This window comes from Oryctolagus cuniculus, chromosome 8 (genome assembly GCF_964237555.1).
Source record: "Oryctolagus cuniculus chromosome 8, mOryCun1.1, whole genome shotgun sequence".
Lineage (NCBI taxonomy): Eukaryota > Metazoa > Chordata > Mammalia > Lagomorpha > Leporidae > Oryctolagus > Oryctolagus cuniculus.
Genome location: NC_091439.1, coordinates 76,291,178 through 76,435,356, shown reverse-complemented (window position 1 = coordinate 76,435,356; position 144,179 = coordinate 76,291,178). Strand labels below are relative to the sequence as shown.

The 144,179-nt window shown below is 40.8% G+C and overlaps 1 protein-coding gene across 3 annotated transcripts; it reads right to left on the bottom strand.

Annotated features, from left to right (window-relative positions):
• Nucleotides 1-58,560: 58,560 nt before the first annotated feature.
• Nucleotides 58,561-140,185, bottom strand: GPRIN3 (GPRIN family member 3). 3 transcript variants are annotated; one of them, XM_051819568.2, is made up of 3 exons: nucleotides 139,988-140,126; nucleotides 131,752-131,813; nucleotides 60,393-67,468 (listed from the first exon to the last, which is right to left on the bottom strand). In XM_051819568.2, exon 3 carries the CDS (start codon nucleotides 67,355-67,357, stop codon nucleotides 65,066-65,068), a length of 2,292 nt encoding a protein of 763 aa, XP_051675528.2. In that variant the 5' UTR covers nucleotides 67,358-67,468; nucleotides 131,752-131,813; nucleotides 139,988-140,126; the 3' UTR covers nucleotides 60,393-65,065. The 3 variants fall into 3 exon arrangements, with proteins under 3 accessions (XP_008265829.2, XP_051675528.2, XP_017202897.2); XM_008267607.4 differs by lacking the exon at nucleotides 131,752-131,813 and having other exon boundaries at nucleotides 58,561-67,468; nucleotides 139,988-140,185; XM_017347408.3 differs by lacking the exons at nucleotides 131,752-131,813; nucleotides 139,988-140,126 and adding an exon at nucleotides 139,738-139,875.
• Nucleotides 140,186-144,179: the final 3,994 nt, after the last annotated feature.

Genomic DNA, 144,179 nt, shown 5'->3' with positions numbered 1-144,179 from the left:
TCATCAACAAACCAAGGAGAGAAGTCTCAGAAGAAACCAACTCTGCTGATACCTTGGCCTTGCATTCCAGCTTCCAGAAGTATGAGAAAAACATTTGCATTTAAGCTACACAGTCTGTAGTAGTTTGTTATGGCTGACAACCCTAGAAAACTGATATAGAAGAAAAGTACTTATCTATTTAAAATTAATGTGAAAAATTATCTAAAATAATGTAAAAAACATACACACCTCAGCACTGGCCGAGGCTGTAGTATTTTCTAGAAGAAAACACAATCTTAGGAAGATCAATAGGAGACTCACAGCATATCAGCAGCTTTGTGGCCGGTGCAGGTCAGGTCAGATTTCTGGATTCCTTGATACAGGTAACTTACAACACCTCTAGGGGCTGGCACCACGGCTCACTAGGCTAATCCTCTGCCTGCGGTGCTGGCACCCTGGGTTCTAGTCCCGCTTGGGGCACCGGATTCTGTCACGGTTGCTCCTCTTCCAGTCCAGCTCTCCGCTGTGGCCCGGGAAGGCAGTGGAGGATGGTCCAAGTGCTTGAGCCCTGCACCCACATAGGAGACCAGGAGGAAGCACCTGGCTCCTGGCTTCAGATCAGCGCTGGCCGTAGCAGCCATTTGGGAGGTGAACCAACAGAAAAGGAAGACCTTTCTCTCTCTCTTTCTCACTGTCTAACTCTGCCTGTCAAAAAAAAAAAAAAAAAAAAAAAAAAAAAAAAAAAAAAAAGCAAAACCAAAAAAACACCTCTAGGAGAATCAGCTTCCTCATCTCCTCTCCTTATTAAGAAACATAGCTGCACACAGATTAGCAGGGTTGGCACTGGACTCATCCATGTTCCTTCCCTCTTTCCAATGGCACCATCGAAGGTCAAATGGACTGAGGTAAAGAGAGTGTGTTTCATAATAGTGCTTTAGGCAGCTGACTCATATTGGTATCGGCAAGAAACACATATTTTCTTCTGACCCTGCTTTGCATCTGCTTAAATCTTTTCCTAACAAAAATGAAGCTTGTCTTTATAGAAAACAGGATTCTTGCAATATGTCTAAACTGGTTTGACCTTCAATGATCTGCCAAGTAGATGTTTGTCTCATTAGACAAGTTGGTTGGCCCGAGGGCAAATATGTTATGTATTATCTGCTCAAGCTGAAACGCAAATATAAAGTGGGTGTTTGCATATGCAAAGAGAATAAGAGGAAGTTTTGATAGGGCAATTACTTTATCATGTATTCTGTACCACCTGCCTTTTTTGCATTTTTAGATGCAGAGATATGAGTTACTGTGGCTTCCAGTGGTGTTAATAAAATATAAGCACTCAATAATTTAATCATGTTTGCTTCAATCATATTTGGAGGAAGGAGATCTTTCTATCTAGATTTTATTAACACTTTTGTCAACAGTGGTCCTCGATATGCAACAAACTCACCGGACTGCATAGCAAGATGACCCAAAAAGGGCAGCATATGGCATAACTTCTTTGTTTACCTATTCTTTTGCTTCTCACAGCATTTTTGCCTTTTATTATGCAAACTTTATTATGGCAACATAAAATGAGATTAAGTTTCTGACTAGAGCCCAGCCTGTAATAGACATCTAAATGCCAGCCTATAATGGATGCTGAAAAAATTTCCCTGGAAATATGAGATTGAGAAAGTGATATTTACCAGTATTTTCAGGGAGTGACCTGGATGCAACTGAAAGAAATATTTTGATATTTCACGCTCCAGTAGCAATGTACAGTTGCAGTTACCTTTCAGAAAAGTGGTCCTGATTGCATGTAGGGTTTAATTTTGCTGAAGGAGGTATGAGAATTTGGGGCCAGAGTGAAATTGCTAGGGATAAGAAGAGGGTAGGCTGCAGCAGGGGTTCATCATCTATTCTCCAAGCAGGCTTTAGCATCACCTCAAAAGAAATACTAGTCAAATTCTTCAAAATATTAGCATGGTTATCTTTGAAAACGACACATATGAACCAATAGAAATAAGGGGGTAGACTATGAGTGGGCAGATCATAGAACAGAAACAGAAATAGCAAATGCATACCTGGAAAGATGCACAACCTCACTGCTCATTGGAAAAATGACAATTAAAACCAAGAGATAGACAAAAACCGAAAAGCCTGGTAATATAGGCAAGAAGTTAAAAGCCTGATAATAGCCTGATAATATTAATTAAAACAGAAGTTATTATTATTCTCCATAATTTTGGTTTATCTGTGAAATATTTTCATATAAATGGGCTTGAACACATGAATGTTGATTTGAATAAGTGTCTCAGTCTGACTCAGTTAACCACTTGTCACTAACCTTTCACTCTCATCTCATGTGCAAGGTCTTCTGATACCCAGTTTTCATGCAGGAAGTCACCAGATATCCTCACTGAGATTCCTTTTAGACAACGGCTTTTTGGTTCTGGGAATTTTGTGAGGAGCTAGGGGACTTGGGGCTAAAGACAGTGTTGCAAATGGAAGGAGGTTCCCAAAACCAGACTACATAATGTCTTAAGTTTCTTCTGTGGAGTTTCAGAAACCAAAAATTAGAGATTTTATCTTGGATTACATATCTTCACAATACTTAATATTAAATTAATAATTGTTAATTAATGTATTTTGGACCTAAGTGAGAAGTTAAATGCAAATATATTAAAGATCAAAATAGGGAACTATTGGAGATACAGTAGGATATGTTCTCCAGATCATTTATTCTCCTTTGTCTACACAGGAAGACTACAATTGCAGTCATTTTTCCAATTTGTGAGCATGTGAATCAGCTCTGGCTAAAGTAAAGTAGGTGGACTTGATATTTTAGTTACTTTTAGTCTTAAATATCAAATGTCTTGTGCACTCTCCCCCTCTATCTTTCCCTGCCTGGACTTCTAGAATGGAAGGACTGTGAGGTGGTAGAATGACCACATGGAAGAAGTTTGGATTTCTGAGTCCCCACCAGGAGTAGAACCATCAAGAAAAGCAAGAAAACTGGAAATACCTACATTGTGATTGTGTGTTTATGCACAACCATATATCTTTAGAGTTTTAACTGTGTATCTTTTACAAAATCTTTACGGTTTTAACACAATGAGACTCTTGGATTTCATAGATATTATTCTATCTTGGCTTGTTCAGTAGTTTCTTATAGTGAAATATATTTTCTAAATTTTCCCAGGAATTTGTTAACATGTGCCAGAATAGGTACCATCTAATTTAGAATCATTTAACTACTAGCTAGAGATCTAAACAAAACAGCTTTGAAATGACTCAATCTATTTTCTTTCTTCCATTGTCACCACGGGGAAAGGATAAGGTCAGGAATTCATGTTTTATGAATAAATGATATACAGCCTAGAGGGGAAATTATATTTTTAAGACAGGCTGCCTACATCTCGGGTTTGGATATTAGTTTAGGTGTTAAGTCTCCCAAATGCCTGTATGTTGAAGGTTGTTCCTTGGAGTGGTGCTATTGGGAGGCGATGGGAGTTGGGAGGTGGGTCTGGTGGGAGGTCCTCAGGTCACTGGAGGCATGCCCTTGGAAGGCAGTTCTCATGAGAGGGTTGTTAGGAATCCTGACCCAGCCACTGTCTCTGCTTCCTGGCTTACTATGTGAGCCTTCTTTCACAAGGACTCTGCCGCTGTCACCCACCACCCTCAGCAGAAGCCAAACCAATGGGGCTAGCAAATCTTGGGCTTGAACTTCCAGAACTTTGAGCTAAATACAACTTTTCTCTTTTTAAAATTAGTTGCCCAAGGCATTTTGTTGTAGGGATGGTAAGCTGACTGATACACAGGATTTGATGTTCATATGTGCTATCTATTTCCTTTGCCATGTTCAGAGTTAATAACTCCTAGGAGAATGCAAGGATATGAACATTTTTTTTAGCAGTGATAGCTCCCCAAAATACATCTGATTGTCACTTCTTGGATTTTGTCAATATTTAATCAGGTTATTGTGACCTACAGAATTGGGGTTTTGAAGATGTTTATTGTGCCAGGGAGTTTTTACTTTTTGAGTAGGGTGATGAGATGAAGAAAATTTGAGATAGAGTACACATTGGGGGATAGATAATAGCAGATTACACCAAATTAGATGTGGAATAGAGCATTGGCTGCCTGGTACCAGAAAAAAGTGACACATGATGTAGACAATAGTTTCTCCTACACATGAAGTCTTGATTAAATCCAAGCACTTTTTTTTTCAATTCTCTTTATATACAGAAGATAAATTTAATATATATTAAGTAAAGATTTCAACAGTTTGCACCCACATAGAAACACAAAGTGAAAAATACTGTTTGAGTACTAGTTATAGCATTAAATCACAATGTACAGCACATTAAGGACAGAGATCCTACATGAGGAGTAAGTGCACAGTGACTCCTGTTGTTGACTTAACAAATTGACACTCTTGTTTATTTTTTTTATGTTTCTTTTTTTTAACTTTTATTTAATGAATATAAATTTCCAAAGTACGACTTATGGATTACAATGACTTCCCCCCCATACCGTCCCTCCCACCCACAACCCTCCCCTTTCCCACTCCCTCTCCCCTTCCATTCACATCAAGATTCATTTTCGAGTATCTTAATATACAGAAGATCAGCTTAGTATACATTAAGTAAGGATTTCAACAGTTTGCTCCCACACAGAAACATAAAGTGAAAAATAATAGATGATTTTTTTTAAATGATGATGAAATCAGATCAGACCTATTGTCATGTTTAATCCCAGTGAGAGTCAAGTTAGGAGTTGATAATTTCTTTTTTTTTTTTTTTTTACAGAAGATCAGTTTAGTATGCATTAAGTAAAGATTTCAACAGTTTGCACCCACATAGAAACACAAAGTGAAATATATTGTTTGAGTACTCGTTACAGCATTAAATCTCAATGCACAGCACATTAAGGACAGAGATCCTACATGAGGAGTAAGAGCACAGTGACTCCTGTTGTTGACTTTACCAATTGACACTCCTGTCTATGGCATCAGTAATCTCCCTATGCTCCAGTCATGAGTTTCCAAGGCTATGGAAGCCCTCTGAGTTCTCCGACTCTTATCTTGTTTAGACAAGGTCATAGTCAAAGTGGAGGTTCTCTCCTCCCTTCAGAGAAAGGTACCTACTTCTTTGAAGACCTGTTCTTTCCACTGGGATCTCACTCACAGAGATCTTTTTGCCAGAATGTCTTGGCTTTCCATGCCTGAAATACTCTCATGGGCTTTTCAACCAGATCTGAATGCCTTTAGGGCTGATTCTGAGGCCAGAGTGCTATTTAGGACATCTGCCATTCTATGAGTCTGCTGAGTATCTCACTTCCCATGTTGGATCACTCTCCCCTTTATTTATTCTATTGGTTAGTGTTAGCAGGTACTAGACTTGTTTATGTGCTCCCTTTGACTCTTAGTCCTTTCATTATGATCAATTGTGAACTGAAATTGATCACTTGGAATAGTGAGATGGCATTAGTACATGCCACCTTGATGGGATTGAATTGGAATCCCCTGGTATGTTTCTAACTCTACCATTTGGGGCAAGTCAGCTTGAGCATGTCCCAAATTATACATCTCTTCCCCCTCTTATTCCTACTCTTATGTTTAACAGGGATCACATTTCAGTTAATTTTCAACACTTAAGAATAACTGTGTATTAATTACAGAATTAAACCAGTCATATTAAGTAGAACAGACAAAAAAACTACTAAGAGGGATAATGTATTAAGTTGTTCATTATATATAGATTTGTGCCAACCTTGTTCATTCTTAGTGTATATGTATGTGTGTGTGTGTATGTTTTGTTTGTTTGTTTTTCTTTTTTGCCAACTCAAAATCTAATCAGGGGTCATGCATGGCATTTACCATTCTTGTTTCCTTGGTCTCCTTTAATCTAAAAGTTTCCCAGTTCCATATTTTCTCTTTCATGGCATTGGTGTTTATGAAATTCCAGAATGGTTGCATTGCATGATGCCTCTCAATTAGAATTTGATGATTTCTTTATCAGTATATGCATTTTTGCAGACTATCTTACAGTTGATATTGTGCCCTCAATGTATCCTACTAGGGCATGTATCGGTTTGTCCCCAATTTTTTTTAAAAGTAATAACTTCATTAGCTAGTATTTTATTGAGGATTTTGGTGTCTATGTTCATCATTGATATAGGTCTATAGTTCTTCTTGTTATATCTTTTTCTGTTTTGGGAATTAAGATGATGCTGGCCTCATAGATGGAATTTGGGAGGATTCCCCCCTTTTAATTGTTTTGAATAACTTGAGTAGAATTGGAATTAGTTTTTTAAATGTCTGTTAGAATTCAGCAGTGAAGCCATCCAGTCCTGGGCTTTTCTTTGTTGAAAGGGTCTTTGTTGTTTGTTCAGGTTTTTTATGTCTTTATCAATTTTGGTAGATTGTGCATGTCCATGAATCTATTCATTTCTTCTAGATTCTCAGTTTTGTTGGCAAATAACTGTTTGTAGTAATTCCTGATGATTCATTTTATTTCTATGGTGTCTAATATTACATCTCATTTTTCATATCTCTGATTTTTTTAATTTGAGTCTTATTCCTTTTATTTGGTTAGTTGGGCCATTGGGGTATCAATTTTGTTTATTTTTTCAGAAAACCATATCTTTATTTCACTGATCTTTTGTATTTTTTTGTTTTAATTCTGTTTATATTTTCTCTAATTTTATTTCTTTCTTTCTACTAATTTGGGGTTTGGTTTGTTATTTTTCTAGGCCCTTGAGATGCATTGATAGCTCATTTATTTAATTCCTTTCCAATTTCTTTGTGTAGGCACTAATTACTATAAACTTCCTTCTTAACACTACTTTTGATTTATTCCATAGGTTTTGGCATGTTGTATTGATACCTTCGTTCATTTATGGCAGTTTTTTAAATTTTCATTTTGATTTCTTCTATGACCCACTGATCATTTAGGAGCATGTTTTTCAGTGTCCATGTGTTTGCATATTTTCTAGATTCCAGTGTTGGTAATTTCCAAAGATACATGGTATGATTCCAAATTTTTTTTTTAATTTGCTAAGACATGCTTTGGACTATCCTACAGAAAATTGTATACACTGTTGAAAAGGATGTGTATTTTGCAACTGTGGGGTGAAATGTTTGTAGATATCAGTCAGATCCATTTGGTCTAGTGTCAAACAGCTCTGCTGTTTCTTTGTTGATTTTCTGTGTAGTTGATCTGTCCATTGATGAAAGTGGGGTATTCAATTCCCCATTACTATTGTATTTGAGTCTATGTCTTCCTTTAGATCCATTAACATTTCTTTTAAAAAGCCAGGCACCCTGGCATTGGGTGCATATACATTCATTGTAGTCACAATTTCCTGCTGAATTGATTCCTTAATCATTACATGCTGCTATTCTTTGTCTGTTAACAGTTTTTGAGTTAATGTTTTTTGTCTATTATTAGGATTGCTGCTCCTGCTCTTTTTTGCATTCCATTAGCATGGAATAACTGTTTCCATCCTTTCACTTTCAGTCTGTGAGTATCTTTGCTGGTGAGATGTTTTGCTTGTAGGCAGTGAATAGTTGGGTCCATTTGGCCAGTCTGTATCTTTTAACTGGAGTGTTTAGGCCATTTACATTCAGAGTGACTATTGAAAAGTAATGTCTTTGCCCAGGAATTTTTCCATAAATATTTGTATTCTTTGCTTTGGATTTTCTTTGTACTTTCTCTGGAAGATTTTCTGCCTTTACATTCTTTCATAATGATGACTATCTTTCTGTGTTTGTGTGTGTAGCACATCCTTATGCATTATTTGTAAGGCTGGATGAGTGGTGACAAATTCTTTAATTTCTGTTTGTTATGGAAGGTCTTTATTTCACCTTCATTCATAAATGAGAACTTTGCAGGATACAGTATTCTGAGTTGCAAGTTTATTTTTTTTTAAGACTTGGACTATGTCTCTCCATTCTCCCCTAGCCTTTAGGGTTTCTGATGAGAAACCAGCTGTAAGTATAATTGGGGATCCTCTGAAAGTAACCTGGCATTTCTTTCATGAACATTTTAGAAACCTTTCTCTATGTTTTATTGTTGAAAGCTTGACTACAATGTGTGGTGGTGAAGATCTTTTCTGGTTATGTCTATTAGGAGTTCTATGTACTTCCTGTTCTTGGAGTTCTCTTGCTTTTTCCAAATTAGGGAAGTTTTCTGTTACTATATATAATTGAATAGGCCTTCTAATACATTCTTTCCAAACTTTCATGAACTCCTAAGATCCATTTGTTGGGTCATTTGATAGTATATCATAAATCTTAAATATTGTTTTTAATTTTGCTAATAAACTACAGACCAATACCACTGATGAACATAGATGTAAAAATCCTCAACAAAATACTTGCTAATTTATTCGAACAGCACATCAGAAAGATCATTCACCTGGACCAAGTGAGATTTATCCTTGGTATGCTGGGATGATTTAACTTGTACAAATCAATAATTGTGATATATCACATTAACAAAATAAGAATAAAAAGCATATTATTATCTCAGTAGAAATAGAGAAAGAATTTGATAAAATATAGCATCCTTTAATGATATAAACCTAAGCAAATTGGGTTTATAAGGAACATTCCTCAACACAATCAAGATAATTTATGTAAACCAACAGCCAGCATCATATTTAATGTGGAAACGTTTGAAGCATTTACAGTAAGATCTGGGACCACACAAGGATGCCCACTTTCACCATTGCTATTCAGTGTAGTCCTAGAAGTTTTAACCAGAGCCACTAGGCAAAAAAAGAATTCAAAGGGATACAAATTGGAAAGGATAAAAGTCAAATTATCCGTTTGCAGATGACATGATTCTATATATATCGGGGAACCAAAAGGCTCCACTAAGAGACTATTGGAACTCTTGAGAGAGTTTGGTAAAGTTGCAGGATATAAATTTAACACACAAAAATCAATAGACAATAGACAATGCCACAGCTGAGAAAGAACTAGCAAGGTCAGTCCCATTTACGATAACTACAGAAAATTAAATACCTTGGAATAAATTTATTCAGTGAGGTGAAGATCTGTATAAGTAAAATTAGAAAACACTAAAGAAACAGAAGAAGACACAAAACAGTGGAAATACCTTTCATGTCCATGGATTAGGAGAATTAATATAATCAAAATGTCCATTCTACCGAAAGCAATTTATAGATTCAGCGCAATCGCAATCAAAATACCAATGACATTTTTTTTTTTTTTTTTTTTTTTTTTTTTTTTTGACAGGCAGAGTGGACAGTGAGAGAGAGAGACAGAGAGAAAGGTCTTCCTTTGCCGTTGGTTCACCCTCCAATGGCTGCCGCGGCCAATGCACCGTGCTGATTCAATGGCAGGAGCCAGGTACTTCTCCTGGTCTCCCATGGGGTGCAGGGCCCAAGCACTTGGGCCATCCTCCACTGCACTCCCGGGCCATAGCAGAGAGCTGGCCTGGAAGAGGGGCAACCAGGACAGAATCCAGCGCCCCGACCGGGACTAGAACCCTGTGTGCCGGCGCTGCAAGGCGGAGGATTAGCCTAGTGAGCCGCAGCACCGGCCCAATGACATTCTTTTTAGATCTACAAAAACTGATGCTAAAATTCACGTGAAAACATAACAGACCCCAAATAACTAAAGCAATCTTAAGCAATAAAAACAAAGCATGAGGCATCAATATCATATTTAAAGACATACTACAGGGCAGTTATAATCAGAATAGCATGATACTGGCACAAAAACAGACACATAGGCCATGGAACCGAATAGAAACTCCAGAAATCAATCCTTGCATATACAACCAGCTAATCTTTTCTAAAGGAGCAAAATCAATCCCTGTGTAAAGTAAAATCCCTTTAACAAATGTTGCTGGGAAAATTGGATGTCCATATGCAGAAGTAAGAAACAGGACCCACACCTTATAGTTTATAGAAAAATCAACCCAAAATGGATCAAGATCTAAGTCTAAGATCTGATACCATTAAATTACTAGAAGAGTACATTGGGGAACCTCTGCAAGACCTTGCATATGCAAAGACTTTTTGGAAAAGACTCCAGAGGCACAGGCAATCAAAGCAAAATTGGAAAAATGTGAGTATATCAAGCTAAGAAGCTTTTGCACTATAAAGAAAACACTTAGCAAAATGAAAAGACAACTGACAGAATGGGAGAAAACGTTTGTGAACCATGTAACTGGTAAAGGATTAATATCCAGAATCTATAAGGATCTCAAGAAACTCAACAACAACTAAGCAAAAAATCCAGTTAAGAATTGGGCAAAGGACTTGAACAGATGTTTTTCAAAAAAGGAAATCCAAATGGCTAACAGACACATGAAAAAATGCTCAGGATCACTAGCCATCAGGGAAATGTAAATTAAAACCACAATGAGGTTTCGTCTCACCCCAGTTAGAATGGCTTTCATAAAGAAATCAACAAACAATAAATGCTAGTGAGAATGTTGGGAAAAAGTTACCCTAATCCACTGTTGGTGAGAATGTAAACTAGTACAGACATCGTGGATGGCAGTAAAGAGATACCTCAGAAAGCTGAAAATAGATATACCATATGACCCAACAATCCCACTTCTGGAAATTTACCCAAATGAAATGAAATCAGCATATGAGAGAGTTATCTGTATTCCCATGTTTATTGCAGCTCAATTCATAATAGGTATGATATGGAATCAACTCAGATGTCCAGCAACTGATAACTCGATAAATAAACTGCAATATATATATTCTATATATATATATATATATTCCATACTATATATAGTGTGGAATACTGTTCACCATAAAAAATGAAATCCTGTCTTTTGAAACAAAATGGATGCAAGTGGAAACCTTTGTACTTAGTGAAATAAGCCTGTCCCAAAATGAGAAATGCCATATTTTTTCTCTGATATGTGGTAACCAATGGAATATCAAAAAGTGTTATGTATATGAGTGAAATTGACATTTTGAGATTCAATGATCCTTCGCAGTCCTTGTTTCTACTGTTGAGGAACAGTGTTTTTTCTTCTTAGTATTTGTTGAACTCTTTAGTTAGTGTAGGGTTAAGCTTATGAGTATAAAAGAGAGAGGAGATCATTGTAAAATTAAAAAGAATGTGAAAGGAAGGAGGGGCAGGGGGGTGGGAGGGTCGGCTGGGAAGTGTCACTATGCTCATAAATCTGTATATATAATACATATGAAATTTGTTCACTTTTAACAAGTTAAAGATAGAACCTTAAGATTAACTGCAGTAACTTGGAGAAAATACTATTTTTAAACTTAATAAAATGTTTCCACAGATTCCCCCTAAAAAGTAATAACTACAACTACACATTTATAAGAATGAATTTATAGATACTCATATATGCTATGTAGAGACATCACCAATGACTTCCATTTCATCAACTGGAAAAAATACTTGTGTAAATTTACAAATCTGGGGCCAGCGCCGCGCCTCACTAGGCTAATCCTCTGCCTTGCGCTGCTGGCACACCGGGTTCTAGTCCCAGTGGGAGCGCCGGATTCTGTCCCAGTTGCCCCTCTTCCAGGCCAGCTCTCTGCTATGGCCCGGGAGTGCAGTGGAGGATGGCCCAAGTCCTTGGGCCCTGCACCTGCATGGAAGACCAGGAGAAGCACCTGGCTCCTGGCTTCACACCAGCGCGATGCGCCGGCCATAGCGTGCTGGCCACGGTGGCCATTGGAGGGTGAACCAACAGCAAAAGGAAGACTTTTCTCTCTGTCTCTCTCTCTCACTGTCCACTCTGCCTGTCCAAAAAAAAAAAAAAAAATTACAAAGCTTAGCTGGTAAATAGGACTTGTAAGGAAATGCTTGTGTATTCATTTCCAATTTATTTAAAGGCAGAGAGAGAGAGAGAGAGAGAGACAGAGAAGGAGAAAGAATCAGAATGAGAATATCTTCCATCCACTGATTGACTCCCCAGATGCCACAGCCTCTGGGCTGGATCAGGTTGAAGCCAGGAGCCAGGAACTTTGTGTCTCCCATGTGGGTGGAGGAACTCAGGCACTTGAGTCATCAGTTGGGTACCTCCCAGGTTCATTATCAGGGAGCTGGAGCAGAAGCAGAGACAGGAGGACTTTTTTTTTTTTTTTTTTTTTTTTTTTTTTTTTTTTTTTTAGAGAAAATAATGTCAGCTGTTTGCCCTCCTCTCTGGTGGGAAACAAACTAAACAGTTTGCTGAATAGTATCCTGTGGCCATTAGCTGAGAGAATTGTAAATCTGGGGTTCTGAGCCCAGCAGTCATTCCTGTCCTTGGACAAGTCATTCAGTTATTGGTCTCCTTCTTTCACCTTCAGAATGATGGAAAATCATGCCTGTGGTTCAAATATGTTCTCTCTCACAAATATGCTGGTGGGCTGGAGTAAGCAAAGGTATTAAAAGGGCTGGCAATTTTATAACTTAAATGAAAGGCAACACTCTAATATTATACAGATTATTTTTCATAATTAGCTTAACAGCATTCCTTGGAAGCTGTAATTTCAATATACTGTACATTAACTAAAAAATAAACACCAGATGAGCCTGGGACAAGCACATCCTCAAGAGCAAATAAAACACTTACCTCCAAATCTCCCCTGCAATTAAGAATCCGCCATCTTACATTCAATCCTCTGATTAAAATGAAGTCCCTTTTATTAAGAAAAATTAACTTTTGTACAAGAGTGGCTTATGAGATGAATGGATCAAAGCCTGTAAGAGTAGATATTCTCATGGTCCCTGGTGTCAAGGCTTTGGAGAACAGCATTGCAATTATGGCACCAGTATCAGTGTAGGAAACAGACACCATGTAAATAAACAAAGCCAACCAGATCTTAGCCTGTTATCTTCTGAGAAATGATGGATAGATCTGTAAAAGATAATGCTCATCATCGTTAGTACGAGTGCTCTTCTTTCCTCAACATCTTGAGTAGGATTTGGGTCTAGAGAGAAGATAGAACTCTTTATGCAGAAACTTGTTCTTCCAGATCTTCTGTGCCAAGAGTCATGAATGGGACTGCTGTTTCTAGATCTTGGCCATTTTACCATTGGGAAGCTTAGGTCTAATTATAGCCTTAAAACTTCCCTTTTCTGTCAGCGACCTGATGTTCTGACTTACCATTGTTTATTAAACATCTTGGAACCTTGCTGACCTATCCACCTCACCTCCTGTAACTGAACATCCTGAAATATGTCTACATTATTACAGTGCTAAGCTTAGAGGGGCCCATTGCATTGCTGAATGCTGTGTTATTGCTGTCTTGGAGTTCTTAATTTATGAAGAATGTGTCTCCAGTTTTATTTTGCTCTGGGTGTTATGAATTATATATGTTCAGCACACAATTTCCTCTTTCTGAGGATGAAGGAAGACTAATTTCCCTTGTATTAAGGTTGCAAAGGAATCCTTGTCAGTAGAAATGTGAATGGATATCATATGTCACTTCCCATCTGAGATGATTGACAATAAATGTGTTGCTTCATGCTCTCTTTCTCCTCTCCCTTCATGGAGCATAAAGATCTCCAAGGTGGCAGATTTGTGAGGGGGAGTAGCCCTTGTTTGCTTGTGAGCCACTTTTAGAGGAGAGTCTTGAAAGAGAAACACCTCTCCTGTATTGGACTGATGAAAGTGACTGAAGCACTGCTCTTCCACCTTAAAACAAACCTAATGAAACCAAACCAACCCCCCAACAGACACTTCTCCCCTCACTCAAAAAAATCCCTTCTAGGATCTCAATTTCTGTATTTTTTTGGTAAGGCTTTTCTCTTTTGGTGATTGGCCTTTAAAAAGTTTTAAGTCTGCAAATCACAGTTGGTTTTGAAGAATGATCTTTTATCCATACCCTTTCCTCTTACTGCATTCTCTTAGGAAAATGGTAAGTCAGGAAAATCCCAGTGAAGTAGCACCTTGACAGTAGGGACTCCATTTTGAAGCACTTGAGACTGCATTCTGAGAAAGTAACCCCCACCGTGAGACTCTGGTTTGCAACCATGATCTCAAATAGTCGGACAATAGCAGTGCACTACATCACCCTTGGCAGAGCACAAAAACCCCCTAGCATGATTGCTCAAGCTTGAAAGTAGAAAGGTTGCATCTGGGTTAATGATAAAGATGTGATTTGTCTATGTCTTACACATAATTTGAATTAATGTCAAGATCATAAATGATAATTGTACGATTGTAACTGGTATTGTCAAGATTATGATGGATATTAATTTCACCTAGGTCTTAGGTTATGTTGACCCCAGTAACTATGTACTTTGGATTTTTTGTATTCTCTTTTGATCTTAGCAACCGTGTATAGCAACCGTGCATTCCCCCCCTCCCGATTTTGCGGTTTTTGCCTTTATAAACCCTATGCTGTAGTTCCTCGGGGCTGCTCTGTTCTGGTTTGATCAGAGAGCCCCAGCATGCTGAAAAAATAAAATAAAAAAACCCTTTGCAATTTGCATGAGAGAGGTCTTTTGGAGTCGTCCCTTGGGCAGTGGGCGTTCTCGACCTTAACACCAGCAAGCCACTTGCACTCTCCCATACCAGAATGACTGAGTGCTGTTAGACAATCACCTCCATCAACTCACTATGGGAAAACCTCATGATTTCCATTCTCAACTGGGCTTTATGCACTGTCTGAAAGTCCTGGGTTAGGTCCTCCCAGGGACCTCCAGAACTTCTCCCTGATTCCTCTTTCTCCACATCCTTCCTATCCAGGTTTAATCCTAGTGGAACCCTAACTTTCTTTCCAGTAAACGAAAATCTCTGTGAAAAATTTTTCTCTAACTTCCTTTAGCAATAAACTTTTAGACAATACTCAAGACAGTCATGGAGTAGAAGGCACACTTTTTCCCCTTTGTATTTTTCTCCTTTGTTTTTCTAAATTGCAAATTAAACTTGACTTCAGGTCCCTATTCACCACAGTTGTGCAAAATTCTGTTGTATCCTTGTTCTGAGGTTGTACAGGGACCCTGGGTGCTTGTCTGAGACATGGAAACACCCATCTGTTATTGTGCTATTGCTGCTTCTGAGTCCAGACTTAAACAGCAACCTGGAGAGTGGCAGCTCTATCACTTTGCTTATATTCTGCTGGTTCTTGCAGAGATGGCGCACATTTCTACCTGCCACCAGGTTCCCTGTTTGGCCCATTTTTCATTCTCCTCTGAATTTCAGCCATTTCCTGTTTTCACAGGCAGGGAGCCCTGATCTGACCTTCTCCAATGATGCACCCAAACCTCTATGCCTTTCTAGCTTAGGGAATTCCATATCCATCCCTTTGTTTAATGTTTCAACCTCTCCCGCTAATGTTTCTCTGCTGTCTTTTTACTACCCTAAGGGAATGTCCTATCATAATCCCTTCAGCAAGTCTCTATGTTCAAAAACACAAAATCCAAGGGGTAGTTCACCTTTAGGACACTTCTGCTTGTTATTGCCCCTTTGCAAGTATCCCTGAAGAAGTGAGTACAAGTGCCCTACCACCTCAGTGGAAAGAAAAATTTAGTGAGAAAAATCCAGGTTTATAAATTCACTGCGAGTTGGCTGCGCAGGTGTGGCTGGCCGTGCGCAGTTGCGGGCTATCGAAGGCCACTTTTGGGGTGATCACAGCCCTCGGGACCAGTCCGAGCCTTGGATCGAGATGATGTCAAACATCAACGTTGGGAGGGGCGGAGCCAAGATGGCGGAATAGTGAGGGCGCGCACCGATAGTCCGGGAAAATTTAGTTTAATAAAAGGGGAGTTACGGTAGCCGCAGAAAAAAGAACCAGGAAAAAATTGCACGGGAATCGTGAATTGGAGGACCTACTGGGAGAACAAGGTCGCCCACCGCGCGGAAGACAAGTCGTGGGACCGAGCCGCAGAAGCCCCAGTGCTCCAAGGGGAGTGCATGCCACACAGACAACAGCGGGGAGACTTGGGACGCTCAGGGCTCCGAGTCCACACATCGGCGCTGGAAGGGGAGGTGAGCTCAATAACCCGAGACATTGGTGGGGAAACGGGGGTCAGAATCTAGAGGGGGGCCAGAAAGTGCAGCAAACTCACTACCGGAAAGAAGGAAAAAAAAGCTTCGGGGTTTCTCTTCCCCCTAACCTAGCAAAGGTTACAAGACTGGGAGGCTAGAAGAATTCCCAAGAGACAAAGAGCAGGCCTGCTCTCTGGATTTACATATCAATGGGGGAGAGCTAAGGAACTGAGTCACTACAATTCAGTAGCCTAGGCAACCCAGTGGGAGTCCAGAGGAGCCAAAGACTGGAAGCTAAATACCATCAATTCTGCACAGCCATGCCCTGCGGTGTTACTTACCCCCTGAATAAATAAAATAAATAAATAAATAAAAAGAGAGAGATTTACCACGCATAACCTGAGGGTGTCACCTTTGCACACCCTTAACCTGGAAGAACCAGGCAGAGCTCTCAGGCCGCACCCATCTCAAGCCTCCAAGGCTCCTCCAACAGCAGGCAGTCCACTTAACACGGACACAGTATAAAAAAAAAAAAAAACGCACAGTGACGCAAGAAGAATTAACTATGCCGAGTAACAAACACAGAAATAGAGGGAGCAAGATCAACGATGACACTATGATGCCTCCAAATAAGCAAAACACCCCAAGCCAAGAGTATGAAGATGATGAGATAGAAGAAATGCAAGATACGGATTTCAAAAAATTTATGATAAGAACATTTAGAAGTTTTCAAAAGCAAATCCTTGAACTACAGAAATCCTTATTGGACAGGATTGAAAATCTCTCTCGTGAAAACGAAATTTTAAGGAAGAGTCAAAATGAAACTCAGAAACTAGTAGAACAGGAAAGTGTTATAGTGAAGAGAAATCAAAATGAAATGAAGAGCTCAATAGATCAAATGACAAACACATTAGAAAGCCTTAAAAACAGAATGGGTGAAGCAGAAGAGAGAATATCGGACTTAGAAGATAGAGCACAGGAAAACATACAGTCAAACCAAAGAAAAGAAGAGGAAATTAGAAACCTAAAAAATATTGTTGGGAATCTACAGGATACTATTAAAAAAAACAACATTCGCGTTCTAGGAGTTCCTGAAGGCATGGAGAGAGAGAAAGGATTGGAAGGCCTTTTTAGTGAGATACTAGCAGAGAACTTTCCAGGTTTGGAGAAGGACAGAGATATCCTAGTACAGGAAGCTCATAGAACCCCCAATAAACATGACCAAAAGAGATCCTCACCACGACACGTGGTAATTAAACTTACCACAGTGAAACATAAAGAAAAGATCCTAAAATGTGCAAGAGAGAAACGTCAGATTACTCTCAGAGGATCTCCAATCAGACTCACAGCTGACTTCTCATCAGAAACCCTACAAGCTAGGAGGGAATGGCGAGACATAGCACAGGTGCTAAGAGAGAAAAATTGCCAGCCCAGAATATTATATCCTGCCAAGCTCTCATTTGTGAATGAAGGTGAAATAAAGACCTTTCATAGCAAACAGAAATTGAAAGACTTTGTGGCCACTCGTCCGGCCCTACAAAATATACTTAAAGATGTGCTACACTCAGAAACACAGAAACACGGCCATCAATATGAAAGAAGGGAAAGAAAGAACACCTACCAGTAAAAGAGCATGGGAAGCTCAAAGCATATACTAGAAAATATTTCCGGGAAAATGGCAGGGCAAAGTCACTACGTATCAATAGTCACATTGAACATTAATGGTCTGAATTCTTCAGTTAAAAGACACCGTTTAGCTGACTGGCTCACAGAACACAACCCAACTATTTGTTGCCTACAAGAAACACATCTCTCTAACAAAGAGGCATGCAGACTGAAAGTGAAAGGTTGGAAAAAGATATTCCATGCCAACAGAAACCAAAAAAAAGCAGGTGTAGCCATATTAATATCAGACAAAATAAACTTTAATACAAAAACTGTTAAGAGAGACAAAGAGGGACACTATATAATGATTAAGGGTTCAATTCAACAGGAAGATGTAACTATTATAAATGTATATGCACCTAATTACAGGGCACCGGTCTATTTAAAAGATATGTTAAGGGACTTAAAGGGAGATTTAGATTCCAATACAATAGTACTGGGGGACTTCAATACTCCACTCTCAGAAATAGACAGATCATCCGGACAGAAGATCAACAAGGAAACAGCAGATTTAATTGACACTATTGCCCAAATGGATCTAACAGATATCTACAGAACTTTCAACCCTACATCTACAGACTTCACATTCTTCTCAGCAGCGCATGGAACCTTCTCTAGGATTGACCACATACTAGGCCATAAAGCAAGTCTCAGCAAATTTAAAAGAATTAGAATCATACCATGCAGCTTCTCAGACCACAGCGGGATGAAGCTGGAAATTAGCAACTCAGGAAACCCCAGAAAGTATGCAAACACATGGAGACTGAACAACATGCTCCTGAATGAACACTGGGTCATTCAAGAAATCAAAAGAGAAATCAAAAACTTTCTGGAAGTAAATGAAGACAACAACACAACATATCAAAACTTATGGGATACAGCAAAAGCAGTATTGAGAGGCAAATTTATAGCAATAGGTGCCTATACCAAGAAATTGGAAAGGTACCAAATAAATGAGCTTTCAGCGCACCTCAAGGACCTAGAAAAACTGCAGCAAACCAAACCCAAATCTAGTAGGAGAAGAGAAATAATTAAAACCAGAGAAGAAATTAACAGGATTGAATCCAAAAAAACATTACAAAAAATCAGCCAAGCGAGAAGCTGGTTTTTTGAAAAAATAAACAAAATTGACACCCCATTGGCCCAACTAACTAAAAAAAGAAGAGAAAAGACCCAAATCAATAAAATCAGAGATGAAAAAGGAAACGTAACAACAGACACCACAGAAATAAAAAGAATCATCAGAAATTACTACAAGGACCTGTATGCCAGCAAACAGGAAAACCTATCAGAAATGGATAGATTCCTGGACACATGCAATCTACCAAAATTGAACCATGAAGACATCGAAAACCTAAATAGACCCATAACTGAAACAGAAATTGAAACAGTAATAAAGGCCCTCCCAACAAAGAAAAGCCCAGGACCAGATGGATTCACTGCTGAATTCTACCAGACATTTAAAGAAGAACTAATCCCATTTCTTCTCAAACTATTCAGAACAATCGAAAAAGAGGGAATCCTCCCAAATTCTTTCTATGAAGCCAGCATCACCTTAATCCCTAAGCCAGAGAAAGATGCAGCACTGAAAGAAAATTACAGACCAATATCCCTGATGAACATAGACGCAAAAATCCTCAATAAAATTCTGGCCAATAGAATACAACAACACATCAGGAAAATCATCCACCCAGACCAAGTGGGATTCATCCCTGGTATGCAGGGATGGTTCAACATTCGCAAATCAATCAATGTGATTCACCACATTAACAGACTGCAGAAGAAAAACCATATGATTATCTCAATTGATGCAGAGAAAGCATTTGATAAAATTCAACACCCTTTCATGATGAAAACTCTAAGCAAATTGGGTATAGAAGGAACATTCCTCAATATAATCAAAGCAATTTATAAAAAACCCACAGCCAGCATCCTATTGAATGGGGAAAAATTGGAAGCATTTCCACTGAAATCTGGCACCAGGCAGGGATGCCCACTCTCACCACTGCTATTTAACATAGTTCTGGAAGTTTTAGCCAGAGCCATCAGACAAGAAAAAGAAATCAAAGGAATACAAATCAAGAAGGAAGAAGTCAAACTATCCCTCTTTGCAGACGATATGATTCTGTACTTAGAGGATCCAAAGAACTCTACTAAGAGACTATTGGAACTCATAGAGGAGTTTGGCAAAGTGGCAGGATATAAAATCAATGCACAAAAATCAACAGCCTTTGTATACACAAGCAATGCCATGACTGAGAAAGAGCTGCTAAGATCAATCCCATTCACAATAGCTACAAAAACAATCAAATACCTTGGAATAAACTTAACCAAGGACGTTAAAGATCTCTACGATGAAAATTACAAAACCTTAAAGAAAGAAATAGAAGAGGATACCAAAAAATGGAAAAATCTTCCATGCTCATGGATTGGAAGAATCAACATCATCAAAATGTCCATTCTCCCAAAAGCAATTTATAGATTCAATGCAATCCCAATCAAGATACCAAAGACATTCTTCGCAGATCTAGAAAAAATGATGCTGAAATTCATATGGAGGCACAAGAGACCTCGAATAGCTAAAGCAATCTTGTACAACAAAAACAAAGCCGGAGGCATCACAATACCAGACTTCAGGACATACTACAGGGCAGTTGTAATCAAAACAGCATGGTACTGGTACAGAAACAGATGGATAGACCAATGGAACAGAATTGAAACACCAGAAATCAACCCAAACATCTACAGCCAACTTATATTTGATCAAGGATCTAAAACTAATTCCTGGAGCAAGGACAGTCTATTCAATAAATGGTGCTGGGAAAACTGGATTTCCACGTGCAGAAGCATGAAGCAAGACCCCTACCTTACACCTTACACAAAAATTCACTCAACGTGGATTAAAGACCTAAATCTACGTCCTGACACCATTAAGTTATTAGAGAACATTGGAGAAACCCTTCAAGATATTGGCACAGGCAAAGAATTTCTGGAAAAGACCCGGGAGGCACAGACAGTCAAAGCCAAAATCAACTATTGGGATTGCATCAAATTGAGAAGTTTCTGTACTGCAAAAGAAACAGTCAGGAGAGTGAAGAGACAACCGACAGAATGGGAAAAAATATTTGCAAACTATGCAACAGATAAAGGGTTAATAACCAGAATCTACAAAGAGATCAAGAAACTCCACAAAAACAAAACCAACAACCCACTTAAGAGATGGGCCAAGGACTTCAATAGACATTTTTCAAAAGAGGAAATCCAAATGGCCAACAGGCACATGAAAAAATGTTCAAGGTCACTAGCAATCAGGGAAATGCAAATCAAAACCACAATGAGGTTTCACCTCACCCCGGTTAGAATGGCTCACATACAGAAATCTACCAACAACAGATGCTGGCGAGGATGTGGGGAAAAAGGGACACTAACCCACTGTTGGTGGGAATGCAAACTGGTCAAGCCACTATGGAAATCAGTCTGGAGATTCCTCAGAAACCTGAATATAACCCTACCGTTCGACCCAGCCATCCCACTCCTTGGAATTTACCCAAAGGAGTTTAAATTGATAAACAAAAAAGCGGTCTGCACCCTAATGTTTATTGCAGCACAATTCACAATAGCCAAGACCTGGAACCAACCTAAATGCCCATCAACGGTAGACTGGATAAAGAAATTATGGGATATGTATTCTTTAGAGTACTATACCGCAGTAAGAAACAACGAAATCCAGTCATTTGCAACAAAATGGAGGAATCTGGAACACATCATGCTGAGTGAAGTAAGCCAGTCCCAAAGGGACAAATACCATATGTTCTCCCTGATCGGTGACAACTGACTGAACACCAAAAAGGAAACCTCCTGAAGTGAAATGGACACTATGAGAAATGGTGACTTGATCAGCATAGCCCTGACTGCTAATGGACAACTTAATACATTATCCCTCATAGTATTTTTTTTTTTGTCTGTTCTACTTAATATGACTGGTTTAATTCTGTAATTATCACACAGTTATTCTTAAGTGTTGAAAATTAACTGAAATGTGATCCCTGTTAAACATAAGAGTGGGAATAAGAGAGGGAAGAGATGTATAATTTGGGGCATGCTCGGGCTGACTTGCCCCAATTGGTAGAGTTGGAAACATACCAGGGGATTCCAATTCAATCCCATCAAGGTGGCATGTGCCAATGCCATCTCACTACTGCAAGTGATCAATTTCAGTTCACAATTGATCATAATGAAAGGACTAAGAGTCAAAGGGAGCACATAAACAAGTCTAGTATCTGCTAACACCAACCGATAGAATAAATAAAGGGGAGAGTGATCCAACATGGGAAGTGAGATACTCAGCAGACTCATAGAATGGCGGATGTCCTAAATAGCACTCTGGCCTCAGAATCAGCCCTAAAGGCACTCGGATCTGGCTGAAAAGCCCATGAGAGTATTTCAGGCATGGAAAGCCAAGACACTCTGGCAAAAAGATCTCTGTGAGTGAGATCCCAGTGGAAAGAACAGGTATTCAAAGAGGGAGGTGCCTTTCTCTGAAGGGAGGAGAGAACCTCCACTTTGACTATGACCGTGTCTAAACAAGATAAGAGTCGGAGAACTCAAGGGGCTTCCATAGCCTTGGAAACTCATAACGGGTGCATAGGGAGATTACTGATGCCATAAACAGGAGTGTCAATTGGTAAAGTCAACAACAGGAGTCACTGTGCACTTACTCCTCATGTAGGATCTCTGTCCTTAACGTGCTGTACACTGAGGCTTAATGCTATAACGAGTACTCAAACAGTATATTTCATTTTGTGTTTCTATGGGGGTGCAAACGACTGAAATCTTTACTTAATGTACACTAAACTGATCTTCTGTAAAAAAAAAAAAAAAAAAAAAAGAAAGAAATTATCAATTCCCAACTTGACTCTCACTGGGATTAAACATGACAATAGGTCTGATCTGATTTCATCATCATTTAAAAAAAATCATCTATTATTTTTCACTTTATGTTTCTGTGTGGGAGCAAACTGTTGAAATACTTACTTAAGGTATACTAAGCTGATCTTCTGTATATTAAGATAATCGAAAATGAATCTTGATGTGAATGGAAGGGGAGAGGGAGTGGGAAAGGGGAGGGTTGTGGGTGGGAGGGACGGTATGGGGGGAAGCCATTGTAACACATGAGTCGTACTTTGGAAATTTATATTCATTAAATAAAAGATTTAAAAAAAAAAATAAATTCACTGCTACTTTTTTGCCACTCTTCATTGCATCTCCCTTCCTTATTTTCTTTTATTTTCAAGATAACATATCTTTAATTTACATTATCGTCAAAGGCTTAATGCTCCACTGAATAAAGAGTTCAACAGTAAAAAGGCTATATCTCAGCGGGAATATAGGCAAGAGCTATAAATAATAATCCAATGACAAAGTGTCAATTTTACTCATATTCAGTAAATTTTAAAATAATCACAGATCATTAGAAGTATAGTAGTATATCATTGTTAATCATTGGTTTGATAAAAGTATAAAACAAATTTTAATAAAGCTATATTTGCAGCAATATTGATATAGACAGACATTTCTTTCTTTTTTGTTTTATGATTTTTTTTTCTTTTTAAATTTTAACTCCCACATATAATAGAGAACATGTGGTATTTGTCTTTCCATGTCTGGCTTATTTCTCTCAATATGATGTCCTCTAGTTGAATCCATTTTGACACAAATCTTAGAATTTCATTCTTTTATTTTTGTAGCTGAATAATATTCAAATAATATGTATGCATGTATATGTATGCATATACATACATATGTATATATGCACAGTTTCTTCATCCATTCATCTAAAGATGGACACCTTGTTTGATTTCCATATTTTGGCTATTGTGAAGATTACTGCTATACAAAGGATGGGCAGGTATCTCTTTGATACAGTGTGTTCATTTCTTTTGTATATATACCTAGAAGTAGGATTGCTGGGTAATATAGCAACTCTATTTCTAGTTTCTGAGGAATCTCCATACTCTGGTCTATAGTAGTTTCACTAATTTACATTCCCACCAAGAGTGTATAAGGGCTTCCCATTATCTACATATCCCAACATTAGTTACTTCCTGTCTTCCTGATTTTAGTCATTCTGATGTAGGTGAGGTGATATATCATTGTGGTTTTCATCTGCATTTCCATGATGTTGAGATTTTTTCACATATTTATTGGTCATTTGTATTTCTTCTTATGAGAACTGTCTGTTGAAATCCTTTGCCCATTTCTTCACTGGATTTGTTAATTTTTTGCTGTTGAATTTTTTTGAGTTGCTGATGTATTTTGGATATTTATACTTTGTCAGATAGGTAGCTTGCAAGTGTTTTTCCCGCTCGTTGGATATCTCTTCATTCTGTTGATTGTTTCTTTCACTGTGCGGAAGCTTCTGAGTTTGATACAGTCCCATTTGGTTAGTTTAGCTTTTGTTTCCTGTACTTTGGGCATCTTTTACAAGAAGCCATCACTTATACCAATATCTTGAAGTATTTCTTTTGTATTTCTGTATTTTCTTCCACAAACTTCATAGTTTCAGGTCTTAAATTTAAGTCTTTGATCTATCTTGAATTGATTTTTGTATATGGTGAAAAGTAGGGATCTAATTTCATTCATATATATATATTATATATATATATAGTTCTGTCAGCACCATTTATTGAAGAGATTATCCTTTTTCTTTTTCTTTTTTAAAAGTTTTTTTAAATTATTTATTTGACAGAGTTACAGACAATGAGACGGATAGACAGAAAGGTCTTCCTTCCATTGGTTCACTCCCCAAATGGCTGCAATGGCTGGAGCTGTGCCTATCTGAAGCCAGGAGCCAGGTGCTTCTTCCCAATCTCCCATGTGGGTACAGGGACCCAAGGACTTGGGATATCCTCTACTGCTTTCCCAGACCACAGCAGAGAGCTGGATTGGAAGAGGAGCAACCGGGACTAGAACCGGCGCCCACATGTAATGCCAGTGGAGGATTAACCTGCTGTGCCACAGGGCTGGCCCCGATTATCCTTTTTCAATGTATGATCTGAGCTTTTTTTTCAAAAATCAGTTGGCTGTATATATGTGGATTATTTTATGGACTCTCTATTATGTTCCATTGATTGATGTGTAGCTTTTTATGCCACTAGTACCATCTATAATTACTATCACTTTGTAGTATGAGTTGGAGTGAGATATTGTGATGCCTCCAGCTTGATTTTATTTTTTGTTCAATATCTCTTTGGCTATTCACCATCTTTAGTGATTCCATATGAATTTTAGGATTTTTTTTCTAATTCTGTAAAGAATGTCATTGATACTGTGATAGGGACTGCACTGAATCTGTAGATTGCTTTAGGGAGTATAGCATCAAAAACCAGCCATGAAAAAAGCCATCATGGCTGTCTGGTCCAATCTGTTCTCCACATTCCAAGCAGATATGACTCCTGAAAGATTTCAGGGAAGAACAGCTCAGCTGAGATTGGTCACACCTCAGAGCAGGAGAGATAACAAGTTGTTTTTTAAAAAGTCCAAGCATGGTGGGTTGTTAGGAACATCAACCAGGCCAGAACATCAATGAATGTCTGTCTAGGGCACATCCTGATGTGAGACTTGCTTTGTTTACAATCCAGTATTGAAGTTGTGGGGCAGCCTGGCCCTTATCTGCTTGCCCATAGTATTGTTTGTCACTGACATAAAATCAAAGAACCAAGAGTTATACAGAACCAAATTGACTTGAATGGATAAGGGATTTTCCTCAGGGGATGCCCAGCAAGAATATCAAGGATCAGACCCCAGATATTTGGCCTGTGGGCATGTGATTTGTGGAGTAGCAAATTTGTGGCTTCAAATGTTACCCTAAATTACTGGGTGCTGCCATTGCTGAGAGTATAAATCAGCATGCCTACTGATCTCTCATTCTTTTGTCCCAGGGGACAAAATGTCCATATGGAGTGCTAAGAAGTTGTATTTGCAATGTATGTCTTTAGGATAAAAGAGGAAGCCATTTGCATCCCTAACTTTGAAGTACTTATTTGTTGCTCTAGAAGCAAGCTAAAGCAATAATAATCTTAAAAGAGTCTTAAAAAAGTCTTAAGAGTCCAAACCAATATTCTCAGCCATCCATAAACCTGTACAAACTGGCCTAATGCCATATATCCTCCTGAACACTTCACAGGCATCTCCAATTCACTGTGTTTAAACTGAGGGTATCACATTTCCTTCTAAACCTATTACTACTACTCCCTGCTCTGTCTCAGTAGGTATTGATCTTCATCCACTTGATCTTTCTTCCTCACTCACCACATTCGAACAATACAGAGGCCATCTAATGTGACTTCCTGAGCAGCTTTTAAGAGTCTCTCCCCAATGCCATTTCATGATTCTGCTCTTCAACAGGCCTCACTTGAATCTCTTCCTTGGTCTCCTGCCTACACTCAGTAGAGTAAGCTATCCATGATGAAAATCTGACCAGACTGTTTCCATGCCCCAGAGCTGCTGTGTGAAGGCAGCATGGTGACTTCTCCATGTGACTTCCTTGACTCTTCACCCACCACAGCCATTGTTTGTATTCTTGCAATCCTGGTACGTGTGCCCTATGCCTCCCACACAGTGAAGCTGTGTCTTGCATAATTCCTTTGCTCATGCTGTGTGTGTGTGTGTGTGTGTGTGTGTGTGGTGTATTTTCTTTCCATGCTCCTTTCACTTTCATTGTCTTCAGGTTGACTAGTTTCTATTTGTTCTTTGGAATGTTGGAACATTAAAAAGTCCTGACGCCTAGGGAAGACCTCAGGACAATTACAAGAGAACTTATGTGACCAGGGTCAGTATTTTTGAAGGTCTCCTTGTCACTTCCATGGTGGCGATGGCTGAGAATGCTGTTTCAGAGTCAGTTCAGTTGTCATCTCGCCACAAATTCCTTGCTGATCTGAAGTTCATTGTCTCTCCAGATTGAAGTGCACGTTTATGTTCCCCCAATGTTCTGTAGCATCTCTATTATTGCACATTCCACAATGCATTATAATGAGCTGTTTACAAGTTTTTGTTTCCAGAGGACATAAGCTCCTTTAGGGTAGAGACTGCAGTTTCACTGTAGCTTATATTTTCAGGATGTAGCTTAGTGGCTGGTAAATTCTAAATGTTCAACACTCCTTTATGGAAGAGTGAACCAATGAGAGAACAACTAAACTTATGCTAATAAACAATTTTGGAATAGTTGTGTAAAAGTAAATGAAACCGTCATCTTGTTCTACTCTAGCACTTTCTATTTTTTTGTAAGTTCCAAAGCACGTGGGTAAGAATAAAGTTGGAAAAAACAAAGATTGACTTGGAAATGAAGATGCTAGCCCATGCTAGCACTGAGGCCTTTGAGCAGGATCCTCTAGAAGAGGTACTGAGAGCCCTAAGGATGTAGCAGGAGCCAGTGATCTGGCAGTGGGATGTAAATTCCTGCTTCATAAAGACATAAAGGAAAGGGGACTCTTCAGTATTTACCCAATAATTGTAGAAAAAAGGCCTGTTCTCCTATTTGGTGTTACATTGACAAGAAACTTTGATGCCTTTTGCCAGGTATGATACAGGTGTGTGTTTCTGAGATGTGAACGCACAGAAAAAGGGCAATGATAGTTTAGAGCAGACCATGGAGTAGATGAGAATGTCTGACACACATACAGATCTGAAAACTCATACTCTCAAACAGCTTCAATTCACCAACCTATTTTTGAATATCCACATTTCACATTTCTGTAAACTTGAACAACAAAGTCCTTGTGCTGAGAAACTCAGTTTGATAGTAATGGCAGTAATGGTAGTAATTTGATCAAACATTACTATCAAACTCAGTAATTTTTAGTAACAGAAATGAGTATTTTGAGCACTAACTATGTGCCAGGCTTTGTTTAAAGACTTTTGTAGGGAAATGTCATCTAATCTTCACAATAACTTATGTTTAACTTATTAACCTCACTTTTAAATTATTTATCTACTAGATCAAATTATTAAATTTAAATCAATTAAACAAAGAGAGCTACCATCCACTGGTTCCCTTTGCAAATGCCAGCAATGGCTAGGGTTGGGCTTGAACTGAAGCTGAGAGGCAGGAACTCAATCCAGGTCTCCCTTGTGGGTGGCAAGAACCCAACTACTAAAGCTATTATTGCTGCCTTCCTGAGGCTGCATCATCAGGAATCGGCCATCAGGAGCAGGAGCCAGGAATCAAACCCAGTTACTCTAATACGGGATGCAGATGTCCCAACCTACAACTTAACCAGTGTACCAAGCACTCCCCCATCTCACTTTTTTAGATGAAGATACTAAGGCTCAGGGAGGGTGAGTCATTTGACTAAGGTTGATAGAACTAGGATTTAAACTTACATTTTCCTGGGTCTAACCCATTCTGTTTTTTTTTTTTTTTAAGATTTATTTATTTATTTGAAATGCAGAGTTACAGAGAGGCAGAGGCAAAGAGAAAGAGAGAGAGAGAGAAGAAGAGAGAGAGAGGTCTTCCATCCGCTGGTTCATTCCCAAATTGGCCACAATGGCCAGAGCTGTGCCAATCCAAAGCCAGGAGCCAAGAGCTTCCTCCAGGTCTCCCATACGGGTGAAGGGGCCCAGGACTTGGGCCATCTTCCACGGCCTTCCTAGGCCATAGCAGGGAGCTGAATCGGAAGTGGAGTACCTGGGACTCGAACCGGCGCCTATATGGGATGCTGGTACTGCAGGCGGTGGCTTTACCTGCTATGCCACAGTGCCAGCCCCTAGGCTTTTCTATAAATGTGATTAAACATGTACATCAGTGATAAAAGTTAGAAGGTGACATGTGCTATAACAAAACAAAGAGCTGGGACCAACATTGTGCCACAGTGGGTTAAGTCCTAACCTGGGATGTCAACATCCTGTGTTGAGTCCTGGCTGCTCTACTTCCAATTCAGCTCCCTGTTAATGCGCCTGGGAGAATAGCAGAAAAGGCCCAAGTACTTGGGCCTCTGAAACCATGTGGGAGACCTGGATGAAGCTCCTGGATCCTGGCTTCAGCTTGATCCAACCCCAGTGGTTGCGGCCATTTGGGGAGTGAACCCATGGATGGAAGATTTCTCTGTCTCTCCCTCTCTTTTTGTAACTCTGCCTTTCAAATAAATAAATAAATCTTAGAAAAAAGAAAACAAAGAGCTATGGGAGGGTATAACATTTGGCTTCTCGGTGGGGCTATAAAAGCAGGCAGATCTAGCTAAGGAGCAGAATTTTTGTTGTTCTGATTAGTAGCTCTCCCGAAGATTGTCTCTGTAGTGTTTTCATTTGGAAATGTTTGGATATGTATGGAATCCAGTCATGTGCCTCCCCATAGCATGAAGGCAGGCAGAGCTGTGGCAGTTACCAACAGGATAGAGGCAAACTCTCTGCCCTCCCTCTATTTGCCTAAAAGCCGAATGCAGGTTTACAAAGGCATAAAGTATCCTGCTCCCTTTCTACCAGAAAGATCAAGGCTGATCCCTGAAGACAGCTGTAGATCCTCAATGAGGGGAAGATGACCCCAGAGGAATTGATATCAATGGGCTTTACCAAGAAGTCTGCATCTGGATTTGTTTGTCTTTCCCCGTGCCGCAGGCTTCAGGGTTTCTCAGGCTCTGTATCTTGTCGCTTCTTGAAAACTTATTGCTCTTTGTTGAAGATGCTGCGAACACTGGAATTCCGAGCTACTTGGTTGAGAGCTCCTTATTCTCTGGCTGTCTCCCATGTATATATGAAATATACAGACTAATAAACTTCCGCTTGTTTCTCTCTTGTTAATCTGTGCATGGTAGCCAAAATCTGTCCTAATTACAACCTTGTTTTCTCCTAAACTTGCAAAAATATCTCAAAATTCTCGTGTATCCTTCATGGAGTTCCCTCTTGTGTTAATAATTTTCCCTCATCTTACATACCTCAGCAAAATGACCCAAACTAGGATATTAACATTGATACAATACTAGTCCTTAAAATACAGATTTTATTTAGATTTCCCTCCCAATAATGTCCTTTTTCTGTTTCTGCATTGAAGGAATAGAATTTTTAAAAAAGATATTTATTTGAAAGGCAAGGTGACAAAGACAGACGGAGAGAGAGAGAGAGAGAGAGAGAGAGAGAGAGAGAAACCTTCCATCCGCTGTTCACTCCCAGAATGGTCACCCTCACTGAAGCTAGGCCAGACTGAAGCCAGGGGCCAGGAACTCTATCTGGGTCCCCAGCACGGGTGACAGGGGCTGCCTTCCACTGCTTTCCCAGGTACATTAACAGGGAGCTGGATTGGAAGTAAAGCATCTGGGACTCAAACTGGCACCCCAATATGAGATGCAAGTGGCAGCTTAACTCACTGTACCGCAACACTTGCTCCCAAGGAATAGGATTTTCTCAGGAGAAGGTAGAAGATATTACAGGAAAACTGAAGTACCTGAGCTGTAAAATGCAGGGTCCAGGGTATCTAGATGATGAGCAGTCGTGGTTATTCAATCTAAATTCTTCTATTAGCAAGTGGAGAGTTCTCTGTTGCTGTTTTCCTTCCTGCCAGTCAGTGCCATTAGGCTGAACAGAAAGAGATAAAGAGAGAAATAATTCATTGTGCAGCCCTTGCTGCACTGCTGTGTTTTCCCACTGCACCAGCAGTAATAGAAAATTAGGCTGTGAGTGTTCCCGTGTTAATGCACTCTCAATGGCTTTTCTGCCTCCATCTGACAGTTCTGGCCTCATCACAACACATCACTGATCAGGGAAAAATATGTCAGTCTATGCTGTGTTTCTCTAAATAACTTTTTCATTTTGCAGAGTAGAACAAACCTATGGTAAGCTGCTCTACCGGAAAGGAAAAAAAAAAAAAAAGACATTAAGTTCCTACTAGGCATTCTTTCTTTTTTTTTTTTTTTTTTTTTTTTTATCTTTTATTTAATGAATATAAATTTCCAAAGTACGTCTCATGGGTTACAATGGCTTTCCCCCCCATACCGTCCCTCCCACCCACCACCCTCCCCTTTCCCACTCCCTCTCCCCTTCCATTCACATCAAGATTCATTTTCGATTATCTTAGTATACAGAAGATCAGCTTATTATACCTTAAGTAAGGATTTCAACAGTTTGTTCCCACACAGAAACATAAAGTGAAAAATAATAGATGATTTTTTTTAAATGATGATGAAATCAGATCAGACCTATTGTCATGTTTAATCCCAGTGAGAGTCAAGTTGGGAATTGATAGTTTCTTTCTTTTTTTTTTTTTTTTTTAACAGAAGATCAGTTTAGTGTACATTAAGTAAAGATTTCAACAGTTTGCACCCCCATAGAAACACAAAGTGAAATATACTGTTTGAGTACTCGTTATAGCATTAAGCCTCAGTGTACAGCACATTAAGGACAGAGATCCTACATGAGGAGTAAGTGCACAGTGACTCCTGTTGTTGACTTTACAAATTGACACTCCTGTTTATGGCATCAGTAATCTCCCTATGCACCAGTCATGAGTTTCCAAGGCTATGGAAGCCCCTTGAGTTCTCCGACTCTTATCTTGTTTAGACAAGGTCATAGTCAAAGTGGAGGTTCTCTCCTCCCTTCAGAGAAAGGCACCTCCCTCTTTGAAGACCTGTTCTTTCCACTGGGATCTCACTCACAGAGATCTTTTTGCCAGAGTGTCTTGGCTTTCCATGCCTGAAATACTCTCATGGGCTTTTCAGCCAGATCCGAGTGCCTTTAGGGCTGATTCTGAGGCCAGAGTTAGGCATTCTTTCTAAAAGGCTTTCAAAACAGCCTGTTACAAAAAAACCCATACACCTGTAAACCCCACACAGCAATAGCACCACTAGACAGGAATATGAAGAGTATCAATTAAGTCAGAAATATTTACTTGAGTCTATGGGAAAATGTAAAAGACAGAAAAATGTGAACCTGGCCAAGTGCTATAAGATCCAAATTAATACTGTCTTGGAGGAAGAGCAAATATATTTGCAGGTTAATCTTCTTTGTTCTTATAGGATTTGATATGCTTCAGTCATGTTCATCTGGTTTTCCATCTTGCCCTGTAGAGAGATCAACTGTATCTATCTAATCTTAATCTACCATTTATTTCTCTATTTATATACCTATATATATATATATCATCTATAATCTCTCTATCCACTGTCTGTTTTTAAAAGATGAATCAAGAAAAATAGATAAGTTTTTTAAATTAATTTTTAATATATACTCGAGTAACTTAAAAACTTTATCTTTTTTGTGGTGAGAACACTTAAGACCTGTCTTAGCAAATTTCAAGAATAAAATATAGCTTTATTACCTATAGTCCTCATACAATACTTTAGATTTAGATCCCTAGAACTTACCCATCTTGTTATTGTAAGTTTGAGCAACATCCCTCTTCTCCCACCCTCCTGCCCCGCAACCACAGTTCTACTTCTTTTTTGTTTTTTATTTGATGAGTTTGAGTTCCTGAAGTTTCATATGTAAAGGAGATAATACAGCATTTATTTTTTTCTGATTGATTCTTTAACTAGAAGGGCTATCATCAGCTTTCTTTAACTTGACAATAGAAAGTGGATGTATTGTGACTTGAAGCAGTGCAGAGGCAGGGCTGCAAGCTGGATGCACCCATGTTACCACAGACAATGATGCAAAGGTCATTGGTTGTCACTGTTTGCCCTTGTTGGTGGGACTGCAAAGTAGCACATTTTTAGTGACATTACTCATAGCCACACTGTGGTTGTTTAAATTGGTAGGGATGATAATGAGAGTAATTTGTGGGTAATTAAGCTTCTTTTTTCCACCTGACAGTTATGCAAACCAGAAGGAGATGAACAGCATAGTCATGTGTTGCTTCAATTAAGAAACATTTCATGAGGACTTTGAGTATGTGGGTAGATGATTAAAATGTTAAAGAGGAAAAAGTTGAAATATGCTATGCTTAAAAATGGTTTTATTGAGATATAATTTAATACCATAAATTTATCTGTTTTAAATGTACAATTCAGTGACTTTAAGTATATTTACATTGTTGTGCCATCATCACCACAATCTATTTTTAGAACATTTACATCTCTCTAAAAAGAAGTGTGCCATTTACAGTCATTACCTATTCCCACCTCTAGCCCTAGGCAACCACTGATCTATTTTCTATTTGTATATATTTGCATTCCTAAGATTTTTCATGAAATAGAATAATAAGTGTTCTTTCATGTTTGGCTTCTTTCACTGATATTAATGCTTAGCATATATATCAAGACTTCATTCCTGGGGTCAGCATTGTACAGTAGTGGATTAAGCTACTGCCTACAGCACTGGCATCCTATATGGGTGCCAGTTCGAATCCTGGTTGCTCCACTTATGATTCAGCTGTTAATGTTGTGCCTGAGCGAGTGCTGACAGAGGAGTGCCACACACTGAAAAGTTTTAGAGTCCTTTATTGCCGGCGGCCAAGAGTGGGCTCATGCCCCAAAGAACTCTTAACTCCAAGGCCCAAAGCTACAGGGTTTATAAAGGCAAAAACCACAAAATCGGGAGGGGAATACATGGTTGCTAAGATCAAGAGGGAGTACATAGTTACTGGGGTCAAGCTAACCTAACACCTATGTGAAATTAATATCCATTATAATCTTGACAGTACCAGTTATAATCTTTTTTTTTTTTTTTTTTTTTTGTTTGTTTTATTTTTTTTTTTTTATTTTTTTTTTATCTTTTATTTAATGAATATAAATTTCCAAAGTACGTCTCATGGGTTACAATGGCTTTCCCCCCCATACCGTCCCTCCCACCCACCACCCTCCCCTTTCCCACTCCCTCTCCCCTTCCATTCACATCAAGATTCATTTTCGATTATCTTAGTATACAGAAGATCAGCTTATTATACCTTAAGTAAGGATTTCAACAGTTTGTTCCCACACAGAAACATAAAGTGAAAAATAATAGATGATTTTTTTTAAATGATGATGAAATCAGATCAGACCTATTGTCATGTTTAATCCCAGTGAGAGTCAAGTTGGGAATTGATAGTTTCTTTCTTTTTTTTTTTTTTTTTTAACAGAAGATCAGTTTAGTGTACATTAAGTAAAGATTTCAACAGTTTGCACCCCCATAGAAACACAAAGTGAAATATACTGTTTGAGTACTCGTTATAGCATTAAGCCTCAGTGTACAGCACATTAAGGACAGAGATCTTACATGAGGAGTAAGTGCACAGTGACTCCTGTTGTTGACTTTACAAATTGACACTCCTGTTTATGGCATCAGTAATCTCCCTATGCACCAGTCATGAGTTTCCAAGGCTATGGAAGCCCCTTGAGTTCTCCGACTCTTATCTCGTTTAGACAAGGTCATAGTCAAAGTGGAGGTTCTCTCCTCCCTTCAGAGAAAGGCACCTCCCTCTTTGAAGACCTGTTCTTTCCACTGGGATCTCACTCACAGAGATCTTTTTGCCAGAGTGTCTTGGCTTTCCATGCCTGAAATACTCTCATGGGCTTTTCAGCCAGATCCGAGTGCCTTTAGGGCTGATTCTGAGGCCAGAGTGCTATTTAGGACATCCGCCATTCTATGAGTCTGCTGAGTATCTCACTTCCCATGTTGGATCACTCTCCCCTTTATTTATTCTATCGGTTAGTGTTAGCAGATACTAGACTTGTTTATGTGCTCCCTTTGACTCTTAGTCCTTTCATTATGATCAATTGTGAACTGAAATTGATCACTTGGAATAGTGAGATGGCATTGGCACATGCCACCTTGATGGGATTGAATTGGAATCCCCTAGTATGTTTCCAACTCTACCAATTGGGGCAAGTCAGCCCGAGCATGCCCCAAATTATACATCTCTTCCCTCTCTTATACCCACTTTTATGTTTAACAGGGATCACATTTCAGTTAATTTTCAACACTTAAGAATAACTGTGTGATAATTACAGAATTAAACCAGTCATATTAAGTAGAACAGACAAAAAAAATACTATGAGGGATAATGTATTAAGTTGTCCATTAGCAGTCAGGGCTATGCTGATCAAGTCACCATTTCTCATAGTGTCCATTTCACTTCAGGAGGTTTCCTTTTTGGTGTTCAGTCAGTTGTCACCGATCAGGGAGAACATATGGTATTTGTCCCTTTGGGACTGGCTTACTTCACTCAGCATGATGTGTTCCAGATTCCTCCATTTTGTTGCAAATGACTGGATTTCGTTGTTTCTTACTGCGGTATAGTATTCTAAAGAATACATATCCCATAATTTCTTTATCCAGTCTACCATTGATGGGCATTTAGGTTGGTTCCAGGTCTTGGCTATTGTGAATTGTGCTGCAATAAACATTAGGGTGCAGACCGCTTTTTTGTTTATCAATTTAAACTCCTTTGGGTAAATTCCAAGGAGTGGGATGGCTGGGTCGAACGGTAGGGTTATCTTCAGGTTTCTGAGGAATCTCCAGACTGATTTCCATAGTGGCTTGACCAGTTTGCATTCCCACCAACAGTGGGTTAGTGTCCCTTTTTCCCCACATCCTCGCCAGCATCTGTTGTTGGTAGATTTCTGTATGTGAGCCATTCTAACCGGGGTGAGGTGAAACCTCATTGTGGTTTTGATTTGCATTTCCCTGATTGCTAGTGACCTTGAACATTTTTTCATGTGCCTGTTGGCCATTTGGATTTCCTCTTTTGAAAAATGTCTATTGAAGTCCTTGGCCCATCTCTTAAGTGGGTTGTTGGTTTTGTTTTTATGGAGTTTCTTGATCTCTTTGTAGATTCTGGTTATTAACCCTTTATCTGTTGCATAGTTTGCAAATATTTTTTCCCATTCTGTCGGTTGTCTCTTCACTCTCCTGACTGTTTCTTTTGCAGTACAGAAACTTCTCAATTTGATGCAATCCCAATAGTTGATTTTGGCTTTGACTGTCTGTGCCTCCCGGGTCTTTTCCAGAAATTCTTTGCCTGTGCCAATATCTTGAAGGGTTTCTCCAATGTTCTCTAATAACTTAATGGTGTCAGGTCGTAGATTTAGGTCTTTAATCCACGTTGAGTGGATTTTTGTGTAAGGTGTAAGGTAGGGGTCTTGCTTCATGCTTCTGCACGTGGAAATCCAGTTTTCCCAGCACCATTTATTGAATAGACTGTCCTTGCTCCAGGAATTAGTTTTAGATCCTTGATCAAATATAAGTTGGCTGTAGATGTTTGGGTTGATTTCTGGTGTTTCAATTCTGTTCCATTGGTCTATCCATCTGTTTCTGTACCAGTACCATGCTGTTTTGATTACAACTGCCCTGTAGTATGTCCTGAAGTCTGGTATTGTGATGCCTCCGGCTTTGTTTTTGTTGTACAAGATTGCTTTAGCTATTCGAGGTCTCTTGTGCCTCCATATGAATTTCAGCATCATTTTTTCTAGATCTGCGAAGAATGTCTTTGGTATCTTGATTGGGATTGCATTGAATCTATAAATTGCTTTTGGGAGAATGGACATTTTGATGATGTTGATTCTTCCAATCCATGAGCATGGAAGATTTTTCCATTTTTTGGTATCCTCTTCTATTTCTTTCTTTAAGGTTTTGTAATTTTCATCGTAGAGATCTTTAACGTCCTTGGTTAAGTTTATTCCAAGGTATTTGATTGTTTTTGTAGCTATTGTGAATGGGATTGATCTTAGCAGCTCTTTCTCAGTCATGGCATTGCTTGTGTATACAAAGGCTGTTGATTTTTGTGCATTGATTTTATATCCTGCCACTTTGCCAAACTCCTCTATGAGTTCCAATAGTCTCTTAGTAGAGTTCTTTGGATCCTCTAAGTACAGAATCATATCATCTGCAAAGAGGGATAGTTTGACTTCTTCCTTCTTGATTTGTATTCCTTTGATTTCTTTTTCTTGTCTGATGGCTCTGGCTAAAACTTCCAGAACTATGTTAAATAGCAGTGGTGAGAGTGGGCATCCCTGCCTGGTGCCAGATTTCAGTGGAAATGCTTCCAACTTTTCCCCATTCAATAGGATGCTGGCTGTGGGTTTTTTATAAATTGCTTTGATTATATTGAGGAATGTTCCTTCTATACCCAATTTGCTTAGAGTTTTCATCATGAAAGGGTGTTGAATTTTATCAAATGCTTTCTCTGCATCAATTGAGATAATCATATGGTTTTTCTTCTGCAGTCTGTTAATGTGGTGAATCACATTGATTGATTTGCGAATGTTGAACCATCCCTGCATACCAGGGATGAATCCCACTTGGTCTGGGTGGATGATTTTCCTGATGTGTTGTTGTATTCTATTGGCCAGAATTTTATTGAGGATTTTTGCATCTATGTTCATCAGGGATATTGGTCTGTAATTTTCTTTCAGTGCTGCATCTTTCTCTGGCTTAGGGATTAAGGTGATGCTGGCTTCATAGAAAGAATTTGGGAGGATTCCCTCTTCTTCAATTGTTCTGAATAGTTTGAGAAGAAATGGGATTAGTTCTTCTTTAAATGTCTGGTAGAATTCAGCAGTGAATCCATCTGGTCCTGGGCTTTTCTTTGTTGGGAGGGCCTTTATTACTGTTTCAATTTCTGTTTCAGTTATGGGTCTATTTAGGTTTTCGATGTCTTCATGGTTCAATTTTGGTAGATTGCATGTGTCCAGGAATCTATCCATTTCTGATAGGTTTTCCTGTTTGCTGGCATACAGGTCCTTGTAGTAATTTCTGATGATTCTTTTTATTTCTGTGGTGTCTGTTGTTACGTTTCCTTTTTCATCTCTGATTTTATTGATTTGGGTCTTTTCTCTTCTTTTTTTAGTTAGTTGGGCCAATGGGGTGTCAATTTTGTTTATTTTTTCAAAAAACCAGCTTCTCGCTTGGCTGATTTTTTGTAATGTTTTTTTGGATTCAATCCTGTTAATTTCTTCTCTGGTTTTAATTATTTCTCTTCTCCTACTAGATTTGGGTTTGGTTTGCTGCAGTTTTTCTAGGTCCTTGAGGTGCGCTGAAAGCTCATTTATTTGGTACCTTTCCAATTTCTTGATATAGGCACCTATTGCTATAAATTTGCCTCTCAATACTGCTTTTGCTGTATCCCATAAGTTTTGATATGTTGTGTTGTTGTCTTCATTTACTTCCAGAAAGTTTTTGATTTCTCTTTTGATTTCTTGAATGACCCAGTGTTCATTCAGGAGCATGTTGTTCAGTCTCCATGTGTTTGCATACTTTCTGGGGTTTCCTGAGTTGCTAATTTCCAGCTTCATCCCGCTGTGGTCTGAGAAGCTGCATGGTATGATTCTAATTCTTTTAAATTTGCTGAGATTTGCTTTATGTCCTAGTATGTGATCAATCCTAGAGAAGGTTCCATGCGCTGCTGAGAAGAATGTGAAGTCTGTAGATGTAGGGTTGAAAGTTCTGTAGATATCTGTTAGATCCATTTGGGCAATAGTGTCAATTAAATCTGCTGTTTCCTTGTTGATCTTCTGTCCGGATGATCTGTCTATTTCTGAGAGTGGAGTATTGAAGTCCCCCAGTACTATTGTATTGGAATCTAAATCTCCCTTTAAGTCCCTTAACATATCTTTTAAATAGACCGGTGCCCTGTAATTAGGTGCATATACATTTATAATAGTTACATCTTCCTGTTGAATTGAACCCTTAATCATTATATAGTGTCCCTCTTTGTCTCTCTTAACAGTTTTTGTATTAAAGTTTATTTTGTCTGATATTAATATGGCTACACCTGCTTTTTTTTGGTTTCTGTTGGCATGGAATATCTTTTTCCAACCTTTCACTTTCAGTCTGCATGCCTCTTTGTTAGAGAGATGTGTTTCTTGTAGGCAACAAATAGTTGGGTTGTGTTCTGTGAGCCAGTCAGCTAAACGGTGTCTTTTAACTGAAGAATTCAGACCATTAATGTTCAATGTGACAACTGATACGTAGTGACTTTGCCCTGCCATTTTCCCGGAAATATTTTCTAGTATATGCTTTGAGCTTCCCATGCTCTTTTACTGGTAGGTGTTCTTCCTTTCCCTTCTTTCATATTGATGGCCGTGTTTCTGTGTTTCTGAGTGTAGCACATCTTTAAGTATCTTTTGCAGGGCCGGACGAGTGGCCACAAAGTCTTTCAATTTCTGTTTGCTATGAAAGGTCTTTATTTCACCTTCATTCACAAATGAGAGCTTGGCAGGATATAATATTCTGGGCTGGCAATTTTTCTCTCTTAGCACCTGTGCTATGTCTCGCCATTCCCTCCTAGCTTGTAGGGTTTCTGATGAGAAGTCAGCTGTGAGTCTGATTGGAGATCCTCTGAGAGTAATCTGACGTTTCTCTCTTGCACATTTTAGGATCTTTTCTTTATGTTTCACTGTGGTAAGTTTAATTACCACGTGTCGTGGTGAGGATCTCTTTTGGTCATGTTTATTGGGGGTTCTATGAGCTTCCTGTACTAGGATATCTCTGTCCTTCTCCAAACCTGGAAAGTTCTCTGCTAGTATCTCACTAAAAAGGCCTTCCAATCCTTTCTCTCTCTCCATGCCTTCAGGAACTCCTAGAACTCGAATGTTGGTTTTTTTAATAGTATCCTGTAGATTCCCAACAATATTTTTCAGGTTTCTAATTTCCTCTTCTTTTCTTTGGTTTGACTGTATGTTTTCCTGTGCTCTATCTTCTAAGTCCGATATTCTCTCTTCTGCTTCACCCATTCTGTTTTTAAGGCTTTCTAATGTGTTTGTCATTTGATCTATTGAGCTCTTCATTTCATTTTGATTTCTCTTGACTATTACACTTTCCTGTTCTACTAGTTTCTGAGTTTCATTTTGACTCTTCCTTAAAATTTCATTTTCACGAGAAAGATTTTCAATCTTGTCCATTAAGGATTTCTGTAGTTCAAGGATTTGCTTTTGAAAACTTCTAAATGTTCTTATCATAAATTTTTTGAAATCCGTATCTTGCATTTCTTCTATCTCATCATCTTCATACTCTTGGCTTGGGGTGTTTTGCTTATTTGGAGGCATCATAGTGTCATCGTTGATCTTGCTCCCTCTATTTCTGTGTTTGTTACTCGGCATAGTTAATTCTTCTTGCGTCACTGTGCGCTTTTTTTTTTCTTTTTTTTTTTTTTTTTATACTGTGTCCGTGTTAAGTGGACTGCCTGCTGTTGGAGGAGCCTTGGAGGCTTGAGATGGGTGCGGCCTGAGAGCTCTGCCTGGTTCTTCCAGGTTAAGGGTGTGCAAAGGTGACACCCTCAGGTTATGTGTGGTAAATCTCTCTCTTTTTATTTATTTATTTATTTTATTTATTCAGGGGGTAAGTAACACTGCAGGGCAGGGCTGTGCAGAATTGATGGTATTTAGCTTCCAGTCTTTGGCTCCTCTGGACTCCCACTGGGTTGCCTAGGCTACTGAATTGTAGTGACTCAGTTCCTTAACTCTCCCCCACTGATATGTAAATCCAAAGAGGAGGCCTGCTCTTTGTCTCTTGGGAATTCTTCAAGTCTGGCAGCCTTGTAACCTTTGCAAGGTTAGGGGGAAGAGAAACCCCGAAGCTTTTTTTTTTTCCTTCTTTCCGGTAGTGAGTTTGCTGCACTTTCCGGCCCCCCTCTAGATTCTGACCCCCGTTTCCCCACCAATGTCTCGGGTTATTGAGCTCACCTCCCCTTCCAGCGCTGATGTGTGGACTCGGAGCCCTGAGCGTCTCAAGTCTCCCCGCTGTTTTCTGTGTGGCGTGCACTCTCCTTGGAGCACTGTCGCGCAGACCCTGGGGCTTCTGCGGCTGGGTCCCGCGACTTTGCTTCCGTGCGGTGGGCGACCTTGTTCTCCCAGTAGGTCGTCCGATTCACGCCTGCTCCATTCAGAAGGGTTTCCCCTGCAATTTTTGTTTGGTTCTATTTTCTGCGGCTACCGTAACTCCCCTTTTATTAAACTAAATTTTCCCGGACTATCGGTGCGCGCCCTCACTATTCCGCCATCTTGGCTCCGCCCTCACCAGTTATAATCTTAACAATTATCAATTATAATCTTGACATTAATCCAATCATGGTTTTATTTATATGTAGGACATAGACAAATCACATCTTTATCATTAACCCAGGTGCAAGCTTTCTACTTTCAAGCTTGAGTGATCATGCTAGGGGGTTTCTGTGCTCTGCCAAGTGTGATGTAGTGCACTGCTATCGTCTGACTGTTTTAGATCATAGTTTCAGACTAGAGTCTCACAGTGGGGGAGGGGTTGCTTTCCCAGAATGGAGTCTCAAGCGCTCCAAAATGGAGTCCCTACTGTCAAGGTGCTACTTCATTAATATGCCTGGGAAAGCAGTGGAGATGGCTCAAGTGCTTGGGCCCCTGTGCCCCTGTGGGAGACCTGGATGAAGCTCCTGGCTTCTGGCTTCGGCCTGGCCCAGTCCTGGCTGTTGTTGTCATTTGGGAACTGAACTAGCAGACAGAAGACTTCTCTCTGTGTCTCTTCTTCCCTCTCTCTCTGTAACTCTGCGTTTCAAATAAATAAAATAAATCTTAAAAGAAATAAAAGACAATTCCTTTTCATGGCTAAATAACTATCCATTCTATAGACATAACACATTTTGTTTACCTCTTCACCTGTTTGTAGACATTGAGTTATTTTTGTGCATTGTGAACAATGCTGCCATGAGTGTTTGGACACAGGTATTTATGTGGACACACGTGTTTTTATTTCTCTTGGGTAGATAGTTAAGAGTGGAATTGTTAGGTCATATGATATGCTAATGTAGATGTTTATCTTTTTTTTTAAAGATTTATTTTATGTATTTGAAAGGGAGAGTTACAGAGATAGAGAGATAGAGAGATAGATAGATAGATAGAGATCTTCCAGGCATTGATTCACTCTCAAATGGCTGCAATGACTGGGGCTGTGCCAGGCCAAAACCAGGAACCAGGAGGTTCATCCAGGTCTCCTATGTGGGTGCAGGGGCCCAAGCACTTGGGCCATCCTCTGTTGCTTTCCCAGGCACATTAGCGGGAGCTGGATCAGAAGTGGAGCATCTAGAGGCTCGAACCTGCACCCAAACAGGATTCCGGCATTGCAGGCAGCAGTTTAACCTGCTATGCCACAATGCTGGCCTAGATGTTTTTCTTTTTTTAAAGAAATGTGCAGGCTGCTTTTCAAAGTGGCTGTACCATTTTATATTCTCACCAACAATGAAGAGATTTCAGTTTCTCTACATCTTTGGCAACACTTGTTGTTGCCTTTTTTTTTTTTTTAAAATTTTATTTATTTATTTGAGAGGTAGAGTTACAGACACTGAGAGGAAGAAAGAGAGAGAGATTTTCCATCCACTGATTCACTCCCCAATTGGCTGCAACGGACAGAGCAGAGTCAATCCGAAGCCAGAAGCAGGAGCTTCCTCAGGGTCTCCTGCATGGGTACAAGGGCCCAAGTGCTTGGGCCATCTTCTATTGTTTTCCAGGCCACGGCAGAGAGCTGGATCAGAAGTAGAGCAGCTGGGACTTGAACCGGAGCCCATATGGGATGCTGGCGCCGCAGGCAGAGGATTAACCTACTGCGCCACAGCGCCAGCCCCTGTTGTTGCCTTTTTTATTATGTCCATTTTAGTTGGAAAAGAATGTTATCTCATGGCTTTGACTTTCACTTCCCTAATGAATAATGATGAGCATCTTTTCACATGTTCCATTGGTTTATTGTGTAGGTTCTTTGATTGAATGTCTATTCATATACTTTGCTCATTTTTAATTGAGTTATTTGCTTGTTGTATGTCCTTGTTACCCTCTGGAAGGAAGGAGGCACTGCCTTAAATTTCAGTAACATTATTCCTTTACATTAAAAATTGTTATCATGTATCACTGAATAATGCATGATTTTTTTGCTTCTTTGACCTTTATTTAAAATGGATTCATACTGAATATAATCTTTAATAACAGAATCCCGACTATCCTAAATTCAGTTTTCATGGCAGGAAAAACTGACTGTTTTCCAATAGTACTAGGATAATTAAATCATAAAGTTATTGTTAAGAAAAAAAGGTATAAATGAGAACATGTGGCTGCTTATTCTTATTTATTGGGAGATTTATTGGAGTTACTGTAAGCAGAGTATAAGGTTGGCAAAAGGATGTCCCTAGAGTTAATGAGCATTAACTATTGCACTAATATGATATTAAAATGTACAGCCATTTGCTTTTAAGTAATCTTATCCTGATGGGATTTTTATTCTCAGTTTTTGAGAGTAATTTTTGTAGTTTTCTTGTCTCTTCCTGACTCTCAATCTGTTAATTACATCTCTTGTACCTCTCACTGCTTTCAACATGCTAGATCCTATCTGACATGGATTTTGAAAACAGAAAATCTACAATTGTGATTAATATTAGAGTGAATAGACTCTGATTACGAGTTAGAGGGACTTCCTAGGGGGTGAGTTAATGAGTTTTAGTTCATGGATTTTATGACATTTATTTTAGTTATAGAGGCCTTTCTTTGTTTCCTTTGTTTTCAGCTTTTTTTCTGAACAGAAAGAGATGAACTTAAATTTTTAAAAATATTATTAAGAAATGCATGGGGCTGGCACTGTGGCATGGCAGATTAAGCTGCTGCCCACAGTGCCAGCATCCCATATGGGCTCCAGTTTGAGTTTTCCCTGCTGATGGCTTTGAGTTGTTCTGTTGTCTTATTGGTTAAGAATAAAATACTCTGGTTTAAAAATCAACTAAATGGGCATTTATCACAGTATGACATGAAATAAGATGATATCTCTAAGGCGCTCAATAACTTTTAGATATTATCATCAAAGGGCCTTGTCAATATCAAACTCTTAAATTACTCTTTGGTAATATCTGAAAATAGGAAAAATAAAGAAGTTTAGATAGTAAAGATTGTACTTCATAGATGAGATATATAATGATTGTTGGGATAAGAGAGGAAAGAACAGAATAAGTATTGGGTTGGTGGAGTTGGAAGGCGACTGGAAAAGCTAGATAAGGGAAAAAACAAATAAACAAACAAACAAGCAACAACAAAAAAGACCTCCACATTGCTGGTAAGGATAAGTTGAGAAAGTTCTGGAAGAGGGCTTCATCTTAACCCAGCTCAGACTTCATAGCTGTGTGTTTCAAGTTGATCATCATCAAGATTTTCTGTTACTTTTATTCCATTGAGCAAATCAGTTTACCAAGAGATCTGATGCTTCAGTGAATTAACTAATGCATGTGAGAATGAAGATGAGAAGGACTTTTATCCCCTTCTCTTTTCCAGAGAATGAAGAGAGCACAGGCTGAGGCTGCAGAGACTGTCAGAGGGTGAGGGCAAGTGAACCGTTAACCTGGCCAGGATCCCCAGCTTTGTCTAAGCTTTATGTAGAAAAGCCATTTTTTCCTCTTCTGTCCTGAGCAAGGCTTCCCTTAAGTGAATAGAACTACAGGGTTCATTAGCTCTAGGATCTTGCAGCATTAGAAGGTCAGGGAAAGCACTTCATGGGCTGGGCAGACATTCCCGGAAAGTGCCTGCAGCTGAGATGATGCTTTGCAGGCAGTAGACATCACACAGGAGACAAAATGGGGGAGAATATGATAACATTGGCTTGTGGGCATTTTAGTAACTGTGCAGGGATATTCAGAGATACGATTAAGGAGGTAGTCGATAGCTACACAGATGAGTGTAATGAATCAGATATAGTTTCCTTTAAATAATGAAGTCTTTCAAATCCACAGAGAGGTAAGAGCCCAAGATTTTTGAATTATGTATTTCATGTCCCCAAATACATGAATCTAGGACAAAAGTAATCAGAATTGTATATTTTGTTCTAATTATATAATTATGATTAAATTCCTTAGGAAGATGCTGTTTTAGTTAGCACATGCATTGTCATGCATGCAAAGGTCTGTTGAAAGCAGAGATCCTGTCTATTACCCGCTCCAATTTTTAGGGGTCTGGGAACTTTGAATTGGGACTAGTGATATAGTTTATCTTTCTCCATTCTGATATGTGAGGTCTAGAATGATAAGGCTGGCATCAGAACTCAGCTTTTTACAACTCAGCAGTTTTTTCATTCTTGTATTCCATTTCTTGTAGTCATTTTATATTGCTAGCCCATAGCTATGGATTTTAAGATGATAACTCAGCAAATGTAGACAGTGATCAGAGGGTCGTACTGCAGTCATCTGTGCTGGTAAGGCTGTTTTGCTCATCTTAGTTCTAGAGTTGGACATTTTGGATTTTGGGTGGAACCTGGAGAGACTGATGTCTCAGGCGTATGGCAGGCTGTCATCTGGGATAATTAATGGGGAGAGGAAAGATCCAGGGCTTACTTGCCACTACTTAGGAAGCCACAGTAGAGATCTAAGGAGAAGAGTGAGCTGGCATGGAAGTAACCTGGAGCAGGAAAAGTGGAGGTTGTAGCAACTACCCTAGTGAGAATGCAAGAATTGTCACTTTCGGCCTTTTGGCTAAGATCAAGTGGAGAATGCAAGGCCTTAGTGGGCAGGAGAAAGAGTGGATGGGGACTGGCCTCTGGGTGTGAGTAAGATTTCAGCTGTGAAATTCATGATGGACTTTAAGCCCCAAAGCCCTAAGCTAATGGTACTAAGAAGGTGGAAACTTAATCTAATTTTGGTGTTCTGTAGGTGGGTCTAGTCACTGGGCATGTACCTTACATGTTGATTCTTGTGAGAAGGTTGGTTATGAAGGCCTGAGTAGGGCCCAGCTGTTCTCTCTGCCTCTTGCCTTGCTTTGTACTCTTACCTCTAACCAGCACTCAGCTCCCACTTGCTTTGTGATACTCTGCCTTGGCTCTCTGCCAGCAAGAATGCCATCACCAGACCCCAAACCAACTAGGATGCCTGATGTTGGACTGTGAATCTCCAAAACCATGAGGTGAAGTAACCCTCCTTCCTTCATAAGTTGTTTGTCTTAGGTATTTTGTTGTAGTAACAAAAAGCTGACCATGATAGAGCCTGAGTCTCAGGCAGATCATGTAGGCCTTTCCAGCAGGGGGCAGTCACAGCTTGGGTTTTCCCAGGCAGTTGGTACTTTCATTCCTTGATCAAGGTCAAGGCTGACTAACTCTGGGTCCCCAGCTTAAGGCAGGCAGCTCCCTCTCTTTCGTAAAGGACTTTGATGGAGGTGTGGCTGCATTTTTTCATGTAGGGAACAGAACTGTAGTTCCATCCACATGGATTGTTTTTCCTAGCTTCCATGTTCTCAAATTTGATAATTTTGCTCCTTGGAATTCCTGTTCAGAATCTGATATGATGTAGACAAAGTCCTTTTTTTTTTAAAGATTTATTTTATTTATTTGAAAGACAGAATTATAGAGAGAGGTAGAGAGAGAGAGAAAGAGAGAGAGAGAGAGGTCTTCCATCCGCTGGTTCACTCCCCAGATGGCTGTAACGGCCGGAGCTGAGCTGATCCAAAGCCGGGAGCCAGGAGCTTCTTCTGGGTCTCCCATGTGGGTGCAGGGGCCCTAAGACTTGGGCCATCTTCTACTGCTATCCCAGGCCATAGCAGAGAGCTGGATTGGAAGAGGAGCAGCCAGGACTAGAACTGGCACCCATATGGGATGCAGGCGCTTCAGGCCAGGGCTTTAACCCGCTATGCCACAGCACCGGCCCTGAGACAAAGTCTTGATTGAAGTTGTAGTTGTTAACTAAAAGTTGCAAGAAAGAAAGAAATATTAATACTAAAGGTGGAAAATTTAAAATATTTAAGAGATTAAGATATAAATGAAGGAAAATGCCCCTCCCCCTGCATCAACTATTTAAGGGACTCCAAACACCTGGACAACATTTACTCTTCAAATAATGCTCTTGTTTGTGATTCTTGATATTTTATTAAAGTCCATGGTCTACAATTCTGTTTATTAGTTTTTAAAAATCAAATCTTTTTTAATTTTTTAATTTATTTACTTGTTTTTTTGAGACAGAGAGGGGGATAACCTCTGTTCTTCATGATCCACATGTTTGCAACAGCTGGGTCTGAGACAGTAACGCAATCTGCATCTCCTACATGAGTGGCAGGAACCCAGCTACCTGAGTTATCCCTTCTGCCTCCCAGGGTGAGCATTAGCAGGAAGCTGGGATCAGGAATGGAGCCAGGACTCGCTGGAAGCCAGGAACTCTGATGCAGAGCACAGGTATCCTAAGTGGTGTTTTACCTGCTAAGCCAAATGCCCACCCCTCTCTGTTAATTAACTTTGCTTTTAAAAATAAGAAATTAGAATGCTATGCCATTCTTAGTAACAACTAAGTTTTAGAAAATGATGTGACTTAAGTGATTTCAATTGCTATTTCTTTCTCTTCTTTTATTTGCATTTAGGATTCAAAGTTTATTTTTGCCAAATTATCCAAACCATTTTCCTGTTCTAAAAGGGAAGTTAACAAGAGGTTTACTTCCCAGTATCAGCCCAACCAAACAGTTTAACACACAAAGTCTTACATGTTACATTCTTTATTTGAATGTTGTACATTTCCTGCCATAATTTCTTGACTGATGTAAGGTTTCTAGTAACTTAGCAAAGTAAGTCTTTGGTTCCAAATTACAATATAAGTCAATCATAAACTCCAGCCTACAATCTATCTACTAATGGGAAATTCTTGATAATCTTGGTTTAAAGATTTAAAAGATGGTAGAATAAGTTTATTTATATCTGGCTGGATATAATATGCAGTTTTTATTTTTTAGTGGAACTACCTTGCCCATTTTTTCCAAAAGGACAAATAAAAGTATTGTCTTTATTCTTTAGCCTAGAGAGAAAGGTCCTTACATTGGTAAGGACTGGGTTTTTAAATAGCGCATGCTTTTCTGACTAGGTGATTGATACCCCTCTGAATGGGGTTTATGTTCCTTCTCCTTGAGCCTAGGCAGGGCTTGTGGCATCTTTGCCTAATAGAGTATTTCAGAGGGAATGCTGTACAATTTTTAATGCAAAGTCATTCAAAAGGTGCTTCTGTCTCTATTGGAAGAGTATAGGAGTTGCATTACAGATACAGGGAGGGCCCAGGAATGGTGCTGATAGCTGCAAACTCCAACATTTCTCAGGTTCCACCTTATAGTTTCACCAGCATCTGAACTCAGGGGACTTTGATATTAAACCTCTTCATGTTACGTGGGGCAAAATAGAAAATCTATAGATCAAATGAATAATCAGATCATGAAAAGAGGCCTATTCCTCTCTAGTCCCTTTAACTTAACTAAGAATTTTCATTTTGACAACTTTCCAGTATCTCAAGAATAGAAATAGAAACTGCAAAAGAAAGTCCAGTCTCCAGTAATCTTGCCCATTTTCAGGGCTAAGACCTGCATTCAACTTAAGATAAGCATCATGAAAACAAACTGCACAAACAACCATGTAGCACAAGGCCAGAAAATGAATGCTGTTTCTCAAGAACTTGAAAGGATGCGTTAGAGATTTTTTGATTAATGGTAAAATTTCTTACTCATTCCTAGTGCTTCTTTGATGTTCACCAACAGCCGGCTAAGACAGGGACAAGGAGTCCGGTCTTTGATCAGCACTACTGACATGACTGGAATGTCCCACCACTGGAGCACATCGGAGATTTCTTCTGCCTCGAATCCTGACACCAAGTTCCTGATGGCTATGTGAGGACCCCCTCTCTAACCCCTTACTCTGTAATTCCTGGGTGGGGTGGGGGATACTGGGCACCTCAGGGTGGCATATATTAGAAAACCCCAAGCTGAACACAATAAGTAGACGCTCCTGTTTTACCCCAGGAAGCAGATCAATCACTCAGCTCTTCATTGTGGTGACTCATGACTTCTCCACTCAAGAATATCATGTGACTTACTGTTTCCATATTCATAAACATTGAGCACTAGTAAGCCATTTGTTTTCTCTCCCGACATCTGGCATTCTTTGTTATATTTGTGATCCAGGGATCACAAACACAATAAGTAAAACTGAAAGGAAACAATGAGTCTCAAAGGTTTCACCGGGGTGGGGGTGGGGCAGCACTCTTCAGAATTATCTGGGATTAGATGTTTGCTTTGTCAACTGCTGGCTCCAAATAAGATTTAAGGGTTCTGGATAATGAAGGTCCATCTCTCCCTGTATATGAGTATCATTTATACAATATATCATATATTTTATATGTGTATGTATCATACATAATATCTATTATTATTTTCAGTGTTCATTCATGCAATCATTTTTCATGATAGTATCCACTTAAAACTGTCACATCATAACTAATTATGTTTTTTTAAATGTATTATTAAAATTGACCCATGTGGTAGTATTACATGTCTAGTAACAAATTATCGTGACATTTTAGTACAGAAGACTAACAACAGAGGACTGAATACATGCTCACACATTCTGGGCCCTGTGCTTGCTTGTTCCCATCCTTTGTCTTCCTGACTGAACTCTAGAAACAAGGTCAGTCTCATGGACTCCTTTGGGCACTGATTTAGAGCTCTTTGTGGCCTTTTTTCAACTGTATGTTTAGTGGCTGACATACCTAGGCACCTATGGGGGGTAACCCCTAGGGTTGTTCATTTTCCAACACCTGCGTGTGGTTCTTGCATTGGCACAGGTACTTAATACATGTCTATGGAATGAAAGAATGCTTCTTCTTATGTCATTTTTCTGGAATTTATTTTGGATTCTAGGATTCTGATTCTGGCTGACATTTGACCTAGTTTGGAAAAATGTTCCCAATTATAGGCGAAGCTGATTATTACGCCCTGGAAAATCCTCAGAAGAAGATAGGATCTGTCTCTGATTTTCAATATTGAGAAGTTATCTGCCAAGTCATCTGTGTCAGTGCTTATTTCTTCATTATTTCTAATATTTCACCCAGAGCAGAAGTATTAATACATTGTGTCTGTGACTGTCTTTCTTTCTTTTTAAAAACAAGTTGTTAAAAATTTTTTATTCAGCTTTACTAAGATATAACTAACAAAGAAAAATTGTATATATTTAATAAGCTGTGCAATAAGGTGTCTCGATGTCCTTATACTTTGAGAAGTGCTTTACTACAATCAAATCTTGCATCTTCATCCTTGCCAGCCATGCTGACAGTTCCTCTTTCACTGTAACATACCTCCTTTGCAGATAGATACTATTCTCAAAACAAAATGATTGTATTGCTTATAAATTCATAATGGCTTTAGTGTCTTGGTCCACACAGTTGGTCAGAGTTACTAGGATTAATATCTTTAGATGAGGATTTCACTTTTAAAAGAAAAAGATAGTTATACCAGGCCTCAGTTCTTTCCTAAAGGAGGCTGGTGATAAAATTAAAAATTTATACATTCCAATGATTTTATTAATTATTTTCAAACATGCTCAAGGCTTATTCATATGTTTTATGAGTTGCATTTATAAAGCTCATAAAAATTTAACTTAATAATTAATTATTAAAACACTAGTGAAGGGAGAAACCCATTTCATTTGCTACAATCTCATTTGCTATAGGAGATGATAAAAAACTTTCAGTTAATTTGTGCCATCTTTTTTTTTCTTTCTCAAGCAAAGGACAAGTAATTTTATACAGTTTTGGTAAATATTTTCCTTTTTTTTGCTGGCTTGGCATAAAATTAATTGTTGTTAATGTGAATATGAGATTTCATAGAGTATGAGTAAATATTTTGATACCTTAACCTGTTTTCTATTTTTCTTCCTGCCATTATTTACAGCATTTAGGGAAAATATAGTGGAGTGAACCTCATTCATCTTCTTGAAGTTGTTCTTGTTTTTATTATTATTATGTGAGGGGCAGAGAGACAGAGAGCTCCAGTCTGCTGGTTTACTCCACAAATGCCTCCAGTGGCAGAGGCTGGGCTGAGAATGCAGTCCAGGTCTCCCACAACCAGACAATTTGACTCACTACCTGCTGCCCTCCAGGGTGCTCATAGGCAGGAAGCTGGAATTGAGAGCCAGACTTGGGAATAGAATCTAGGTACTCCAGTACATAATGCAGAGGTCTTAACTGATAGGCCCAATACTCACCCCCTGTTCCAGTTTCATACATACTCTGACCCTGATTTGGGGAGATTTGTTACTTTATAAGTGATACCAAAAAATTCTCTAGTACCCTGAATTAATAAAACTCTGTAGTGGACAATAGGAGAATGAATTAGACCACAAGGAGAAAATCAGTTAATTTTATTTTAATGATATCAAACACTATCATCACTTTCTTGGGTCATCATAACATTGGTGTACAGTAAATCTGCTGTTGTAAACTAGTCAGGTGTCTGGATATTGACTGCCAGCTTGAGTGGGTTTGCATTTTGGCGACACCATTGTCTTGTGGTATGCACTTACTTTCTATGCATTTTGGTTTTCTTATCTGTGAGGGCATGATGATAATAAAAATGCTTACATAACATTAGGAATATTAAGTTCATGTGTGCAAGAAACTTAGAATAATGTTTAGTATGTAGTACACATTCAATATATCTTAGCCTTTATTAACACTAACAGCCTAGAAAACATGCTGTATACTATGTATTATCACATATGTAAGTTTGTAGGCAAAGGAGAAATATTATTATACCATTTTGTGAATGGGGAAAATGAGGCATATATATACCTGAAGACTTCTCATGACAATTTGGTTTCCATTTCATGCCAGTAATCTTCTCCTTTACTGAAAATGACACTTGATCATATAGGAAAGAAAACTTACGTGCATATGTGCTACATTATTTATATAAACAAATGCTTTGAAAATTTTATGCAGTATTATTCTTAAGGCAGGTTAAAATAATAAACCAACAGTATTGGAGGGATAAGAGACAAAAACGAAAGAAACCAGCCAGAGAGAAATGTCGGAAATCTTTCATTTTCTTGTTTATTGTAAGTTTGTCCTTGGCTTCTGCATCAGGCAAATTCTGGCAAGTAACAGTTTATTTTCAAATCAGATAATTGAGGGGAGTTTTTAGAAACAATTATTTATGAAGGCATTGGTAGATTTTAGGGCAATCACCTAGGCAAAGTGCTAGGATCCTGGGTCTTAGGACAGGTTGGGGTCAGGTATATCACTCCTACGCCAGATGAGGCCGGGACGGAAGGAGGAACCAAGCTCTAGTGTATTGGAGTCATCTGCCTAGTAGTAATTCTGGTTTCTTTGAGCTTGACACAGCCAACATGAGGCGCCTTGGTAGGAGGGCATCTGAGAAATAAATGCTCCAATCTTATTCTCCTTCCCACCTTCCATCTCCAGCCAGCATCTGTGATAGGTGAATGTACTGGGTAGAGGAGAGCAAAGGAGCCTGTTGAGCGTGCCAATGCGGTTCAGCCTCCATTCGCAGGGATAAGATAAATAAACCGAAGAGTGTACAGAGAAGAGCAGATGAAAGATATCCAGTGTAGCATATTTTACAAGATTTTTATTTATATGAGATGCACAGAGATACAGATACAGGCACAGACACCATGCTGCACATATGTACACACACACACACACACACACTCATGGGAGAGGAGAGAGAGAGAGAAAGAGAGAGAAGGAGATATCTTCCATCTGCTGTTCACTCCCCAAATGTTTGCAGTAGCTGAAGCTGAGTTGTATCAAAGCTGGGAACCAGGAATTCAATCAGGGTATCCCATGAGAGTAGCTGAGATACAAGTACTGGAGCCATCACCTTCTACCTGCCAAGGTGTGTATTAGCAGAAATCTGGACTCAGAAGTGGAACCGGGACTCAAATCTAGGCACTCGGATATGGGATGCAGGTTTCCCAGGTAGCATTTTTAGGCCACATGCTTGCCTCTAGTGTAATCAATTTACATTAGGTTCAATGTTAAATGACTTAAGTATTTACCCAAATGACTGCCAGATAGTTGAGCAGAATTGGTGCTTAAGAGGGAAGGGTTGTGTGTCCTACTTTGGGTGTCACACAAATGAGCAAGCCCTTGACTACAAAATTGATCTTTGGCAATTTTGACTCTCCAGTGGAGTGGAATGGCTGCCTCAGTGTTTTACTGCTCATAACAATATCATCATAAACTTAATAATAATATTTATCAGCTAATTTCTCTAAGTCAGAAGTCTAGGTACAGGATGACTTGATTCCTGGCTCAGGGTTTTGATAACTGAAATCAAGATGTTGGTCAGGGCTGTGGTCTTAGTTGGTAGAGTTGTATGACTGGGTTCCTGTTTCCCTTTTAACTGTCAGCAGGGGACCACTTTCAACTGCTAGAGGGTATCTGCATTCCTGCAAATGTGACCTCCACAGTTCACAGAATAGATGCAGCAATCAGGTAAGTAATAGTGAAAAACTTGGTGACAAATGAGGGTTAACCCCTACCAGTGTTATAGACTTACATGGGGAAGGAAATCATGGTTTTGATCCTTTTCTCTCTGCTCTTAGAGAGCCTATTTCTGTCAAATAATCAGGTTGAAGATCAGGGAGGGAGAGGAACAAGATCTGGGACATTCGTAAGTTCCTGAGTGTTTCATGCTGTAGGTGTGGCAGGTGTTTACCTCCAACTTGCTGTAGTTGTTTTCTGTGTATTCTTGGGAGAACCCTCTTCCTATAGCTTCACATAAACTCACACATCACCAGGGATCTCCAGCTTGCATCTCTTGATACAGGGGAAGTATTCTTTTGTGATTCTTGGATGTGAGACTTCTCATTGAGTCTCCTTAATTGGTAGGATCTCCTCCAGCAGCATTAAGCTGCAGGAATTAGAGATTTGTAAGTGAAGTTGAACATATTTTCATATGCTTATGAAGATGATGCTTGCGTACACCGTTTGACTAATCTCTTTGTTGTATTGCTCATCTATAAAACTGATTTGTAGGTGTTCTTCCTATTTCCAAGATTCTAATATTTTGTCAGGTGTATGCCTTCTCTTTTAATTTGCATATGGAATCTTTCATACTGTCTAAGTTTTAAATTTTAATGGAATCAAATTTACCTATTTCAACTTCCCTTTCCCATCCTTTTTGACTTGGCCATATTTTTATTAGTATTTAACTTCCTGCATTTACAATCTATTTGATGTGATAAAGTTAAACTTACTCCAAATCTTTTCCTAATTCTTAAAGATATGCCAGTTCTGAATGCTTAACTACATTGCCCTCATGCTTCAAACAGAAAAGGGAAATATGTTTAATTTTCAAAGATGTATTTGAGAGACAGACAGAAAAGGAGAGCTCCTATCCACTGGTTCCCTCACCAAACACCCGCATTGGCCCCGCAGAGAGGCCAACGCTGAGGTTGGAAACTCAGTGCAGGTGTCCCGTGTGGGTGGCAGGAATCCATTCACTTGAGCCCTCACTGCTGCCTTTCAGGATCTGTTTTAGCAGGATGCTAGATTTAGAGTCTGAACTGAGAATGGAACCTAGGTTCTCTGATGTCTTAATCATTTGGCTGAATGCCTACCCCCGGAAATACTTTTTTTTTTTTGACAGGCAGAGTGGACAGTGAGAGAGAGAGACAGAGAGAAAGGTCTTCCTTTGCCTTTGGTTCACCCTCCAATGGCCACCGCGGCTGGCGCGCTGCAGCCGGTGCACCGTGCTGATCCGATGGCAGGAGCAGGTGCTTCTCCTGGTCTCCCATGGGGTGCAGGGCCCAAGCACTTGGGCCATCCTCCACTGCACTCCCTGGCCACAGTAGAGAGCTGGCCTGGAAGAGGGGCAACCAGGACAGATTCTGGCGCCCCGACTGGGACTAGAACCCGGTGTGCCGGCGCCTCAAGGCGGAGGATTAGCCTAGTGAGCCGCGGCGCCGGCCCGGAAATACTTTTAAGGTCACATTTTATGTATTTTATAGTCATATCTAAGATCATTCTGAGTACTTGTCTAGATTCAGAAAAAGTTTAAATAATTAGAAGCAAATGGCAAAATTCCAGCCTTGTAAGTTCAAGCAAAGAATGCAAAACTCAAAAGAATAGGGGAAGAAACATGCCTTGCACATGTCATTTAATTGTCACAATGGTGTGAAGCAAGCAACGTTATTCTCAATTTAAAGATGAATACAGTGATTCTCAGAAAGATTAAATGACTTAGCCAAGGAGCTTAGTTTGATTCAAACCTGAGATTTGAACACAGGGTCTTTTGATTCTAAGCTATATCTCTTTGGTCATCCAATGCATGTCTCAAATATTTGCCACTGGAAAAAATGTATGGGAAAACAGTGTGCATATATACAAAATATCTTCCAAAGTGGAGATGTATGTGGGAAGTGCCCAGTGGGTGATTGGGTGCATAGCTATTATTTTATTATTACTATTATTTTAGGCTAAAATAATTTAGACAAATATTTTACAGCCCTTTGAGAATCTTTATCTTGCTTTCAAGTGTGTATATCTTTGGCAATGACATTCTGCTTAGTTTTTTTTTTTTTTTTTAAATGATAGGCTTAGGGTTTTGGGAAGTTTGATTGAGACATGTCAAGGGGCACTAAAATGAGGTGTAGGGAGATAGCATTCCCGAGATGTTGATACTCCCACTAGAAATCTCTACAAGCACTTTTAGTTTCCATCAGACAATCTGAATTTCAACGATGTTAGTCCTCTATATTTAGAAAAACCAGCTGCAGAACATTATTAAGATAGTTAGAAGGTCCAAACATTTTAGAATTATATAAACTAGCTCACTGATAGTCTCAAATATGTTAAGGAAAATTAAGTAATGTTGGCACTCATGAGTTGATTAATGTGTATGTGGTATGGTGTGAACATTTGTGTTCATCCAAAATTGATGTTAAAATCCTAACCCTAGGGTGAAGGCATTAAGAGGTGGTGGTGGGGAAGCCCTTGGGAGGTGATTAAGTTGTGAGAACAGAGGTTTCTATGAATGGGGTTAGCGCTCTTGGAAAAAAAGCCCAAGAAAGGCCTTTCGCCCCTTCTACCACAGAGAGGACCTATTACAAAGCCACTGCCAGTGAGCCAGAAATTAGACCCTCATCAGATACCAAGCATGCCTTGATGTTGGACTTACCAGCTTCTGGAATTGTGAGAAATAAATTTCTGTTGTTTGTGTAAGTTATCAATTTATGTTTTGTTAAAGCAGTCCAGTGGTTCAAGGTGGTGTAGTAGGCTAGAAGTGATCCTATATGGTTTCAAAAAACAGCTCCTTTCTGAGAAACCAGAGATCTTTGAGTTCACAACTAGTCCAGTGAAGTCAGATTATGCTAAAAAAGCCTGTTCTTTTGTGAACTACTCAACCTAGATGATCTGGATGAGTGAGAACAGTTGGCTGTAAAAGGCACCTAAGGAGACAAACACCTGCTGGCAGGGCATAAACAGCTATCGCCTAAGACAAACTGGTCCAGCCCCCTGAGGACTGAGGCCTGACCTAATTCTCCATGAATGGAAATGCATGAGACTTAATTTTGCCAAGAACGAAGGTCAAGTTTATAAGAATTAGATAATGGCAGCTGCAGGGACCATTTAAGGCTGAATACACATGCACGGTAGTTAGAGAGAGCATGGCTTTTAGAAAGTTTGAAACACTTTTGGAAAATTCACAAAGTCATTTTTTTGTTCTAGATTTTGGGATCATAATTATTTTACTTCTCTTTTACTGAAGTTCATCCAGGAACAAAAGACAGATTTAAGAAGCAAAAAGGTATCAAATTACAGTGTTAGTTTTATGAATGGCTAAACCAGATTGGAGGACCTGGCTGATTTCTATCTGATTCTAGGAATCTAAGACCGCAGGATGCCAATTCACCTACTCAGCAGTGGCGAGAGAGTATGGCATTGCACGGCAGACACCTGAATGCCATTTACAAGAAATAGCCAAGCCTGGACATGACACAGTCTAAATGCTTCATACCTTCACTCCTTGTCTGTATTTCCATGAAAGCTGAGCTTCCATCACCTTCAACAGCAAAAGAAAACATGTGCACACACAAGCATGCATGCACTCACATACATACACTGCTGTGCCATCTGGAGTCGTGCTTGGGTCCATGGGAATTCTATTTTAATGAAAGAAGAAAAGCTCTTTTATTCTGAACACTTACAGCTCCAAATGGAGATTCCTAACAGAAAGTGTCACATGGAAAATACTGATTCTTTACTCACCCAGGGCTGAAAGGACAATTGCAACAGCAGTGGCAACAGCAACAACAACGACAACAGAAAACAGGACATTTTATTCTATATCACATTTATTATGGAACGTGAGATGCAAAAAAAATCATATTCTAAGGTTTTTGAAGGTAAAGTTGTCATCAGTTAAATTCCAGTACTTTAAACATCCATTCAAAATTCAAATCCAAAATGAATGTGGAAGCCTATGTAATTCTAAAATCTTTTAACTTGTATTATAACCTTTCACCTTTTTGCTAAGAAATGAAGTTTTATTGGTGAATATCTGGAAGATGGGATCTTTCTTAAATAAACAGTTTGTGATCTTTGTATGTGGACATAAAAAGGTGGAACTTTAGGTTCTAACATTGACATTTATAAGTGGACTTTTCATTTTGAATATTACCACTTCTTCAGTGATTTAACTTCACACTGCAATTTTGGTATATCTTAGCTGAGTATTTACACACAAATTATTTCATATTGACAGCTGTTAATTTTTCTGGTATCATTTCATTTAAATTAATACATGTCTTCCAAAATAATTACATAAATTTATCTTTTAAGCAACAATAAATATTGACAAACATCAAGATTTCAGATATGCTGCACTTAAAATCAAGTATGTATTTAGTAGGTAAAAAAACACCAACAGCTATAGTTGTAGCTTTTTTTATACTTGGCTATAACTTTTATTTAACATATAAAGACAGCACATTGATTCTATAAAACATAAATATATATTTGAATACTATTCTTAACTTTCTACTGAGAAGTGGTTATATTAGTACTTTGCCAAATGGAATTCCTTTTCAAGGGGTGACTCTCATATTTCCATTCCTTTCATCAACCCAACACTCAGCAAAGATAATTTTTTAGTGTCAAAGAACTAGGGTTAAATTGCTTTAGGTTTTAGGAACCAGATCAGACTTTTTGATCCCTAATGACAAGATCGATTCACTGATTGGAACTGTGACAAAGTGATAAATCTTGCCCAGTGTGGAAATTTGCTGGCAACTCTCCTAACTTGGTCATCTCTTCTCCACATTGCCATTGTCATCAACAACAGTAATTTTTTATTTAAGTTCATCTTAAGGAACTCATAGCTGCTTTTATCCTACAACAGTATCTGGACTTTTTGTTTTCATTCTTGGTGTTGGGAGATACTTCTTTGCTGATCTCAAGAGAAGAATGCCTACAAAATTGTTTTCTACTTTTAGTGACTACATACTTTTTTGAAATCTAGGGATACATCTTCCAAAAAAAAAAAAAAAAAAAAAAAGGAGAGAGACTTTAATCAGTCAGCACATGCAAATAAACACAATGATAAATGACCAAATAGAATTTCCATATATAAAAGTAGGTGCATAAGGAACAGCATTTATAAAAATTGCTCAGGTACTAGCCTTAGTAAGGATTTTCAAAGCTCAGTGAACCTCAACTTTCCTAAGCAGGAAATCTGCTACCAGAGAGTAATACTACCTAATAGGGAGAATCTGTTCCAATGGTAATATTTGGATTATAGACTTATCATAGTTGTCACTTTAGTTTGTCATTTTAATTTTTGATTTACTTAAATATGCTAGGGTGAATAAAATGTGCTTCTATGTGCATGGATGTGGATAAGCTTTTATAGTTATGCTGGGTATTTTTTTATGTGTAGAAAATGAAGAAACATTTTGATTAGCCCTTTTGAGGCTTCTGAACAGCTTCTTCTTCCCTTTTTCCTGTAACTGCTTTGAGGATTTAGATAATTCATACAAGGTATGTACACAATCACACCCATAGTATGTACATCCTAGTCACACACGTAACACAGAGAGGATGTGTGAGGAATGCAAATCATCCTGGCGGTCAAAAAATTGACCTTACCTGTGCCTAATGGTGTGGTTAATTAGCCCTGGCAGATTTAATAACATGCCAATCTACTGATTACTATATTCAATCTTTGTGATAATTATGTTGTCTACTTTCATAGGTGATAAAAAGGTGAAGCAATAAACAGCCCTTTCTGACCTTCACAAATGAAAGGACAAATTCCATTACCGAACACACATGCAAACTTTTGTTAGCTTTATTCATTTTCGTACATGTGCCTACCCGATGGCAGTAATTGGCCTTTACGTGGGTTACAGCATGTTGTTTTTTTCTACACATAAAAATAGAAAACCAATCACTCACAGACTGTATACACTTAGAGAATGCACTGACATACCACGATCAGATACAGTATTGTGCACAACATACTGCTCACACATTAGTACAGCAGAGATAAATACATGTAGGAATTCAGTCATTGTGAGTATATATTTTTCTTGAGTTTTCAGGTCACATGGAGTTTTCTCAACCTCAATAAAAGGTATCTCCAGATGCCCTTAACACAAAAATTAGTCTCTCCTTTCCTCAAAGGATTTAGGAGCTTGACTATAATACTGCAATCTCCTGATTCGCCAGCATCATTTAAGCCACAAACGAAAAATATTATAAAAATAATTAACTCAATGATGTGCTCTGAAACAAATGCTAAGGATCTAAACTACAATCATGAAGATACTGATTAGCATGGATAAGTCTTTTCTATTCATTCAAAATAGTTTACACACAGCCTGTACATGTTTTTTATTAACAGCAATGATATGAATCAGAAAAAAATTGCTTAACTGTTAAAAGTTTTTATAAGGCCAAACAATTTAACTTTTAAAGTAACAAATACTAGCAGTGATATAAAAAAAGCAAGCTATAATTTTCACCCTGGAAAGAAACTGATGAAATTTCATATTTAACAGATCAAGCATGAAGTCAGGATTTCTCTACCATTTAATTCTTTCTAACACACTTAAATCACTATGGTGCTCATCACAACCATCACCATGCTGGCTGATCAGTGTGTATTTTCCTGAAGTGAATAATATGTGATTTCAATTCCTGCAGTTTTGCAGCCAATTAATTTTGACTTGGAACCCCGAAAGACACCCGAAGAATTAGTATTTAGAAATACCCATCTGGAACATCATTTTCTGTAAGGCATTATTTGAGGCCCCTTTTGATACAAGTCCTCATGTTTTAGTAATTTTACATTTGGGAGCCCAGTATTCATCGTGAAGGCTGGTAATCCACTGGGTGGAATTAACTGAATTGCTTTCCTACATGCTAATGCCTCCAGTTCAACCAAGCTTTTTGTTGCTGTCTTGAGGAGTGAGCCAGCAAGACTTTAAGTGGCTCCTCTTCTGCCTTCACTAGCATGAACAGAGATGGTAACTGTATCTCTACTAATTCTCTCTGGTGTCATACGTCTTGACAGAGCTCTGAAACAAGGTTTCCAGCAGGAAAGCAGACATTCTGCCTTCACATTTATTCTGTGGGTTACAGTCAGTCTTCATAGAGCAAACCATAATTGTCTAATGGTGTGCCTGTTCTAGATGCACTTGCTGGTATAACTGCCTCTTTTTGGCACATTATTGCTTGGCTTTAATTTCAGATTCAACAGTCTTCATTCTCATGGTGAGTATCTGAGATATCTGGGTCTAAAAAATTTTGTAAATAACATCTTGTTGCACCATTCTGGCTCCCATAGTCAATTCACAGAGAAAGTCCTTTATAATTAACATCACTTCGATTTACCTAACAGCCAAAGGCAATATTTCAGGATATTTTGTTGTTTCTATCTACAACATATATACAGACACACTGGATTTATTCTGAGAGAGGTTAGTTGGTTGTGGCAAGTGAGTAATTTGGCTGGTGAATGTTCACAGTTAAAAGTAGCGGTAATGACCTCTGGCAGATGTCACTGGTAACTTGCGAGACAGAACTTTTCCACCTCAATCGATCTTTGTTTATGTCCTTGGTTATTGCAAACCAAGCTGATTTAATTTCTGTAGCAAGGAGAATTCTTTTTTTTTTTTTCCAGAGAGTAAAGTTCATGGAAATCTTTTTCAGTATTTGCAAGACTATATCACCCCCCCCCACATCCCCTTCTGTAAAAATGTCTCAAACGATGTAAACATCCATTAGCCCATGTGTCTGCACAGATAACGTTTGTAATTACCCAGCCAGTTGCAGAATTTCAATAAGAAGGATATAGTTACAAGGATGGACAGGAGATTCAGCATATTGCCTGCTATTTGCCAGGTGGCAGCGGCTGACTCATATTTGGAGAGAATCAACCAAGAGGACCACACAGGACACCAAGAACACTGCTAACGGGAAACTGCACGCTAAGACACCAAAGTAAAGTAGCAAGCACTGAAGCAGACCTGGGCAAGACTTTGGCTTCACCACACAGAAGGAACAGAGGCTGGGACAAGGTGGTCAGCTCACTTACCGGAGATACTTCTGACTTCACTGTATTTTTTATTATCACAAAGGGAAATTCACAGGCCTCATTTCTCAAACACTGCTTAGGACAAAGCAGGAGAGAGTCAACAGCCTCATCTCCATGGCAGCATTGGAGATAATTAGTTAATCAGGCAGGTGGAGGGCTACACAAGACTACAACTGCCTGTTTTCAATAAAAACACATGTACATATATGAAAACCTTATCCTAACATACTGTTTTTCTTTATAATGATTATGAAAAAGTAGAGAAAGGGTGAGGTGAATTTTGTGGTACTACGAGGGGACACTTTTTTTTTTTTTAACACATGCACAGTATGTAGGAGGAATACAATAGTTTTTTTCCCAGGAAAACAATAATAGAATGGATACAGCAAAGGCTAAGAATTCACATTCACAGCACACCCATCTATAACCTCTGACAGCAAAATTGAAAATCACATCATATCCTATTCTTGGTGTGGTATATACAGATATTCCCAGAATGACATGAATTCTCAGAAGTGAGAGGAATAACATTAGGATAAGATAGGAACAGTGAAATCTCAATACTCTGGGATATAACCAAATGCCATTTTCCTCTTCTGCTTTCTATTTTTAGATGGCAAACTCTGAGTAAGAATCTGATTCCAAAATCCAACCTGGAGGGTATATATTACATATGCATATTCAGTCCAATTCATTTCATTGTTGCTGTTTATAATATTGAAAACATGGCATCTAAAACAGTGAATATCAGACAATTATCATAATTAAAAATCATCAAAGATCAAATGACATTCAACATAGTTGAACTTGTTAAGGTGGGAAAACATAGTAATGCATTTTATAAATATTTCATTTAGGATGCAAACAAAAGGTTTTTGGCTAAACGTGACTTAGTAAAATGTTCACCTTATGCCACTGATCCCCACACAGAGGTTAATCTGGATTTCACTGTATGTAAAATAGTTAGTTTGTAGCATCAAACACCGATAATCCAAAAGACACAATTAGAAAAGCACCCCTCAAAGTAAACACATGACAACTGAAGCTATGACATTCTTACAATAATAAAAACAGGTCAATCAATATTTAAAGAAAAATTCTAATGCTCACTTTGTATCTTGTCACTTCAATCATTGAATTATTTTCCAGCCAGAGTTCTAACTCACCTCTTTCATTACTAGTTTAAGAAATATTTCCATCTCTTGATTCAATAAACTATTTCCTCCATATATTTCAAAAACCCAAATAGGACCAAATTATATCCCAAAGATAAGGGCAGTAAGAAGCAGTATTCAATTCAAGGTGGATCATGCCAGGCCAAATAAGGAATATTAACTGAGTAAGGAAGGATGTTTTGCAACTTCTTTTGCTGAATGATGGATTCTACGGTGTCACAAGTAATAGATGGAAAGTCTAATGCTGTGCCACAAAGTGAAGTGAAGGAAGATTTTCAAATAAAGTTTTATTGCAAAAGGAAGTTAGGGTGGGTATTACAATGTAAAAGTACTGCTGTTTTGAATAGACTCTTCTCTTATTCAACCATTGACGATATATTTCTGTCACTGCTTCTAAAAGCTGTTAGTTCTCTAAGACCCAAGAAGTAACAAAACAAGAAAGATTTTGTAATCTGTTGCAATTTCTAAACTGTTGTAGAAGAATTTAGTTCTAGCACCCATGAAAATGAGTTAAAATTACTACATCAAATATTTTTTTCCTTCAAGTTTTCATGTGAGAGGCACAGCTACAATACCAAATTGAGCAGTTTTAATTTATTTAATGTGGGACAGATGCCTACAACTCTCTCAGGCCTCTGATTCATTTAACTATTTATAAATCATGTGGTTACTCTAAACTCATGAAAATAAATATTATTACGGGATACTGAATTCTTTCTTCTCTTTTATTTGAATGCAGGAACAGCCTGTTCTAGCCTTGTCACAGAAGAGGATTACCTGGGGGCCCACCCAGCAGGAGAGGGTACTGTTGACAGCTGCCACTGTGTACACAGGGTGCACGCTGTGTCCACACAGCATGTGTGCCAGTGTGGGAGGGAGGCAGCCAGTGAGGGAGCAGAGACAGGAGCAAAATCATGTCCTGGCAAAGACATGTGAGACGGGATGACATGAGCATGACTACAAACGGGTACCTGAAGCTGGCAGTGTGGGAGGAGAGATTGAGGTTGAATCTCTAGTCATCAGTTGCAGTTTGGTAATTTGATGGTAATTTCTACTTTAGATAGCTCTATTCTTAAGAGAGGTCAATGAGTAAGAAGTTGAAAACTGTGTCTTATTTAAAGATTCATTATTAAGTTCCAAACGTATCAACTGTAATTACTGTTCCTGGACTCTGGAAATGTTCTGAGTGTGATGCTACTTAGGCAGGTTCCATACACAGTCAAATCAGAAGGAATCAAAGGTTCTTTAAAATTTATTTTTGTTTTATTACTTTTGTTTCTTGCTAATTTATGTTGTATCTAGTTTGGCTGTCGTGTTCAAGTTTAGATATGATTTTCCCCCCATCCATTCAGAATCTGCATACTAGAATTAAAATTAAAAAAAGGCAAAACAGGTATTGTGAATTTACTGTACAAATGATATCTATGAGTCTGTGGGGAGGGAACACACCATCAGAAGCCCTTCTGGCTCATTAGGGGGGATGAGTTCAGAGAAGGCAACCGGTGCCTCCAACATCTAACAGCCTGATTTTCCAAATGCAAGATGGAGACCAGCGCTCTCCCAAAAGTCAGTGTGGGAAGCAAAGTCTTCCTAGGGCCCTGCTCATTCCCCATCTTTACCACGATTCTCAAGCTGCTGCTGGTCACTTCCAGGCCAAGGTCAGACCAGTGCCTGAGGGGACGCTCATGTGTCTTAGGGACACCCTCTTCTAGAGACATGTGAGAGCTGAGATCAAACAGGTGCCTGTGTTCTCAAGCAACACAGCCTACCTACCCAAACTCAAACCAGGTTTCTGTAAAGGTCTCTCTTTTACTTGGGTTTGAAGGATGATATATGATTGTGTTTCTCTTAACCAGTCCATTTGCGGAACAACCTTTTGAGTCCAGATGATAAACTTAATGCAATTAGATGAGATTAGTCTGCATACAAACCCTGAAAAGAAGTTTGTGTTCTATTTGGTGTCAACTACAGTTGCCATTAGAAGCTACTAGACCAAATCAAAAGCAAAACACATACTGCATCTTGTTTATCGGGGTCTAGATTAAACATATGGTTTTGTTACTCATGAGACTTTCCTGTATTAACACACAACAACAAACAGTGCTTGGTAAACTGCTATTTATAATTCTGAACCCAGACCTTAGTATTCTCAGTAGAATACAACTGACAAACACCTACACACATAAAATTTTGTATTGCCAGTAATTTAATGAGTCTTTTCAAGAATTCCGTCCCATGTACTTCTTTCCTCTAGGGTAAAAAAAAACAAACAAACGGGAATTTAATCTGGCCGGAATCACAGAGATGCACTGCTTTCAGCAAAGGACAATGTGTATCTGTGAATCCATGTCTGATGTAGGCAGTATTCATATTCAAAGGCTTAGCTAATTTTCCTACTGCAACTCTCTTGTATTTATTCACAGCTATAACAAGGTTTATAAAAAGGTATCTGCAGATATTTACAAATACTAATTCATATCTGGCATTTTACATATGTAAATGCTTTATTTAAGGTTAGCTGGCTTAGGAATTAGTCAAATTTGTTTCTTTTTTTACAGTATGGTTCTTATCACCTACTTAAATTTTGTGTGGTAAAAGCATTCTTATTATAATAGGGCTAGAACCGTTAGCAGTATTTTTTGCTAATAGTCTTTTTGCGACTTTTTAAATACAAAGCAGGGATTTTAATGGAAACAACATTGTATGATAAATTGAGGCAGTCGTACAAAAGGACACACGTATGATAATGCAGTTTCTACAAGCAACATCATAATAAAAAAACGGATTTCCACTTTAGCTTGCAAATCCTCAGGGAAGCTTGCTTCTGGTCCTTTGCGTCCAGTTGAAACGACCTTTTCTTTACACGGTTCCAGTCACAGGACCCAAGGATTCTGAATCACAAATTCCTATAGTTCATTCTTGCTTTTTCTTCCTTGCCTCTCCAAAACCAAAAACCGGAAACCCCAACAACCCCCCCCCCCCGCCCGGCCCCCAGCAAAGTCAGAATTGGAGCAGAGGCTCATGCACAATGGCCGTGTGGGCGGGCCTTCACATGGGCTCCCTTTCAATCTAACACAGAAGAGGGGGCGGGGCGAACACAGCAGTTGGGGCGTCGAAAGTTCTGCAGCAAGGATTGGAAAACACTGTGTTGCCTTCCTTTGAGCTTCTTATTTGAAGATGTATCTGAGGAAATGGATCTCCGGGCCTGGCCACTTTGCGTTTTGATTAATTTCTCGTGTTCCCTGATTTGCCTTTGCAAATGGTTCTGGATGGCGATTCCCAGGGACTCGGGGTCCAAGGAGGCACCGTACACCTCCCAGGTCATGCCCTGCTCATCCCACATGACGTCCCTGACGCGCTTGGACTGTTTCAGATGGGGCTTGGCGTCCGTGCCAAGCTGCTTCTTCTTCTCGCCTGGAGTGAATCCCACCTGCGCGGCCGCCGCCGTCACGTTCAGCTTCTGCTCCTTAAGGAACTCGCTGACCCGGCTGGCCCGGCGTGGGCTGGCCTTGACCGAGCGAGAAGGGGTCCTCTTGCCAGAGCCCGGGCTGGAGTCCCCCAGGGCGTCGGATGGCAGGCTCAGGCTGGTGGCTGTCTTGGTCTGTCTGTTTTCTTCCAAGGTGCTCTCCTGGTTCTTTCTAACAGGAGAGGGGGTGGGATTAGCAGGTGAGCCTGTGCCTCCACCTTCTTGAGTTTTAGGATTGAGCAGTAGAGTCTTGGCATCCGGGGTATCGGTATCTTGTTCTCTGCCTATCTGGGGAGACGCAGTCTTCCTTTCCCTTGCACCTCCTTGATCAGCAGGATCCAAGGTGCTGGACTGGTCGGCTTTGCCGGCCGGGACACAAGATTGGGAGAGTCTGCAGCCTGAGTCTGCTTTGTGGCCATCTGTGCTTTTTACTACACCCTCAGACATCTTGCTTTCAGAGTTCCCTAGTCCCTGGCGTGTTTCAGCTTGGCCTCCTACAAGGCCAGAAATCTGGTCAATGGGGCCAGCCTTCAGGGAGCCTGCGAGCTGGTTACAGGTTGGCCGTTCGCAGCTCTCTGGGCTCCTTCCTGCTGAACTCCCACCTTCTTTCCACGTATCCTGGGCATGGCTGGAGGCCACATTGACTGATGAGGTTTTAAGAACCTCGGTGGGTAGGCTGGCTGGTTTATGTGTTTGGATGTGCACCTGTGGCATGATGCCAGGGCACTGCCCGGACGGCTGGGGGGCTAACAATGGGTCAGAGAGCTCCAACCTGGGGCTTCCACTGCCATGGCCATGACAGACGACACGCAGCTGCTCTTGTTGTTCCAAACGCTCTGCAGCAGGGATCTCCTTTAGGAATGCAGTGAGGATGCTGGGGCTGGTAGACACCGATCGGCTCTGGACGATCGCCACTGCCTGCACCTCAGCATCTTGCCGAGCTCTGCTGGGGACTTCCTTGAGCTCACTTTCAGCTTGGCTGGTCATTGTACTGGCTTCTTTGAACTTTGAACCCTGAGGCTGTGCAGGAAGCTGCACGGGCTCTGGGTTTGCAGGACGTGTGGATGCATCGCTGGTGAGGCGGGATGGTGGAGACGCCCCAGAAGGGATGCCTTGTGTGTCAGAGGCAGTGACAGAGGGCTGTTTGTTCTGGGGACATTCATCTTCTCTTGTGGGGCTTTCGCAAGACCTTGTCACAGAGTCCCGGGCGGCTTGGTCCCTTTTCCCTTCTGGTCCACCGACAAGAGGGGATGAATGGCTGGACGCCCTGGCTGCTGTCTCTGGAGTCTGCACTGTTGCCTGGATTGTTTCTTGAGAAGGAAAATCACAAGACACTTGATCTTTGCTGCTGCCACAGGTGTCCCCTACAGCACAACTCGACGTCTCAGGTTGCTCTCCCTCGCAGGGTGTCTGTGATTTCACCAGGGGATGTTCAGGTACTGATGAGGGGCTGGTATTGGGCTGATCATGAAGGTTGGCTGGGTAGGTTGGCTGATTGACTGGAATTGCAAATGGTGTGTGTTTAGCATCCTCCTTTCCTGCTGCAAAACTCAGCGCTGGTGTGACGGGCTCACTGCTGCCTGGGAGCTGGGGGTGGCCAGGGGAATTGGGTGTAAGAGGTGCTTTCCCCACCTCATTGAAAACACTGGGAGAAGACATATCTGGCTGGGTGGTCGCATGCTCACAGGCCTGCATCAGGGCCTCAGCAGCTGCACTGGGGCTGAGGTTTGCTTCTGAAGGGGCGCCTGAAAGGCTGTGGGCATTCTTGCACAGGAGAGATGGTTGCTGCTGAGGGCAGGGAGTTTGCAGCTCTGCCAGGGAGTCCTCTTTTCCAGCAGGTGCAAGCAGGGAAGATTTAGTCGGTCCCAGAGGGTCAGGTACAGTCCCCATGGAATTTCTCTCCAAGAATACTCCGGAGCTCTCCCTGGAGTAATGCTCCCCCTGGAAGCCGTCGGAGCTCAGAGTGAAGACAGCCAGGAAAGATTACCTTGAAGAACCAGCCTGTGGATCAAGAAAACAGTCCCATTAACATGGTGCATCATTTAACGACTGAAAACCACACCAAATCGTCGTTGTTATAAAATCTCATTAACACATGAAATCATTTCTTTCTGTATTTGTTGACATAAAAGTAGAGCTTGTGAATAAAACTTTTGAAAATATTTTAATTACACAAATATTATTTTGGTGCATGACTTCTTCTTGCTTATATCCTACTGCTGTCTAGCAGATAGGTTTAAAAATCGATTTATTTAGTTATTTTATTTAGGACAGAATGAGAGAGAGAGATAGAGATCTTCCATTTTTGTTGGTTCACCAGAAGTCTACAACAGCCAGGTCTGGGTCAGGCTGAAGCCAGCAGGTGCCCAAGTACTTGGGCCACCTTCTACTCTCTTTCAGGTGCCTTAGGACGAAGCTGGATTGGAAGTGGAGCAGCCAGAGTCAAACTAGCACTGTGCTATGGGATGCTGATGTTGCAAGTGGTGGCTTACCCTATTATACCACAATGCAAGCACCTAGTAGATGAGTTTTATTAATGTATCTGCCTAAGTTTGAGAGCTACCTCAAGATCATCTGTGTCATGTGATTTACCAGCTTTCAGGAAAATCTCATAAAATTTCTGTACTTAAATTAAAAAGTACTTTAATATGCCTCAACATATATGTGAAAGAAGATCTAGAAATAGATCCAAATATAAATGGAGATTTAATATATGACAAAGAGACATTTCAATTAAGTGGCAAAAGGATATGTTATTTAACAAAGGGTGCTTGTAAATTGTTTATTCATCTGGAAGAAAAGACAAGCAGACCTTTATCTTATACCAATTCAGAAAATAAAATCTAGATGGGTTCAGATGGATTAAAAGTTAAAATGTAAAATAAATAACTAAACAAAAATTCTGTAAGAAAATTAAGAGACCATAAAAATAACCTAAAAGCAGGGGTATAGACTTCTTTTGCCACGAAAATATAACAGGTGAAAGAGGAAAACATAAACATAGGTAACTAAATAAAATGTAAAGCTTTTACAAGACAAAAGATACATAAAAGATAGAAGAGATTTGAAAAAATGCAATCCTTGAGGGTAGGCCAAAAAACAAGGGAACAAAATAACCCTTTGGAAAAAATGAATATGAAAAGGGAGTTTACAGGAAAGGAAATCCAGATAACCAACAAACCCATGAGAAGATGATCAAATTCATTTGTAGTCAAACAAATGCAAATAAAGAAATAATGAGGTTTTACTTTACACCGATTGCACTTAAAAAACTAACTGAGAAAATAAAGACCTAAAATAGTATAGTCTGGAGAGATTTAGTGAAGGCAAGTATTTCTATGAATTGTATGAACAAAGACTTATTGTTATGGCTGTCTTAGAAAAGCTTTTTAGTTTTTTAAAACTAAAAACACATGCGTTTGACTCAGTGGCACCAACTCTGTCAACAGGAATAAAAACTCCATCACATATATATAGAGTAATACATAGGCTTATTGAAGTATTATTTGTAAAGGCAAAAACTGGAAACAAACTGATCCCATGAGTGGAGAGAATCTCAGGATAGTGAGGTACCTCTGCCATTGAGTATTATGCAACCATTACAATAAGTATCTAATTAGGTGAGAGTTTTTCACGTGGGAGGGATTTACCCACAGTGTGGTTGAGTGAAAAGTACAACATACAGACAAGAGAACATATATTCTCATTTTTGCAAAACAATGCTTGAAATTAGTCCATGTGTATTCATACTCACAAGGTGCTTCCTGAAAAAGTGGTATTTAAGTATACTTTGATGCAAAAAAAATTGAAATCCATGTATACTTTTTTCACAATACACATTTTCCAAAAACTTTTTGAAGACTCCTTATATGCATGGATTTCATTTTTTACACAAAATAAACTAATGTGTTAATTTCATTCCCATAGACTTTTGAAAGTACATTTGTGTGTTCATTTATGATTACATGAATTCTAAAAATATAGGGCCGGTGTTGTGGTGTAGCAGATTAAGGCTGCACCTGTGATGCCAGCATCCCATATGGGTGTCAGTTCAAGACCTGGCTGCTCTACTTCTGATCCAGCTCCCTGCTAATGGGCCTGGGAAAACAGTGGAAGATGGGCCACGTGCTTGTGCCCCTGCACCCATGTGGGAGACAGGGAAGAAGCTCCTGGCTCCTAGCTCTTGGCTTTGGCCTGGCCCAGCCCTGACCATTGAGGCCATTTGAGAGTTAACTAGTGGATGGAAGATCTCTCTCTCTCTACCTCTTTGTGTAACTCTGCCTTTCAAAAAAAATTCCAAAAATATTCAGAACGAGGAATATCAGGTGTGTTGAATGGAGGGAGAGTGATGAATTGGAGTCAGGAAGGGGAGAATGGAAGTATCCAAAACTAGGGAAATGCTGAATTAAAAATTATATATATCTGATAAGATTTCGAATTGATACCCACATAAAATCATATGTGTGTTTTTGTAGAGAAGAGTACGTAGACATCAGGTCATGTGGATCCAGCAATGGATCAGAAATTAGTGGACAACTGTGTTTTAACATTATCACTACGAGACTATGTGATCTCAGGCTCAATAACCTAGTCTTTCTGAAACCCAAGTTAACTCATGGCCAAATGGATTACATGATTTCTACAGACCCAACCAGCTCTACAATTCAAGGATCCTACTCCTTTAGTTGTGATGGGGAATGCCTCCAACAGTGCAATCTTAATTCACACTCTTAGGTGTCAAAAATCAGGGTAAAATCAAATCTGGTTGGGCCCAGATTTTGAAAACTACATAATTTTCTCTTTTGGCTCAATGTTATTTGACTGATCTATCATCATATGCAATTTAACAATAAATCAAACCTATTTTTTCTCCTAAATCATCTCTTCCTTCAATAGTGACATTAACAACTGAGTATTTTCCCCATCCCTGGGCTCTACTGCTTTCTGCTTATCCAAACCACTTTTCCAGGTTTCTTTCCCATTTCTGCCTTTCTTGAGCTTTCTATTGAAATCGCTTACTGTTCTTGAAGGCAATTTTGCCCTCCCCTATCTGTGTTTATTATACCTTTTCTCCTACTGCCTCTCCTTCTCCTCAAAAAGCCTACCCACTCTCCTAGACCCTCTTAAATCGCATTTCCTTTCTGGAGGACTTTAAAATGTTCCAATCATAAAGGCTTTCTCTGGTGTACAACTCCTACAGGTTGGTCATCTGTGCCTTTTATATTGTGATTTTCATGCTGCATGGCTTTTGTACCATGGTTTTTCATATAAATGCCTCATTTCTCCAAAAATCCTTTAAGCCCTAGGAGAGAAGGGAAGCAGCTTATTGATTCTTTCCTGTCCACTCCACAGGATACAGTGCAGGGTCTTGCCCATAAAAATTGTTAATTGATCCTGTCTCCCTCAAAATGGCCATAAAAAAGCCTTTGCCAAACATTAAACCAATAGGCAATATTAGCCCACAGAGTGAAATATCTGTGAAAATGATCAAAAACAGTATTGTTAGAAGTAAGAAAATGGGGGTATCTCATTTGTTAAACTTTGCTATTGGTAGTCCAGGTTCAGACAATTAAAACCAAGAACACCAGACACCTGCTATGACAAACATAAAGCCAGAGCACAGAGTGTCTCCTGGGTTAGGAACAGACAGCTGGAGCCAAGAAACTTGGTTTGATAGGCAGGCCTGTATAATATGAGCAGCTCAAAGTTCAGCAACTGACAGTTAAAAGACTGACAAGAAGACAACTTTATAAAACTCTCAGAAGTCATTGCATTCACTTCCACGTCCTATATGCAGCTGATTGTGTGGGTTTAACTTTGAAAGGATGTTTCCTTTTGTTCGCTTGGTTAGTAGAGGCCAAATTATTCAATTAATCATCAATTCAGGATTCCAGGAAAAAAAGGCGCTGATCTCTTGGCTAACACTGTTGGACATCTCTGGAGTTACTAGCCGATAAAAAGATCCACACCACTCTCATCTGAAGCAACCTTACCTCCATACCCCTCCCCTGCCAGACAGTGGGAATCTGCATTTTAAAAGTGTAATTACTTGGTGGTTTTGACTGAGAAAAATATGTCTTTTTCATCAACTACAATCCATCATAAGATGAGTTAATAACTTTTAAAATGAGGCAGCAAACAGGAAGCCCCCTGACTCAAAGAATCCTATCTGCAGAGGTATGTTTATGCATGTGTGTATGCTGTGTAGTTTTGCATTCCCTCTTGGCTCTCTTTTCTTTCCTTTCTTTCGCTTTTGATTTGAAGAATTCTTTCCCTACATATCCAGATTTAGCCATTCTTGCTTCTGTTTAAAAATAAGAGGGTGCTCATTTGTAGATTGTGACAGCCAGGTGGTGCTGAGTGGGACTGGTCCCTCGATGAGTGGGACTTTCCAAGTGGCCCATGATCCAGTGGCCTGTGCCATGCATTAGTATTGCTTACCTTGGGTCCTGTGTGTAGCTGAGTGTGAGAGTCTTGCTCTAAGAGTTTCAACAAACTAGACTTCCTAACCCAATTTAGTCCTCTGAGGGCAGTTTGACCTTGTGTTCAAGAATATGAACCCTGGGGCAGACTCCCTGGATTCAAGTATCAGTTCCTCCACCCAGCTCTAGCTGTGTGTTCTTGGGCAAGTAACATAGTCTCTCAAAGCTCTGGCTTCATCTACAAATGGAAGATAAAGTATTGCTTCATTGTGTTGTCATTAGGAAGAGATTTAGCATTCAAGACAAACAGCAGCTTGGCACACAGTAAGAAGTGTTAGGTTCTTTTAAAGAAAAAATCTTAGTATTTAAGCTTTGATCCGTGTTAAAGGAAAATTATCCCGACATTTGTTAAAACAATAAAGAGGTCTTCATAAAACGATAAAGAGGTCTTCATTCAGGACTAGCATCATATGCGTGGAGACTACTGCAATAGGGGAGAGAGATTGGGCTAAAATCCAAACACAACAAAAATAAGTAGGCATTTTTAGCCAGGGAGTGGGTAGGGCAGGGTAAGAGAACACATCGTGAGTAGGGCATTCTTGCTAAACCTAACATGATTCTCACCGAAGGTAGGCCAGGGTGATCAAATATCAAGGATGGGGAATTCTGTCTGAACTGGCTTAGCAGAATTCTTGCTACCACAGACTCTGCAGGACAGACAGGAAGCTTAAGGTCAAGGCTGAGTTGAGCAAAGGGCTCAGAGAAACCCAATTAAAGTTTGCTCAAGCAGAGAATCTTTGTCATCTGCCCCAGAGAACAAGCATTTTCTTCTACGCTTTCTGTAGCACTGTGGATTCTTCCTGAGCTGGGTGTAAATCATACAGAAGCTAATGTTATCTCCATGCGAGTCTGTCTAAATTTAATGGGAACTGTATCCTTGATAGCAGATTTCTTTGACACTTCCATTCTTCAGATTTAAAGCCTTTTTCTGGCAACACAGCAAGACTGCATTATACACCTTTTACAGGGAGGGGAACTGAAACCCAGAGTTAAGGAACTCTGAAGGCTGATTTGCTATTGAACTGAATTCTATATATATATATATATATATATATGCACATATATATATATTTGACAGGCAGAGTGGACAGTGAGAGAGAGAGACAGAGAGAAAGGTCTTCCTTTTTTTCCGTTGGTTCACCCCCTAATGGCCGCTGCAGCAGGTGCACTGTGCTGATCTGAAGTCAGGAGCCAGGTGCTTCTCCTGGTCTCCCATGCAGGTGCAGGGCCCAAGCACTTGGGCCATCCTCCACTGCATTCTCGGGCCACAGCAGACAGCTGGACTGGAAGAGGAGCAACTGAGACAGAATCCGGTGCCCCAACTGGGACTAGAACCCGGTGTGCCAGTGCCGCAGGCGGAGGATTAGCCTATTGAGCTGTGGCGCTGGCTTGAACTGAATTCTAATCGATGTTCATGCCTAAGTCCTTCCTATGCAACTTCCTTCTTATCTGTAACTGCAGAAAGAAAATGGGAAGGAAAAATTAAATTTATCTGTCTATCATCATCATTATCATCACCTCTCTACCTACAGAGGATGACAGAGCCTTCCTTTTGCAAGTGGTCTGCAACTAGGAACAGCCTCGATGGCATTAACACCAACTACAGTGACATTCATAGCTGGTCACCTGATGAAAAGCCTGATTTGTTGGGAGCTGACACTGACACTGCTCATTTTTGAGAATAGTGGGTTCCACTACTATGCCACGCTGCCTATTTTCATAACAGACACCCACGCTTAATCATCCAGGCAGCAGGGAATCTCAGTCCTTTGTGACTTCCTCCAAAGCCGTGCTGGTGGGACGAGCTTAGGCAGAAAGAACAGAGAGAGGCTTGGCGGCCCGGCCAGCAGGATGCTGATGGATTGCAGGTCACGGCGGCAATCCTGCAGGCAGCAATTACCTCCGCCTACCTCTGAACTGCTTTGCTGCCAGGCCAAGGGCTCCAGAATGTCGTCACTTCTTAGTGATATTAGAGAAGTGCTGTAGGGACCTTGGAGAGCACCCCTGTCTCCAGCCATCTGACAGCAGCTTTCAGTCTTCAGATGGCTAATACCAAGTTCCTTACAAGACAGGCAAGAAGGAAGAGGTTAGTTCTCTTCCAGAAAACAGGGGCAAAAATGTCACCCAGCACCCTATTCAATCTGGTCTTTTCAAAGCAATGAGATCTCACTGCTCCTTTTAATCAAAATCTTGTTCCAAACCATTTGCAGGTGGAACCTGCTAGTTTTAAGGAAAGATGATGAAATCCCAGGCTGGAGGAGCAGTCCCTTCTTTCTTTAAAGAAACCATACCCTGACACTAATAGCTGCTTGACATCTACTTTTCACAGACACTAGCTGGGAAGTTGGCTCTTGCCTTTAAACCGCAGCTAAAGCAAATCAGAATGGCGGAAGATCAAAGAAAGCCACTTTGCTGAGTGCCACAGTGCCATGTGGACTTTCAACTATAGTGATTCCTTTAATAAAAGGCTCATGAGAAATGAGCTGCCTCTTTTTTCCATATCCAATTCCTCTTTTGTTTAACATTGTTCTAGAAAAATGAAACCATGTCCTATTATCTCATTGAATTCCACAGTACCCACACTGAACAAAAACTAACAGGTTAAAAAGGGGTTTTAAGAAGCACAAAGACCCCAAATAGGCTCCCTGTCTTGTCACCTGCAGTTGGAACAGATGGTTTCTAATTTCACAGCAGACAAGAATCAGCTGGCTTATTTATTGCTTCTTATATTCCAGGCACTGTGTGACGTGAGCTCCTTCAGGCCTCCATGAGGGTGGCCCCACCATGAGCTCCACTTGGCAGATCTGGAATCTAAGGTGAGGTCACGCAGTCAGGATGTGGTGCAGATCAAGTTTCTATCCAGACCTGAGGGTGTTCTCCAGTTTTACACTGGGGAGAGACAGGGATTTGAGAGGCAATCTCGATGATATGGGCAGGTGGCATCACCAGATCAGAGAAGTGACAGAAAATTCAAAAAAAGAGCAGTGGTACAGGCCCACGTTGCTTTCCAATCATATTCCCAACTCAAGTTAATAATGGTTCATTCAGCAAAACAGAAATTGCTGCTGTTCATAATGATTAATCCGCATGGTGAGTTTTGGGCAATAGACTCACCTGAGAAGGTGATGGAACTGGAGGACCCTCTCTTTGGAAATACCCGTATGCTCATGCATGCCCATGGGCACACACAGAGCTCTGCAGATAATTTTAGGGCCTCATGACTGGTGAAGGGGAGGAAAAATTGCTTTCTCTGCTACTTTCTTGAGTTCTTTCCCTGGGGCCCTACAAATTGGACTGGCAAAAGGTGGATTATTAATTTATCAGTTGAAAAGGATCCAAATTTATTTAATACAAGGGTACTTAGAAAGTTTGTGCAGAGGTGGCTTTTACACACAATTGTTGTGATTGCTGCATGGGACACCCATAACCCATGTTGGAGTGCCTGGTTTGAGTCCTGGCTCTATTCCGGATTCTAGCTTCCTGCTAATACGCACCCTGGGAAACAGCTGTTGATGACACAAGTAGTGGGTCCATGATGCCCACGTGGGATACTCAGATTGAGTTTCCAGCTTCAGCCTGACTCCATCTGTCTGTCTCGTTGTCTTTCCAATGAATAAGAAATAAATGTAAAAAATATTTTTGAAAATGTTTGTGGAGAATGTAAATAAAAGATAAGTTTACTTTGGTGCAAAAAATTTGGAAACTCCACATAGCTTTTTCATAATATACATTTCCACATACTTTCTGAAGATCCCCTGATATGCACACATTTGAGCATATTGGCTATTTTAAGCTGAAAGAACTGGAGAAATGACATGTGCAGGAAGCACTCTCTGACTGCCTCCTTCTCCCCAGAAGCAGGTCCTAAGACCCTCATGTGAGAGTTCCCCTCCCTATATCTAGAAGAAATGAACATCCTTGTTTCTGTGGACTGGGCACTCTAAGTGGAATCTGAAAGAAAAAGCCCCACCGAGTTTCTCCCAGTTTACTACTCATGGCTCAAACCCTCTGTCCTAGTACATTTTCCCATGGCTTCATACTCTTCATCAAGCCTCACATAAACTAGCACTCAGGCTTAGGAGTGGGCATTTAGCCTAGCGGTAGAGGCCACTGATTCTTAACACTTCATAGAAAACAGAGTTATTATTACCAAGGCACCATATTTGGGGTAGTGTGCTTTGAACCCTGTGGCTGGCAACATTTGCAAGACTGCACATTAATATTCGTTTCTCTAAGGCATCAGAAAAAAATAATAAAGTAGACTTTACCTGCCCCAAAGAGTTGGTGTGAAGCTTCGATCAAATATGTTAAGCACTTAGCATAGTGCTTAGCATATAATAGATAAGCATTCATGAGTTATTATTTTTAGAAATCAGTTTTTGGTATAATTTAATCATGAAGGCAGCAGCTATGCAATATATTTCAGAGAGTCCATCTTAAAAGGCTCAACGTTTAAATCAGTTTATGTTCCCCCACACAGAAGCCAATAGACTGTCATTTGGAGAGGTAACACTTTGTTAACTTGACAATTAACACAATTATGAGCAATCCTCTTTTCGCATCAGGTGGGAGATGTAGACATTTGGGTCCCTTTTCAACAAAACTGAAGACTAGATTTTAGTAACCTTGAGAAATTAACTCCTGAACAGCTCAATTTTCCCACCTATGGAGATAATTCATGGTTGAATATCAAAGTTGCTGTTTAAAAATGCTTAAAGCTTTTTTTTTTAATTTGATCTTCTTGAGAAGAAGTGGTTAACATACTTAGGTTTTGTTATTGTTACAGTCTCTATTCAAGCTGACCCTTCTCATCTATTGGGCCTGCCTGACAGGTATTCAAATCTGAATGTCGTCCTCTTCTTTCTGAACTCAGCTTTGACAGACTTCCAAGGCAAGCTTATTTGAATTGCTAAGACAATGCAACAGGATTTTGTGGCCACATGGTGGTTAAATAATAAGCTAATAGAGGTAAAGTAGGCAGTTCTGCATTTACATTTTTTTGCATTTGCATTTAAAAATTTTGTATTAGATACAATCAAAGCTGCCTCACATTCCAATTATCTGCAGGATATATTTAGCTTTAGGAACATGCCACTCAGTCTTTCAAACAAAGATTCTTGTCCTTGCCTCCCTTCTCCCTGACCTTGCTGTTCCTTCTGCCTTCTCCCCAGGCTACCACACTCCTCTCTCCTCTCAATCCCCAACCACTCCTGGCTCTCATTCAAACCAGGCTTCCACTCTACCACCTTTGCTTTTGGCAAAGGCATCTGCCAGTTGCACGGGTAGGCTGCTGAGTAGGAGACCCCTGCTACCTCGTAGAAGGCTGAAAGTGTTTTGGTGATTTCTGCTTTTAGTTCATGTCAGATCCCAGTGACAAGTCTGTCTTTCAGTCTTACACTTGGGTCTTTAATCATGTAAAACAATAGGAAAGTATCTGATGGCAGTATCTGCAGTGATGTGCAAGGGGAGCTGGCCTGGTGGACTCTTCCACGCCAACAGAGAAACCTGGAATAGGTAAAGTGAGGGAGTAGATTCCTCAGAGCCTGGTGGTTTACACCTGCTACTGGGCTGTCCTTTTGCTGCTTACAACAAGGATGCTGTATCCTTGAGGATGAGTAGTTTCTTTACTGGGGTCAGGATCTTTGGGTTTTGTTTGTGAGTTGTGATTTGAAAGACAGAGAGGGAGAAACGGGGAGAGAGAGAGAGAGAACAAAAAATCTATCACTCACTTATAAACACCAAGTTCAGCATCATGAGTACATCAGTGTATTGCTTTTTGCCCTTGGGGAGATTTCAATCCATTTGAGAAGACAAGACAAATTCAATTAGAAGCCATAAGTGAGTAAGACAGTATATAATTAAGTGACCTTAATGCTGTAGTAATAAACTACACTTTGTTGATGTCCAAATCAGGGAAGAGGCCAATATTTCTAATTCAATTGACATTTCCTGGTGCAACTGTTCTGTAGGCTAGGAAAAATCGCCCATGTAAGGCTAAAGACAAAATAGACATTGGAAATTAAGAGGAAGGTGAAGCAAAGAGTCATAAAAATCATGGCCTTTGGTTAAGAATAAAACAACGCCTTAAATCACACTGAGACAATCAACAAGAACTGTTTACCTAGACTCATTCATTTAATAAGTTGAGTGCCTTCTTTGTGCCAGGTATTCAGGATAAAAGCATAAATAGAATACAGTCATGTTTTTGAGGAGTTCACAGTTCCTGCAAATCACCAAGTAGAACAGAAGGGTTGTAAAACAAAGAAACAACAACCTGAAATGTAATTGAGAAGCACAGAGGATTTTCCATTTTATTCAGTGTGGACTTCAGGTTAGAGGAAGTGAAGATTCCTAAGCTTTGTAAGAGGTCCTTAATATGCTCAAGAGGCAGCAGGTGTTTACCAAGGGTAAAGTTTTTCACCACACCACTGACACTCTGGACTAGTGGGGAAGGGAAGAAGTGGGGGACTGTCCTGTGCGAGGCAGGATATGTATCAGTGTACTCAACCCATTAATGCCAACAGTTGCACCACTCCTTTGTGACAATCAAAAATGTCTGCATTCACTGCCTAATGTCTCCTGGAAGACAAAGTTGTCCCAGATTGGGAACCACTGATCTAGTCTGAGACACAAGAAGCATTTGAGAATGAACACCTGTGAACTTAAGTAAAAACAATCCTTCTAGCTCCATATGGCTTAACAATACCATTTTCTGTGTTCAAATGAAAGAGGGGGCTCTCACCCTCAAACTGTGAGACTGCAATTAGCACAGCTTCCAAAGAGAATAATTTGGCCATATTTGTCAAAACTACAAGGCCACACACACTCTTACTCAGCAATTCCATTTTAAGTACTAATGCTGTAAGTAAAATAAATACACGTGCTAATTAATAAATGTACAGATTATTCACTGCACAAAATAACAGATTACAAGCAATTTAAATGTCCATTAAGAGACATTAAGAGGGGGACTAGTTACAAAAATGATAGCACTTCTATAATACTGAACAATCATTTAATAATAAGGAAAGTTTTTATGAATTGACATGGAACAATCTACAAAATAGATTTTTAAGTAAGACACTAACAAGTAAAAAAAAACAAAATCCTAACAATAATAATAATGAAAATAATTAAACTCAAGAGATGGGAAGTTTATTTAGTGTGCTACCACTGCATTATAAAGGAAAAAAATGAATGTCTTTGCTTGTATATTTATAAACTATGTCTGCAAGGATAAATAAAGAATTGCTATCAGTGCAGGGGAACATGGTGCCTGGTGGATTGGATTAGTGCAAGAGTTTTTATTTTATGCCCTTAGGTATGTTTTGCATTTTAAAAGGAAGGAATGTTCACCTGTTCAAAAATAACGAAAAATTTAATAGCTGGTATCCCTCACTTAGGCAAGACAGTTCAAACAAGCCCCCTGAAGCTTGTCTATCAGCCATGCTGGATGGAACTGTGCTGGTCTATCCTTCAACACTCTTTTCCATCTGCTTTTTGCTGTGCAAAGGGGTCAGCCCAGCTAAGCAACTAGTTAAAGGAAACCATTATAAGGAAACCTTATCTCCCTTGATTATCTCCAAGCTCCAAGCTAGGCAATGCAAGTGTTTTTCAAAATCAGCATCTGAGAAATGCTTTTTGAAAGCGAAGGCTGTTAGGTCACAAAATAAAAGTTTACTTAAGTTATGTTTCCCAGACTCTCTGACTCCTGTTGAGTTCACCCCCCCCTCCTCTTTCCTATTCTTGGTAGCTCCAGCAGTGGGTCCTCAAGCCGCACATGCCTCAAACAATAAATCTAAAGCTATGCTCTATGAAATTAGGTTAAAACATCAATAAAAGTGACCAAAAGAAATTTCATGGTGTAAAGCCACCACAAAACACACCAAACACCAGAGTTAAAGGAAAGGTTTATTGTTGGGTGGGGGAGACCCGACAGGCCGGAGAAAGAGCGAGAGAGGGTGAAAGGGAGAGGAGGTTGAGAGAGAAGAGCGAGGTCAAGAGAGAGAGAGCACAAGGGGCGGAGCCAAGATGGCGGAATAGTGAGGGCGCGCACCGATAGTCCGGGAAAATTTAGGTTAATAAAAGGGGAGTTACGGTAGCCTCAGAAAAAAGAACCAGGAAAATATTGCAGAGGAAACTCTTCTGGATTGAGTGGCCGTGAATCGGAGGACCTACTGGGAGAACAAGGTCGCCCACCGCGCGGAAGCCGAGCCGCGGGACCGAGCCGCGGGACCGAGCTGCGCAAGCCGCAGGCTCTGCGTGCCAGTGCTCGAAGGGGAGTGCGTGCCACACAGACAACAGCGGGGAGACTTGGGACGTCCAGGGCTCCGAGTCCACACATCAGCGCTGGAAGGGGAGCGGACCTGCGTGGAGAGCGTGGGAGCCCACAGTTCGGGACACCAGCGGCAGACTCAACACACCAGCGCTGGAACGCGAGGTGAGCCGAACCTCAATAGCCCGAGACACCGGCAGGCAAGTGGAGAGAGGAGACTAGAGGGAACGACCCCCGGGGGGGGGGGGAACTTCACCAGGCTAACTGGAAGAGAGAGAGAGGAAAAAAAAAAAGGTGACTGGTACGGACATGGGTTTCTCTCTCTCCGCTCACCTCTCAAGGGCGAGCAAGACAAAGAGCAGGCGCCATCTTGGACATACGCCATAAGCAGAGCGACCTCAGGTCTGCACCGGCCCTGAGCCTAGCAGAAAAACCTGACTCTGGGCAGGGCAAATTAACAGGAGATTAGGACCTAGTAAATTTGTGGTGCTACTGAACTGAGACTGTGAAAAAAGAGACGGTGGGGGAGAGAACTCATGGAATTCATGTGAGCACTCTCCAGAGACGCTACAATTCCGTAACTCTGGCAACCCAGTGGGAGACTGAAGGAGAATTTGAGCCCACTCTGAGGGCCGAACAGATTCCCTGTGTGGTCCTTGGGAAAGAGCTTCTGATCTCTGGCTCCTGTGGGTATATCATTTGCCTGCTAACTACCTCCAACTTCATTCAGCTGTGCAGAATAACTTCCCTTTTGAATCAAAAAAAAGAAAGAGAGAGAGAGAGGTTTACCATGCCTAACCTGGGAGTGTCACCTTTGGCACACCAAACAGAGCTCTCAGGCCAAACCCATCTCAAGCCCTAAGGCTCCATCAAAAACAAATAGTCCACTTAATCTAGAGTCATAGTATAACAAGAAAAAGCACCACAGTGAAGAAACCAAATATCTCCAATATGCCAAATAACAAACGCAAAAACCAAGGTAATAAAAACAAGGAAGTCACCATGAAGCCCTCAAATGAAAAAGACACCCCAATTCAAGATTATGAGGATGATGACATAGAAGAAATGCAAGAAGCAGATCTCAAAAAATTGATAAGAACATTAAGAAGTTCTCAAAAACAAATTCTTGAACTACAGAAATCCTTAATGGACAAGATAGAAAATCTCTCTCGTGAAAATGAAATATTAAGGAGGAATCAAAATGAAACGAAACAACTAGTACAACAGGAAACTGGGATAGTGACTGAAGTGAAGAATTCAATAGATCAAATGAAAAACACAATAGAGAGCCTTACAAACAGAATGGGTGAAGCAGAAGAGAGAATATTGGACTTAGAAGACAGAGAACAGGAAAGGATACAGTCAGACCAAAGAAAAGAAGAGGAAATTAGAAATCTAAAACATATTGTCGGGAATCTTCAGGATACTATTAAAAAACCCAACATTCGGGTTCTAGGAGTTCCTGAAGGCATGGAGAGGGAGAAAGGATTAGAAGGCCTTTTTAGTGAGATATTAGCAGAAAATTTCCCAGGTTTGGAGAAGGACAGAGAAATCCTAGTACAGGAAGCTCATAGAACCCCTAATAAACATGACCAAAAGAGATCCTCACCACGACACGTTGTAATTAAACTCTCTACAGTGAAACATAAAGAAAAGATCCTAAAATGTGCAAGAGAGAAACGTCAGATTACTCTCAGAGGATCTCCAATCAGACTCACAGCTGACTTCTCATCAGAAACTCTACAAGCTAGGAGGGAATGGCGAGATATAGCCCAGGTACTAAGAGAGAACAACTGCCAGCCCAGAATATTATATCCTGCAAAGCTATCATTTGTGAATGAAGGTGAAATAAATACTTTTCATAGCAAAGAGAAATTGAAAGAATTTGTTGCCACTCGTCCAGCCCTGCAAAAGATGCTTAAAGATGTGTTACACACAGAAACACAGAAACACGGTCATCAATATGAAAGAAGGTAAAGGAAGGAAACCAAGGAAGGAAAGCTCACAGCAAAAGATCACAGGGAATTCAAAGCATATATTAGAACTTATCTTTGGCAAATGGCAGGGCAAAGTTACCACTTATCATTAGTCACATTGAACGTGAATGGCCTGAACTGTCCAGTTAAAAGACACCGATTGGCTGATTGGGTTAAGGAACAAAACCCATCTATTTGCTGCTTACAAGAAACACATCTTTCCAACAAAGATATATACAGACTGAAAGTGAAAGGCTGGAAAAAGATATACCATGCCAACAGAAATGAAAAAAGAGCGGGCGTAGCCATCTTAATATCAGACACCATAAACTTTACCACAAAAACCGTTAAGAGAGACAAAGAGGGACACTACATAATGATTAAGGGGTCAATTCAACAGGAAGATATAACAATTATCAATGTATATGCACCTAACTACAGGGCACCGGTTTATCTAAAAGATTTGTTAACGGACTTAAAGGGAGACTTAGACCCCAATACAATAGTACTGGGGGACTTCAATACTCCACTCTCAGAAATAGACAGATCAATAGGACAGAAGATCAACAAGGATACAGTAGATTTAAACGACACTATAGCCCAAATGGATCTAACAGATATATACAGAACTTTCAATCCTACAGCTAAAGATTTTACATTCTTCTCAGCAGTACATGGAACCTTCTCTAGGATTGACCACATACTAGGCCATAAAGCAAGTCTCAGCAAATTCAAAAGAATTAGAATCATACCATGCAGCTTCTCAGACCATAAAGCAATGAAGTTGGAAATTAGCAACTCAGGAATCCTTAGAGCATACACAAACACATGGAGATTGAACAACATGCTCCTGAATGAACAATGGGTCATAGAAGAAATCAAAAGAGAAATCAAAAACTTTCTGGAAGTAAATGAGGATAACAGCACAACATACCAAAACTTATGGGACGCAGCAAAAGCAATGTTAAGAGGAAAGTTTATATCAATAGGTGCCTACATCAAGAAATTGGAAAGGCACCAAATAGATGAGCTTTCAATTCACCTCAAGGATCTAGAAAACCTACAGCAAACCAGACCCAAATCTAGTAGGAGAAGAGAAATAATTAAAATCAGAGAAGAAATCAACAGGATTGAATCAAGAAAAACATTACAAAAAATCAGCCAAACAAGGAGCTGGTTTTTTGAAAAAATAAAAAAAATTGACACCCCATTGGCCCAACTAACTTAAAAAAGAAGAGAAAAGACCCAAATCAATAAAATCAGAGATGAAAAAGGAAACGTAACAACAGACACCACAGAAATAAAAAGAATCATCAGAAATTACTACAAGGACTTGTATGCCAGCAAACAGGGAAACCTATCAGAAATGGATAGATTCCTGGACACATGCAACCTACCTAAATTGAACCAGGAAGACATCGAAAACCTAAACAGACCCATAACTGAGACAGAAATTGAAACAGTAATAAAGGCCCTCCCAACAAAGAAAAGCCCAGGACCAGATGGATTCACTGCTGAATTCTACCAGACATTTAAACAAGAACTGACTCCAATTCTTCTCAAACTATTCAGAACAATCGAAGAAGAGGGAATCCTCCCAAATTCTTTCTATGAAGCCAGCATCACCTTAATTCCTAAGCCGGAAAAAGATGCAGCACTGAAAGAGAATTACAGACCAATATCCCTGATGAACATAGATGCAAAAATCCTCAATAAAATTCTCGCCAACAGAATGCAACAACACATCAGAAAGATCATCCACCCAGACCAAGTGGGATTTATCCCTGGTATGCAGGGATGGTTTAATGTGCGCAAGACAATCAATGTGATACACCACATTAACAGACTGCAGAAGAAAAACCATATGATTATCTCAATAGATGCCGAGAAAGCATGTGATAAAATACAACACCCTTTCATGATGAAAACTCTAAGCAAACTGGGTTTGGAAGGAACATTCCTCAATACAATCAAAGCGATCTATGAAAAACCCACAGCCAACATCCTATTGAATGGGGAAAAGTTGGAAGCATTTCCACTGAGATCTGGGACCAGACAGGGATGTCCACTCTCACCACTGCTATTCAATATAGTTCTGGAGGTTCTAGCCAGAGCTATTAGGCAAGAAAAAGAAATTAAAGGGATACAAATTGGGAAGGAAGAACTCAAACTATCCCTCTTTGCAGATGACATGATTCTTTATTTAGGGGACCCAAAGAACTCTACTAAGAGACTATTGGAACTCATAGAAGAGTTTGGCAAAGTAGCAGGGTATAAAATCAATGCACAAAAATCAACAGCCTTTGTATACACAGACAATGCCATGGCTGAGGAAGAACTTCTAAGATCAATCCCATTCACAATAGCTACAAAAACAATCAAATACCTTGGAATAAACTTAACCAAGGACGTTAAAGATCTCTACGATGAAAATTACAAAACCTTAAAGAAAGAAATAGAAGAGGATACCAAGAAATGGAAAAATCTTCCATGCTCATGGATTGGAAGAATCAATATCATCAAAATGTCCATTCTCCCAGAAGCAATTTATAAATTCAATGCAATACCAATCAAGATACTGAAGACCTTCTTCTCAGATCCAGAAAAATTGGTGCTGAAATTTATATGGAGGCACAAGAGACCTCGAATAGCTAAAGCAATCTTGTACAACAAAAACAAAGCCGGAGGCATCACAATACCAGATTTCAGGACATACTACAGGGCAGTTGTAATTAAAACAGCATGGTACTGGTACAGAAACAGATGGATAGACCAATGGAACAGAACAGAAACACCAGAAATCAACCCAAACATCTACAGCCAACTTATATTTGATCAAGGATCTAAAACGAATTCCTGGAGCAAGGACAGTCTATTCAATAAATGGTGCTGGGAAAATTGGATTTTCACGTGCAGAATCATGAAGCAAGACCCCTAACTTACACCTTACACAAAAATCCACTCAACATGGATTAAAGACCTAAATCTACGACCTGACACCATCAAGTTACTAGAGAACATTGGAGAAACCCTTCAAGATATTGGCATAGGCAAAGAGTTTCTGGAAAAGACCCGAGAGGCACAGGCAGTCAAAGCCAAAATTAACTATTGGGATTGCATCAAATTGAGAAGTTTCTGCACTGCAAAAGAAACAGTCAGGAGAGTGAAGAGACAACCGACAGAATGGGAAAAAATATTTGCAAACTATGCAACAGATAAAGGGTTAATAACCAGAATCTACAAAGAGATCAAGAAACTCCACAAAAACAAAACCAACAACCCAATTAAGAGATGGGTCAAGGACCTCAATAGACATTTTTCAAAAGAGGAAATCCAAATGGCCAACAGGCACATGAAAAAATGTTCAAGGTCATTAGCAATCAGGGAAATGCAAATCAAAAGCACAATGAGGTTTCACCTCACCCCGGTTAGAATGGCTCACATTCAGAAATCTACCAACAACAGATGCTGGCGAGGATGTGGGGAAAAAGGGACACTAACCCACTGTTGGTGGGAATGCAAACTGGTCAAGCCACTATGGAAGTCAGTCTGGAGATTCCTCATAAACCTGAAGATATCCCTACCGTTCGACCCAGCCATCCCACTCCTTGGAATTTACCCAAAGGAATTTAAATTGGCAAACAAAAAAGCGGTCTGCAGCCTAATGTTTATTGCAGCTCAATTCACAATAGCTAAGACCTGGAACCGACCTAAATGCCCATCAACGGTAGACTGGATAAAGAAATTATGGAATATGTACTCTTTAGAATACTATACCGCAGTAAGAAACAATGAAATCCAGTCATTTGCAACAAAATGGAGGAATCTGGAACACATTATGCTGAGTGAAATAAGCCAGTCCCAAAGGGACAAATACCATATGTTCTCCCTGATCGGTGACAACTGACTGAACACCAAAAAGGAAACCTCCTGAAGTGAAATGGACACTATGGGAAATGGTGACTTGATCAGCATAGCCCTGACTGTTAATGAACAACTTAACACATTATCCCTCTTAGTAGTTTTTTTTGTCTGTTCTACTTAATATGACTGGTTTAATTCTGTAATTAATACACAGTATTCTTAAGTGTTAAAAATTAACTGAAATGTGATCCCTGTTAAACATTAGAGTGGGAATAAGAGAGGGAAGAGATGTATAATTTGGGACATGCTCAAGCTGACTTGCCCCAAATGATAGAGTTAAAAACATACCAGGGGATTCCAATTCAATCCCATCAAGGTGGCATGTACCAATGCCATCTCACTATTCCAAGTGATCAATTTCAGTTCACAATTGATCATAATGAAAGGACTAAGAGTCAAAGGGAGCACATAAACAAGTCTAGTACCTGCTAACACTAACTGATGGAATAAATAAAGGGGAGAGTGATCCAACATGGGAAGTGAGATACTCAGCAGACTCATAGAATGGCAGATGTCCTAAATAGCACTCTGGCCTCAGAATCAGCCCTAAAGGCATTCGGATCTGGCTGAAAAGCCCATGAGAGTATTTCAGGCATGGAAAGCCAAGACACTCTGGCAAAAGATCTCTGCGAGTGAGATCTCAGTGGAAAGAACAGGTCTTCAAAGAAGGAGGTACCTTTCTCTGAAGGGAGGAGAGAACCTCCACTTTGACTATGACCTTGTCTAAACAAGATAAGAATCGGAGAACTCAGAGGGCTTCCATAGCCTTGGAAACTCATGACTGGAGCATAGGGAGACTTCTGATGCCATAGACAGGAGTGTCAATTGGTAAAGTCAACAACAGGAATCACTGTGCACTTACTCCTCATGTAGGATCTCTGTCCTTAATGTGCTGTGTATTGAGATTTAATGCTATAACGAGTACTCAAACAATATATTTCACTTTGTGTTTCTATGGGGGTGCAAACTGTTGAAATCTTTACTTAATGTATACTAAACTGATCCTCTGTAAAAAAAAAAAAAAAAAAAAAAAAGAAATTATCAACTCCCAACTTGACTCTCACTGGGATTTAACATGACAATAGGTCTGATCTGATTTCATCATCAGTTAAAAAAATCATCTATTATTTTTCACTTTATGTTTCTGTGTGGGAGCAAACTGTTGAAATCCTTACTTAATGTATACTAAGCTGATCTTCTGTATATTAAGATACTCGAAAATGAATCTTGATGTGAATGGAAGGGGAGAGGGAGTGGGAAAGGGGAGGGTAGTGGGTGGGAGGGACGGTATGTGGGGGAAGCCATTGTAATCCATAAATCGTACTTTGGAAATTTATATTCATTAAATAAAAGTTAAAAAAATAAAAATAAAAAAAATAAAACTTAAAAAAAAAGAGAGAGAGAGAGAGCACACGTGTGGGGAAGCAGGCTGTTATACTCTTGCAAGGGGTAGGGAAGTGGGAGCAGTTAATCCTCTTGTTAGGGATGGGGTGGAGCTGACGCCTGTGGTTGGGCCCTTTAGTCACCTGACATCTGGTGAGCCAGGCTGGGCTTAGGACTGAAGCTTATGTGCAATATGGCAATGGGGCCAGAGCCCAAGATGGTGTCTGGGGCTTAGATGGCACCACAGATAAGACCGCACCATTTTACTAATAATTGGTGTATTTCTGTCTACAAAGGGTTTTTAAAGTTTCATGGCAAATATGTATTATGAGAAAAACTCCGGGATTTCAAAATTATTTTAATCAAGATAAACTTATCCTGGAGTCGGTGTTTGGCCTAGAGGTTAAGATCCCTGTTAATCTGTCCATGTCCCGTGTCAGAACACCTGGGTTTGATACCTGGCTCCTGACTCCAGCTTCCTGCTGATCTAGAGGCTGGCAAGCAGCGGTGATTATTTAAGTACTTGGGTTCCTGTTACCCAGGAACCTGGGAAACCTGGATTTAGTTCCTAGCACCCAGCTTTGGTCCGGCCAAGTCTTGGCCATTGAGGGCATTTTGGTTTTGAATCAATGGATGGGCACACTCTCTCCATCTCTCTCATTCTGTTTCTGTCAAATAAATATAAAGTAAAAAAAATGTAAGTCTGGAGATTGGAAATTTCTAGTTCCATCCCTAGATTGGGTTGCTTCTTTGCAGACTTCTGAATAACTGATTTAATAACTCTTTTTGTTTAAAATACCTGGAGGAAAGGTAATGATAAATAAATGTATAGAAAAATAGCAAAAATGAAATAATATCCATTTAGATTTGTCTTCGCAACCTAGGGCATAGTTATAACTATATTTGTTCTTTGTATTTTTTTCTGGAATATTTAAGACTTTGTGATGAATTCACTAAGGTAACAGTGGCTAGGGTTAAAATATTGTTCTGGCTGGTGCTGTGGCTCAATAAACTAATCTTCCGCCTGCGGCGCCGGCACCTCGGGTTCTAGTCCCGGTCAGGGCGCCGGATTCTGTCCCGGTTGCTCCTCTTCCAGTCCAGCTCTCTGCTGTGGCCCAGGAGTGCAGTGGAGGATGGCCCAAGTGCTTGGGCCCTGCACCCTCATGGGAGACCAGGAGAAGCACCTGGCTCCTGGCTTCGCATCGGCAGTGCGCTGGCCGCAGTGGCCATTGGGGGGTGAACCAATGGCAAAGGAAGACCTTTCTCTGTCTGTCTCTCTCTCACACTGTCTACTCTGCCTGTCAAAAAAAAAATGTTCCACTTCAAATAATATTGGAGCTAATGCTTATTTACTATATTATTGCTGGACCAACTTTCTTGCCTCCCTTTCTCTCTTCCTCCCTACTACCTTTCCTGCTTACCACCTTTTTCTGTTGTTGTAAGCCTAATATAATTTATCTGCCAGCATTTTATAATAGATTATAAGCAGAAAACAAATTTTCACACTGTTCTCATTCCTCATTTTGTAACAGTGTAATATATTTTATAGCTAAGCTTATCAGATGCAAACTTTTTAAGACATTTCTTAGGCAAAATGGATGTGCATGCAAAGTTGAAAACCACCACATTATGTAATACCACATTCAGAAAAATGAACATAACACCACATTTTTGCTTACTGAGTTGGCAAAGAGTAAAAATAATGTTCAGTGACTGTAAGAGTTGGGTGAGAGGAGCAGTCTCAGCCCTGCTTTGGTAGCACCAATTGACCAACAGATGAAGAATGTTACAGATATGTAGCCCATGAACTAATAACTCACCTCTGGGAATTAAGCCTAAGATAGTAAACCAAAAACCTGGTAAGGGAAGGGTTTAATGTACAATGGAGTACACTATAGGATTTTTCAGTAGAAGATCTCAAAATAATCTTCACCTAACCGACTAACCTTCCATTTCCAGTGATGGATTTACTGAGAAGGCCCATGACTAATAGAACTGTGAGCGGCTGGTGGATCCCTTTAGGGCTGGCCTGCCCAGGTCTGCTCCTATTATTTCCCTTGTGTGAAGATCAAGGATCAGTAGTTCTTCTAAAACTATGATGATACCATTTGTTCTTATTATTGTCACCACAGAATTTGACAACAGTTATATTACATAAAAAGGATTAGCAAGTGCAAAAGCGTTTTTGTTTCTTTGAAACTAAGTTGAATGCCTTAGGAAAAATTTGACAAAGATGAGTTGCAGAAAAAAATTAACAGTGAGACAGATGCAAAAGATAGGAAAATAATAGTAAACACTTAGCATTCTTTTTCTTCATTAGGATTGTTTTGCTTCACAGTAACACAGTTGAAGTAGGAAAATATTGAGGCTCAGTTACGAGTTTGTGTAAGAAAGACAATATACAATTCCAATCAGTGATTCCATTCTCAAGGAAAATACCTGGTCTTGCATCAAAAGGTGTATCAAAAGAATGACCCAAATTCGAATGTTTTAAGTTGAAAGAAAAATCTTGAGTCTATATGTCTCCTTTTTATAATTTCTCATTTTTGATAAATTATGTTAATAAGTTGTGATGCTACAAGCTACAAAAATACGAGGTGATGGCAAAGAGTTTATAGAAAATACAAGTGAAAGATGAGTTTATCTTGGTGCAAAGAGTTTTGAAATCCAAGGGTCTTCAAAAAGTGCATGGAAGATGTGAATTATGAAGATTATGCATGGATTTCAATTTTTTTGCACCAAAATAAATTTATATTTTTATTTTATTTTCCATGAATTTTTTTGAAACATCAGACATAATATGCAGAGAAAATACTAAAATATTAATGAGTTAGAATATGGTAAGGATATCTTTCAAAACTCTATTCTTCTGTGTTTTAAAAACCCTGGAAACAGACTTATTTTGATTGTGTGAAATGTATCCAAAATGTAAAGAAGCAAGTTACTACTAAATAGAAGCCATTGTCTAAAGGTTTTCCATTTTTCTAATCCAGTTAAATCTTTGAGTTTCCTATTACTAAGAATATTTATGGTACCGCATTAGGAAGACTGTTCCTCTCCGCAGGTGAATTTTTTGGTTTAAGCTCAGTGCATTCTCTGGGTTTTCTGCTTTATGGCAGCTTTTTACTTTGTTTAAACCAATTCTACACTAGTCTCCCATATATAACTGGACACTACTGGTTGAGGAAGGTTGGTATGTTGCTATTGCATGGTATGAGGCCAGCTTTAGAAGATTGGCTGTCACCCTGACATGGAGGCACAGGATGGCCTGGGTTCAAGAGTATTAAAGTGGTTTCATAAGGCTTATCATAGCTCCTCTATAATCTTTTCTATTTAGGCCCCAGGTATTCTGTGGCTTCTGATTTAAACCATATAGATGCCAGTTGTTTCTCTTTTCCTTTTGACTTTAGGAAGTATTATCCCATCTTTCTGTTTTTGAACTTCTGCAGGTGAAAAATGTATTTGCATTGGACCTTGAATGATAGGAAAGATTTCAAATGTATATAGGAGGGAGTGCTTGAGGAAGTCAGATAAAGAAATTGATAGATACAGGGGAATATACCATTTATTCCAGGAAAGGAGGGCTGTTCTGAACTCTTCAGCCTAGTATACTCATATGCTGGGGTAACGTTAAAAATATTTATCTAGAAAACACCTAGATGGGCCTGGCTTGGATGTTATTTGTAAAGCCATTGGCAGTGGTATGCAATTACACAAATTTATGATTATTGGGAGATAAAGGCTGACATGTTAGATTGAGTGAGACTGGAATGCTTTAATGGCTTTGTTAACAAATCTGGCATTTTTGGGTAGGCAGTAGGAAACTACTAGACTTTTTCCAATGGGCCAGTGAAATCAGGAAGTTTACACAGGAAGCCAACTAAAGTTGCACAGATTATCAGGGAAGAATCTACAGGTGTGGAGATAAATTGATGTTATTGCCACACAAGAAGTAATGAGGAACCATCAGTATTGTTCGTAGGAATACAAAGAGAAAAGGGATATGAAAGTTGTTGTGGAACTGACATTGGTAACCTTTACTGACTTGTGGCATGTAGCAAGCATGGGAGAGAATCAGGGGTGCGGCCAAGATTTCAAGCCAGAGTGATAGGGATAAAGTTGGAGAGACTGCAAAGATAATTCAAGCACGGAGAACAAAGCTAGACTAGTCCTGTGTGGGGTCATGGCAAGGGTGGGTGAATGCATGGATGAGGGACATTTAGCTACTGTTATCTCGGTTCTTCCTCCCCATGTTCCCAAAATCACTCCAAGTAAACATGAATTCTGATGGAAATAGTGCATTTACCATGGAGCCTCTCCTTCCAATTAGGCTGGTCCTGCAATTTCCTTCTGTGTAGAAATTCTGGAGCCACTACTAAGGTACCTCAGAGGTGAAAGATGGGAACAACAGGCCTACAAACCAATCATGTGGCAGATCTGGATCACATGGATGACTGTGTTCATCTTTTCCCCAAGTCCATAACCAGTGGCATCAGGCAGGTAGCTTGAAATTGGCCATGATGGGGATATTTTCACCATGGAAACTGTCAAACAATTGAGCAATTGGCTATGAAAGCAAGAACAGGAGTGAAGCTTTACTAAAGTCCTTGAGTTATTCTAAGATAAAGTTTAGGTCTATCAGTTGGAAGGAGAAGTATATATGATTTTGAGGGATGTTCGATATATAGACTGATCAAGGTGCACAGAAGTGGGAAGAGAGACTTTATCAGCACCCAGAAAGTATTTCTACACGTTTAGCTTAATCGTTGGTTGCTTGAGGAGAGATTTTCAAAACAGTATTTAATGTTCTGCTACAAATTACGGTTTGTGTATGTGATTCATGTTTGTTTTTCTTCCTTTTGGAAGGATCCTGTTGGATGTCTTCTACAAATGGGATTAATATTTCATTTGAGTAATAATGAATTTCTCCAGCATCCTACTATGCTGAATGAGGGAAGCAATTACTATTAAAAAGATAAAATATTACTACCATAGTATATCACTAAATTTCTCTTCCAGGGCATCTGTTTGGAACTGGATCTGTGTTTCAATGTCTACCCTGCCCCCTTGACAAACCCCAAATGCCCAGTCTTTCTCCTATCTCCTCTAAACGGCTAGCGTGTTTTTGTTCACATTACTTTTATAACAAATCATTTCTAAGGCTTAATCTCTCAACTGTGAAATTTATTACAGAAACTGTTCACCTGAGCAAGCAGGACACAAGAGCTGTAATTATGTCTAAATGACATTTTGGTTGAATTAAGGTTAAGATATCCATTGTTTAGAACCACATTGATATTTTATATAGAACAGAATGTGGTTCTTCAAGGCTACTCAAGTGTTGAAAAAACTATACCTCATACCACAAGAATTCTCAAGAAAATGGTTAGCTATGCACAACAAAAGAATTTGATCTTTGCAATGTGGTTTGACACATAATTGGTACTCAACAATGTTTGTGGACAGAATGGAACGTTTTCCTATAGCAGCAAGGCTCCATGGCACCACATTTAAACCAAACACAGGCATAACCCTTTTATCAGGCTTTGTTTTGTGGGTACTGTGCTTTTTCAGCAGATGAAAGTTTGTGGCAACCCAGCATTCAGCGAGTTTATTGGCACTATTTTTCCAGGATCATGTGCTCACCTCAGGCCTCTGTGTCACATTTCAGTAATCATCAAAATATTTCGAATTTTTCATTATGATTTTGCCTGTGTGATCAGTGCCCCTCAGTGTTTCTGTTGTGATAGTTTTGGGAGTCATGCACTGTGCCCATGTAAGGCAGAGAGCGTAACTGATAAATATCATGTGTCTTGACCACAGTACTGATTGCTCATCCTCTTTGGGCCTCCCAATTTCCAGAGACACAAAATGTCCAAATCAGGCCAGTTAATAACCTTACAATGGCCTTCAAGGGAAAGTAGAGGGAAGAGTCACATGTCTCTCACTTCAATACAGGCCAGAAATGATTAAACTTCGTGAGAGGAAGGCATGTTAAAAGCTGAGACATTCTGAAAGGTAGGCCTCTTTGTGCCATACAACCAACTTACGAATGCAAAGGAAAAGTTCTTGAAGGGGTTCATAATGCTGCTCCATTGAATGCGGATGATAAGAAAGCAAAACAGTCTTATTACTGATATGGACACAGTGTTAGTGATCTGGAAAGAGGACCAAACCATCCATAGGATTTCCTTAAGCCAAAGCCTAACCTAAATATCTTCAATTCAATGAAAGCTGAGAGCCAAGGACACTGCTGAAGCAAAGTTTGAATCTTCGTAGACATTGGTTCATGAGGCTTAAAGAATGAAGCCATCTTCACAAGGTAAAAATGCAAAGTGAAGCAGCAAGTGATGATGTAGATGCTGCTGCAAGTTATCCAGAAGACTGAGCTAAGACAATGGATGAAGGTGGCTACACCAAACAACAGATTCTCAGTGCAGATGAGAAAACCTTCTTTTGGAAGAAGCTGCTGTCTAGGACTTTCATAGCTACAGCGGAGAAGTCAAAGTCTGGCTTCCAGGCTTGCTAGGACAGGCTGACTTTCTTGTTAGGGGCTCATGCAGTTGGTGGCTTCATGCTCATTTACATTTGAAAATCCTAGAATCCTTAAGAATTACATGAAATCCACTTTGGCTGTGCTCTATAAATGGGGAAAAAGTCTGGATGACAGCACATGTGTTTACAACATGGTTTATTGGGCATTTTTTAAAAAAAGATTTTACTTATTAATTTAGAGGTAGAGTTATAGACCAAGAGAGGGAGGGACAGAGAAGTCTTCCATCTCCTGGTTCACTCTCCAAATGGCCACAATGGTTAGAATTAGGCCAATCCAAAGATAAGAGCCAGGAGTTTCTTCCAGCTCTCCAATGATGGCCCAAGCAATTTGGCCATCTTCTACTGCTTTCCCAGGCCATTAGCAGACAGCTGTATCAGAAATGGAGCAGCCAGACTCCAATTTGTGCCCTTATGTGATACCAGTGCTGCAGGCAGAGACTTAGCTTACCATGTCACAGCACTGGCCTCTTACTGGGCATTTTAAGCCTACTATTGAGACCTATTGCTCAGGAAAAAATATTCTCAAAATCATACCACTCACTGACAATGCACCTGGTCATTCAAGAGCTCTGATGGAGATACCTGAAGGGAATAATGTTTTCATGCCTGCTAACACCACATCTAGGCTGCAAGCCACAGATCAAGGAATAATTCCAACTTTCAAATATTATTGTTTATGAAATATAGTGTATAAGGTTGCAGCTGCCATAGGTACTGACTTCTCTAATGGATCTGGGCAGAGGAAATTGAAAGCCTGGAAAGGATTTACTATTCTAGATGCCATTAAGAGTATTGTGATTCAGTGGAGGAGCTTAACATATCAACATTTACAGGAGTTGGTAGAAATTGATTCCAACCATCATGGATGCCTTTGTAGGGTCAAAGACTGCAGATGTGGTAGAAACAGCAGAACTAGAATTTAAAGTGGAGCCTGAACTAGAATTTAAAGTGGAGCCTGAAGAAGTGACCAAATTGCAGCAATCTCTTGCCAGAAGTTTAACAGACGAGGAGTTGTTCCTTACGGATGAGTAAAGAAAGTGGTTTTTTGAGATGAACTTCACTTCTGGTGAAGATGATGTGAACATGGTTGAAATGACAACGAAGGATTTAGAATATTCCATAAACTTAGTTGACAAAGGAGCAGCAGGATTTGAGAGGATTGAGTCCAATTCTGAAAGAAGTTCTACTGTGGGTAAAATGCTATCAAATAGCATTGCATGTTACAGATAAAGCTTCTGTGAAGGCAAGAGCCAATCCATGCATCAGACACCACTGCTGTCTCGTTTTAAGAAATTTCCATAGACACCCAGCCTTCAACGGCACTACCTGATCAGTCAGCAACAAGACTGGGTCCTCTGTCGCAGAAACATTACAACTCCCTGAACAAAGATGCAGTGATTGTTAGCTTCCTTTTAGCAAGGAAATATTTTAAATTAAAGTACATGTATTGCTTTCTGGACATAATGCTATTGTATATGAAACAGACTACACAGCAATGTAAACATAACATTTATATGCACTGGAAAACAAAATATTCATGCTTTATTGTGGTAGTTGCTTTATTGCAATGATCTGAAACAAAATCCATGGTATCTCTGAGGCATTCCTATATTCAAGGAACTAAGGAAGTAAATGTTGTATTCCTGTAAAATGTCATATTTACTTACCTATTCACTATCATGTATCCTGAGAATTATTCTTTTTTAAAAATTTATTTGAAAGGCAGAGTGACAGAGAGAGAGAGAAAGAGAGAGAGAGAGAGACCTTCCATCTGCTGGTTCACTCCCCAAATATCCACAATGGCTAGGGCTGGGCCCGGCTGAAGCCATTCTGGTCTCCTACATTGGAGGAAGGGCACAAGCACTTGGGCCATCATCTGCTGCCTTCCCAGGTACATCAGCAGAAAGCTGGATCAGAAGCAGAGCGACTGGGTCTCTGATGTGGGCAGTCAGCGTTGCAAGCAGTGACTTAACCTGGGGTGCCAAAATGATTGTCCTCACTGATTAATTATTTTAGTCAGCTTGAATAACTTTAATTCTCATTTTAAGAGAAAATATTTCTGAAGACCAATTAACTACCAAGCTGCTAAAACAGAATACATGGTGACCTTATAAAGTATAAAGTGAGGAAAGAGTATGGTAATTTCTTCACCATTAAAAGGGTAAAAAGAAGAGAGGAAGTAGATAAAAGGGCTTCCCTTTTGTATGGTAGTGGTGCTGCTCCTCAGTGATCAAGGAGTTAGATTAATATTGATGATTCCTGGGGTCCCTTAAAAATCTAGGGAGTGTGGCCAGTGCTGCGGCGCTATGGGTTAAGTCTGCTTCTAACCTGCTGCCATTCCACATGGGTATGCTGGTTCAAGTTCCAGCTGCTCTGCTTCTGATCTAGCTCCCTGCTAATGCAACTGGGAAAGCTGCAGAAAGATGGCCCAAGTTTTTGGGCCCTTGCACTCATCTGGGAGACATGGACAGAGTTTTAGGCTCCCAGCTTCGGCCGGGCCTATCCCAGCACATTGTGGCCAACACTCCCCCCCCCCCCCCCGCCACTCTCTCTTCAAATAAGTAAGTAAATCTTTAAAAAACTAAAACCTGGTGATTAAATTAGCCCATTGCAATTTTATTTTATGCCAAGAAAACAATGATGAGTTAACTAAAAATTAAATAACTCAGAAAAGTTGTCAGACAAATGTAGTACCTCACTGTTTGGAAATGCAAATTATTCATCTATTTCTTATTCTGTCAAATGTATTCTTCCTTCGAAGGATCTTTAAAAAGTTCTTAGAAAATGCATAGTACAAAAAATATGATTTCAAAAGTCTTTTGCACAAAAATAAATGTATCTTTTAATTCCATTTTCCCATGAACTTGTAAAGTGCCCTTTATATACATTGCATGTAGTTGGTATATTTTACTTTTTTGCTTGCTATGGCATCCTTCCTATAAATTCATGCACCAGGATACACATAAGAGAAACAATAAGTAATTAGAAATATTTCTAAGTGAACCCAGAGGGAATTTCCTTTGCAGGTTTCATGGTTAGTCATACCAACGTGGCAGGCATCATTACTACAACACTTGTGAGACTGGGATTCATAAAAATAGAGGTTTTTTACATGCTCACTCACTCTCTGAGTAGTCAACTCAGACTTCCATTTCCCCTGAATATGAATTTTCTAATGACATCTTTAAAATTTAATATAAAATTTTATTTGATTTATTTTGAGGGGAGAGAAAGGAAAGAGAGAGAGAGAGAGAGAGAGAGAAAGCGTATCCATCTGTTGATTCACTCCCCAAGCCAACAGTCAAGGTTGGGTTATGCCAGGATGTGGCAACTCAATCCTGGTCTCCCATGTGGGTGGCAGGGACTCACTTACTTGGGACACTCCCTGCTGCCTCTAAGGGTCCCATTAGCAGGAAGCTGGAATCAGGAGCAGAGCAGGGATTCAAACTCGGACAATCCAACATAGATGTAGGTGTCCCAAATGGTATCTAACCCTCCGCAGTAGATGTCCTCCCCTCTAATTGTCTTAAAATGATTATGGTTAATGGACTTCTGGCTCAACTGAATATTTAGTATAACATAAGCTTTTTCTGTCAATGAGCTATGTGTGAGAATTTCAAGCTCTTTTTGACACCAGCCAGAGTAAAAAAAAAAATTTAAAAATTACATCACAACCCAGTATATACATTCATCTTCAACCACTTATCTATTTCACTAAAATCAAATGTTAATAAAAACAATCCTTCTGACAGTTTCTGTTTATTCCATTCCACTTAAAAATGCTGACTGACGCTTCCCAAGCTGATACCCACAGATTGGAAACAGCAACTTAACTCAGAGCTCCAGGTTAAGGAAGTAACTCTGTGTGCAGATTGGGCTGTCTGGTACCTAGCACAGAATCTAGAGCTTTAGAAACGCTGAAACAAGAAAGAAGGAGTGAATCATATTTTGGAGGTAGATAACTTATTTTTCTTAATTTAAAAAATGCTTGGTAAATTAAGGACATAGCACCTTACTTATGTCATCTGCAAATTTAATAAATTTGTTCTCAAGTTCCAAATCGACAATCTCAGCTATATCATTAATCTAATCATTACAAAAATTTGGATTTAAATCCACAAATTGTGCTTGAACCTTCTGAAGGTTATGTACATATCAAACCAGAATATTGCATTGATTGATGGAATTTTAAGAAGCTGGAAGAAAAGTTAATCTGGAGTAAAACAAATGTACAACAGTAGACCCATCATTCCCATCTCTGTAACTACTAAGATATATTCTCACTTTAGAAAACATACCTCATGATAATAGAAGCACTTTTTGATAGACCTTCTGTTCTAGGAAGCAAATCTGTGTGACATGCCCTGCAAATGACCTGTGTGTACAACATCTATGACTTGATATGTTATATGCGTCCTTTGCAAAAGGCATATCTTCTTCATTACTATTTCCAATTTCAGTTCAATTCAGTTCAACAAATCAAACACCAATAGTGTATCAAGTACTGAAATGAGCATGAGGACACAACATGAATAAACATGGACTCTGCTCTCAAGAAGCACATTATGAGGTAAGATAGACAGATGTCCAAACAAACAGTATTACAGAGTGGGAAAGGCAGAGAGGAGGATGAGACAAATGAGGGGATGGGGGTTCACCATGACTGACAAAGACCCTGCCCAGTGAGTGATGTCATTTCCTGCCCATTACAAGGAATCTAGCACATACAGCAGCACACCTAATAAGTGATTGGTGATTGAAGAGAAATTAATAAGAAATGCTTTGTAAATGTTTTTCTATGAAAGTGAAGCATACTTACATTTAATTTTGTTTGTTGACATGAAGTTGATTGATCTTTACTTATTAAAATGGAGCATGTTTATTTTTGCTTCTTATTAGTTGTAGGCTAACAGCAAGGAAGCTCTTGGTTTACTTCAAAGTTACCAAGCTATGGTATGTAGGTCTCTTGGGAGCTCAGCACTTCTTTCCAGGGAGTCCATGGGGTCAAAATTCTTTTACTGATAGTACTGAGAGGTCACTGCCTTCCTTATTATGCTGGCATTTGCACTGATGGTACAAAAGGGCAGTCACTTGATAGTTCAGTCATGTACCATGTCACAGCATCTTCAAGGACAGGCTGTGTATGACAGTGATCACGTAAGATTATAACAGAGCTGAAAAATATCCATCACCCAGTGATGTCGCTGTTGAATGTTGTACAACACATCACAGCTTATGGGAATACTGGTGGAAACCCACAGCATGCCCTGTTGTATAAAAGTACAGCACACACAATTATGTACAGTACATACCACTTGACACTCATTTGTTTATTTACAATACTATCCACTTCAATCACTATTTATGAGAATAAGCCTTCTATTTATAAAGAAAACGTTTCCTGTAAAACATTATGTGGTATTATGCTGGCAGCTCTCATACATCTCATGTTTGCCATGTCTCTTGATTGCATCAAGAGTCGTGTGGAGTGATTGACCTGTGCCATCTAGCTTTGTGAAAATGAACTCTAATGATGTGCATACAATGATGAAATCATTTGAATGATGCATGACAGTAATCATTGTGATTTTTCCAGTGTCTCTGGAAGTATTTCCCAAGGAAAATGTACAGGAAGGCAGTGGGGGACAATATATAGTATACCATTTTTTAGAAGATAAAAGACTTTGGGTGGATATTTGGTGAAGTGGTTAAAATGCCACTTGGGGTGCTGACATCCTCTAATCTCCACACTGTTTCTCATCCAGTTACCTACTGATGCTCTCCTTGGGAGGCAGTAGATGATGGCTCAAATACTTGAGTCCCTGACAAACTTACAGTTGACTTAGATTATGTTCTGAGCTCCTGGCTTGTAACTGTAGAGTGAACCAGCTGAAGAAAGATACCTCTCTCTGTATTGCTCTCTTCTGTCACTCTGCCTTTCAAATAAATTATAAATAATAACATATATATTTTTTAAAAAGACACAAGACTTGATCTTTGGGAGCATTAGCATCTTGATCTGGGCAACATGAAGCCTGGCTTTAATTAGTGGACCCCACACTTAGCCATACCTCAGAATGATCTGGAAAGCTTTTTAAAAATGACAGATTATTGTGGGTACCCCAAGTCTAAGGAGTCAATCTATCTGTTAATTAGGAACAGATCGATATAGAAGCCAGACAAGATGGAGGTGGGGTGTACATTCTATTTTGGGACTTTTGACGGTCTAGGTGGGCCTTTTGTCTGGTAAGTGAGCCATCACTCCTGCTAAAAGGACTTCCAATGTACAGAGTCAAAATTATTTTGAGAATGTTAATCTGACTCTGCTACAAATGTTCTGGGATATAATGCATGGCTGCAATAGTTTAACCTTGGAAAAATTATTTTAAGTGGGTATTATCCAACACCTGTTGTAGACATAATCTCAATAAAACACATGAAACCTCCAATTTTAAGCACTGTAGCTACCTGGTGAATGCAACTCCAGGTAATGGTAGGTTGGTTTCTCATGTGAGGGAGGAGGAGTTGGCTTCCTACATGAGAATGCCCTCTCAGAAACATATTTCTTGGGCTCACTTTCTCCCATCTGCCACACCATGCCTCTGTGTGCCCTTAATCCCAACTACCTGACTCAGCCTTTTGCTTAGATGGGAATTAGAAAGTGGCAGTGGCCAAGGCAACAGTGGTATAAGGGGCAAGTTGAAAAGCAGCTCATGAGGAATCAAGATCAGGAATTACTGTATCAGGTAGGGCCTGTGGCCTCCTGGGATGATGCTACAAGTGGGGAAGGATAGAAAGGGATTTATGTATGTCAGCATTTCTCTCTCTACCCCATATCTCTCCAGTGTTGCCTGCCTCCCACTAAGCTTCCATAGCTAAGATCAGCATTGAGATGGGTGAGTAAAGACCAAGTGGCTGCTGTCTTACCCTAGAAATGGTTAGCTATCATCACATCAATGAGTAGGTGTGGATGGCTGGCATTTGGTGCCAAATATGACCACCAAGGCAGAATGGGTATAGGTGCTGTAGATGTAGCCCAAGGAGCCCCTTCAGAAAACACTACATTCTTATAGATTCTGCACTTCCCAGTCAAGAACACCAGTGTGTGTGTATTCACAAGTGCACAGTGTGTGGTGTATGCACTTAACACATAGGGGTTGGGTGGGAGGCAATCACCTTAGGAATAAAGCAATTCCTTTTTTAGGAAGAGGGCTTGGTTACAAGACAGTGTTGGGCCTGGGATTTAAGGAATAGGACAAAATCTGGAGACACAATTTTCAAGTGAAATTTTAAATTTATTTATTTGAGAAGCAGAGCAAAAGAGACAGAAAAACAGAGAGAGCTACCCTTTGCTAGTTTATTCATCAGATGCCTTCAAAAGACTGAAACTGAGCCAGGATGAAACTGGGAGTCACCAACTCAAGCCAGGTCTCCTCCATTGGTGGCAGGGACCCAATTACATGAACCATCATCTAGTATCTCCCAGGATGTACTGGAATTGGGAGCCAAGCTGAGAAATGAACCCAGGTGCTCTGATGTGGGAAGTGAACATTTTAACTGCCATGTTAACTGCTAGGCTAAATGTTTGCTCCTGGATATCCAAATGTAGGTCTTCATTGATGAAGTATATAGCTTTGATAGTCTAGATTTTCTAAATAGTATCTTTCCTAGGTTTTTTGACCTTAGCTTAATGTGGGTATCTTAGAATCAGTAGGAATCAAAACAGAGAAAAAGACAAAAGGATAGCTTTCCTTTTCTTCAGAATGATTCCCCTGCAGTAAGATACGATTTGCTCTGGCAGTTCTGTGGCCTGGTTAATAAGATAATAATTGCATCCATTCTGGGAGGAAGAGCAGAACGTGCTCTCTTTCCTCATCACCATTTCCTACCAGCCCTTCAGAAGAAATGACTGTGCAACCCTTTCCTCAGTTGTAATTTTTTCCCCTTCCCTTAATGAAGTAGACCTTTGTCTGCCCCTTCAACCACGTTGCCAGCAATGACGAACTGTAATGCCGTCACTGAAATGCAATCTGGGATCCTGATCAGTCAGGTTAATATTTGCTGACACATTTCATGCAGAAAAATAAAACTCAATCTTCCCAACTGATCTTAATAGAGGATCCGTTTTATGTAGAGCTCTCAGTTTCAGAATGAATAATGTTTACAATTAACCCAGGCCAGGCAGACTTAATTTCAAGGAAAGGTTCTGTGAGTGTTACCTGCCTCCAGAGAAATGAGTTCCAGGAAATTCCTGCCTTAATTAGCAGAACAGGGACAAACAGTGAGCCCTTTCTCTGAGCTCAGAGATGTCTTGTTCCCCCACCACAGAGCAACTAATAACCTAACAATGGATTTTGACTATACCAACCATTCTTTCACAAATATCTACTGAGCACCTAGTGTGCATCAGGTATAATCATGTATAATCTTATTTTATATATCTTCTACTTACTATTTATTCTACATAATGTCTATGTAGTGATTTTTAAGTCCCTTTTGGAAAATTTATTTTAATAAAATTATGACTTTTGCTGATGATATCCTAAGCAGTCCTTCTTAATTATAGACCCCTATGATGAATTTGTAGTGCCCTAGTTACTGCTATTCTTACCTAGAGTTTGGATTTTTGCCTTTGTTTATTACTTATATATGCAGAAAGGCTAGCTGAAAAAGATGCTACCAAGAATTAGTTTTTTTTTTTCTTTTTAAAAAAGCTAGGTGTCTCTTACATGTTCGTCTGCAGAAAATACAGGTAACCTCTTACACATGAAAAATATAATCTCCTCTCACCCATCCATGAAAAGCAAAGAGAAGAAACAGAACTGTATTGGAAGGTAATATGAATGTATTAAAATAGGGGGGATGTAGAGATTATGATTGCTAGGCATGTTAGCATAGTCCCATGTTTCCCAGTCTCTTCCACATTACTCCCACAATGGAGTTCCAAGTTGATGGCATCATTTCTCCTACTCTTATTTGTGGCTGGGTGGTGTTCTCCCTGCTGAGAATCCAGCAGGAGATGAGTTCCTGCAACCCTTGCTGAAACTCACAATTAACATCCCCATATTAGTAAGGGGATGGGAAATGAAAGTTCATAAGGATTTGTGTCAAATACGCTGGTTTGAATGGACCTATGCATAATGGCTTTCATTTATAACACTTTTAATGCTTTTATTTTTCTTTTCAACAATTCATTGTGATACAGGAGCTACTCACATATCTTGGGAGAGGCCGTCAACCCAAGTAGAAAATTTTTCTCCTAAAATTACTAAAGTTTTTTTTTTTTTTTGGGGGGGGGGTAGGGGGAGGGTTGCTGCTGCTGGTGGTATTACGGCTTCAGAAGAGTCCATCTCAACACCCTTTGGAGACGTGGCTGTGTTGTAAAAGTGGTTTGGCAATTTCAGATCCAAGCTCCAAAGGTGGCCAGGGTGGCCATCATTCCTTCCATCTGTGGGCTAAATTCATGTGAGAAGTGGCAGAATGGTCTATAAGTGGGAGTGAGGCTGATCCCAGGAGAAGGCATAGATGACCTGCAGGAACAAAACAAGCATCCCCAAGGGATGATTTGCAGCTGAGTGTGCCAGAGAAGGAACCAGGGCCCCTAGGACTCTTAAGGCCCCTAGGGAAAGCAAGCTTGTACACTTCCTGCCTTGCAACCATGTGAACTTCCTGTTCTGAGCCAAAGGTCACTCTCCATGGTTGCCTGCTCCTCAATCCACCCAACAGATGCACCATGTGCCTTTGCTCCCTATGTTCTGGGATTTTGTACAGTCAGTAGAAAATGCTGATGTTCAGACTACTTGTCAGCAATGAGGGCATGACTATATCTTGCCCTGTTAATTGACTGCTAGGCCACCTGACATGGACATGAGAATATTTTCCAACTCCATTTCCACCCTCTGCCCATGGTGACTGAGCTCCCTGGACCCATAGTCTGATTATCAATTGCTCATATCTTGACTCATAAAGCCCAGCCCTCAGCACCAGATCCCAGTTGGCATGCACTATAGTTGCTGATGACCTTGATGTGGATGAATCCAAATGACTTTCTGCCTCCATCTCAGTTGACCTTGTAGCAACACATGTGTGCTTATCTTGGCCTTCATGACCCACCTCTATGTGTCTTCCTCTGTCTTTCTACCCAGTTCATCTTGGGTAGCTCCTTCTCTTCAGCTTTAGATGTCAGAGCTTTGCAGGTGGATTCATTGGCCTTTTTCACTACCCTCTTCTGTTCTTGGGTGCTGTTACCTAATCTCACAGCTATATTACCCACTGTCTTAGTCTGTTTTCTGTTGCAATGACAACATATTTGAGTTGGAGTATTTCAGAAAGAAAAGACATTTACTTAGCTTATGGTTTTGGAGGCTGAAAGCCCAAGATTGGGTGACCTCATCAGCACAGCCTCTGAAGAGGGCCTCGATGACATCATAGTGGTGAGTGCAAGTAGAAGAGATCAAACAGGGAGACCAGAAGCCAGAGGGATTCAGGGGCCAGGCTTTTTTTTTTTTTTTTTTTTTTTTTTTTTTTGACAGGCAGAGTGGACAGTGAGAGAGAGAGACAGAGAGAAAGGTCTTCCTTTGCCGTTGGTTCACCCTCCAATGGCTGCCACGGCCAGCGCACCGCGCTGATTCAATGGTAGGAGCCAGGTACTTATCCTGGTCTCCCATGGGGTGCAGGGCCCAAGCACTCGGGCCATCCTCCACTGCACTCCTGGGCCACAGCAGAGAGCTGGCCTGGAAGAGGAGCAACCGGGACAGAATCCGGCGCCCCGACCGGGACTAGAACCCGGTGTGCCAGTGCCGCAAGGTGGAGGGTTAGCCTAGTGAGCCACGGCGTCGGCCAGGCTTGTACTTTTTCTAACAGTCTTCTCTCATAGAAACCTTACTGGGTCCCAAGAGAACCACATAAATCCCTTCTGATGGCAGCATCCCCGATGACCCAACTACTTCCCAACACTGCCACACTGGGGACCAAGCTTACAACACATGAACCTTTTTGGGACCCCCTCAAATAACATCCAAAGCAGGACCCTCCCCCCCATTGTCAGTTGTCATGCTGCAATACCACCATGTAACAGATTACGCAAAAACTCAGCATGAGACAGGAGAAAGTGAGGAAATGGAGACTCAGTGAGAATTAATTTCTTCGGGACATATTTGGTGTGGGTCTCCAAATCTGATTCCTGAGTCACTGCATTTTCCATTGTGCCATGAACTTAATAAGAAATGATCTATCATATCTGCCTCATTTCTATAGCCAATGTGGGCTTATCTCAAAATATTTCAAAATAATTTAAAGTTTTTAGTAACAATAATTATACATTTTTATGGGCTACAGTGTGATATTTCAATATGTATATAATCAGTGTTTCCCCTTTCTTGGTAGTAATGTCTTTTTTTGGTAGTAAATTATGGTTGTAGCTTTGGGACTCCTTTCTTCTATTTGCTCATAAGATATATAGTAAGTTATTGTGAACTATGGCTAAAAGAAAGTGTAGTATCAAAATAATTTGGAAAAGTCTCCTATGGAGCCAGCGGCCAACGTTGTAGTGCATTGGGTTAAGCTGCCACTTGTATGCCAGCATCTCATATAGGAGCACTGGTTCAAGTCCTGGTCACTCAAATTCCATTCCAGTTTCCAGCTAATGTGCTTTCAAAGGCAGTGAGTGACGCTACCATCTACCTGGGAGACTTGGGTGGAGTTCCCGGGTCCTGGTTTCAGAATGGCTTAGCCCTGGTTATTGCTGCAATTGCAGGAGTGAACCAACAGATAGAAGATCTCTGTCTCTCTCTGTCTCTGTCTCTGTCTCTGTCTCTCTCTCTAATACTCTCCTTTCCAAATAAAGAAATGAATAAGTAAATAAATAAATCTTAAAAAATAATCCTCTCCCATAATTTTTCCTCTAAAATTCCATACAAACATGCCATTTATGTCTCTTGTTAACCTCCTTTATTTGGCTCATGAGAGCTTTCATCCATTTGCCACAGCTATAATGGCATATTCAAATTCTCTTCTCTCCAAACTGTCATGAGTGATCAAATCTCTATGAAATTATTAATTTTATCTACATTTTCAAGTTCAATGTACTAAAATGTTGGTAATTTGGAACAAAGGAGGTGCCCATTAGGATTCTTTGGTGGCACACAGCAGCAAATGATTCTGGCTGACTTGCAGAGAACAGGAATTTATTAGAATAATAATAACCAACACTTAGAGCACTTACTTTGATTAGGCACCACTCTAAGCATGGAATACATTAATTCCTAGAATGCCCTATATGGTTGGTACTGTTTATTCACCGCACTTTATAGATGAGGAAATCAGGGCACAGAGAAGTTAAGTAACTTGTTCCACATCCCTCAGGATGTAGCCATACTCAGATTTGAACCTAAGTCTAGCAATGAGGACTCAGATTTTAAGCAGCCTAACAGGTAGTTAAAGCTTTGAGGCAAAACCTATGGAAGTGTGTTCAATAAGGGAAGAAACCAGGGCACTGGGATTGGGATAAACTTGAATCACTCCCATCCCCTAAGCCTTGGCAGACTTTAAAGGCTCCAGATCCAAAGTCCAGGGAGAGAGGCCCAATTAGTCCTTGAGGATGAGAGGGCAGGGCACCTTGACTGACAGCTCCACTAAGGCCAAACACAGAGGGGAAGAATCAATTCCCCAGTAGGAAACATGAAAGCTATAAAGAGGGGCACCTTCCGGAAGGGTGAGCAGCAAAACAATGCCCATCACGTTGAGCACGAGGGAAATGATTTTTATTCCATATTAACGAAAAACTTCACAAAGGTGGTTGTGTGAGAAGCCCCTCAACTGTCTTAAAAACATGTCCTCAGTAGACTCCTTAATTTGGAAGAGACCCTCTCCCTGCAAGCCCACCCAGCAGACCCTCATTTCTCCCCTTCAGTTGAATCACAGCATACCCCAATCTCCATCTTCAAGAAAAACTCTTTCCTAACCCACGCAATTACCGACTTCTGGATAGCTCTGCTTCAATCACAATTTGGCCTCTAGAAAAGACAACCTACCATCCCTTCCTGTACACCTGTACAGTCACTCCCAAATCCATCATCATCTCGCTCATTCCCTTGTAATTCTCATCATTGCAACTAAGCTGCCCTCATTAAGACCGCCATGACTTGACTTTGCTAAAACAAGTGAACCCTTTTTTTCTCCTTATGTTTGCTGTTGACTTCCCTGCAGCATCTGACTACGCTGCCTCTCTGGAAACTGGAGTCAGGAGCCTGAGGTGGGATATGAACCCAGGCCCTCTGAGACAGGATGCATTCATTTCAACCATTATGCCAAATCCCAGCCCCTACATTACTGCCCAGCAGTAGCCTTCTTAATGCTATTTTTTGGTTCCTTTTTTCCTCCTCATTTCATTTCTGGGACCTTCTGCTCATCTGTGTATGCTCAACCTGCAGGACCCAATTACTTGTATGTTCATAAATCTCAGACTCATCTCCAATCAGAACTTCTACTGATTTTCAAAATTGCAGCTTTTAGAAGTCTTACCGATAATTCAAAATATGTGCAAAATGCATCTCCTTCATCTCTATGTACATTCTCCTTAATTATCCCAGAAAATGTCTTTCAGTCCAGCTAGAAACTTCAACGCAGTTTGTATCTCTCCCTCTTTAGTCCTCAACATCTAACTAACCAGGAAGTCTTAGAGATCCTGTCTTTATAATGTCTCCTATATCTACCCACCTCCATTGGAGTCTCTCTACTGCTGTTGTGATGCAGATTCTTAGGCTCTTCTGCCAGGATTATTTCAAGGACTCAATCAAGAATCTCTTTGCCTCCAATCTATACCTTCTCCAATTCTCTCCACTGCTACCAGGGATATTTTTCTAAAATGCAAATACAATCATGTAACTCCCAGAATCAAAATCGTTCAATGGAACCTGCATATTTCTTTTATTTTTTTTTAAAGATTTATTTATTTATTTGAAAGGTAGAGTTACATGGAGGCAGAGGGAGGGAGAGAGAGAGGTCTTTTATCCATTGGTTCACTCCCTAGATGGCTGCAATGGCTGGAGCTGTGCCGATTCGAAGCCAGGAGCAAGGAGCTTCTTCCCACATGGGTGCAGGGGCCCAAGGACTTGAGCCATCTTCTGCTTTCCCAGGCCATAGCAGAGAGCTGGATTAGAAGTGGAGCAGCCGGGACTTGAACCAGCACCCATATGGGATGCGGGCACTCAGACGGAGGCTTTACCCACTATGCAACAGCACTGGCCCCGGAACATGCATGTTTCATGATGGAGTTCAAGTTCTGGAGCACACAAGTCTCTTTGCGATGAAGCTCTTATTACCTCTTCAGTCTCATGCCTCTTGTTAGGGCCTCCAGAGCCTTTCAATCCAATCACTGGGAAGGATCTCAGGATGCCAAAAAATGTCCATGCTGCTCAGCCTCCATCCATGCTGCTCCCAGGTTCTGCAGTGCCGTCTGTGCTGTGTTAATAGTATTCCTTAAAATTCAGGGCTACCTGGTGCCTCTGCCTGTGATCTTATTTGCAGGTAAAGTCTTTGTAGATATAAGCAAGTCAGGAAAAGGTCACGGTGGGTTAGAATGGGTCCTAAATTCGGATGACTGGTGTCTTATAAGAAGGAAATTTGGGCATAGATACAGACACCCAGGGAAGAAAATCAGGTGAAGAGTTAGACAGCCTGGAGTGATGCCTGACTATCCAAAGAGGCAAAGGCTCACCAGCAGTCCCCAGAGGCTGGTAGAGTGGCCCTCTTCCTCAGCACCACTGGAAGGAACCATCCCTGTCTACATTTTGACCACAGATAATGAGTCTTGGCTCGTTTTAAGCCACCAATTTGTGGTATTTTGTTACACAGCAGCTCCAGGGAACAAACACACTCTTCCTTCACTTTATTCCCTTGCTAACCTCAACTGGACTCAGCACCTTCTCTAGGAAGGTCCCATTGAATTTTCCTATTCCCAAGCATTCCCAGGGCTGATTTAGAAATTGTTCCTCTGTTCTCAGGTTGCATGTACGTACATCTCTGCTGCAATACATTATTGCTATGTTATCACTTTTGTTTTTTAATTTGCTTCTCCACTTGGAAGGTTCCAACAGAGCAGGCAGGGTACCTACCTAGTAGCCCCACTATTCTGCAAAGCATTGGCAAGAAAAAACAATGGAGTGCAGCTAAAATTCAGTAAATAATAGCATGTCGCAAAAGAAATGTGATTTTATTCCTTCAAATAGAGTATTACAAATCACTAAGTAGAGTAGATGTAGGTAAATGAGAAAAATGAGAACTTACATAAAGCCAATGATGTGTCATGAATTCCCAGCCAAATAACTTTAACAAGAGTTTGCATTTCTATTACTGAAGTGAATTTTATTCCCTAGCAATGATGAGAATTATGACCATGCTATCTCAAGTCATGAATTATTTGCTTTGAATTTTACTGCTTTGAAGAGTAGTTTGTAACTAATATAAGCAGCATATGAATATCTAAATAATAGAAATACCCATTGTAAACAATAGTATGACTAGAATCCAGGGACATTTATAGCATGTCTTGTTAGTTGAGTCATTGAGGAGTTAGGATCTTTCAGCTATTTCAGTGCTGTGCATCCCTTACTGGGATAAGCACATGGGTTTGTAAGAGCTCATTAAGAGGGCCGGCGCCGCGGCTCACTAGGCTAATCCTCCGCCTGCAGTGCTGGCACCCCAGGTTCTAGTCCCAGTCGGGGCTCTGGATTCTGTCCTGGCCGCTCCTCTTCCAGTCCAGCTCTCTGCTGTGGCCCGGGAAGGCAGTGGAGGATGGCCCAGGTCCTTGGGCCCTGCACCCGCATGGGAGACCAGGAGGAGGCACCTGGCTCCTGGCAATGTGCCGGCTGCAGCGGCCACTTGGGGGGTGAACCAACGGAAAAAGGAAGACCTTTCTTTCTGTCTCTCTCTCACTGTCCAGCTCTGCCTGTCAGAAAAAAAAAGAGCTCATTAAGAAAGGAGCAATCTAAAGTGTGGAAGTGAAGCCTGAGAAATTACTTGTCAGAAGTACGGGCACTTGACTCACCTCAACTGACCTCTGTGGCATGAGGTGGCTAAGTGAGCTAGCCTCCCCTTGGCTATAGAGGAATTATAAATCACAGTCTGGTCAAGTTCACCTAATAATGATCTAATAAACTGAAATTGGTTACTTTAATAGTTCGTTAATTTGCCATACATGCAATTTTATTACTCTCACATGGTGATGGGGGATTTCCTTTTTCTAAAAGTGATTATGAACATTGTGCACACACACTTGGGCCTAAGAAGGTCACTTTTATTAACATTAAGAGTTATATGTTTTGCTTGTAAAATCTAGTCTGATCAGTCTTGATCAGGTGAGACCTACATAAATAATTAGTTTATCTTAATCACTCAGTTATTGAATGATTTATCAAAGGACTTAAGTATTAAACATGAAACATCTCATTCTTTTGTGCTATCTCAACAATTTAAACATATATGAGGACCTTTAAGAAATTTGTAGAAAATGTATACTACAAAAAAACTATGCATGGATTTCAAAAAAAATTTGCTTATCTTTTCATTTCATTTTTCCATGAACCAGCGGTAGATATTAAAGGGCCACAAAGCTGCTCAAGACTCAATGCATGCCTTCAGAGGTTCACTTCTCCTAGGGGGAAAGGCAATTGCAGTGCCAGAGATGTATAACAGCACATGAGAAGAAGGGACCCATTGCAACCGGTGCCCTAATGCAAGATTTCCTGGGAACCAAGGGAGACTGCCGTGAAAATGGCAAGGAAAAAAACACCAGGAACCATGTAAGTCTCCAATAGACCATGGTTCATGTGCTGTGGGCTGAATGCCTCCTTTCTCACCTTCAGGAATCTCCTACATGGTTGGGGAGGCAGAAACATACAGGCAGACTGGAATGCAACCGAGTGAGCTGTTTCAGGGCCTTATGACAGCATTGTTGGTGCAGCTCAGAGAGGGGCCTCTCGGAGAGTGTAAACAAATGTGAGGCTGCCTTGGAAATGGAGCAAGAGTTTGCCATGGGAGCAGAGGGCGTTTCAGATGCACGTGAACAACGCATGAACAGATGTGCAGACAGCCTGTTGGGCGGAGTGGCAGAGAGCAGGGTGGGGGTGCAGTAATAAGGGGTTGGGCATTGCTGGAGCTCCAGTTGCAAGACAGCCATCTGTTAAAAGATGGGGTCATAGGGAGGTACAAAGTGAGGCCATAATGGGTCTGGCAGGTCTTCAGGCCAGGTCGCAGGCACTCACTGAGGGTGCAGTGTTGAGGTTGGAGGCAGAGGGGCCTTGCTGGTGAAGAAAGTAGGCGGTACCATGAGAATCTGAACAGTGGCAGCAGGAATTTGGGGAGGAAAGGGTGGATGTAGAAATCACAAAGAGGTCCAATCAGCCATGTCCTGTGATTGGCTGACCGTGGAGGAGGAGGAGGGAGCAGAAGAATTGGAGGTTTTGAGTGGAGGCAGAAAGGGAGCTGTGGTCAATGCTGGGGTGGATGTTTTCACAGGGCACCCCTGTAAGTGTGGGAGGTAGGGGACCCAGGCCACCCTGAGGAGGCTTCCGGGAAAGGTGTGCTGACCAGGATGACCCCTGACCCCGGATGGCAGAGAAAGGGACGGCCAGGTGAAGGAGGTCTCAGAAGCAAGTGAAATGGCAGGTACAGAGGTAAGGGGCTAGAAAGTACACATCAGAGAACTGCTGGCCATTCAGAATGACCAGTGTGCCTTACCATCTGGAAGCATTTCCTGCTGTGAGGCTGTGTTCCCTGCGCAGTGAGGAGCCCATCTTCAGGACCAAATTATTTGGATTAACTCTCAGTTTGTCACTTACTAGCTGTTTGCTCTCAGGCAGATGAGCTCTTCAGTCTAAGGCCTGTACCATTTGTCACATGGTGGGAACATCTGCCTCACTGGGTTGTGGTCCGGTCTCAGAATAGAGCTTGGCACACTCTGTTAGCTAGTTGTAGCAGCAATGGCATTAGTGATGACTGTACTAGAATGACTTGAGCTTTCTTACTAATATTCCAGGTCTAATTTCAGAGGTCCACCTCCCTTTTCTCATTTCAGCCACTCCATAATCACAGAATAACCAACAGATCATGGTCTACAACTTGACATCAAAAATCATTTTAATTGGCCAGCGCCGTGGCTCACTAGGCTAATCCTCCGCCTTGAGGCGCCGGCACACCGGGTTCTAGTCCCGGTCGGGGTGCCGGATTCTGTCCTGGTTGCCCCTCTTCCAGGCCAGCTCTCTGCTGTGGCCCGGGAGTGCAGTGGAGGATGGCCCAAGTGCTTGGGCCCTGCACCCCATGGGAGACCAGGATAAGTACCTGGCTCCTACCATCAGATCAGCGTGGTGCGCCGGCTGCAGCGGCCATTGGAGGGTGAACCAACAGCAAAGGAAGACCTTTCTCTCTGTCTCTCTCTCTCACTGTCCACTCTGCCTGTCAAAAATAAATAAAAATTTAAAAAATTATTTTATTCATGAAGGAGGGAGGAGAGAGCGAGAGAGAGCGCACTTCCATTTGTTGGTTCATACCCCAAATGCATGCAACAGCTGGGGCTTGGCTGGGGCCAATGTTGGGAACTCCATCCAGGTCTCCTCTACATATGTGGTGGGAACTCAATTACTTGTGCTCCTAGGGTGCATGTTAGCAGGAAGCAGGAGTGAGGAGCAGAGCTATGAATTGGACCCAGGCACTCTGATGTGAGATATGAATGTCTTAATTGTTAGGCTAAAAGCCTGCTCCTCATTCATGCTTTTTAGGATGTGACTCCAATTGCAATTGATTTCCATTTGCTGTGTGCATTTCTTTTTATACATGCATTCCCTATTTTTTTTTTTTTATTTTTTGTCATCAGTTCCAGGAGTTTCTGGGCTTCTAAGAATGAATGGAAAACAAACAAGCAAACAAATAAAATCAACTGAAAAAAAAAAAAAAGCCCGCTTAGCACTGATAGAAAAAATATGTGATTTCTCTCATTATAGTAAAGACATCAAGACACTGAAAATGAACCCAACAGTTAATTTTGCAAGGATTTAGAAGGCAGTGCTGGGCGTGCTGAGGAAAGTGCTATGGGGGTACAGGACAGCAAATCTCTTTTTTAAGATTTTTATTTATTTATTTAAGAGGTAGAGTTACAGACAGTGAAAGGGAGAGACAGAGAGAAAGGTCTTCCCTCCGTTGGTTCACTCTCCAGATGGCTGCAATGAGCAGAGCTGCGCCGATCTGAAGCCAGGAGTCAGGTGCCTCTTCCCGATCCCCCATGCGGGTACAGGCGCCCAAACACCTGGGCCATCCTCTACTGCTTTCCCGGGACAAAGCAGAGAGCTGGGTTGGAAGAGGAGCAGCCGGGACTAGAACCGGTGCCCCTATGGGATGCCAGCGCTGCAGGTGGAGGATTAACCTACCGCGCCAGGGAGCTGGCCCCAGCAAATCTTTTAATTACCAGTAAGGTGACCTCAAAAGGTTTTTAGGAGGTACTACTGGTAAAGAGTTTTAAAAGTATACATGTAATTTTATTTCTTTCATCCAGTGAAATTTGTATGCTACAGAAGTTTGCTTCCTGTGGTTAAGTCTAAACTGAACAATTGGACTGTGTGCTATTTCCCAGCACAAGGTCAAGATTGGAGTTGGATGGGGTAAAGAGCCTAAGCCAAGATTCTAAGTCAGCAAGGAACAGACTCAGTATGGTCTATATTTAAGGAACTCATGGGGAAGAGAGCTGGGGAAGGGTGAAAACGAGGTGAGGCTGGGATTCTCACTGGGAAACCCGGCCTTACGATCAAGTCCATCATGAACAGACTTTAGTGCCAGGTTGAGAAATTGGATTTAATTCCTCATATAACTTCAAAATTCTATGCCTTGAATTGAGTGAAAAATGAATGACTCCGGTAAATAAAACGTGGAATGAGGCCAGCGCTGTGGCTGGCTCAGTAGGCTAATCCTCGGTCTGCAGTGCCAAACACTCAGGGTTCAAGTCCCGGTTGGAGCGTCGGATTCTGTCCCGGTTGCTCCTCTTCCAGTTCAGCTCTCTGCTGTGGCCCGGGAACGCAGTGGAAGTGGCCCAAGCACTGCACCCGCATGGGAGAGCAGGAGGAAGCACCTGGCTTCTGGCTTCGGATTGGTGCAGCGCGCTGGCCGTAGCGGCCATTTGAGGGGTGAACCAACAAAAGGAAGACCTTTTTCTCTGTCTCTCTCTCACTGTCTAACTCTGCCTGTCAAAAAAACAAACAAACAAAAAAGAATGGAATGAAAGAGAAGAAAGTAATATTGGGTGTGTTTAGAAGGGTTCCTGAGTATTAGGAAAATCAGGATAAATCCCAAAGTTAAGGCTGATTCCATGATAATGACCTTGATTCTGACGGACTATCTGCTAACCTAGAAGACAATGTGCTCTGGTTTCAGTATCAGTCCAGTAAATCTATATCAAATGGTGACCAAAAAAGCTTTTGACAGTTTTCTTGGAATGCCCATGATTGTTCCTTCATCATTTGAACATAGAGAATGATGCATTATCAAGGACAAAGGCCCTTAAAGACCAGAATCCTGCTTTTTGCCCTTGACAGTCTTTCCCACTATAGCTGCAGATGTCCCTGAGCCATTTCTGCATTCTCACAGTGACTCCTTAATTGCACACATTTTTAAGGTGGCTGATGTGATCCTGGAAGTTTTTTTCCCCCTCTTTGCAAAGCAAACTGGCTCTTGCATAAATCAAAGCAGGATTATTCAGCTGCTTAGATCAAAATTAAGGAATAGTCAACATGACACGTAGAGATATGATGATTTTCTATGCTGTCCTAGAAACTTACTCCTAAGAAATTATGAAAGTGTGTATATCAAACCAATAGTTTAAAAATCTTTTTCATTTTCACTAATGATTTTCTGAATCAATTAGTTTGACTGAAATTCAGCTTTAATACATTCCACATGACAGCAGAGGGAAGCTGATGAAAGAGTTGTTCTCAACCTGTGTACCTTGATAGGATTCAACTTCGGCATGGTTGGGAGAATTCTGTTTTTCCATGCAAGGCACTCTCATGAGAGTTACCAGAAAAACAATACGCTCCCGTCAGAACAGTGTGCATCTCTTCTAAAACTGGGGGTGAACTGCATTTTACCCTTTAAAGGTCAGGGGATGTGATTATGCTGCAAATTTAGCCTATGATTTATCTCAAAAAAAAAGGCAGCATCACGTATAACCCTCACAAAGTCTGTTATTGGAAATGGAGACCAGACTCAAACCAAGCATTCTGATAGGGGATGCGGGGCTCCAGGAAGATTCTTTTTATTTATTATTATTTATTTACTTGATAGATAGAGTTAGACAGTGAGGGAGAGAGACAGAGAGAAAGGTCTTCCTTCCGTTGGTTCACTCCCCAAATGGCCGCTATGGCCAGTGCTGCGTCGGTCCGAAGCCAGGAGCCAGCTGCTTCCTTCCAGGAAGATTCTTACCCACTGGGTCAAATCCCTGCCTGAGCCCCTAGTTTTAAGCCTACTGTATATAAGATTTTGCACTTAGTGCTCTCTCTTACTTACTTTCCATTATAAGCCCACAAGGAAGGTGCTATATTTTCAATGTTATAATAAGGAAGCAATGCTATTCCTTATCCATTTTGAACTCCTGAGATGGTTTTTCAACACTGATCCTGAACTTTTCCATTGTAGACTTCCTTTTCCACTTTCAGATGGTCTCTTTGTAGCCTTAGAGCAAATTGATTCCTTCTCTGGTCCCTAAATATAAGTTTTACCCATAATTCTATTCTTCAGTCTTCTTTATTCCTGTCATTGGCAATCTTTCTGACTCCTATGAGATCTAGCAGTGCTGACGCTAACAGTTCTAATTCCAAGCATTTCCCTTTTCCTCAGGTTTTGGGTCCTTCTCCATTTTATGAGAGTACTTCAAAAAGTTCATAGATGGGGCCAGCACTGTGGTGTAGTAGGTTAAACCACCGCCTGCAGTGCCAGCATCCCATATGGGTGCTGGCTCTAGTCCAGGCCATTCCTCTTCTGATCCAACTCCTTGCTAATCTGCCTGGGAAAGCAGAGGAAAATGGCCCAAATCCTTGGGCTCCTGCACCCATGTGGGAGACCAGGATGAAGCTCCTGGCTCCTGGCTTCAGTCTGGCACAGCTCTGGCTGTTACGGCCATTTGGGAAGTGAACCAGAGGATGGAAGAGTTCTTGTTCTCTGTCTCTGCCTCTCCCTCTCTGTAATTCTGCCTTTCAAATAAATAATCTTAAAAAAAAAGTCCAGAGAAAAAATAGAATTAAGAGATACATTTATTTTGGTGCAAAGAAAATTGAAATTCATACATAATTTTTCTTATAAGGAATTCATGGAAAATGTGTATTATGAAAAACCTATGCATGAAGTTCAAAATTTTTTATACCATACTGAACTTATCTTTGAATTCCATTTACCATAAGTTTTTTGAGTACCTCTGCATAAGTGGGAGCCAGATATTTGACCTGCATGCCATGCTGATATTCCCAACACAATGTCCAACACTTGATTCAATATCATTCTGCCAAAACAACCTTTCCTTTGGACAGCTCTAAGTCTGTTGATGGCACCAAGGATCTCGCAGTCAAATCCTTGAGCCATTTGGCAGCTTTTGCCTCCTTACTGCCTACTGTCATGCAATCACCAATGCTTTTCACATCTCTGCCATAGATATTAGCGATTTTCTTCCTGATAGCTGGGACTCAAATAACCATACCTGCTAAATTTATGCAGCTCTTTAAATTATACAAAGCTCCCACAGGAATTATTTCTTATATTTTCTACATGAACTTCATGAACAAAAAAATGTTAGCTTCCGAAATATATGTGACTTGTCCCACAGTTTAGAAGCAAAGTTCAGACTTGATCCCAGGTCTCCTACTCCTATTCTCCAGATGCAATATTCCAATAGCTGCCTTCACCAAGTCCAGCTAGGGATGGTGGCCTCAGAAACAGTGTCCCTACTTTGCTCCAATACACCTTATGTAACACTAATAGTCATTCCTAAGAATCACTGTCAAATGACAGCTTCTAAAAACGCAGATCTGATCAAATCACTCTTACTTCAAACCCTCTGTGGCTCCTCAGATGGAAAAATGTTCAAATTACTTAAGCTGGAACCCTCCAGCTGGTTTCTAACACAATTCTGGAAGAATGCTGCTTTGCAAAAGCGTCCTTATCCTCCAGCCACATTGGACTGTCCCATTTCTCAAACATGATTGAAACATTGACCTGAACACCTCAGCTCAGGCCACAGCCCCCTGGAATGTGTTCTCTACCTTCAAAAATGCTATCTGTCCTTTCCTCCTTTCATGACTTAATTCCAAAGCACTGATGTATCCACAGACCAATATGAGGGACAGGAGAACAGCCAATGGGTAAGGCAGAAGGATCTATTTCTCAAAGAGCATAGGACCTACTGGAATCTTGAAGTTTTCAGACAAATGCTGCATTCTCCACAAATAATCCTTTCCTGAGAACCCTGGCAAAAAATGGGGAAACAGCTACAGTGCAGCGGGGAAACCGCCATTGCAGAATTTACCATAATCTGATTGGATTACAGTTATTGAGGCATATACCTTATCTCTCAAGCTAGGATTTAAACTCCATTGTTTGATAGAGATGCTAAGTAGCACAGTATAGTTCTCACAGCATGTAACACAGAACTTCTTATATAATAAGACTTCAAGGAATAATATTGGAATAAATAATTTCTCTCACAGGCTGTGAATATGATTGGGGAGAGAAGTGGTCCCATTCTCACACAGAGAGCAGCCAGCCCACACTACTCCCACACATGTTCAACAGACAGGGAACATTATTTTAGGCAACAGAATTATCAGCTGACAACCAAGGTCCCATGATACTTGCCTGTGTCCATTTAAAGAGAGTTTTGAGATGGGAACTAACCCAAGATTTCTGGACATCAGAGTGCAAATCTGTTCAGACTGCACATTTTTCTGTGTCAATAAACAAGAAACAGGATTAGTGTCTTCTCCATATGGCTGCCTTTTGGACCTCAGAACCAGGGGGCTTCAATGCTCTTGACCATGATTCTAGGCTGGATTTTTTTTTAAGAATTGAAACTGAAACAATTTGTATACAGTTCTATCTGCTGTTTCTTGATGGATAGGTCTATGAGTTTTGGTAATGCCTAATGTATAACCACCAACATAATCAAGATATAGAAGACAGAGGGCTCTTGGCTTAATTTTTTTTGACTTTACAGATGGTGCAACGGTGATACACATTCAGTAGACACTATTCTCCACATTTTGAATTTGGATCTTTTCCCAGGCTAGCAATATGCAGTATGATCCTCTCTTGTGACGCTAGGAAGTGACAGCAGCCACAACCCCCAGTTAGCCCATGATCATGAGGGAAAACAGCCTACACTGTATAATGGGCTGTGTTGCTAAGCTAGGATGTTCACTATGGTGGATGTATTAAGAGTTTTTTCAGATTATGATATCTTCAGTTTACAATGGATTTATCAGAATGTATACTCGTTGTAAGTAAAAGAGTACTTGCAATCCCACAACCCCTAAATAAACTCCCTTTGATTACCTCTTTATAGTCAGATTCTTCCTCACCCTTAACACTGATCTCTTGTCCAGCTTTATAGTTCTGTTGACTCCATAATGTCATGTAAATATACAAGTATGCAGATGTTTGAGTCTGGCTCCTTTAATTAGCATAATTATATTTGAGATTCATTCCTGTGGTTCTGTGTACCAATAATTTATTCAATTTAACTACTGGGTAGTATTTTACTGCATGAATGTGACACTGTTTTTGCACTCATTTCTTAGTAAGTGACATTTGGGCTATTTCCTATTTTGGGTGATTATGAATACAGTCATTATTGATAGGTTTTTGTGTTAATACAGGTTTTCATTTCACTTAGTTAAATAGGAGTAAGCTTGCCAGGTCATATGATGAGAACATATAACATAATAAGAAACAGAAAATATTTCCCATGGGGCAGTGCCAGTCTGAATCCTCATCAGCAACATAGGAGAGTTCCAGTTCCTTCACATCCTTGCCAACATTCACTTGATATTGTCAAGGTTTTATGTTGGTTTTCTTGTTTTATTTTTGTCTTTGCCATTACAGATGAGTAATGTGCAATGGAATTTTCAAGCTTTATCTTTTTAGAACCAGAATATTTCTATTGCATATTAAGCCTACACTCAATGCTTCCTCCCCTCCCTTCACTTGTTTCTTTTTATTCTCTCTCCCCGTAGATTACAGATTTCTTTGTGGGTCAAGAATATGTTTTAGTCATCATTGTATATGTGATGCTGTTACTTCACCCCAACACAGGTATTTATAATAAAATGGTAAACAGTACATGCTACTTAAATAAAAGCTTCTAAATGATCAGATTAAATCAACACATACAGTGATACAATGAGTTCCAAGGCCAATCTAGTATTGCTTAATTTTATCAAGGGTGAAATATAAAAGAAATTTTTATAAAACTATGTACTTTCCTCCCTTTTTATGGATTTTCCCCATTTTATTTGATTTTATGGATATTTGTCTAAGGAAAAATTTTGGTTTTCATACTTTAGCAAGGAGTAAATTGAAGAATATAGTTGGGATGGTGAAATATTGACTAAAAGATTTCTTGCACTGTACTAAAGATAGGGTTGTCTTACTCATGCTTAAGTAAGACATTATCCCTTATTTATTTATTTATTTTATGAATTAGACTATTTACTTGCATTCCAGTGTGCTGAATTTAGGTGAGAGATAAAATGTTGTAACGGGGGAGGCAAGATGTGGGGAGATTGCTCTGTCAATATAATTTATCAATTAGGGAAAAAGAAGAGCTGGAGAGTCCCTGACAAAGACCCCAAGAATCCTGAAAATAGGTTGATTCTCACAAGAGCCAAGGGTCAGACTCCTATTCATTGCCAGAATCCAGGCTATAGCACCTGGTTGAACACTTCCACCATTGGTAAACTCATCACTGCATACTGCAACCAAAGCACTTTCAGGTTTTTCAAAAAATTCATGGAAAATGCATAGTGTGAAAAAATGATGCATGGGTTTCAAGATTTTTTTGCAGCAAAGTAAATTTGTCTTTTAATTCTTACTTTTATCATGAACTCTTTGGAGTCTCCTTTTATGTCCTTACAAGCAAGAGTCTCAAAACACAATAAACAAACAAAAAAAAACATAAAAAAATACTGGGAAAGCAATTTCTTTCTATAAGAGCTTTTGCTTTGCTGTAATATTATATTATACAAAGTTTCTGTAGCACCTACGGAAATCTAAAAATGGAGTTTGGAATCTATTGTGGCAGAAAATATGTTCATCACTACATCACCCAGCCATGTGCCAAAGTTAATCTCACTCACTTTTATATTGCAAGATGATGTATCCTTTAGAGAGATGTACTCAGGGGCATATAAGACATGAATATTGAAACTTCTTTATAGCTACTTCTTCTGAAACTTTAGTTTTAAAAAAAAATTACTTATTTTTATTTGAAAGGCACAGTGACAGAGGCAGAGGTTTCCCATCCATGGATTCAGACCCCAAATGCCTTTATCAGCCATGGCAGGGCCAGGCCAAAGCCAGGGGCAGGAAATTCAGTCTGGGTCTTCCACATGGTTGGTAAAGATCCAAGTACTTCAACCACCATGTGCTGCCTCCCTGGGTGTGCATTAGCAGGAAACTGGACTCCACCTAGCTGCTCCAATATGGGTTACAGGTGTCTCAAGCAGTGTCCCAACTGCTATATCAAATGTGCAAGCCTGAAACTGCAATTTTTGAATGGATGTAAACCAACAAACTTATAACTTTATATAGGAGAAGGTTTGTGAGTCTGCAGAAGACAATAGGAGAAGACTTCTTAAACATAATCCATGAGTGAAATGGATTCAGAATTTTGAGTAGAGAGGTTCCTTGTAGAACTCAAAACCAAGGGAGGGCTGGCAGCGCGGCTCAATAATCCGCCTGCGGTGCCAGCACACCGGGTTCTAGTCCTGGTCAGGGCGCCGGATTCTGTCCTGGTTGTCTCTCTTCCAGTCCAGCTCTCTGCTGTGGCCAGGGAGTGCAGTGGAGGATGGCCCGAGTGCTTGGGCCCTGCACCCCATGGGAGACCAGGAGAAGCACCTGGCTTCTGGCTTCGGATCAGAGCGATGCGCCGGCCGCAGCGGCCATTGGAGGGTGAACCAACGGCAAAAGGAAGACCTTTCTCTCTGTCTCTCTCTCTCTCACCGTCCACTCTGCCTGTCAAAAACAAACAAACAAACAAACTTCCTGCCCATGTTTTTGGTGGCCAGCTGCTGTGGTGGTTTTGTACCAGGGACCCATTTGATCAGGTGGAAACCCATCCCCAGAATTCCAGCTCCTAAAATGTTCTTCATTATAGTTGGCTACAAGAAAAACTGACGTGAAATTTGGAGGGCAGGAGTGAAATAGCAACACCATGCACAGAAGGTTGGTGTAGAACCAGTGCTGGAGCCGACCTCCTTGGTTGATGTCAGCCAGGTAGCAGCCAGACTGCCAGACATTGGGCTCCCACCAGATCCCCTCTGTTGGCATCTGTACCCACCAGGTGCACAAACATCTTTGCAGTGAAGACTGCCAGCTCCTTCTATGGTTATCTGGGTCTCTGAGATTGGAGAGGCATGACTCAAACAAAGAGTCTAGCTTTTGCTATGAGTTTCCATTTGCATTGCAGGTTCCAGTTTGTCCTATCTAAACTCTGCTTTAAATCCAGCTTTTCTTCCCAAAATCCAGCTCTGCTAACCTCCAGTGACACCAGATGCAGAGCTCCTCTCAATGTGTGAGGTCTAAAATGTATTCCTTATTCCATATCACCCTAGTGGTTCTGCTCCCTAAACAAGATTGCTTCCATTAAGTATTTCCTACTCAGAATAGGTACTTAGTTGCAAATATTCTTTTGTGCATGATTTTCAAAAATTTACAAACCTATACTGATTTGTTGTTCCCAAGAACATTGTTTTATTTAACCTTGTTCTTGAAGTTGGGATTTGTGATATGTTCTTTTGCCCAATTCCCCTTAAAACTAATGGGCTGGGAAATTGGGAGTTTGGTCCGTGACCAGAGACCAGAGAGAAACTAGCAAACGAATTGAACTTTAGTGTAATAATTAGAGTTAAAAGTCACCTGAGCTAACTGTTTCTACAGCTGTATGTTTCTAGAGCTGTATGTTCTAATGTGACACTTGGAAAGTTATACATTCTCATGATAAGATACAAACATTAAAATTTTGAAAATAATTTCCACTAATCAATTTTTACCACAATGTATATGCACTTAGGCTAAATGAATATTGCTCTCAGTATTTCAATATCTTAAATTCTGAATATTTTATTTAATATCTGAAGATTTTATGGCCCTTATAAGCAGGGATGCATCTTTTCATTTTTACATCTTCCCATGTTGGCACACAGACACGTCTGTTTTAGACATCAACTGAACTAGGTAAAGAACACATTGCAGTTTCCTGTTTTTTTACAAAAAAGAAAAAAGCATCCTCTCATGTTTTTTCACTATTATATAGAAACTCGAGCAGGAAACCACAGCTATATCCTCTTCTCCACTACTCACCCATACTACTCGGTCTCATGAATTGCTGGCTAGCATAAGACAGATTTATAGATGCTTGTGACAACTTATCCTCACCATACACAGGTGCTCTAAAACAATTTTAGCAAGGTTTCTCAAAGCAAATTTTCCAGGAAAGATAATCATACTAATAGTCACACCTTAACCACTTGTTTGGGGGGGTCAATAGCAATAAGCACTATCGATACATGATTTTCCCCTCAAACTAGCTGATTAGAAAAAATTGCCAAGTATTAAAATTCCTCATTTGACTCAGAATTGTAAAAATTTCTCAACTGACAAAAGTTGTAATAACATCTACCCTAAATTCATGAAAGTACCAGCTCTTTTTTTTTGTACCCATATTCGAAATGGTTCATGAAGTAGATGCTTGTAGCTATGAGATGTAAAAACCCCTTTTTCCATTCCCCTGTATAATCTCATTCAGGATTTGTAGCAACACATTTACAAAGTTTTTAATATGAACCTCAAACATGCATTTTATCATTGAAAGGACTTTCCACTGAACATACGGTAGTCATCCAGGAAGTACAAAGAAAAGGTTAATTACAGCAGAAGTCTAGGGCTCTCAAAGGCTGTTTTTTTTTTTTTTTTTTTTTAAGATTTTATTTATTTGAGAGTCAGTTACGGACAGAGAGAGGGAGAGAAAGAAAAAAAGGTCTTCCATCTGCTGGTTCACTCCCCAAATGGCAGCAACAACCAGAGCTGGGCTGATTCCCAGGCCATAGCAGAGAGCTGGATCGGAAGTGGAGCAGTGGGGACTCAAATCTGCACCCATATAGGAGGCTGGCGCCACAGGTGGACACTTAGCCCACGATGCCACAGCATCAGGCCCTTCTCAAGGGCTTTAACCTCAGTCTGAATCACTGACACATGTCCAGAGATGTCAGAGGTAAAGAACTCTGTAGCTTCCTTTCATGCCCACATGATAGGGGTACACACCAAGTACTAGGGCGTTTGTATTCTGAGTGCCTTCGTAACTGAATGAAGGCACAGTGCTAGTGATGGAAACAGAGATAAGAAGGTTTGGCTAACTTCTAAAACAGGCTATAGATACCTATAATCCAGGAAACATGCCCAAGAACAAGGAATAAAAATGTGACTTTAAATAAAAAATAGGAAGGAGGGCATTAGAGCTGAACTTGTTCATAGGGATTTTTGGAGCGATCACCTCATTTCTAGAGAAAATCTGAGCAGCCCTCGGCAATGATGACATGACTTTTTGCTCCACTTTCAAGATTGTGACATTTTTGTATTACTTTCATGGTTATGTGCTTCTTATTCATTCTTTTAACTTTTTCATTACATTAACTTTAGGTGGCCCAACTGAAAATATTAGCCTAGTCCTTAGGGCCGGAGCCTTGCTCAATAGGCTAATCCTCTGCCTGTGGCGCCGGCACCCCGGGTTCTAGTCCCTGTCAGGGTGCCGGCTTCTGTCCCGGTTGCTCTTCTTCCAGTCCAGCTCTCTGCTGTGGCCTGGGAAGGCAGTGGAGGATGGCCCAGGTGCTTGGGTCCTGCACCCACATGGCAGACCGGGGGAAGCACCTGGCTCCTGGCTTTGGATCAGCGCGGTGCACCGGCCGCAGCAGCCATTGGAGGGTGAACCAATGGTAAAAGGAAGACCTTTAGGCCGGCGCCGTGGCTCACTAGGCTAATCCTCCACCTGGTGCTGGCACTCTGGGTTCTAGTCCCGGTTGGGGCGCCGGATTCTGTTCCCAGTTGCTCCTCTTCCAGTCCAGCTCTCTGCTGTGGCCCGGGAAGGCAGTGGAGGATGACCCAAGTGCTTGGCCCCTGCACCTGCATGGGAGACCAGGAGGAAGCACCTGGCTCCTGGCTTTGGATTGGTGCAGCACGCTGGCTGCAACGCACTGGCTATAGCGGCCACTTGGGAGGTGAACCAACGGAAAAAGGAAGACCTTTCTCTCTGTCTCTCTCTCTCACTGTCTAACTCTGCCTGTCAAAGAAAAAAAAAAAAAGAAAGAAAGAAAGAAAGAAAAGAAAAAGAAAAAAGAAAAAAGAAAAATGAGTGTTGTGAAAATCACTTGTTTGACATGGTGGTTATATATTTTTATAGCACATTATTTTTTAAAAATGTACTTATTTCTATATTAAAAGAAGTTCATATCTACCAAAATAAAAATAAATCTGTGCACCACCAAATACCATCTCACAGAACATTGCTGCAAATTTGTCTTCAATAAGCAGTGCTACTCCCTGGAACCAAGAATCCGAATTTTGAATTGTCACAAGATGCAGAGACATTCCAGACTGATGACAAGAGTCTGGGAGTAAGACTAGTATCTTAGGAGACTACTGTCGATTTTTTAAATTGAAAAAACTTAGCTCAGGTGTTTAGCTTAGTGGTTAAGATGTTTATGTCCCATATCAGAATGCCTAGTTTGAGTCTGGCACGGGTTCCTGACCCCAGCTTCTGTTAATGGTGAAACTGAGAGGCAGTGGTAATGATGCAAGCACCTGGGCTCTTGCCGCTCATGTTGGAGACCAAGATGGAGTGCCAGGCTCTGGTTTTAAGTCTGGCCCAACCTTGACCATTGTGGGCATTTGGGGAGTGAACCAGCAGATGAAAGTCTCCTCTCTCTCTCTTTCTTTCTCTGTTTTTTTTTTTTTTTTTTCCTGTCTTGATGCATCTCAAATAAACAAATTTTTAAAAATTTACAAAAAGGGGCCAGCGCTGTGGCTCACTTGGTTAATCCTCTGCCTGAGGCACCAGCATCCCATATGGGTGCCAGGTTCTAGTCCCGGTTGCTCCTCTTCCAGTCCAGCTCTCTGCTGTGGCCTGGGAAGGCAGTGGAGGATGGCCCAAGTGCTTGGGCGCCTGCACCCGCATCAGAGACCAGGAAGAAGCACCTGGCTCCTGGCTTCGGATCGGCATAGCTCCGGCCATGACAGCCACTTGGGGGGTGTACCAACGGAAAGAAGACCTTTCTCTTTGTCTCTCTCTCACTGTCTAACTCTATCTGTCAAATATATAAAAAAAATTAATTAAAAATTTACAAAAGGAAAAATAAATTGCTTATGAGGGAACTAAAAAATATAAGGCAGAAATTGTGGCTTTTTTTTTTTTTTTTACGATGAGTGAATTTTCATTTTCAAAAGGGACAGACATAGGTATGGCCATCAAGTCCTATGAAGAATCATTAACTCATAAGAACTGTAGTTTTAAGTAAGAATTTGACTCCAGTGGGCTTCCTGTGCATAGATTACCTTTTTCCCCCAGTCATTTTGCAACTAGGACACTTACTGTAAGCTACAACAAGGAATTGCTTAACTTTCATAAGTAAATGAATGTCTATGATTAACACATCAATCACGGAAACACTAGCTCTATAAATAGTTTCTAGGTCCAAAGTCCGCAGGCAGAGTTAAACAGACACATGCCTGGCTTCTCCGTGCCTGGTGTATGCCTCTGTGTGTTGCGTGCTCCTGCACGTGACTGTATGAAATATGTTTGGTTTTTCTTTTGAGAAACAAAGAAATGCTGTTTGCTGAACACATGTGTCACCTGGATGTTTTGTTAAAAAGTCCTGTTTGCCAATTTGCCTGTGTGGTGATTTCCAGTTTTAACTGAAAATGTCTGTCTTTAAAACTCACTCTGGTTAAAAAAAAAAAAAAGAAAAAAAAAAAAAAAAGAAAAGAGCCTTACTACTAATTCAGAAGCTTTCATATTTTTTTGTTTGTCTTTTTAGCACTGCAAAATGAAACCCAAGGCAGAAGAAAGCAGCCCGTGAAATCCTGCCTATTCCTCAATTTCTGACCCAGAGTTTATAACTTCTCTGAAATCACCCACACCTGGCAGGGGACTGCAGCATAGCAGGGTGGTGAGGCCCCGGCCTTGGAGGTTGGATGACCCTGAATTCAGAAACAGCGCAGTCAAGCACGTGTGAGACCGTGGAGCCGTCATTAAAACCACTTCCTCACCTCTAGAAGGAGGAAAAGGAAATTTCATAGATTTGTTTAAATGAGCAGGATGCCCAGGCAGGAAAACCTAAAGAAGGAAGCTCTGAGAGTTTGCAAATGCATTGTCCCTTGCCAGTACTCTGGAAAATAGCTGGATGAAGCTCAGTGTATTAGTGTTCTCCTATGCTGTAGGGCAAAGAGGAGGCCAAAGGGTTCTCCTTAGCCTCTTGCTCCCCCTGTCCTGGATTTTGCACTCTCTTTCCCCTTGTGTTTGGTTGGCCTTTCATTCTTTTCCACTCGGCAGCATTAGTTCTACAACCAAGGTGCCTTCTTCCTTCTCCTTTTTAGCTTTAATTATTTTTTGTCCTTAATATTTATTTACTTATTTTCATCTACTTGAATGAGTAACAGAGGGATAGAGACCTTCTGGTCTGTGGTTCACTCCCTGAATGGTCTCAAGAGCCAGGGCTAGGCCTGGTTAAAGCCAAGAGTCCAGAACTCTGTCTGGGTCTCCCTCATGGGTTGCAGGGGCCCAAGCACCTGGGACATCATCCACTGCCTCCCAGGATGCATCAGCAGGAAGCCAGATCAGAAGCGGAGTGGCTGGCACTCTAACTCGGGATGTAGGCAAGCAGCGACTTAACCTACTGAGCCACAACAACACACCGCTCCCCTTTCTCTCATTTTCCCAATGTCGCTCCCCAGTGAATCGCAAGGCATGGGGGCTCCTTCCCCCGTCATGGTGAATACACAGAGGTGGAATCACTTGCACTCCAGAGGTATGAACTACCTCTGAAAGGAAGAACGATGAAGAGGGATGAGCACTTTCTTAGGGAACAAAAGATAGCCACAGGGCATGGGGTATTTCACAGAGCAGCCACGGAAACTGCCAGGTATTCCTGGTAACCAGGAAGGGGCTCATTCCCTAGTAATAATCTGGTTCAAGATCATCCCCCATGGGTGGACATGACCCCTGAAAGTCTAAGCAATGATTTAAAATAGGAGCCTTTAAATAGTCTTAAAGCACACCAGTGTACCGAAAACAATTTACAAGCAATGATAAAGTTCCTGTGACAGCAGTGATTTATTAAAGGAATAATTTAGAGCAATTTTCTCTAGTGTCAGTTATACCAATCTCGATAATAAAGTTATTTCTACAATAATGTCACTCTTACTCATCTCACTTGTATTTGTAGATGTTTTCATGGCTAGGAACAGAAAGGAGGGCTGAAGTTACATTGGGGTTCTGGGGTGCTCACAAGGAAGAGACTTCCTAGAGCGTAAGGGAGCAGGCAGCAGCAGGCACTGGCAAGAGTTCTTGCCCCTACAACTGCTCCTCTGTCCCCACTGGGACCCATCGCATTTTCATTAGGACAAAGTTGGAAATATGTGCGTCTGTGTTGGGATTTTCTACAACATTAAGCAGCAAGTGTGGTACTGGGAAGACTTCCCCTAGTTTTCCACTTGGCTTTGCTGATAAGAAAGGAACCAGGTGTGGCAAGCAGGTGGTGAAGCTGAAGGGGAGAAACGGAAATGAAACTGGCTTGCGGGGGCCTACAGGAAGGAGAAGACAGGTAGGGGGAGCTTGGTTGAGACAGAGGAGCAGCTCTGGCTGTTAGGGTACGAGGGGCATTCCCTGAGATGCTGAACAGGAGAAGAGCCCGTTCTATTAATAATTTTAACTATTTCAGTGATCTGGGAGTTATTTAAGAGTTCAGGCTATGTTTCATTCAACACTGAATTCCTAGCACATAGCACAGGATTTAACATAAATGTTAAGTTGAAATCTTTACTTAGTATATACTAAGTTGATCTTCTGTATATAAAGATAATTGAAAATGAATTTTGATGTGAATGGGATGAGAGAGGGAGTGGGAGATGGGATGGTTGTGGGCGGGAGGGAGGTTATAGGGGGAAAAGTGCTATAATCCAAAAAGTTGTACTTTGGAAATTTATATTTATTAAATAAAAGTTAAAAAAATTAAATGCTCAGTGCAGGTTTATTAAATGATCCATGGAATCTACCTTCCTTAAAACAGGGCATCCTGCCAATCCCATTCCACATTCTATATCTCATCTCCCAAAGAAATTCCTAATTCCAGTTGGAGGAGGGCTTTGATGTAGTTTGCAAAACAAAAGGGACTGATGTCCCTTGATCCAGTCCAGCTCAGGTTATGAACTTTTACCACTCCTCTCTGAGACTGTTAGCCTCACCACTCAAAAGCCACAAACCCCAGAGGGATGATCTTTAAAAAGATCCATCATTACAGTTTCACATGCCAGAATAACCACCAGAGGAATAGGAGGAGAAGAGTTTCTTCAAAGAGCATAGATGGTTCAGTGTAACTAGGTTTGCATCACATAAAAATCTGATAGGAAAAGGTAACTTTATCCTTAAAGATCTTTAACACCTAGGGTTTCTGATACATCATCAATACATGTCAGGTGACATAGTGCCCAACCCTTTAACACTGGGTCATCACTCCACAAGGAAATGTCACTCTCTCCAAAAGCAGCAGAGTTGCTGTAGCACTGTGTCCTCTGGTAGCTTCAATTGATGCTATTTTCAGCCCTGTCTTCTTGGAGTGAAGGTACTGAGGCACCGACACTTTAGGATTAATAATTAGATGAGAGGATGTTTTTAGAAGTAAAGTAGGAGGCATGATGAGGGGGTGGTACGCGGTGAAGTGTGTGTGAGGAAGGAGAGCAGCAGAGGTTGAGAAAGAAAGAGCGATTTCAGAGAGAGTTTTCTATTGGAGATTTGCCTGGGTTTTCCATCTTCTCTCCGAGGGCATTTGTCTTCATTTGCAACCTCTGGCAGTCGCCTCATTGTTAGCCACCTTGAACAGAGCAGTTCCACATGATCGGTGGTCAGTCTGTGCGGTGATCTGACCAGCTCGAGATGGATTGCAAACACAGCCAAGTGCTGTCATTCAGTGAACATATTTCAGCTGCACAGATGCAGCCACAAAGTGGGATATGAGTCAATAGGACGCTTGACCATTGATCTCAGCTGCTGGAGCTACTAAATAGAATATATCAATACCTGATTGCCGGCGCCGTGGCTCAATAGGCTAATCCTCCACCTTGCGGCGCCGGCACACCGGGTTCTAGTCCCGGTCGGGGCGCCGGATTCTGTCCCGGTTGCCCCTCTTCCAGGCCAGCTCTCTGCTATGGCCAGGGAGTGCAGTGGAGGATGGCCCAGGTGCTTGGGCCCTGCACCCCATGGGAGACCAGGAAAAGCACCTGGATCCTGGCTCCTGCCATCGGATCAGTGCGGTGCGCCGGCTGCAGCGGCGGCCATTGGAGGGTGAACCAACGGCAAAGGAAGACCTTTCTCTCTCTGTCTCTCTCACTGTCCACTCTGCCTGTCAAAAATAAAAAAAATAAAAAAAAAAGAATATATCAATACTTGAAAGATTGGGATATGCTCTGAGTTTGCTGCAGGCTCTGCAAGTTTGGTGTCCATGTAAAAAGTTGCACACAGAACAAAAGTATGGTGCACTTAAAAATATGTAAAACAAAGGACAGCTGTCTGGCTGGCAGTTAAGTCACTGGGTAAGACACGCATCCCCCATCGGTGTGCCTGGGTTTAAGTCTCAGGTCTGCTGCTAACTCCAAGTTCTTGCTAATGTGCACCCTGGGAGGCAGCAGTAATGGCTCAAGGAATTGGGCTCCTGCCACCCACATGGGAGACCTGGGTTGTGTTACTGGCTTGTAGCTTTGGCCCTGCCTAGCCAAAGACCTTTGTAAGCACTGGGTGAGAGAACTAGCAGATGGAACCTCTGTCTCTCAAAGGAAAACAAGACAACAACAACAACAAACCCACAAAATAAATAACTAAACAAACAAAGCTACATAAAACAATCCAATGCAAAATCTTAGGCACAGGTCTTTAAAGTTAAGAACACATAAATCACTGTTAAACTGTTAATATTTTTTCTTTGCCATGTTTATTATAGTAAAATGCAAGCAAACAAATAGACAAATGAAGGACCTCACTGTTCTCTTGCTCGCAGACAAGATCAACTACATTTGCAGGCATTAAACGTTCATGGAATATATATATGAAAACTTTGTAGACTCTCACTGTGCTTTATGGGAGTTAACTATATCCATAGAATGACTTCTCCACTTTATTTGGACATATCACTTTCATGGCATTCTGTACCTCGTACAGACTTCACAAACATGGTACCTACAGGTACCAGGTAGGCAAGACAGTGAAGTGAAGCTGTGGAGTACAAGTGTCCTCCAGGAAGCATCACTGTAAGAGAGACAACAGGGAGAAGAGGGGACTGTAGTGAAGTGAAGAGGTGGCATTTGCTGTTACTGAGCTCCAGCCCAGACAGTGTAAGTTGCCTTTACATTTAGGGTAGAACAAATTTTATGAATTTTTAAAAAGATTTTATTTATTTATTTGAGAGGTAGAGTTACAGAGAGTGAAAGAGAGAGAGAGAGAGAGAGAGAGAGAGAGAGAGAGACGGAGAGAAAGGTCTTCTGTCTGCTGGTTTACTCCCCAAATGGCCGCAATGGCTGGAGCTGCGCTGATCCGAAGCTAGGAGCCAGGAGCCTCTTTCCAGTCTCCCATGTGGGTGCAGGGCCCAAGCACTTGGACCATCCTCCACTGCTATCCCAGGCCACAGCAGAGAACTGGATTGGAAGAGGAGCAGCCAGGACTAGAACCGGTGTCCATATGGGATGCTGGTGCCGTAGGCGGAGGATCAACCTACTGTGCCACAGCTCTGGCCCGAATTTTATGAATTTTAAATATTGGCTTAATAAATGTGGGACATGATTGTCCTGCCTATTTTTATATTCTGATCAGGTCCCAAACCTGAGGCCCATCCAGCCACGGTAACTGATGTGCACCAAGGGCTCTCAGATGCTCATGACAAAGCTGCCTTCTGCTCTGAGAATACATACGTGCAGATAAGAAATCATCCCCCATGAGAAAGGAGATTGCAAGTGCATTTTCACTTCCTTCATCAGAGTCAAGCCTCTGACCCTGGCATTGACGGATTGTTACTCTCTGACTGCATTCCGAACATGTTCGACATGAGAACAAGAAAAACTGTCCACGCCCATTTGTCATAAGCAATTTCACTCACCCAAGGATGCAGGGGAAAATGTACACTCATTACTAACCTTAGCTCTGCTTAAAATTCTTAGTAGCCATTAAAGTTCTAGTTGCTGCATTTTCACAGGCACTGTTTCAAGGAGAAATAATTTATAGGTGAATTCAAAGAAAGGCATGTTTAAAGAACAATACAACTAAGTATAAATTAAAAAAATCCATGTTGTGCACAAGAGAGTTTTGCACATGGGGCTTTAGGATCAGGAAGGGTTTTGTGAACTAATGGAGCTTTGAACCATGTTTTAAGTGGGTTGAGCAACTCATTTAGAGTGATGGAATGAGCATTTCAAAATGATGTGATGGCAAGCACAAAGACCAAGCTCCAACAAAGTGGAGCCTGCGATGAACAAAATATCTTTTGCATTTTAAATGAAAGTTTTTTTAAAAAACATATCATGAAAAATTACATTCATATCACAGAACATAAAGGAAGAAAAAGAAGAAATAACCCTTTACATTATATTTAGCATTTCTGTCCCACACAGCCATAATTCAGAATAAGAACCTGGAGGTGATGCAGAATTCTGAATCCTGATAATATCTGGCATATTGTACTTACGAAGGCAGACCCATAGGCACAGGCGGTGGACTGTAGGAAAATTTTCAACGACAATTCAAACAAAGTAGAGACGCTCCGATTACTCAGAAAATATAGTTTACATGCTTTATTCCCTCAAGCATTTTGTTTAATCAAAATTGCGCATTTTAAAGAAAGAGAAGAACCTCCCATAAACACAGTATAGTTGTTCAAATTTTAGGTTATTTAGAAATCAATATCTCTGAAAAACTATCAAGAATCTATCAATTGATTCTGTTTTTTTCCCTCTGCCAAGGGCCATTTGAATGTTTACAAAATCATTTGCGGGCCACACAAAATTATCAACTTAAGAATTAACCTGCCATAGAATTACTGAATTTCAAGTCCTTCCTGAGTTTGCCTTGGCAGGCCCAGACCAAATGATTTCATGTGACGGGTAAGGCTGTTCCCCCACCCCCACCCCCAAGTATAGCATTTGCTTATTCCCCATAAACTAGATCTAGCACTGTTTGCAATTCATGCTTAAAAGAGGATTCTCTGCAACTTTTTTCCCCAGCAAATTCGTTGATGCAAGTACTGTTTTTCAGGGGCTTTGGAGATTTCTGTCCAGCTGTCCCTTACTGAATTAGCATCACCAAGGTCCCTGGGGAGATGCCTGTGACTTTAAAGGTTTTTATTGCCAGCTTCCAAGGTTTTTCTCAGTTCTGCATGTGTCACAGGGCTGTGAATCCTAACCAAATCAATCTTCCCTAGCAGCAGCTAGGGTCTCCACTCTGTTTAGGGTCCAATTTTTAAATGGAATTTGGTGGGTGTGTAAGGCCAAGAAAAAGTCTTGTCTCAGATCAGCCACCCAATCTCCACAGTTTATCTACAACATCAGATTCTTGAGGACAGAGATGGAGGTCACTGCATTTGAAGCACAATTTAGAAAGGCTTTTACAAGGGGCTGGCATTGTGGGGCAGTGGGTTAAGCTGCCAGCTGCGGCCTGCTACATCAGGATCAGATATGAGTGCCTTTTTTTTTTTTTTTTTTTTTTGACAGGCAGATTTAGACAGTGAGAGAGAAACAGGGAGAAAGGTCTTCCTTCTGTTGGTTCACCCAACAAGTGGCTGCCACGGCCAGCGCTGCACCGATCCGAAGCCAGGAACCAGGTGCTTCTCCCATGCGGGTGCAGGGCACAAGGACTTGGGCCATCCTCCACTGCCTTCCCGAGCCACAGCAGAGAGCTGGACTGGAAGAGGAGCAACCGGGACAGAACTGGCGCCCCAACCGGGACTAGAACCCAAGGTGCTGGCGCCGCAGGTGGAGAATTAGCCTACTGAGCCACAGTGCCGGCTATATGAGTGCCTTTTTGAGTCCTGGCTGCTCCACTTCTGATCCAGCTCCCTGCTGATGCACCTAGGAAAGTAGCAGCCCAAGTACTTGGTCCCCTGCCATCCATGTGGAAGACCTTGATGGAGTTCCAGGCTCCTGGCCCATTCCTAGCCATTGTGGTCATTTGGGGAGTGAACCAACGGATGGGAGATCTCTCTCTCTGTCTCTCCTCTCTATTTTCCCACCTCTCCCTTTCAAATAAATAAATAAATAAATATTAAAGAAAAGGAAAGGCTTTAAAATGTTGACTCTCAATTTTGCACCTGCGCTGGGAGGAGACTCAGTGGGGAAGTAGAAAGAGGAGTGCTAGAGTCCATTGCAGCTCCAACCATGACCTGGGGCAAATTATTAACTTCCTTAGGATCCATCTACAACTATCTGATTTCCTTGTAAATAAAAGTGTAAATTAAGCAGTGGTTTCCAAGTCTGGCTACATGATTGCTAAATTCCACCTTCAGATCTGGATTCCGATTAGGATTCAAGAAGTAATTGTGTTTAACCTTCCAGCCAAGGGTCAGTTATTTCTGCCCAGTGATAATAATTTGGGCTCCCAATTAGACGATGAGCTTCAAAATAAAGCTGACAATCTAATTACAGACATGAAAAAACTAGAAAGCCATTGCTGTGTTGCCAACTTCAATGTGCCCAGTTAAAAAGTGTGAAAAATGTTCTCACTGGCATTCAAGACTGGAAGTAATTTAAATTGTAAGAGTATATATATTTTCCCCATGAAATTTAATAAACGTCTTTTCAGTTTCAATGCATCCTCTAAACATTTATATTATTCCAAACTTGACTCTTTTGTAAAAATAAACAAGTTAGATGATCACAAATCTAAATACTCCCATGTGGAAAAGGAAGATGAAGGGAGGCCTCTCATCTTTGATAAAAAAGCAAATGTCCATATTTGATTGTACTCCAAATGAACTCATTCAAGCAGCTGAGTCAAATTTAGCTGGCATTGCTTTCTGGTTAGAGGTATCCCCATACACAAGAGGGTCTCAATATCGTAATATTGTGTTATTCTACAGGAAAGGTATCAAGAGCTGAAAGAAGTCCACCGAGAAAGTTCTCAGAAACACAAGTAAAATTTTTCTTCTCTAACATGATCTCTTCGAAATAACTACTAGGCTACCACCAAACACAATGAACTGCACATGAACATATGTAAATATTTTACTGAGTGGGGAGTTTGGCTTAGCTGTTAAGACATGGTTTGGGACACCCACATCCCTTATCCTAGTGCCTGCACTGGAGTCCTAGCTCCACTTCCAATTCCAGCTTCCTGCTAATGCACACACTAGAAGAAAGTAGGTGATAATTCAAGTACTTACGTCCCTGCCACCTATGTGGGAGACCTGAATTGAGTCTCTGGCTCTTAACATTTGCCTTGCCCAGCCCTGGCTGTTGTAGCATTTGAAAAACTAACCACTGGGAGATCTCTGTCTGTCTCTCTGCTTTTTATATAAAATAAATGAGTAAAAATTTAAAAATATTTAGCCAGGATGATGGACGTATCACAAAGCAAGGAAAATGAGAAAACATGGCAGATGCTGCTCTTCCTTCTGGGAGGATGGCTACAGCTGCTTTAGTTTATCTTCTAGAGCTGCCAGTGCTTCACACGGGGTGCTCGTGAGAGGAGGTGCACTGAAGAGACTGGAAGCTCTTGCTCAATGTATCACAACCAGCTGACCACTCTTGCCCCTGGGTGACAATGACTGTAGCTGTGTTCTGACTGTAGCTCACGAAATAATCATGCAGCAATGCGGTGTGTCCCATAATTGCAGTAGTTCAATCATCACATTCAATTGAATCAAGGCCCAACCAGTAGATTGTCTCAAAAGAAATAAAAAGCTGGCCGGAAATGACAGATTTACGATGTTATGGCCAATCTGGCTAGGTTTTCTGAAAGCAGCAGTAGTAGGAAATGAAATCCTAGATATAAAATAAGTAACAACTCAAAAGGAAAAAAATCAAATAAATGAATAGAACAGTGGTTACCACAAGTGTGTGTGGTGGGGGGAGGACACATGGGTACAGGGAGGAGTTGGGTAGGTTAAAGTATACGAAATAGCAGATCTGTAGGGTGAACAAGTCTAAAGATCTAATGTACCACATTATAAAGGTTATAATAGCATACTGTATTAAGGATTTTTGCTAAATGAATGGATTATGGCTGTTTTTTTTTTCAGGTAGAGAAGAGTGAAAGAAAGGGGGACTACAGGAATGATAGCTGTATTAACTTTTTCCCATAGTAAAGATTTTGTTGTATATGTATCTCATAACATGTTGTACACCTTAAATATACACAATAACATTTATTGAAAAATAATTAACAATTTGAGTAAGGTTGCAGTCTAAATAGAAACTCTAGTGCAATTTTCTTCCTCCAAATTGACGCCGGATTTTTTCTTTTCTAAATTATTTTTTAAAAAAAAAAATTTACTTTATTTATTTGAAAGACTAAGTTACAGAGACAGAGGGAGGGAGGGAGGGAGGGAGAGAGAGAATCAGAGAGAGAAAGAGAAAGAGAGAGAGAGATCGAGAGGTCTTCCACCTGCTGGTTTATTCCCCAAATGGCTGCAACTACCCAGGCTGGGCCAGGCCAAAGCCTGAAGCTTGGAGCTTCTTCCAGATCTCCCATGCACGTGCAGGGGTCCAAGCACTTGGGCATCTTCTGCCACTTTCCTAGGCACATTAGCAGGGAGCTGGATGGGAATTGGAACAGCCAGGACACAAATCAGCACCCATACAGGATGTTGGCATTGCAGGTGGCGACTCAACCCATAATGCCACAATGATGAGCTCATCTTTTCTAAATGATTCTTAAACAGATTTCAGAGACCTCCCCTCATTCATTGCTTTCTCCTGGATTGGGATCCCTTCCCGCACCAGCTGCCTTTCATAAACTAGCTCAAGTTCCATCTCCCCCTTAATCCCTTCCAGATAAATTAAGTCCCCAAGATCTTGCTCTCTGATTTTATAGCCAGAGTCTTGCCTTTCTCAATAAGGCGTTTTGTTACTTACAATATTGCACAAAGGTGAGTACATCATACCTCTTTGTCGCCTTTTGGCATTTCGCAAACTGGAAGCATCCCTTCTTTGTATCACTTCGAGCAAGAGCTTCTGGACTTTTTGGAACATGATGTAAGAGACACATTCCACATATCAGTCCAGTATACACATACATGTAAACAAACATTGAAGAGCTCCATGCATAATACTAATTCATACTTTTTGGCTGTTTCCCCAATCTATTTTATTTTCATGAGTAAAACTGCTGATCAGACCACCTAGACTGACTTCGCAGTGCTTGGGACCTATGATTTGAAAAGTGCCATTCTAGAAGGGTACTTATTGATTATTTCCTGATCTCTTGTGACTATTTTTCCTATGGAAAAAATAATTTAAAAATTATATGTGGCCTCCAGGCTCTCCTTAGCCCATGTTTCTGATTTACTTGTTTGCCCACTCAAGTGTTCAGACTCTCACACATTTGCTTTGGGAGTCATCTGGGGCAATTAAGTGCTTGGAATACACATATTTTCCATCCCTTTTCCCTGATGTCCATGTCATAAAACAAGATTTCCTGAATTTCTAGAAAACTTAAATCGCCATTCTTTATTTTCCCATATGCCAAAATAAGTGTTAGACATTTCACGGATGAAGGCATTGAGGCACAGAGAATTATGATTTTTCTCCTCTTTAAGCAGGCTATTGGAAATGAAGATAACCATGGTTTGTAGGGATGTGAAAGATGGATATTCGAGGAATCTGAACCATAGAACCTCAGGATAGATGTGTCTGCCTCACTTCTGCATGTCAAAGGGTCTGCTGGCCAGTTGAGGTAGCAGCTCTGGACTTGAGCTTGTGGGCACATTTGCCTCCCTCTCCATCCTCCAACCACCTCCATCTACTTGTTTTCCTGGGACTCCGCATATTTCAGTCCTGGTATCTGAAATGCCTTTCCGTGTCTCCTTCTCCTTCCTCTTATCCATCAGGGCACCGAGAAACTTTCCATGTCCTTGCCACCTCTGCAATCTGGCTTCCTCAGCACTCTGTCACAGCATTTAGCTAGCTGTTTCTATCCATCTCCTTCTAAAATATGTAGGCTGAGACTGTGCTGTTCAATCTTCCATTCCACAATCCAGGACCACATCTGGTTCAGGATAAATGCGCTTGGATGTTGAATGCATGAATGAACAAGTGAATGAGTGAATAAATGCATAAAAGAGGAGAAGCAGCTGCCACTGACAGAGCTTGCGTGTGAGCTGGGATGAGATTGTGTCCTCACTGTCTGAGGCTGGTACTTGATGCTTTTGTGAATCTGTGACCAATATTTTAGTGTTTCCCTGGCGGCTGCAGATTTGGTGACTGGAGAGTCACACAGGGAAGCATTGCTAAATCTAAATACGTTTCTCTTAAGAGTATAAGAAGCATAATCGAGAAAATGTTGCAGGAACAAATACTGAAGCGCATCCAGCGAGTCTTTTGCAGTAATTAAAACACTCAAGTTTCAAAAGAGCCTGGTGGAATCCACCTCCCCTCCACTTGAGTCCAATCTGATTCATACAGTGCTTTTCTCCTCCACTTCCCCTGGGGCTGAGGCTCTTGTCATTTCTTCCCTAAGCATTTTCACAGAAGTCTAGTTAGTGATCGGATGAAGCCTCACCACACCACAACACAGCATACATGGCGCTCCATGGGCTCCTCTGCTCTGTTTCCAAAATAAATTCCAATCATATAGCATCTAGACTCACAAAAGCAAGGATTACATGTTTGTCTGTTTACCAATCAACCACCTAGTGCCCCCACTAAACACACACACAAAGGTAAAACAATGTTCTTTGTGGCTCTATTTCAAAAGAACAGTCTCTAATGCAAACTCCTGCTATTTGGGGATAGCAACAGAGAAGATTTTCTTCTTTGTGCTATGACTCATGTATCTTTAGTCCCACAATTGTTTCTCAGGGCAGCCAATGGTGAGCACAATGGAAAAGAAAGACTAGTTTCTAACTGGGAAATAAGCACATTCGGGAGAAGTACACTCAAAGCATTATCAAAGTAAAATATGCATCAGCACCAACAAGAGCAAACAAAAACCCACGCAAGAGATGTGTAAATATTTCATGAAGCTAAGCCTTCATCAACTCCCTCTCTGAATCTTGCTGTGTTGTAAACACTTCAGCTTCTTCTAGTCCCACCATGACCCAGATTCCTTGCAAAAATAAAATAAAAACATGGACCAGCGAATCTTTAGCAGATGTATTGTAAAAAATATTTAAGTGGAGCAGATCCAAGTTCTGCTTGAACAGGAGAGAGAAGGAAGATGCCTTAATAAAAGCTGGCTGCTGCTTGGGTGACCACTCAGAGCCTCAGAGCCGTGTCTCTCGCCTCCCCCATCAAGCCCTCCCTCCCCTCCTCCCTCCTCAGTTGCCTTCTGGACAGTCACATCACCTTCACCTTGAACTGCTTACACCCGAAGCAGAGATTCCCCCAACCCAGGAGCCTCCAGGAGGCCCCTGAAGCCTGATCTGGATTCCCTGCCTCCCCACCACCTCAAATGCACTTCCCAGTGTGGGTCAAGGAGTCCTCCTTTTACCCCCTCTCCCAATGTCCATTGTTGCGTCTGAAATTTTGCCTACATCTTTGCCATCTGCCAGGGTGGTGTGAAGATCCACTTCTTACCTTTCTAAAACCCATTTCCACAGAACCACTCCTCGACCCCGGGCTCTATGCCGATTTAATGTCGCTCCAAAGTTCACCTCTAGACACCAAACAGGTCTCTGCAATGATTTCCCTGTAGCAACCTCTGCCCGCCCTTCCTCTGGCTACCTCGGGAAGAACTGTACATGGAACTGTGTCTATGTGTGTCCATAAACACGCACGCATATAAATGCATATCTATTATATCGTCCACAGGGTTTTGACCTTACAGGGAATAAGCATGGGGAAATGAGAAAAATCACACACACACACACACACACACACACACACCCCTCCATTCGTCTATTCTCCCAGTTTGTGGACCCGACTGATTATAAATCCCTTCGCCAAAGAGCAGCAGGCTTCTTCCCCTTTTACCTTTACAGCCGGAGCGTCAGGGAGCAATGACCTTGCAGAGAAATCCATCACCTGCGAGCAAGTCCACCCCTCCTGGAGCGCAGGATGGGATGGGGACGCGAGCAACAGGCAAAGGATCCCCTGGCAAAACCGTGGGACCAAATCCCTCCCCATTGGCTCGGCGCACCCAGCCACGCTCGAGTCCCCGGGGCCGGCCGCGGGGCGGAGGTGGCGCGGGGGGCGTCTCCTCGCGCGGCCTCAGGTCGCCTACCTGCTCCCGCCCGCCTCTCGCCGGCGCCGCGGGGCCACCGCCTGCGCTGTGGCGGGGGCTTCCCGTCGCATCTCCCTGGCGCCAGCTCTCTGGGCGCCGCACCGCGGGCTCCGTTGGGCCGCGACCTGCGGTCCTGCTCAGGCGAGCAAGCTCTGGGAGATCAGCAACTGAAATTACTATGCAAAGAGCGGAGGCGGCGCGCGCCAGCGGGGCGGGGACGCGGCTGCCCCTTGCGCGCCGCTGCAGCCGCCGCCGCCGGGCGCTGGGCCAAATTGGAGGTGGGAGTTCACGTGTCCAGCGGCTCATCCGTCAGGCCCGGGCTGCGCCCATTTGTCCAGCGCTGCCCAGGCAGAGCCCGGGTACAGGGGGCTTGGGCTGGGCAGGCGGCGGCCCCGGCGGTAGCCGCTAGGGGACGCCGAGCCCCGCCCCTACGGAGCCCCCTCCCCCGCCTTCCCGGTCCCGGGAGGAAAGTGCGCCAGGTGGGACTGGCCAGGGTTCTGGCAGGTCTTGGTTCTGCTGCGAGGAGAGCAGCCAAGTCAAGGAGGGGCTTAAGGAAGGGCTGGGGAGCCAGAGCGACTCAGCCTGAATGCCTGCCCTTGCTCCCTCCCTCAGATCACCACACTGCAAGGCCAAGTCTGATTCCAGCCCGTGGCTTCTAATGCAGCCACGTGCAGGGGCGAGCTGAAAAGAAGGAGCCCAACAAGCCGATGTTTCCCGTGGGGTGCGTACCCTGAGATGGCATTGCTGACAGCATGCCTGTCCTTTCGCAGCCCACAGTCCACCCCCACGGGCGTGAATGGCTTTGGAAATGGTTCCTGCTGAGAAGTGGTGAATGGACGTGTAGTAAGGTTAGCACTGGTGGGTGGTGCAAAATATACCATAACAAGAACTATTATTAACAGTATTTGTTGGCAGACACTATGCAAAATGCCTTTCTTGCAGCCTAATTGTCACAACAGCCCATGGAGGAGTTGCACTGAGAGGTGGTGGGTGTGGGTTGCATCCAGACATAGTGGACAGGGAAGCTTAAATGATTTAGACACATCGCTTGAGGCAGTCCTTTAGGAATCTGCATAGCTGGGATTCAAACCCCTCCAAACTCCGTCTTCTCAGCCAGGGCACAGGATTCTCCCGGGGAACTCAAATGCTAACTGTGAGTCTGTAGGACTGGGGTGGGCCTGAGTACATGCATTTCTTAAAAGTTCCCTGGTGAGGCCCATGCTGTTGGCCAAAACTCCACACTCTCCAAGCCACTAGCTCAGGGGTTTTAAATGTTTCTTCTTCGTTTGTCAGCTCCAATGACTGCGTTAGGAAGGATGCTAAGGCTGTGTCTTGGCTCTTGTGCTGAAAGTGCTGCAAATTCCGCTAGCCATGTGCATTTTGGTTGATGACAGGAAGGTTGTGACAAGGGGCCTGGGTGGCCTTCCTAGCACTAAGCAACTTCTAGAGCATCTTTATGGTTGTCGGTGTGGTTATGGTGTGATATTTACAGCATCAGAGTGCTGAGAAGTACTTTGATTCCAGTCCTTCATCTCATAAAGAAAACTTTAAGCCACAATTTTACAGTTGATGCATATTTAGTGTGGAACACTTTGCAAAGTGCTCACGTGAATAATTCTATCCCTCTGCATCACAATGCTGCAAGGCAGGCACAATTTCACTGTACAGGGAAAGAAACTGAAGCAGAATGGTTTTCCTGAGATTATACAATTCCTACGCCTGGAGTCGGAGCTAGATGCTGCCAGTTATCTACTTCAGGGCTGTTTTGCTACCACAGCATTGTATTAATTTCTTGTGGCTGCTATAACAAATTGCTGGGAACCCCAAGATATTCTTTTTCACTTGTGAAAGTCAGAAGTCTGAAAATAGATATTTTAAGACTGAAGTAAAAGAGCAAGCCAGGGCTGTGCATCCCATCTGAAAGCTCTTCGGGGAAAATCTTCTTGCTTGTTTGGTCCAGCTTCTGGAGGCTTCTTGCACTCCTTGGCTTGTGAACACATCACCCCCGTCTCTGCTTCTACTTATCATTGGTCTCCTGACTCTGATTCTGACCCTTCATCTTTCTTAGAAGGGCTCTTGTGATTACATTAGGCTTACCTACATCATCCAGAGTCACCTCCGCATCTCAGGATTCTGAAGATAATCGCATCTGCCGAGTTCCGTTTGCCATGTAAGGTAACATTTTCATAGGTCCCAGGGATTCATCATTGGAGAGCCATAATTCTGCCAATTGAAACCATGCTTGATGTTTATTCTACAGTTCCTGTCATTCTTCATTTGTCCTTTTCTTCTGCTTGATTTCTATACTTGATCTTGGCCAAAAGGCAGAGAAGCGATCTGTTTGATTTCTCAGATGATGGGAAGTCTGCCAACTAGAAAGATTTGTATGAAGTCATACAAGAGATGATAATAACAAATGAGTACAGGCAAGGTATACCCATAGGTGATGAAAAGACACACTGGGTGATGGATGTAAAAACACGTTAAACCATTGGAGTGGCTGCTGGTCTGATTGACACTGAGGTGATACTTAAGGGAAATCCCATGCACAGTTTAAGACTATCATTTACAATACAGAAATTTTCAAAATTCTGCTGCTCAACAGTAGAAAGTCCCATAATGAATAAGGAGATTAAAAACTCACGCAACATTGAGTATACACCAAATTCCAAACAGAATGACAGTTTTCAGAGTGATAATAAACATTACACCAGTATATCAAACACAAATAATAAATATTATTGATGACCTTTAGGGTCAGGACATTCCTAGAAAGACTCTCATCTAAACAAGTTTATCAGTTCACTGGGGAGAGAGAATTAATGAAAAAATAAATCATAAAGGATTTAAACCAAAGAAACAATGGAAGGACATAAGACGGTGTGTGATTATTTGCCAAGTGAATTAGATGAATGAAAAACTTTATTTGGAAGTTAGATTTATACAAGAGAGTGGAGGCAAAACTGGAAAGGTAGGTTGGAAGGCTGTGTGTGTGTATCTTAAATGTTGAGATAAAGAGTTTAGACTTAATCCTCAATAATAACAATGGTAATAGTATCTTATGTTCAGATAGTACCAAGTAACCTAGCAACTACATTTTTTTTAAAAGATTTATTTATTTGAAAGAAAGAGTCAGAGAAAGAGAGAGAGAGAGTGCAAGAGAGAGCAAGAGAGCAAGAGAGCAAGAGCGAGAGAGAGAGAAAGATCTTCCATTTGCTGGTTCACTCCCCAACTGGCCACAATGACTGGAGCTGCACCAATCTGAAGCCAGGAGCCAAGAGCTTACTCCAGGTCTTGCACATGCGTCATCTTCTACTGCATTCCCAGGCCATAGCAGAGAGCTGGATTGGAGGTGGAGCACCCATATGGGATAATGGCACTGCAGGCAGTGGCTTTATTCGCTATGCCACAGTGCCAGCCCCATACTTTTTATATATTATTAGCCATTTTGCTTGTATTTCCCTCCAAATCAAGCAGGCCATTGTACATGTGTGTACACACACACACACACACACACAGGCCCTCTATATAAATTAGCAGATCCTCTCCATTCTCATCTGTGTACTTTCTATTCTCCTTACTTTGCTTTGTATTTTTCTGTCATATTTATGACTACAGCTTTATGTGGTACGTATTTTTTATAGTATGTCTACCTTCTGTGAGGTCAAGGACTTTGTCTCTGATGTTCCCTGTTGTATCTCTATTGCCTAAAACAGTTTCCAACACTTACTAAGTGCTCAGTCAGTAGTTGTTGAATGAATCATTATTCACAATTAACAAACCAAAGAACCCAAATCCCAGCTGTTTAAATGAACTTTATAATGTGCTGCCCTGGCTAGTAGGTGGTTTTACTCAGACTGTAACCCAGTGGCCAGTCCAATGACTTTTTGATACTGTATTTCCCTTTTCAGTGAAATTGTTAGTGAGACTTAAACAGGAGCAACAATGTATTTAAAATATATAAGAATTTGAGAATCTTCTCTAAATGTCACATCTTTCCTAAAAATTTCATCAGTTTAGCGAGATTGGCAAGAAGCATTGGCAAGACCAAGTTACCCACAGTGGATTCTGGAGTACTGCCATTGGCTCTACATTATTTGGCACTGAGTAATAGTGTAAGTTTGCTTTGTAATTGTTCTCAAGTTAATTCATGTGCCTGCCTTGACACTCTGTATTACAGGCTTTCTGGGCT

What these genes read in the sequence shown, in the direction of transcription:
- GPRIN3 (XM_008267607.4), bottom strand. Translation starts at nt 67,357, where the DNA reads ATGGGGACTGTACCTGACCCTCTGGGACCGACTAAATCTTCCCTGCTT.